The following is a 144179-nucleotide window of genomic DNA, read 5'->3' as shown; positions in this document are numbered from 1 at the left end:
TACCCTCCTTGGACAGTAAGGAGGGGTGATTTAGGAACTTGAAAGGTGGGAGAAGGATAAGCACCTTGGACTTCAAAGAGAGGCTTATTATGCTCATTCAGGTTTATCATGTTAACTAATTTAGAAGTTTTGTTCTTGTTTAAAGATTTCGATAAAGCCACAAAGTCATCAAGAGCATCATCCAACAAAGCATGATCATATCGATTAAAAGGTTTATCTTTTGATTCAAAAGGAGACATCTCTTCATAGAGGGGATCATTGAAAACAACCATGTTACTAGATTTAGTGGAAGAGTTGATAGGAATGTGCCCTTGAGAGGAATCATTCGACTTATCTTTCTCATCACAACGAAATGGCATAGTAACAATGTTTATGAGTTTTTGGTAAAATGAAGGTTTGGTATCTTTAGGGTTCAAAAACTCATCTAAAGCTTCATCTAATTTATCTTGGCTATACTCATAATCAACATAATTGCATACATCATCATGAATATGAACATCTTGCAAATAAAAATCTGACATTTTGAAATAAAAATTGCATAAAACTTAAACACACAATGCAAAGAAACAAAGAAACACACTCTTTCTTTTCCTTTTTTTTTTTCTTTTCTTTAATGAAATTGAAACTTAAATGAAACACACTAAATCTAGATCTAGATCTAACAAATGCAATGCAAGAGAAAGCAATAATAAGTTCACGTCCGGTTCACCAAAATGTGTAGGGGAAAAAGCGAGACTAGGCTAACATGCCCTAATCCTACCTTTTGACACACATTGTGGAATACGAAAGAGCCTAGAGGTATCACACAATTGGCTACTTCTTTTTGTGGAAGAGAGAGCCACGGGCTACCTATTAGGGTTTCTATTCCTTTGTTGTAATTGAAAGATAAAATGATGCAAGTTCAATTCCTAACCCTAAAGTGCAAGTATGAACTAATAACAAGATTGCAGAATTGAGATTAAACAATGGAAAGTTGTAAACACAAGGGCAAGACAAGAATGTAGATGCGTACCCAGAGTTAAAATCTGAGTGAAAATGTTCGGGATGGGGGCGCAGGCGCCACTGTCCTGATTCTGCCCCTGAAACTACTCCTGAAACTGCTGTTTTGCAACCTGAAAAGCTGTCAGAAATGCTGAAACTTGTTGTCTGACAGAGGGACCAGGGCGCCCAACGCCCCTGTCCTGGCAGGTCCAGGGCGCCCCACGCCCTTGTCCTAGTCTTTTGCCCTGAAATTTGGTGTGTAGCTCAGTTTCTGTCTGCTTCTGCCGGATCTGCAACTTGCGGCGTTGTCCGAATCCCGAAATCTGCACTTATATCTGAAAAGGTACGGTGGGCGGCTATATAGGGTTTTGCCTTAGTCAAACCCCCGCTTTGGTGATTTCCACCTCCATGAATAGCCAAGTTGTATTGTAAAAGTAGTGTGTGTGCAGACCTTGTGTGTGTGCAAGATCCTAAAATGCAAGTACGCAAACTAGAGCAACCTAGAAAGTAAACCCTAATTGCTTGTAAATGATAATGTAAATGCTCCAAATCAAGATGCAAAGTGATCTAAAGCATGAATACAAATGATATAATGAGGCTTATGCAAAGACATGAAAACAACATGAAATCATACCCAACCGCAAGGGAGGGGTACAAGCCAATCTTCAATCAGTGATCCCCTATTGCTCTTCAATGTCTTCAAAGCCCTAAATGGATGAATGAAATTGATGAATGCTTGATGGATGGATGTTGAATGTTGTTGAAGTCTTCAAAGATCTGCTCTTTCGCTGCATAGAAGGCCCCTGAAACCAAAATTCGGATCCTTTCAAATGAAGAAAGAGAGCTCTTATATATGAAACCCTAGGTCTTAATTTCAACTTTTGGCCGACCTAGAGATTGAATCTCCCGCCAATTTCTTGGGGTTAAGCTTTATTTTATGATTGGATTGCGCTCCTAAAATTTTGGGAAAAATGTCGGGGACCATGTGCACTCCGGGCGCCATGGTCCCGACAACTTTTCACCAAATTTTCAGGGCCGTCGGATATGATAATTTTAGAGAGAATCCCGAAGTTACAGGTGATTTCGAGATGTTTTGACCCCCGAAATCAAGCCCCCAAGTTCAAAATAGGACCTAATTAGGGTTTTTGATTAAATGATGTATTGGAGGAATAAAATGAAAGGGGCACACTTTAATGAAAGGGCCCAACTTTATGATGTGGAAGATGATGAAATAGGACCTTAGACCTAATTAATTTGATTAATTAAGTGCTAAAGGGAAAATGCGATGCAAAGTGCAAGATGCGCCAAGGCGGAAGCCAAACCAAGTGTGAAATTGTACCACTTTAGCAAGTGCGTACAATTTTCGATGCTACACACATATGAAGGATTTATGCAAAGGATTGAATGGGAAGGATGGAAAATAGGTGCTGGATAATAGATAGGATGTTGGAAGATTTGCACAAGGATAGATGGAATTTTTTTCAAGATGAATGTTGGCATACATCTTAAGAGGTGGACGAGTGATGGAGGACAAGAGGATCTTAGATTTTGAGATTTTGACATAGGAGTGGATGTGGAATTCGGGACATAAAGACCCAAAATGGATGAAGGAAGAATAGATTTGGAAAGTGGGAGATGTGTAGATGGATGATTGAAGGAATCTATTGGAATAGCAAGCCTAGATGCGACTTTTTTTTCTTTGGGATGCAATACTTTTATGGGAATCCACATTAATTTTGGTTTTTCTTTTCTTTCTGGTTCTTTAGAACACATTGCTTCTATGAGCAACTTAGGAAACCATATAGTTTTTTTCTTTTCTTTTCTTATAATGGGCCTTTGCAACCTTTTGGATATTGCCTTTTTCTTTTGGATTAGATTTTTCTTTGATTTGACATGACTTTTAGATTGGACATGTTGTTCTTTAGATGTATGCAGATTTTTGGACCTATGGATCTTCTGCTTGACATCCAAATTGCTTCCAAAGGGAATGAGATTCATGGATGAAAAGGAACTGATATGGAGGTCTTTTGGATGGGTTGATGTAGGTAGATAGTTGGAAGGTTTTCAAAATGTGCACCTTTGTTGATCTTGATTTATGATATGGTAATTGGATTGTGAGCTAGGGGTCATATGAATACTAGTGGATGGAGGGGTGTAAGGTCCTAATATGTATGGAAGGGAGGAAGACTTTGATTTTGGCATAAAAGGACCCAAAATGGATTTGGAGGATAGGGACTGTGTATGCTTGGATTTAGATGGAGGAATGTGGGATTTAGTAGGGACATCAATGTTTCGAGAGTGATTTGTGTAGCCAAGGTGATGTAGGAGCATCCCTAGTTCACAACGATCTTGCATCAACCAAAAACATTTTCCTTTCTATTTTGTTTTTTGTTTGCAATTTCAGTTTTTCTTTCTGTGTGTCCCGATTTTGGCTCACAGGATCCTGTGGAGTTAGATTCTACTTTAAGACTTGATCATCTTTCTTGCTTTTCAGACTGCATTGCATTTGGATCACTTTCCGACAAGATATCGCTACAGGTTTCCATGATAGTTTCTTGTTACCGGTTGCCTGATACCTATTTTGGTGATCTATTGGAACCCCTTCCAAAGATTTCAAAGCCTTGAACGTTGATATTTATGTTCCTTGGTGTGTGGTCGACCTTTTCCCACGATCTACGTTTCACCCTTTGGATTTTTCAGAGGAATCTCTTACTGGAGGCCGACCTTGTTATTTTCATGTTAGGTCTTGTTCTTTGGATTTTGATCCCTTTTGGGCCGACTGGATCCTCTAGACCGATATATATATATATATATATATATATATATATATATATATATATATATATATATATATTTGTAATTATGCTTTAGAATGCAATCAATCAGAGAATCAAATAACTAGACTTTGCATAGAAGATAGATCTTTCAATTCAAGGTCCCGGTTGTGACCTATTCTATCAGGCCTGTGAGCCAGTATGTTATAACCCAGTTGTTACCGGTTGGATGTAATACAATTTCATGCAATTAATCAATTTTTTTTGCATTGTCTTCATCATATCTTTGTGTTTACTCTTGTTGGTCGGTCTGGATTGATCTCTTTGAGGTCCCTCCTCATTGGTGACTACTTCACAAGGCCATGATAATTGAGATTTTCTTTGATTTGAAGGGGTTCTAATATACCTTGTTCATGTAGGTCTAACCCTTTGCCCTGGTAATGCATGTTTTCACAAATCTTTTTAGAAATAGGATAACTGTTTCTTTTAAAACAAGATGCGAGTCCATTTTGAGGAGTATATGGTATGAAAGAAATGATGGGATGGTGAAGTAGACTAGATGAAAATGGAAGAACCCATTTGATAGGTAAGTGGTTCATGAATAGCTTTGGGTAGATGCGACAGGATTTGGTGGAAGATGAGGACCATGAGGGGAATAAGAAGGGATGATGGAATCTTTAGGTGGATATGGAGGATTATGACATGGAAGTGAAGGGAAACTTTGATATTAACTTAGAAGAGGGTAATTGGTATTTGCACTTTTCTCTTGATTTTGCATTGGATTATTGGAGGGGATAGAAGGGATATCATGATCTTTCTTAGAAAGCAGGTATTGAATGGGACTTAAAAGGACACTTTGCTCTAGAGATAGAAGGTGATCGTCTTGGATGGAATACAAAAAGACTAGGGGGTCATCGTAAGACTCTTGACACATGGGATCTTGATAAAAAATTGGATTAGATGAAAGGGTTTGTTCTTGATCTTGATTTATTTCATGACTCATTTCTTCTAATTTTGGATTATCCTCTTGAAATGGGGTAGGAGCTTGGATATGCATGGGGGATTCTTGGAAGGATTCAACACTCTGCCATGATGAGAAAGAATTTGAATGACACTCTTTGAAGTTGGTTTTGACAAATTGTTTTGAATTTTGGGATTTTGGGATTTTGGATGATAATGCAACTAAAATGCACCTATGTTTTTGGATTTTAAGGGATTTAAGATGACTCTAAAAAGATGAACTAGATGGACCTATAGACTCTAAGAGCTTGATTGATCACAAGGTTTAAAATGATTTGGACATCAGTTGATAGATTTTGATTGACCATGGAGGCATTGGTTTTAAAAATTGGATCCAAGTTTGGACTAGGGCAAATACAAAATAGGGGACTGACAAAATCGAAGGACCGAATTGAGGACACTATGCAAGAGATATTGAGGATTGTTATTGACCCGGGTTGAAATGTTGACTGATGATACTCTATACTAGACTAATGAGTAAGGGCACTTAGTTTGATTGATGGTTGATATAAGGGCCTTATGAGTTCAAAAATTTCTAAGCAGATGTTTGGACTTGATCCTGGGATAATGCAAGTGCAAAATGAGGATTGTGCAAGGACTAATGAATACTATACATAGTGTAACTTTGACAAGCTTGGACTTGATGCTAAGTACAAAATGAGGATTGTGTAAGGACTTATGCAAAGACTACGCAATATGAGGACTATGTGAGGACTTATGTAAGGATTATGCAAGGACTATGGACTTTAGGCAAACCTATGATCACAAAAGATAATATGTTTTTGTTTTGAAAGTGAGAACCTTGTTTGCAAGTTTGTTGTTGAGCATTTCTTGTTGTTTTTGTAGTCTTTGTTTGGGGACAAATCTTTGTTTCAAGAGAGTCTGAAATCACATCATACAGATTGCAAAGACAATATGATAAATGGACTTGTTTTGACACACTCTAAAAATCAAAGTTACACAAGGAAGGGCCTAAATTAGCCTAGATTTGATAGATCTTTTACTACTAAAAAACATGAGCAATTAACAGAATATTGAAAACAACAAACCTAGGCTGGAAAGTGGAAACCATTCAATGGGGCCCCCACAACAAAATACCCAAGAAAGACAAACAGATAAAGAGTCTGGTAGCATTGTCTCCACTCCGCGACACACACTTCTCAGGCATGCCAGATTTTCTTGCCTTGAAGATCCGAAGATCTTATCACCGGGGAATTCATGTCTGATTCTTGAAGGGTACATGAGGGGTATCTATGGGGTACAATCTGCACACCCTAAATCATTAAATGTAAGGATTTTGGCAACTAGATTGGTTTGTAGTAATTTTTCAATGGGTTCAATCCAACAATAGATTCTGAAGCAAGCCACTTAAGACTTTAGTTGAGCTTATTGGTGTAGAGAAGACCTCCACATATGTCAAATTCATTCAACACTTCAGTAGTTTGACTGGGTTTTTTATATAACGGATTGAAAACACACCACTTGAGAGTACGTTGGGAGATACGATATCCCTAAAGCATCCCAATTTGAAATAACTTTGTGAGGTGATGAAATCCCCAGTCAAAGATATCCCTCAACTACTAAATGAAAATTTGAGCATCGTTAAGAATTTTCTCTTGCACCCAAGTCCACGAAAGCCAGGGGAGAGGATAATGTTGTTTAGCAATGGGTCCACTCTAAAGATTAAGCAAGTGCTCCAAACACAATGAACAATGATTCATTCCCTTTAAATTTTGCAATGTGTGAGCTAAGCTAACACAAGACAAATTCTTGTCCAATTTTAAGCCCAAAGTGAAGTGTGAATTGTATGCATGTCCATTTTAAGCACCAAACAAAATGTGAATTGCACGCATGTGAATTTTAAAGCACTAATGAAGTGTGAATTAAAAACTAAAAGATCCTACAATCACACAAGTTAGTAGTTTCAAATCATTGGTCTTGGTCCCACAAATGCCACATGCTGAAAATAAAAGATTAGTAACACAAAAATCCTATATAAAATATCCAGAATTAAAGAAAATAAAACTCAGGATTGTACCTTCAAAATTTACTAGATAGATTTGTTTCCAATTGTTGTGCTTGTGGTACCTAGTCAAAGAAGATTTGATTTTTATTTTTTATTTTCAACCCCAAACATAAAATTACAATTAAGATACCCTTAATGAATTTTTGAAAGCTTTCCAAAAATGTAAGAATTTTAGAAAAAAAACATTAATTTGCACCCTAAAGAGTAGATTTATGGAAAGACGTGAATTTTTAAAGATCTAACTTTACATTAATTATTTGACATCAAAATCAAAAGTGTAAAGAATATACCCTTGTTAAATTTCAAGAGCTTTCCAAAAATGTAAAAAAATTAGAGAAATTCTCTTATTTGCACCCAAAATTCAGAATTTATGAAAAAACATTAAAAATATGATATCTCGATCAAAAAAGATTTTATAGGACTGAAAAAAAAGAAGAAGATTTTATAGGTATAATTTTTTTACTATAGGCATGTCTTGTGATCCTTAACCTACTGTAAAAAAATCTCAGAGAAATTCATTTATTTGCTTTAAAAATAAAAGATTTATAAAAAATATTGAAACTACCACATCTCACTCTAAAATGATGATCTAAGGCTGATTCTTGGACTGTAGAGTTGTGAGATGATCATTAACCTACAATAAAAAAAAATATGGAGAAATTCTCGATCGTTTGGAAGATATGATAAAATCTTTGAACAACCTACAATCTTGCTTGGAACCTGATCTGCACAATGTTGGTTTTGAAATTTTTGAATAAAACACCAATTAAGATGAGAAAACCTCTTAAATATGAATTTAAAAGAGAGGTGTGAGTTCATGTTGGGTTCACCAGATGTGTTAGGGGAAAATTCATCATTTCTAACTAGAATAATAGGAAATCATGAATTTTATCTAATTAACGAATTCCAAAAGGTCAATGAATGTATGCAATCAATACAATAAGGCTACAAATGAAATCAATTAAAACTCCCTATTGCATAAATGCAAATAACTTCCATTGTCCTTCTCTTCCTTGAGTAATGTTGTCTCTCAATGTTGCTATGATTAATCTACAAAATGGCATAAAGATTTGAAGTTCGTGATTATTGAAAATGGAGAATTGATGCTAAATTTATAGATTTTTGGAGAAGATTGATTGAGAGGTGCAACTCAAGTGAGCTCACATGTTGATTGATAGTTGAACTAGATTGATTGAATTGTTAAGTGAATAGATTGAATAGATGACTAGATAGATTGATTAGTTAACGGAGTTAACTGGGGAGATGATTGATCTAATTGCATGTTAGAAAAAAGTTGATTGAGAGTTGAAAAAGGTGATTGAGGAGATAATTGAGTTAACTGGTGAGTTAACAAAATTGATTAATCAATTATAAATTTTGAATGTGTTGTAGGATTTTTAATTGAAATTTAATTTCCATTTGGCATGTAAGTTGAATTTTGATTTAGAAATTCAATTTGATTTTGCATCTATTTAAATTTTGATTTTTGAAATCATGAAATTGAAATGTGCATGTATCTGAAATTAGATGAAATTGAAATTCGGGGATTTGGAATTTGAATTTGAATTAGAAGAATAAATGAAATTAGAATTTGAGGGGAATGAATTTGAATTTGAATTAGAAGAATATTCGAAATTAGATGAAATTAGAATTTGGGGATTTGGATTTAAATTTTGAATTTGAAGAATTAATTAGCTAATTAAATAATTTTAAGAAACTATTTAATTATTTAGGAATTTAATTTAATTAAATAATTAAGATTATTTAGTTAAAGGTATTAAATTACAATTAATTAAATAATAAATATTTAATTAATAATAAGAAGGAGGTTAAATGATTAATGGATGAAGATAAGAAATTTAAGAATTAATAATGATGAAAAGTGATGATTAAGTTAGAAGAATAATCATTAGCTTAATTAAATAATTTAATTAATTAAATAATTTAAAGAAAGTATTTAAATATTTAGAAATTGAATTTAATTAAATAATAAATATTATTCAATTAAAAGTATTAAAACACAATTAATTAAATAATAAATATTTAATTAATATAAAGAGAAGGTTGAGAGTAGATTGAAAGGATAGCTCTGCATCTCGGCGATCAACACTCTCGTAAGGGCTGGGGTTTCAATTCTGCTGGAAGGCCTCCATCCGATAGGGATCCGTCTCCACAAAATCAACCATGGCAACTGGTGAAAGGCAGAAGAGCTGCTAGGGCAGAAAGAAGGGAGGCTAGGGCTCCTCTAGAGCGGTCAAATGTGTGGGTGATCTCCATTATCTTGTGAATCCCTGGTTGCGCCACCAATGCAAATTGTATACCACTGGGATTTCGATCGACCGCATCTGGTCCTAGCCGCCCCCTTCAAAAGCCGCAACGGATCTCTCGACCACATACCTATCATACGAAGGGTTATAGAGGACCTGCCAAGGATGGAGGAAAGGCAATGCCATACCATTGCCCTAATTTAATTAACTTGAAGCCTGCATCGAGGATGGGTAACTCGCTTCACCATGAAAGGAAGAATGCTCTCGAGGCAACAAGGAGTGAGGGTGCCCTAAAATTGATAACTACCGACCTGGATTGTATTAAGATCCTGACTCCCAGGGAAGCCATGGAATTGAGAAACTACTGCAGAGGTCACAGGCTCTTTGCAAAATGGAGAGGGAATGATCAACCTATCGCATGAATAGTTGAATGGTGGAAAAAAACATTCCACGGGTAGGTAAGTATCACTACCCTAGCTAATAATTTTTTGTACATTGAATGTTACAAGAAGTCTCTGAAATCCAAGCTATAGCATGAAGAATATATTTTTTACAAAGGTGCAAATTTTAATTTTATTGAATGGCAACCCAAATTCAATGCTAATAAATATGAATTCAAATCACCATCAAAATGGGTAGAAATTCATAATGTTCCTGTTGAATTAATGCATGCCAAAATTCATTGTCGTAGAAGAGAATTGGTCGGATAAATCTGATATAAAATTGTTAATAGAAGTAAATAAGGGCATGGAAAATCTAAAAAACATAACCCTAGATACAGTAGATGGTAATTACATCTTAAAACCGGTATGCTATAATGGCTCGGTCTCTAAAAATTTAGCATTCTGCAAAAGGTCGAACCCTAAATTACAAAAGTCTCAGGCTAAGATAATAGATAATTACAGAGTATCGAAGGACAAAGTAGATATTCAATTTATTAATGACAGGTGTGTTTTTATCATAAACATTGGTCAGCAAGAGACTAATAATATTCCAACCCCCCCTCCTTCCTCAGTCTTACATAACAATGAACCCCCAGTTTATGCTCATGCAGAACGAATTCAAATAGAATTGAACAATGTTGTCGAAAACTTAATGGGGAAATTAGTAGAAGAATTTATCAAGGAGGTGTTCATTGATACTCCAACAAATAGGGCAAACAATGACACCATCCCCAATCTAGAATATGATCGGACCCCCCTCAAGACCCGATCATTAAACAATAACCCGACTGAAGTTGCTCATGATGAAAACATCACAGTTTCTCCCAATTTGGAGGAATCCCTTGTTGTGGAAGGACTGAAGTTGCTCATGAGGAGAGAAAATTCATTATTAACGAACTGATGCAGGAAGGGGAAAATAACATAATATTAGACAATAACTCGATCAATCCACAAAACAGAGGTATCCTCTAGATGGGAGGTGAGAATCTAACTACAAACTGTGGAAAATCCACTATCAACAAAAGAGGTCGGAAGTCTTTTTTAGACAAAAGAAAAATGGACGAGGATTCGGAGGGGCAGGCCAAAATCACAACCCTGTTGGGCCAAGGAAAGTCCCCCCTTCCCCCCATAAAGGAATAAATATACTAACATGGAATGTTAGGCGTATGGGCCCCCCTAACAAACAACGCTTAATTAAGCGAAACATACTGAAATCTACAATGGACCTAGTTATGCTAAAAGAAACAAAACTGGGTAAGACTAATATGGTGAATTTTAGCAGAAAATTCACCCAATGGCAGATGGAAGTGGTGGAGTCTATAGGGGCATTGGGTGGACTGGGTATAATGTGGAAAAAGAACTCAGTTGCATTTACATGTCATACCAAGATGCAAAACTGGATGGTTGGTAAAGTAAGAGCCCTTAGCCTAAACCTTGAGTTTATCATCATAAATGTATATGGCCCAATTCCAACAGATAAAAAGAGATTAGTTTGGCAGGAAATTGAATACTTCTTAAACAATCAGGATGAGAAACACATCATCATAGGTGGTGACTTCAACACCATCTTGTACTCAACTGATAAAAGCAGTGGGGTAAAAACCATAAGACATCCACAAAGAGACTTCGCAAACTGGATAAATAACAATAACCTTCTGGAAATCAAGACTGAGATGGGTTTTCACACATGTAATAACGTAAGAAAAGGTTTCTCCAACGTTGCAAAAACACTTGACAAATTTTTTCTCAAAGGAGACCTTACTGATCTCAAAACATAATTAAAAACTACCGTATTGCCATGGTCAGGCTATGATCACTACCTAGTGCTATTAGAACTTATGGGGGAAGCTAAGAAAACTAGGTGCCCTTTCAAGTTCAAAATGATGTGGTTTAAACATGAAGACCTCCTCCCCAACATACAGAAATGGTGGAAGGATAGTGTCTTTGAAGCATCTAAAATGTATTGTCTTGTCTCTAAGCTGAAAGAGACTAAACACAAACTGTTAGAATGGAACAAAAAGAAATTCAAAAACATCTTCGAGGAGAAGTCAAGAATTGAAAAAGAGCTGGAAACAATGAATAACGTTGTGATGCAATACAGGATGACCCTTGAAACATACGAGGCCGAAAAAAAGCTTTTATGTGAATATGAAGGCATTCTGGCCAGAGAAGAGATATAATAGAAACAAAAATCTCGAGAGACATGGCTAGAAGATGGAGACAGAAACACTAAATTTTTCCACAACAGTGTCAAAATGAAAAGGACAATAAATAAAATTACTTAGATCACCAATAACATTGATCAGATCATTACGGATCAAAATCTGATCGCAGAAGATGCTACCAAGTACTTTGAAAATATTCTCAATAACTGGGAGCACTCGGACCTTCCTAACAATAGAACCTTATTGAATAACATACCCAAATTATTAACAAAGGATGATAATCAAATGTTGAACTCCAAAATCACCCATGAAGAAGTCAAAGTTGCTCTGGCACAATTTCAAGGCGATAAGGCCCCTAGACCGGATGGCTTCCCTACTGTTTTTTTTCAGAAGTGCTGGCACATCTTAGGGGACGAGGTTACTGATGCCTTGGAATCTGCCTGAAATGCAAGGAAGTTCCTGAAAGAAATCAATAATACCTTTCTGGTCTTACTCCCAAAAAAGGAGAACCCCTCAAAGTGGGAAGAGTTCAAGCCCATTTCTTTATGCAACATGACTTACAAACTACTAACAAAAGTCATGGCTAATAGACTAAAAAATTACTATCTGCCATAATATCAGAAGATCAAACTAGTTTTGTACCCAATAGATCAATTTTGGATGGGATTATCATAGTCCAGGAAGCTATCCATTCCAGTCAGTTCCAAGGGTAACCTAATATGCTGATAAAATTAGACATTAAAAAGGCTTATGACAAAGTGGATTGGTATTTCCTTTGTAGCTGCATGAAAGCCTTTGGCTTTAACAAACAATCGGTGAATTGGGTCTACTTTTCCATATCAAACCCTAGGTTCTCTATCTTACTAAATGGGAAACCAGAAGGCTTCTTTGGAGCTACTAGGGGACTCAGACAGGGAGACGCCCTATCCCCATTCTTATTTATCATTATGTTTGTAGCCTTAGGAAGAAGCCTGGAAGCATCACAAAGAGCTGGTAGGCTAGCAGGGATTCATATCACATGAGGTGTAGATTCGTGCACTCATCAATAGTTTGTTGATGACACAATGATTCTGGGGAAAGGTCAGTTGAATGAAGCCAAGGAAATCAAGAGAATATTACAATTTTATGGGTTGGCATCCGAAGAAATGGTCAATAAGGAAAAATCAGAGACATTCTTTTTCAATATGAAAGCACATGAGGAACTCATAATAGCTTCACTTCTAGGGTACAAAATAGGTCATCTAGCATTCTCGTATTTAGGAATGCCTCTAGACAAAGGTATCAGAACCAACAAACTCTTGGATCCCCTGATTGAGAGGGTTAGGAAAAAGTTGTCATCCTGGAAAGCCTTATGGCTGACAGGGGCAGGAAGACTAACCTTCATAAAAATAGTCTTAGCAACAATTCCTATCTATCTACTATCATGCATACCACTCCCGAAAGGGGCCTATAAGAAATTAACTCAAACAATCAGAAATTTCTATTGGAACAGTATAGAGGATAAGAACAAAATCAAACTAATATCATGGGACAAGATATGTCGAGAAAGGAATGATGGAGGCACAGGAATTAGGAAACTACTATGGCAAAATAAGGCATTAGGGGCAAAACTAGCATGTAGAATGTACACATCCTGAGAGGCCAAATGAGCCAGAATCCTTAAGAATAAATACATATCGAGTAATCAGAGAGAGGTAGTATTTAGGGATATAGACCCACCCAAGGGGTCTAGAATCTGAAATTTTATAAAAGAAAGTCGAATACTCATATCTAATCATCTATCCTGGGATATTCACGATGGTAAATTTGCCTTGTTCTGGGAAGATTCCTAGGGGGGATACCCCCTGATAGACAAACTAATGGATACGACCAGTATAAAGGACCAAATGAAATCTTTATGGGGTAATCATGTAAGGGATTATACAACAATGGAACCAGAATTGGCAATGAGATGGAAATGTAAAAAAATGTACCCATTCATGACGGACATCAAAGCCCATGAACTGTACCAAATTCTTGGATGTAAAATAATAATATTTAGACCTGGGCCAGATGAGCTTATATGGTCTAGATCAAAGGATGGACAATACAACTGTAAAGATGGTTTTAGAACCATATATGATGAGGCAAACACTGCCAAGGACTACATCCCAAATACACTATGCTGGGACAAATTTTGTCTCCCAAAAGCTAGTTTCTTTGTTTGGGCGGCAATTCAGGGGAAGGTCCTAACTACTAAACAATTTAAACTTAGGGGCTACGAAGGGCCCTCAATCTGTTTCTTATGCAAAGAAGACGAGGAGACAAATGACCATATCTTCACAACCTGTAACTACACACAAAAATGCTAGTATTGGCTGATGGCTCAACTAGGTTGGTCAGGGGCCCTTATCCCTTCCCTGATGGAATGGTTCAGAGGTTGGTCGATCATCAAAATGAATAGTATCTTCCACAACTTATGGATATGTAGTCCAACAATAGTAATCTGGGAAATTTGGAAGGAGAGGAATAAGAGAATTTTTCAGGAAGCAGAAATGAAGGTAGAGAATCTTATAGAAAAAATAAAAGCCTCTATCACAAAAATCTCCAACAACAAGAATACGACCATCCCTCAACATGATAAGACATTTATAGACTGGGATAACTTCATTAGAAGGCAGTGGAAGGGGATTAAAATTCTTCCATTCACTGGGAAGGATGGCATAGATAAAACCGAAGCAAGGAAAGCTTGCAAATGGGCGCCCTCGGAGGTTGCATGGTTTAAACTCAACTTCGATGGAGCTTCCAGAGGTAATCCAGGGAAGGCAAGTGCAGGCTGTATAATACATTCAGATGAGGGGAGCTGCATTGGATCTAAATCTATATATCTAGGTCAATGCACAAACAATAAGGCAGAACTATTGAGCCTAATAGAAGGTTTAAATATGTGCAAACATTTGAAAATATCCAAATTGGAAATAGAAGGAGACTCTGCCATTATAGTTAATGCAATGCGGACTAGAACAATGCCAAACTGGGAACTCAGAAGTTTGTTGGACAAAGCCCTATCTCTACTGGAAAGCTTCCCAGATTACACAATAAATCACATATATAGGGAGGCTAATACATTGGCAGACAATCTAGCCACTATAGGGACAAATGGAACGAATAAAACCACATCATGAATATCTAGGCATTCAGAATGTGTATCTCATGGGTAGGCAGGGGTTTCAAAGGTATAGTTTGCAGCTTCTATATGTACAATAACCCCGACCAACACATTCTCATATGTTCATCCACACACCCTCATCATCACATGTATTGGCAGACATATATATGTATATGCACAGATAGTGGTATATATGTACATATATATTCATACTTATATACTTGTATGTGCATATGTGCATACACACACACATATACATATACAACTATATATAGAGATATATATTTTCACATATACATATATATGTGTATATATTCATATATACACTCACTAATAATAATCACAGAGCTGAGATCATCATAATCCCTCCTTTGGCTCCCAATGGACTTCTCAATATAATATATACATATTCATATTTGTATACACAAATACATATATATATGCTTATATTTATATATACATACATATATACATATAAATATGCATATCTATATATGCATATAGTTATAGACATGTATATATTTAAACACACACACACACACACACACATGTTTATACATCATATGTTAGGCCTTATCATAAATGTATCGGTAGATTGCTTAAAGCAATCATGCATTGGAAACGCTAGAGTGAAAGGCTAACAAATAATCATGAAAAAATAATCAACATTTTTATATTCAAAACAACAAGGCAGTATGGGGATGGAGATCTGTCAGATTTATCCGATAATAATCATACTGCAAGCCATGAGGGGAATAGGCAACCATCACAGAACAACCTATTTCTCAACCGGGGTTGAAACTCAATTTACCGATAGTACCGGTTTCAAAACAACAAGGCAGTATCGGGATGGAGATCTGTCAGATTTATCCGATAATAATCATACCGCAAACCATGAGGGGAATAGGCAACCATCACAGAACAACCTATTTCTCAACCGGGGTTGAAACTCAATTTACCGATAGTACCGGTTAGCAAAACCATTATATCTAGTGGTAACACTCACAATTTAACTCTGTAAAAAAGATGGATTCCGGTATTTGCTTGAGTCTAGAAAAGCGGGAGATGTCTTTTGTGGGAGAGATATCTAAGAAACGTTGGTTGGTTATTCTGAGGTCGGAGGATGACTTGGTCATTCATGCGACCAAGAGGATTCTGGGAAATGAGATAAGGCAAACACAACCGCATTGTGTAGGTTAATATTCAATAAAGAATACCTGGTTAACCTAGAGCTGGCTATCAAATGTGTTGATGATAATCTCTGTATCCCTTATCCAGAAGATTATGCCAGAGCTTCAAAAGCCATAGACAAAGGAGAATCACTCGAAACAAATTTTAAGAGGCCTATTCTTAGCATCAAGGACCAGAAACTCTTCCGGTAACAACAACCAGATATAACAAGGAATATTACATTCCTTAAACAATGGCTTGGTGTGGTAAAAGAGCCAAAAGGAGATTGGCGGGTAAGCTATATGGTTGATGAGGGTTGGATCCCATTTCAAGCTGAAAACCTCATCGACATGGAGGCTGAGGAAACAAAGGCTTCTCGCATGGAAGCCACAGATGATAATGATGAGTAATGAATCTTCATAACATAGTTTTTTTTTTTCCGTATGCAAATATAATTACTCTAATACATAGGGAAGAATGATCTATAGATAGTATACTTTACATATAAAACTTTTTATGAATGCATTTTGACATAAGGATTGATTGGGACAGAACAAATACTTAGAAATGTATGGCTCTGTTATAATATAGATAAATAAGGGCAAGGCCACTGATTTGGTGTCATTTACAAGACATATATATACTGAAATAGTGTAGTTTAGAATCTGGGTTTATCTTTCAGTCAGTCATACACTCTAATGTTGGTTCTCTTATATTAGCTTCTTAGACATGACTAAAAAGGTATGACCTGAGGCTACTCTCATACATTCATCTTCAGAATGCAATGACATAAATTATTTTCGTAACACTTGCATATTTGGCTTAATCTAACATTTGCATTAAGACACCTCTGTGATTAGAATGTTAAGGTAATACCATGAATAACACGACAAAGGGGTTGCATTATTATTAGTCTCTTGATGACCAGTGTTTATTCCACAAATATTATTGTAGCCTAGGTAATCTTTCATATTATAGCCAACAATATGATTTTGGTGCTGACTTAATATAAAAGAAGCCTAGGATATAATAACAATAGTGGAAAGTATAACAGAAGCTTGTTGAGTTAATACTAGTTCTTTCTTCTTTTGCACTAATACTTCATGAAGTGGTTTACAGCAAGATTGTGTTGTGAATCTGTCTTGCAGGTGACAGAGTAAATCAGAAGACAAGGAAATATGCTAAAAGCAGCAAATGTTCACAAGGAAGAATGTTGAAAGCAAGTTAGCACAAGGAAAATGATAGATATTACTTGTGAAGGGCCCTTTTATGCCCATAATGAAGGGATTGTAAAGGAAAATATGTAATGCAATAAATTATGTAGAATTTTAATACTAGCTATTGACTAGACCTAAGGTCCTGGGCAAGGCCGAAGGTTTTCTCTTCTTGCTCTTTCCTATTGGCGCCCACACTGACCAGAGATTATAATTTTATTTATTAAATAAAATATGGCTTCGGCCTTTTACCGAGCAATATATATATATATATATATATATATATATATATATATATATATATATATATATATAATGATTAATTGATGAAGATAGAAATTGAATAATTAATAATGATGAAGAGTGATGAATTCAGAAGAATACTAATTAGCTTAATTACATAGTTAAAGAATTGTTTAATTAATTAAGGACGAACAATTAGCATGTTAATGATGGGACATTTTTAGGTGTCTACAGTCTCATCGATACCCACATTAACACTTTCAAAAATTCTCTGAAACCTTTTGTTATAGCATCTATATGCCTTGCTTGTTGTAGAATAACCAAGAAATATTGTTTGTCAAATCTTGAGTCAAACTTACCCAAATTGTATTCATCCCTTTTGATGTAACATCTATTTCCAAATATCATGGAATGCGTAACTAATGTCAGTCACACTTTTCCCAATTCATATGATGTCTTGGTATTTTTTGTTCTAACTCATGCTTTGTTCAAAATGTAGACTATAGCCTAAAAAAATTCTCTCCAATATAGGTCAAGTAGTTTAGCTTGGCTCAACATTATTCTTTCCATCTCTTGCACTATTATATTCTTTTTTTTCCACTACTCCATTTTGTTGAAGATTCTTAAGAGCAAAATATTGTCTTTGGATTCTATGTTCCTCATAGAATTCTTTGAACTTATCAGAAGTAAACTATCCACCTTTATTAGATCTAAAACATATGATAGTCCTACTGGTTTCATTTTCTACCATAGCCTTGAATATTTCAAACTTCGCAAAAGCTTTTGATTTCTCCTTAAAAAATGTGATCCATGTCATTCTAGAAAAATCATCAATAAGCATCATAAAATACATGTCACCTTGTAGACTCTATGTCTTCATAGATATGTGTAAATCTATATGAACTAGATCTAATGGTTTTGTAGTTGAATACTCCTTGGTTGGAAACTTGACCCTTGTCTACTTTCCTTCATGGCATGGTTTGCAACTTGTGCAAGAAGGCTTTGTGATCTTAGGCATGTCTCTTACTGCTCTTCTTGAATTAATCTTCACAAGATCATCAAAATTGATGTGACCCATTCTTTTGTGCTATAAATAATTTTCCTTTTTCTATATTTCAAAGAAATTATATCAATTAACTTCATTGATATTTTAAATATCATTGTCTATTATGCTTCTTTCCACAACCAAATCATCTATTCTTACTTTTCTAATCTCACACCCACTAACATTAAATAGTAGGTTACAACTTTTATCACACAATTGACTTACAATTAGAAGATTATGTTTCAAACCTTCGACATATAGAACATCATAAGTCTTAGCTATTTTTCCATCAAGACTCAAAGTACCCTTTCCAATGATCTTAGTAACTAAGTTTTTTTGGGGGGGTAAAAGTGGCAAGCCACAAGTATATTATATTTATATAAAAACTAATTCAAGAGCTCCAGGAGGAAAGAATCAGTAAAGAAAACCTCCCTTCTCAGCTCAAATACAAAATACAAGTTTAGGTAAAGGGCCTAATCAACTACTTATGAGTGCAATTACGAGCATCTTCCATATTGCACTTTGTACATTTGATATCAGATAAGATCTCTGAAAGGATGCCTATAAAACTAGAAATTACATATATTTCGATCCATAACCCATTATATTAATTTAGCATAAGAAGCTAAAATAACATATAACAATGTATAGCAACAAAAAACAATATTTTAAGTTTGCTATTTCTCGGAAAGACATACTTGTCGAGGAATAACTGTTGATGGTCAACAAAAACCATAGGGAATAGGTGCCCGACAAGAGGGAAATTCGAAATGGTAGCTCCACAAAATGTCCCACCTACTTTGTAGTGCCGAAGGAAACTAAGCAATGACCTCGAACGGACTTGTCAAAGGAGATAACAGAGGCTGAGGATTTGGAGAGACTCGAGCTCTTTCCCGTGCAGATCACAAAAAACCCCAAAATTCTGTTTGACATCCATGTTTACCTTCGATCATGTGAAAACTGTAAAAAACTCCCCCACAAAACTGTTTGGCCTTCATTCTTCCATTGGTCATGGGATAATTAAGATTTCCCCTTCCTCTGGCATGTTGGACAATACACCTCCAATTATATTGCGTTGGAGTTCTTGGTCACCATCTGAAGTACGCTCTCCTTCAAAGTCGTGGTACCAACTGGGGCTCATATTTTAGTTGTTGCCATGAGTAATTACTTTGCCAACAAACTTTTTAAAGTTCACGAACTTGGTTTTGTCTTTGGTCATGTGATTGGAACATTTGCTATTAATGATTCATAAACTCTTCTCCTTCTAAGCATGAAGTGTAGTCTATGTCATCATATAAATTTCTTCTCTTTGTTCTTTTTGCTTCATATTTTAAACTCTCTTAGTTTCAACCTTCTAACCCATTAATCTATTCTCTTTTGAATCCTACTTAGGACGATTCACAAAATTACTTCGACAATGTCTTGCAATATGCCCAAAATTGTTGCACTTATAACAAACAATGTGCAAACAATATTAAAATCAAAGAAAGGCACAAATATATTTCTACTCAAAAACATATTCCTTCTTATGGGAACCTCTCTACAATCAATCACCTTATGACCATAATGGTTGCAAATAAAATAATAACCAGAGAAAGAGTAGTTGAGCTTGGTATTGAATGCTTGTCTTCTTGGGATTTGCTTTCTAGATCTTCTTTTTTGTCTATCAACTTGAATGAAACCACCATCTTCCTTTTTTGCTATCTTTGATTACTCTAGCCTACTTAGATCTTGAACTTTTGGAGTCGTTCTTATCTAGATTTTTTGCAACTGTCTTCATGGACTACATTGTCACCTTACTAGTATGACTTTCATCAAAACCAATATCGGTCTTGATGTGCAGTAATCTTTCGATGCTTTTGTTCTCATCTAAGATCTTTGTACTCTTTCTAAACTTCAAATTTTGCTAATTGTTCACTTTCTTTAGATCCTTTCTCAAAGATACTACTTTTACCTCAAGCTTTTCACAATCCTTGTCTCCAATCTTTAATCTGCTAGCCACGACATCCTCTATCCTATTTGCTTCTTCTATTTGGACTTTCAAATCTATGATATTAGCCTTCATTTCCTCCACGATCTTCTTCTTCAATCTTATCATTTCCTTGTTGGTACAATATAGTTCTTCCACAAGATCCACTTCATCATCATCATTTTTTGAGTTCATATTTTCAACATTACCTCCTGTAGTCTCTAGCACCATGAATAGAGCTCTTTCCTTTCCACTGACACTTTTTGGAGGGACATTGATCATCATTGTCTAATGAGTCACAATCTTATAATACAAGCTCTTCCTTTTTTTCTAAAAATTCTTCTTCTTTTGCATGAACTTCTTATAGTTCTTCTAAGATTCCTTTTCTTCATCATTCTATACTCTATAAGGACACTTAACCATAAAATGGCCTACTTATCTACCATTAAAACATTTGAAGGGTAACTTACCTATATACTTCTTAGGACCTCTCTATAATTTTCTTACAAAGTCACCCTCTTATGAATCCGAGTAATCATTGATATTAGATTCCTTAACCTTCTTAGATGCCTTTAACTTACCTCATTCCTTAAGGATTCATAATTTACAATCCTAATCTCATATGCAGTTAGAATTCCATGTAATTCATCCATAGTCAAAGTATTCAAATCTTTAGCTTCTTCAACAACAAAAACTTTTGAATCAAACCCTGGGGGAAGGGACCTGACTACCTTCTTTACAATCATACCTTCTTTCATCTCTTCACCAAGTCCTTTAATGGTTTTAATAATTTGATCAACCCAAAGAAGGAATACAACGACATTTTCTTCTTCCTTCATTTTTAGACTCTCAAATTGGCCTTGGTAGGTTTGAATCTTCGTCTAGTTGACTTTATCGTTTCCTCCATAGATGTTGTTCAACTTATCCCAAACATCCTTTGATATACTATAATGCATTATCTTCATAAACTCAAACTTAGATAGACCACACAAAATAACATTTCTTGGTTTAGTGTTATTTTTACAAGCTTTCTTGCCAACCTGATCTCTTGGAGGATTATCTACAATCTCATATTTCCACCCACTATTTCATGCCAAACCTCAAACCCTAAAGCCATCAAATAGACTTCCATCTTTACATACCATACCAAAATGCATAATTTATTCCATCAAATAATGGTGTCTTGTTTGAAGAAAGATCTTCTTGAGCAACTATGTGCATCATCCTAGATCTACCTTAAGTTGTTATACTTATTTTAAATAACCTTTCTCTAATATCAATTATTAAACACACAAATATACCGAGAGGGGGGTTGAATCAATATATGCCAATTTCAATTTAATTCAACATTAATTGCCATTAATAACTTCCCCACGCATCATAAAAATTGTTAATAAAAATATAAACACACATTAACACAATAGAACACTTGATCTACATAGAAACTCGGATGGGAAAAACAACAGTGACAATAGTTGCTTGTGTCTACTATCCAAATGCAACCTCACAAACAAAATAATGAACTTACAATATTTTGAAGGCATCGACCCACATGGATTACAACCTATAATGGAGACACCAATCCCTAATCAAATTTATAGGCACCAACCTACAAGAGACACCAATCCCCTAATCCAAGAACCAATCACCAACTCAAATAGTGAGGCACCAACCTCAATTACGACAAAATATATGAAAGATATGTTATGCAAACCTTCAAGATTGAACCTTCAACATCTCCCATATTTGATCATCTTAATTTATTTATACAACTCAATTTTTATTTCTTGCCACGATAGGAAGACTGATGCATTCACCTAAATCCATTAAATGTCAAAGCATTGACCAATCAAATCAAGAATTAGAATAGGTTGACCAAATTCCTAATGTTTATATTTTTTAAAAATTTATTTCAAAATATACAAATTGCTTTATCTATTGTTCTATTGGATAATAGTACCCTACAGTCTTATTAGGATGATGCCAGCATTTTAAATGTCAAAGTATCAACCAATGAGAAACAAGAATTAATAGAGGTTGACCAAATTTCCTAATGTTTGCATTTTCATACAATAGTATTCTAGTGTGATTTCACTATTACATAATAGTAACTAGTTTTTGTGTTATTTCTTTTGACAATGTAATGGGTGATAAAGCCTCTTGATTTTTTATAATAATAATTTAAAAAATACATAAAATTATAAATATCAAATATATAAAAAGGTTAAACGTATAGCTTTAATTAACTCATCTATATAATTATAATATAATAATTTCTTGTATAATATATAATAAATAACATTATTAGATAATAATATAATAATGTAATATGATTTTTATATATTAATGAATTTTTTTTTGGTCGATAATATATATATTTTATTAATTATCAGAACATAATTACAATTGTCATTGTTTCATCCATCAACCCATCAAAAAAAGTAAAATTGCTCCATTAAGCGAGTCGCATTACCATGTATTCTGCAATCAATAACCCTACTTCTATTCACTATATACTACCCTTCGTAACCATTTACAAAACATATCATTCTAAAACATTTACCATACTATTACGAATCTACACAAAATACAAAATTTTAACAAAATTTACAAAATTTATATCATCAAATCATTTTTTCCTCACTGCTTTTATCGGTCTCTTCATCTAGTGATCCTTCAACTCGAATCCTTGGTCTGGTTCTTCCATCTTCTTCACCTTCCTTTTACCCTTTGCTCGTTCTCCCTTTGCATGTGGCTTGTCTTTGTTTGTCTCAATTACCCATCACATGAATGACATTAGTTGATGGACATTCTTCTCTTCTGCATCCTTCACAACCTCTGTGGTCGTAAACATTACTCTTGGAATTGCCTGTTCCAACACCATCTATAAACCATACAACCATTCTTTGTCGACGCATCCCCTCAAGACCCATTCTATCTCTTCTTTCCAGCCAACTTCTAAACCCCATGCCACTACCATGGACACAATGCCAATATTGGTTCCATATTTATGTTTCGTCAACAAAAAATCCTCTCCTAATAGAATTTCAATGATCTGCACGAAGATATCCTCATCGAACTTGAAGAGAGTTTTAATTCTCTTCTCTATAATTTTGCCCAGAAAGGCGGGTTGTTGCTTTGTTGTGAGAAAAGTAAAGGTGGCCTCCATGTTTCTTTGCTAGTAGCCACCGGTCTTCCTCAATGACATCCAAATGCTTCCTCCATAAGCTTTATTTACACTCCTTGATGACCCTTGTCAAATCATTCCATCCACCTCACTCTTTCATTATCACTTTTGAATATGGTGGCATACACATGATCAAGGATCAAGCTCAATATCTTGAAAATCCTCCACCATATCATCAACCCACCCATCATTAAATGTTACTGCCCACTTGGACAACGTGTCAGCTACTTCGTTCACTAAACTCATTGCATGTGAAATTTCAAATTCCTCAAATGTTTTAAGTAATTGAAGTACAATGGTTACATGCTTATTTTATTTCCATCCATGAATTTCACCTTTTTAATTGCATTTATTATTATCAAAGAATCACATTTGAGATGTATCTTCAATAGACTTAATTTTTTGGCCATTTTTAGAGCTCGAATTGTTGCTTGGGCCTCTGTTTCATTGATTGTACCCTTCGATAATTTTGAGGCCCTAATTGCTAATATATTATCCTCCCAATCTCTTGCCACATATCTGACACCCGATGGTCTAGGATTGCCCTTTGATGCCCCATTAGAGTTAACTTTATACCATCCTTCTCTCAATTTAGTCCACTCCACAATCTTCTCTTTACAAGTCTTTGGATCAGCCCAAATAGGCCCATTAACATGCCTATATTAATGAAATAATTATGATACATTAATTATATATAAATAAATATAATTGAATAATATATACTTATTATACATAGTCATTAATAATAAATAATAGAATAATTACTATGAATAATAATAATAAATGTTATTAATAATTAATATATTATAATAAGTTATGATTATATTATATCATATTATTATTATTATTACATATATAATTATACATGATACTAGTTATCATCATTATTATTATATTTAATTAATTAACAATAATAATTTAATAGCTATTATAATTGTATAGTTATTACTATAATATACATCAATTAATTTTAATTTAATGATTAAAATTACTGTACATGGAGCTTTAGTTTTAATTTGACATACTCTATTTTTTCAAAACCTATATTATACATATCTAGTTTTTGTTACATGCATAAATCATTATTGTTTTTGATATTAAAAGCAACAAAATTAGGGTGCTAGTCTTATACTAACAGCTTGAAGGCAACTTTAATAGCTTTAGCAACACACTAACAACTGTAGACACCTAAAAATGTCTCATTAATTCTACATTAATTATTCGTCTATTTAATTAAGTAATTCTTTAATTATTTGATTAAATTAAATATTTCTTCTAATTATCACATTTAACATTTCTAATTATCGGATTCCTATCATTTCATCATTTAATTAGTTAACCATATCTCAATTATTAATTAAATATGAATTATTTAATTAATTGCGACATTTTCCTTAGTTAAATAATCTTTATTATTTAATTAATACAATTTCGTATGGTTAAATAATTTCATTTAAATTAATTTAATTCTTCCAAATCTCCAAATTAAAATTCCAAATAATTCCGTCTAATTTCATGTCATTTTCCCCAAATTTGAATTCCACTTCATTTCAATTACTTTTAATTCTTCCAAATTAACATTTCACCAAATGTGAATTTCAATTAATTTCATGTGCATTTTAGCATTCAAAAGTCCAAATTCAAATCCAAATTGAAAATGAAAATCAAATTCAATTTCAAAATCCTATAACACATGCTAAAATCAGAACTGATTGATCAAATCAGTTATCTAATCAGTTAACTCAATTAACTCCTCAATCTCCCATTTTCATTCAAAATCAACTTTTTATGACTAATCAATCAATTCCGTCTTCTAATCCATCTAATCAATCATCTCCTCAGTCAAGTCAGTCTTCTAATCAATCAATTTAGTCAACTGACTAGTCTATTCAATTCACTAGTCAATCTATTGAGTTCACTCTCCAATCAGTTCAGTTGACTCCTCAATCTAATGAGTTAATAGATCAATCAATTTTAGTTGTCTACCAATTAACACTTGAGTTCAAATTCTCACCTCCTTTGTGTTGAAAATCTATAAATTCAACCTCATTTTCTCATTTTCAAGCTAGAGTCACAAAATCACAAAATCCAGAAGAGAGAATCATAGTCTTCAAAGTTATTGTCCATCTTATGCAGGAAATCAGTGCAATACCTGAGAGCCACCTACACAAACAATAATGGAGAAGAACAAGTGGAGAATAGGGATTTTTAATGTGGTTTAATCTTTCTATTTCTATCATTTATTTCATTGCATTGTGTTTAAAATCACCTTAATTAGTTAAGGATTTTAGCGTAGATTTGATGATTTCAAACATGAGAACAACAACATATCAAAACCAAAATAATACGAATCAACTTACCGATCGAAGAAAAAAAAATATCAATACCGAAACAAAACAGATTACGAGACTTAGCAATATAAGTACGATGATTAAGAGTCTTAGCAATATATAAGAGAAACCTAAAGATCTAAAATGAGACACCTGGTGGCTAAATGAGCGCATTGTGATCAATGAGGAACCATCGAGGAACTTAAAAAGATCCTTATAGTTCCCTTCTTTTTCAACATGCTTTCCCAACACTGTCTTTTGCATCAAGCACAAAGAGGTGGTTGAGTTGTGCACCACACGTAGGCTGAACTCAGATATGCTAATCATCTTGTTCTTCATCTCCAACACTTTCTTCTTTAGAGTCTCCAAATCTGCTATGGTAGTCTTGCAGTCAGCACAGGTACTTTCACTACCACTCTGATGCGTGTCTTCTTCCTCTAGCATAGCCTCTTGAGTTAGGTCCATTGGTTTAGATTTGACACAGTCAATGTGCGTAGAACTGTCACTGGTGGAGTTAGTCGAACTTTTCCTCCTTTTCCATGTCGCTCTCACCAACATCACCATCATCAACAACATCATCTTCCTTCGATTCTTCTTCACAATCCACTAGTTTCTTTCCTTCCTCTTTGTCAGCCATGTGCCCAACTAGCTTGTTAGAGCGCGTATGGTTGGCACTCCCACTTTTACTATCTTCTTCATCCACATCCACCTCTGCATCATTGACAACTTCCTAGATGGTTATGCGGGTCTTGTGTTTTTTAGCTAATGGTGTAGGTTTCTCGAGTTTCCTTTTTTTATCCACAGTGGAGGTGGTTGTAGGCTTCTTTAGGACACAAAAGCCTTTAGTAGCATTGTCATGAGTGGGGTACTAGGAGAACTAAGTCGGGAGGGAATTTTGGTAGCAATTGGGATACACAGATGCTTCTTCTTGCTATACTGTTATAGTTTTTACTGATTGTTACAATGTTGTTTAACTAAGTATATGTTATAGATTTTATTGATTGTTACAATGTTGTTTAACTAAGAAATATGTTATAGATTTTACTGTTAACAAGAACTAATGCAATGTGTCTTTTGTTTACTTACAAAGAAAAAACATTTTATGTTATTATTATTTAAATATAAATGTTTCAAGATTAAACTTTCGCCAATTCTATTTGTAAGAAGACTTACTATATTATTACTTCAATTATGATTTAGAGAATTTCAAATTAACATTTAATAATATTAAGATTTTAATATTATTACTACAATTTATAAAAATTCAAATTTTTTTTTCCAATCTTAATAAAAAAAGCATTAGCATTATGAGAGGCTAATGTATCTCTTGTTTGAATTTATTTATTTGGTTGGAAATAATCATCTAAAATATAACAATGAGATATAACCGTCCTCTTTTGAATGGATGCGAAAATGTAGAGAAATGGGCTATGCTGGTTCTCCACCAGCATTCTTTTGTGTGCCAATTGCTGGTTTAAGGGCATGCTCTACAAATTGCAGGTCTGTAGCCCTTATTAAAGGATTCATCCAAAATGCAAACGTTTTAGCTAATGCTAGGGCACAGGCACAACCGCCCGGGGAACTCGAACCTGCGACACAATTTGCATCACTTGCCAATGCGTTCGGTAGAAGACTGCTGGTGGGAGCCACAGCGGCCTCGGCTGTGGCACTGGGAGGAAATCTTGGTGGCATTACCAGCTTTTTGTTGGGATTCGAACCCGAGAACTCTAGGAAGCTAAAGCTGGATGTCGTGTACCCTGTCAATGGTTACAAGAGATGCTTCGACACCGTTAATGGCTTTGGTGGGTGGGTTCATTTTAAGGTTTAAAATTTGCTTTTATTCTTTGGTAGTTCGTGGAAGAGGTTATGGCATTAGGAAACATCTTCTCAGTTCTATTTACCAATTAAAAATATAGTATGTATCCATATTTAAAGATAGAAGAAACTACCCAGCCTCAAAATGCTCTAAATGCAAGGCCTGGATTTACATCCACATGTTGGGAAAATGGTTGCTGTCGTTGATGGAAGGGCAATGTGTCGGCCAATTAACTAGCTAGAAATTGCAAATGGATAAACACGATGTTTTTAGATTTTAACAGTAACACAGTTTATAGGGCACCTACAAAATCAACACGAACATTCACATTTGTCATAATCTTGCTATATAGCTGCTAAGTTATTGCACATTATAGCAGGGAAAGGATTTAAATTTCTGGGGTCTCCAATACCCTGAAGAAAAAGATAAACAATTAGCGTGGTTCACATTATCATTAATCAATTTTGACTCATCGGTTAATGCACCGTCAGTGCACTTCATATTTGTTGTCATAACCTCCACCGGTATGAGCCGTCTTTATGTTTGAGTCAAGCTTGATTTACATTATCCAAAATTGAATTTAAGTCATGGGTATATGCACTCCTGCATTCCATATTTGTTGCCACAGCCTCCTGTAGATGCAAAAATCTGAGATCTTATGGGAGAAGATTTAGATAGATTTTACATAAAACAATGAAGTACCTGCACTGAACACACATGCAAACCAAATATTTGAAACTGAAACACACATGCATGCTCGTAATCTACTCCATTGTCCACCTATTTCTCAAGATTTTATGTTCAAAATTATTGCTCTCAGACACACTTCTATGGAAAGCTATGAGAAAATGGATATTCAAGATGAAAGATAAACAAAATAAAGATGACAAAATCAAGATATGCAAGATGAAAACTATCAAGCTAATAGATGCTAAGAGTGCTCAAGAATGCATAAACAACGGATGCATGCTCAAAATGCCAAGACAACATATTGAATGCAAAGTCGCGGATTCCCAAAATCGGAGCGGGGTTCTGCTTTTATAAGCGTTCTTCTGGTGAATCCATGTTGTGGTGCAAATGTGGGATAAAGAATAGGGTTTGAAAGTTTTAATCCCACATGCGTATGGTGGATTCAAGTGGGTAGAGGAGAAATGATAAATGAATGATGCAAATGCCTATGCATGTATTTGTGAAAATGGATAGATAATATTATTATTAAATATATAGGTGATAGAATAATAATATTATTAAATGATAAATGGAATAATAATATTAATGATAATATAGATATTATTGATGATAAATAATAATGTTAATGGATAAATGATAAATAATTATAATATTTTTTTTTTTATAGGTAATAGGCTGAAGCCGATAAGGTGTACATACCCTACCCCCTTTGTGTGATTTGAACTTGTGACCTCTATTTCAATCAGATGTTAATCTAGTTACTTAAATTATAAACAGACTGAGAATAAGCAGAAATAATAATAAAAGCACACAACACACAAGTACCCTGGGAAAACCTCCCTCTTGGAGGAAAAATCCAGCCTCAAAGATTTAGATCAGTTCCTTTATTCATAAGCAGATTACATGAATCGGATTACTTATCTGATTGAATGCCAATCTAGGGCAGACTGAACCTAGTATATGCAGCTGTAGTATGTCTTCAGAAAGAGCAGAATATCGACACCACTTGAAGAAGGAGATCACTGAAGTATAGAGCACCACCTTGCCCAGCAAGTTGTCCAATGGATTCGCTCAAGGATTAGATAGACTTGCAGCAGCATGAAGATATGGATTGCTCTCTACCTCCAAGTTCACTGACTGAATTTGCATAAGGCTAACGACACTTGATAAAGATGTTTGTTGTGTAGAATGAATCTTGTTTATATACAAGATTCATTTTCAAGTTTTCCAAGTCAGCTTTAACCAAATTCCCTTTATTCTACATATTTTAATTTGCACTTTTGGCGCCTACATAACTTTCCAGCTTAACCACACGTTTCTTTTTGGGCCCAGCCCTATTAGACATGAATTGCTTAACCACACGTTACATTTGGGCCCAGCCCTGTTAGACATAAATCGCTTAACCTTATTACAATAAGATAATATTTTAATTGCCACAAGGCAACATTAAAATATGATCCGAACTAGCTAACCGTTTCAACACTCCTCTTAGCTAGAGAGGATTCTATGAATAATCAAGTCTCAAAGTGGCTACCACCATGGCTACTCCCATGGATGAAACAAATAATATGTTCACCATAGCTACTCCCAGAGGGTGAATGAACTCTTCATGGAATTTCTTCCATGATACCCACCATACCTACTCGCAGAGGGTGGGACCACCATGCCTACTCGCAGAGGATGGAATTTCTTCAATGATGCCCACCATACCTACTCGCAGAGGGTGGGACCACCATGCCTACTCGCAAAGGGTGGAATTTCTTAATGATGCCCACCATACCTACTTGCAGAGGGTGGGTCCACCATGCCTACTCGCAGAGGGTGGAACGAGGTCTTTCACCTCAAACTTCTCCCAGAGAAGAATGCATCACCACCATGCCTACTCGCAGAGGGTGGATCCACCATACCTATTCGCAGACGGTGGAACGAAAACTATCACACAAAAGATGAGGCTTCCTTTGAAGCTGAAAGAAATTGGCTCCCTCTGAGCTTGACAAGCTCACTCTGAAGCTGAAGATCTCAAGCTCCCTCTAACATTTCCTCCTTTTAGAAAAGGAAGTCTTCATTTGACCTTTGCTCCTCCTGAGATGTCCCTATGCCAACTTCTGCAGAGGAAGCAAGAGGAGTGGACCTGAATTTGCAATCCCGAGCAAAATGATCATACTTGTCACACTTAAAGCATTGGATGTGAGATAAGTCCTTCTTCCTTTTTGACTCAGGGCAGGATCTGAATCTTTGTCTCTATCCCACTTCCTTCCTTTGCCTTTAACCATATGCGAAGCAAGGACTTGATTGTCTACATCATAATGATCACGCTCAATTCCTCTTGCTATCAATCGTGACTCTTCTTGTATGCAATCTGCTCTCAAATGATAAAACTTGGGAAGATCTGGTCTTGCACTAATTCCTTGAATGTAAGACTCCCAAGATGCCGGAAGACCATTGAGAGCAAGCATGGTCAAGTCATTGTCATCAACAACCTTCCCAATGGATGAGAGCTGATCTCTCAAATCAGAAATCCTCATGAAGTATGCTATGACGGATTCACCTGTCATCATCTTGATGTGATGAAGCTGCTGCTTTAAAGCTAGGGCACGGCTAGTGTTGTTGATTTTGTACATCTCTTCCAATGTCTTGAACATTTCGCTGGCAGTCTTCAGCTTAGATATGATAGGTACAATATGATCCTTCATGGAGTCAACCAACATTCTCTGAGCTTGAAAATCTTTCTTCCTCCATGAAGTCTTTTCCTCTTCTGCCTTAGGTTCAATGGATGATCTCTCCACAAAGTCTGCAAGATCACTTCCATTTAATGCAAGCATGATTCAAAATCTCCATGACGTGAAGTTGGATGCACCATCCAATCTATCTTCCACCCTGAGACAGTTCAACATTTCAAATAAAGTGATAAGAGCAAATAGGAAGAAGAGGAACAACTACAATCAATCTGATTACCCCTTATTCGAACTTGGCTCTGATACCAAGTTGATTTTAGGCAATCAGATGTTAATCTAGTTACTTAAATTATAAACATACTGAGAATAAGCAGAAATAATAATAAAAGCACACAACACAAGACACAAGTACCCTGGGAAAACCTCCCTCTTGGAGGAAAAACCCAGCCTCAAAGATTCAGATCAGTTCCTTTATTCATAAGCAGATTACATGAATTAGATTACTTATTTGATTGAGTTCCAATCTAGGGCAGATTGAACCTAGTATATGCAGCTGTAGTATGTCTTCAGAGAGAGCAGAATATCGACACCACTTGAAGAAGGAGATCACTGAAGTATAGAGCACCACCTTGCCCAGCAAGTTGTCCAATGGATTCGCTCAAGGATCAGATAGACTTGCAGCAGCATGAAGATATGGATCGCTCTCTACCTCCAAGTTCGCTGATTGAATTTGCATAAGGCTAACGACACTTGATAAAGATGTTTGTTGTGTCGAATGAATCTTGTTTATATACAAGATTCATGTTCAAGTTTTCCAAGTCGGCTTTAACCAAATTCCCTTTATTTTACATATTTGAATTTGCACTTTTGGCGCCCAATTTGGGGCCTACATAACTTGCAAGTTGTTACACGTTTCCTTTTGGGCCCAACCCTATTAGACATGAATTGCTTAACCACACGTTACATTTGGGCCCAACCCTATTAGACATAAATCACTTAACCTTATTACAATAAGATAATATTTTAATTGCCACAAGGCAACATTAAAATATGATCCGAACTAGCTAACCATTTCAACACTTGTGACCTCTATTTCAAGAGCACAAGTTCTCTACCACTAGGCCAACTCAAGTTGTATAGATAAATAATAATAATATTAATGATAATATTAATAATGGATAAATGATGATAAGATATTATTGATGATATATAATAATATTAATGAATTGATAATATTAATGGATAATATTGATGATGACTAATAGATGGAATAATGCATGAAAAAAATGAAGTGGATTCACCCGGGATTAAGATGACAAATTTTATGTGTCTACACCTCCACCAGTTTTGGACTGTCCTTGTATCTTTTTGTGAGATTGTGGTGTAATATAATCACAAGTAACCGTAAGAGTACTTATAAAGTTCAATTACTGATTATTTCAATAAGGTAGCGTATAACATTAATTATATCTTAAGTAGAGTTTAACATAAAACATTGGGTCACCCCTAAAATCCTTCCTTGAAAGATTCTACGGTTTCTTTCATGTAGAAGCTTATTTAAGAAAAAAGAAGCGACTCTTATATTCTTTTCAAAATATGAAAGATGAATGACATAGACAAATGCATATCAACATACAATAAAGAACATTGGCTCTATTGAGTGTAGTGGCCAAATTGTATGAATTTTGATACAATTCTATTTTGAATTTCTGGATTCTTAGGAGCGTTTTCTGAAAAATCTAGCTTTCAGAGTTAAGGGGAATTACTTAGAGAAAAGTTATAAGCTTTTTGTTGCATACTGTGGATTTAGATTTCAAGTATCGGTAAGTAAACTGCAACACAATAAGGATGACTATCGTAAGGGGAGGATAATGTTGTAAGGCACTTTACATTAAACTACCACTCCTAGCATACAATTCTCAGCCAAAGAGAATTTACTTACAACCAACTTACAGAGTTCAGTTTTATATGACAACTTGCCATTTATTGATGAAGATAATTTTGTAACCAAATCATATAGGAAAAAAGACTACATGGACCAAAATAATGCCAAAACATTTTAAGTCTCAAAACTTCATATGCTAAACCTGTTTTGCATAGCAATAAAATTAAGGAAATTAAGGCTTAGTTTCTAATACAATACAAACTAAGGGTGATTTCTGTACGCAGTGCATCTATATGCTTTATACAATTGCTGCAGTCAATTTATTCTCATGTTAACTAGATAAGTCAAAGACTGAAATGCCTTCACAACAGACCTGGCACAAGCAATACTTTTCTTATTCTAGAAAAAGTAGATTCACAAAGACCCACATGAAAAGTGTCAAGCCATTGATGGGTGTAAGAGGAAAAAGCAACAGCTTACTAGATAGCGTACCTTCAACATGAAAAATAGTTCGATAGCATGAACATATAATAAGTTTTGAAACAAGAACAAGTCAAGAGGGTCCCACAATGAGCGAAAAGAGGCCTACAAGCAACATAGATATGAAAACAACAGAAAGCAACCTTTAATCAACTTGAGTTAGAGGTACTGATAGTAGATCCCACCATTAACATGATCTGGAATCAGGATCAATATTTGTAATGCCTGTCCTGGATTACCTTATATTTTTCTCTAAATTCACAAATCCAAATAAAATGGGGAGCATAATATAGTTAGAGGTATAATTCTCACCCAAGAATAAGATAAGATAAGTCTGTTTTGGAAACCTGCAATCAAGTTAGATAACATTGAAGGTATAATTCATGAGACAAATTCATAATTAGGGTTAAAGGAAACATATAAACATATAATAATTCTAAACTATTATGCGGGGTTCAACCATAACGGGAGTTGAGATAGGAGACATGATAAGGTGCCCTAAATATCCCCTACCCTAGGCCCAAGAGCAGAAACTCTGTTCCCCTTGGCCTCATGTGACCATTTACCATCTTCATGAGGTGGTGTACCTAGTGAGGCCTGTTCACCATTCCCCTCCATCATGCCATCCTTCTCACCCTCTCATGATTTAGGATCCATCTAGTTTCCCTTCACAATTGATCAACACGAGGTTTGTAGGGGAAACTACAATAGGGTGCCCTTAAAATGACCCTCTACCCTAGGCCCAAGAGTGGAAACTCTGTCCCTCTTGGCCCCATGTGGCTTTTCTGCCATCCAGATGGGGTGGTATACCTAGTGAGGGATTTACAGCTGTTCCCCCTCCTTGCATTCCCTTCCTTACCTCACCATGATCGATTGTGGCTTATTTGGAAATCATATTAAATGCAATATATAAAGCTTATAAGGATTTTGTGCATCTATTACTGTATACATCAGGCATATATATATATTAAACAATTATCCATGCATACCACAAAAATATGATGATGCAGCCTGTAACTTAATAATAGTTCTGATCTGATCTTATCACTGGTCTGATTTCTATTATGGAACTGCCGATCTGCTTAGATGCTCTGTTTTGATGGCTGATGTTTATGACTGATTTGCAGATGTAATTCTTCTTGATTTTTTGCAGATTATAAGTATTCAAATTTCTGATCTGGTTCTTTGTTCTGTTCTGCATCTGCTCCTCTTTCTGCTTTTAGTGTGCTCTAAATGGAAGAGATGTGTAATTGAAATCCCTCATAATTGACCTCCAAAGACCTTCCTATTATGCCCCACACATGCCAAAAGTTGTGACCTTTTGAAACAGGTCATCCAACTTGAAGAATTATTATTTTTAATTAATTAAAAACCCTTGCTCTTGGGTAGGCATACCTTTCTATGGGGGTCAGCCCTCTTGTTGAGGGTAAAAATAAATTATTATTATTTTTATTTCTTTTTACAAGGTTGGCTCTTAAAGGGGCATTCAATATTTGATTTTATATTTTAGTTATTATATTTACGATTTTGTTGAAATGAATGAAGGAAAGCAAAAACAGAAATCAGATATGAGCTAAATAAACTGTATTCAACTCAAGAGAATGCAAAGCATACAATGAATGAGAATACCCATATGAGAGTGATGGGTGAGTATATATAAGACTTACCACCCAAGAGACTAAAAACACTACCAGTGTGGGATAAAGTGAAAAAGTCCCTAAGTAAACTAAGTGGGAAGAGAGCTATTGTAGAGAACTAGCTAATAAAGAACTAGATAGCTAAAGAACCCTATTCACACTAACAACCCCCCTTAAGTGCAACTTAGGGTGAAATGTAGACAAAAAACTAAAAAGCAAAGATGGGTCTTGACAACTAGGCTGATGAGGTACCCATGTCCAAAAGATCCTCTCAAACAGAAAACAAAGGAGAAAACCCAGTGGGAAAAAACTCCCCTCAAGAGAGGATGACAATGCAAATAAATCTCAAAGAAGAATGTGAAGGACAAAACCCTAGGTGAGGAAAAAAGGCCCCCCATAAGAGAGAAGTTGAGATACCATGTAGGCCCCCTATTGTAGAAAGTGCACCAATGGTAGATGCTGAAAGGAAGATGTAGGAAGAAATCTCATGATGTATGGAGTCTCTGAAAGCTGCTCAAGAGTGTCCATGTCAATGTTGAAAGTTGGCCCTTCCAAATCAAGTGTATTAGGCCACATTGTTGAAAAAGATAATCCAGGATGTAGAACAAGATCCAAAGACACAAGTGTCTCCTCTAAAGATAAAGAGACCTCCTCCAAATGCCATACATAAGTATCCACAATCACATCAAACTCGAAAGAATGATCATGTAGAGAATGAAGAAGAGGGTTAGACTTTAGAGTGTTCCCTCACAACAACTGAAGAAGGATCATCTTCATCAAAGAGAAGATGTATGTCATCAATGGTGTCTCCCAAATCTGCAAGATAAGACTCCACAAACAAACCTGCAATGTTTGTCAAGTAGTCATCCCAAGGAACTATATCTCGAAGACAATGTATATCTTGCTGCATTGAATCACAAGAAGCCAAAATTGTAGCAACACAAACATCATCAAGAGCAACAATAGTTGGGATCTCAATAGGAGGAGATGAAATGCAAGGCTCAAGAACTGGATCACATGTGATAATACCCAAGTTCAAGTAACCAAAGTTTTCCTCAATATCTGAATCCACACTAGAAATGTGATCATCATCTGAAGAATCAAAGTCATCAATAGGAACAAAGTCTAAAAAGGAGTACAACTGAGATGTGTGATCCACCACCCCAGTAGCAATGATCACTTTACTCTCCAAGTCTTTGATGATGACTGAATCATGAGTGAACTCCACAGTCTTGCTTGTTGGACCATGAGTAATTTGATAGATGAAAAGGAGATTGTTTGTCAAGTGAGGTACACACAACACATCATTGAAGGTGCCATCCCCAATATCAATAGATCCCTTCCCAATTACATTCATATATGTATGATTGCCCATCAAAAAAGGTGGCATGTTGTAAGACTCAAATGATAAGAACATAGATTGCGAAGACGCCATATGATGAGAAGCTCTTGAATCTAGAAGCCAGCTCCTTGAATCATGACTTGTAGTAGCACAAAGAGCTTGTTGTTTGTTCTTACTTGTTCCAAAAGTGTAACTCTTTTCTTTATCAAATTTTGTTTGTTTGGAAGAAGAAACTGAAGTAGATGTTCTAGAAGGCAAATTGATTTCATTCTTCTCAAGAAGATGCTTCAATTCATCAATGTCCTTATAACAATAGTGTTCATGTCCTGTCTTCTTGCAATATGCACAAGTAGGCGTCTTCTTAGATGATTCTCTTTTAGGAGAGGATGTAGAATGTCTTGGAAGACACTCAGCCAATACTAAGAGGGGGGTGTGAATCAGTATTGGAAATTTGCCCAACTTAAAAATTAAAAACACTTTGTATGAATGCATGGCAATGAAGGCAAACATAAGAATTAGAACGCACAGATTTCTCGTGGAAAACCCTTTCAGGTGAAAAACCATGGTACAAAAAGCTCTTATTAAATCCAAACAAAAAGGGCACCAACCCAGAGTACAAAGGTGAGCTTCAACTCACAAAGGGCACCAACCCTTTCAACAAATCAACTTTTCAAGACCAAAGCACCAACTTCAGTCTCACTGAAACACAGATAATTAAAATTGATTAAATTTTCTCAAAAGAGCTCTTCTTTACCACCCAACTGCTACCTTTATATGCACAGTCCGATCACTTCAAATCACCCACAGTCACTTCCATCTAGTAGAATATCAAAGGCTCTGTCACACATCCAGAACTAGACTTCTACCAACACATATATCATGTCCAGCAAATATATAGCAGCACCCCTGTAATCTGTCTCTAATATCGAATTATTATATTCAACAACATAACTCTTTTCAGAGACAAAAGAAACTCATGCTCTTCAGAAACTCAATTGAAAAAAACATGGTATTACACACACCACTACTTATATAAAAATTTCAATTGCACCACATTTTTTTCGCTATATATATGAAACCTCATTCCTCCTTAATCCTACCCATACACGACAGACCATCAAGAAAATCATAGTTAATTTTTAACGCTCCTGCCCAAAATAGTGACCACAAACCTTCTTAAAAAAAAATCAATCAGACCACTACACACCCAAACATATAACCTGCACTGCATGAAGGCTATGCACACAATTATGGTCTGCAGAAGTAATATTAATGTCTGTTTCCCACGATACATTCTTCTAGAACCAGTAGCAAAATAAAAACGACTCAGCCAAAAATAGAATCACATGCTTCAGTTTTACCATAGCTACTTCCAGCTAAAAAGAACTCTGAAGAAAATCCTCGACTCAATTAAGTCATTGAGACCACGACCCCGCTAGAAAAATAATTAACGTTATCACTCGGGTCAAAATCGATAAAAATAATTAACGGTATCACTTGGGTCAAAATCGATTTGAGATAGCCACCTTCCAACATATTGTGCCAAAAAAAAAAAAAACACTGAAGAGACCCCGATTAATACGACTTCTCCAAGGAAAACAAAAACACCACACGAATTCACCACGAACGCCTCACTTCATTCATTCGCTTGCACACCATGACCCTACTAGGAAGATATTCACAAACCCACTACGCACTCCCATGGGCAGCTAAAGTAATAATACGCTAGCAGCATAGTGGCCCCATGACATCAAACATATATCGCCCAGCTCTATTATCGGCAGCCACTGATATATGGATTCTTAACGCACGTTAGAAAAGAATGGCAACTCCATGCACAACACATCAATAACGTAGCCTTGAAGATGCCACACACACATCATACTGATTTTTGGCAGAGGAAAGGTAATGCATAGAATATTAAATTTCATACCCAAAACACATCATAATGCAGCTCTAAAAAAATCGAACCAAAGGAGAGGTGGGGCCCAGTAATTTAAAAAATGAGGTGGCATATAAGTTGACTTGGCTGTAGCTGCTGACATGATGATATGACAAGGAGAGCTGAAGTGGCACAAGCTGCCGACAAGAACATACTTTTCCAACAAGTATGCACACACACAGGTCAAACAACTCAAGCTGGTTAAGGTGCTCAAACAACTCGATTACAAAAAAAACTGACATAAATGGCTAAGAAACTTTAACAATCTCCCTCTTTTTTTGTCATTGATGGCAACACCATCTTTACTGGAAACCAACTTCTCCATTTCTCCCCTTGAAATCCTGCTCCCCCTTTGAGATCAATTACTGAAACAAAGTTCCAAGCTGATAAAAACCAATGAGTAAACCTACACAAACTGAGCTGGGGCATAAGATATTACAATAGATACTCCCCCTGTATAATACATCCTTTCAATGATGGAGTGAAATCACTCCTAACTGCTGTCTTAACCTTTCAAAGGTGCCGTTGGGTAAAGGCTTTGTAAACACATCTGCAAGCTGATCCTAGTAGAAACATATTCAAGCTTCACTTGTTGATCATTTACTTGTTCACCCAAAAAGTGATACTTAATTGGAATGTGCTTAGTTCTAGAGTGTAGAACTGGATTTTTGGATATACTAATAGCACTCATTTTATCACATAGAATGAAAATTGGTTGATTAAAATCTATCTTGAAGTCTTGCAAAGTTTGCTTCATCCAAAGAACTTGTGTACAACGGGACACTGCTGCAATATATTCCGCTTCAGCAGTTGAAAGAGAAACCGAAGCTTGCTTTTTACTGTGCCAGGAAACCAAACACTTACCAAGGAAGAAGGCACCACCGCTTGTCCTCTTCCGGTCATCAACTGAGCCACCCCAGTCTGCATCTGTGTATGCTGTAAGTAAAAAATCATTTCCACCTGGATACCAAAGGCTGTACTCCATTGTACCTCTGAGATACTTGAATATTCTCTTGACTGCATGAACATGTGTCTCCTTAGGTGCTGCCTGAAACCTTGCAACATAACCTACAACCTGCATTATGTCAGGTCTAGTGGCTGTAACATATAACAAGCTACCGATCATAGACTTGTAAAGAGTCTGATTAGCATCTGGTGATTCATCATCCCTACTGAGTTTACAACCAGTCACCATAGGCGTGCAAACAGGAGTACAATCCTCCATTTTGAATCTCTTCAACATTTCTGTAATCTATTTTGTTTGAGAGGTAAATATACGTTCCTTAGATTGATGAATTTGCAGTCCAAGGAAAAATGACAGCTCTCCTAACATGGACATCTCAAACTCCTCCTCCATGTTATTTGCAAAAACTTCGCACATCTGCACACAATTGTTAATTTTAGCAATAAGATCAAACAATAAATAACAGAAATCAGAATGCAATGAAGAACAAACACAAAACACACAGATACCCTGGGAAAACCTCCCTCTTGGAGGTGAAAAACCCAACCACTAATCTCAGATCTTTATTAGGCAATACCAATTTAATTTACAATGAGCTTCACTCTTTAAACAGTAATATTTCTAACCTAGGGCACGCTGAAATGATGAACTTATTTGCTGAAGTTTGCTGCCCTTTAATGATGATTGTAGATCTCCAAAGGCATTCGCTGTGCTCTTAATCAAGTTCGCTCTGCTACTAATAAGGTTCGGTGAGCCTTCAACCAAGTTCACTGTGATCTAATGATGTTTGCTGACTTCCGATTAGGACTCGCTGTCTTCTAGATATGTTCTGCCGATTACTGGATATGTTCCCTGTCTTCTTGATGACAGATATAAGATATTTGCTCAATGAGATGAAGACAATTCGCTGAATGAGTTCACTGAATGAATTCTCTAGTCTTGCAGAGGTAATTTGCTGATGTGATGTGTTATATCTAATGCCATGCAATTTACTTGATTATATATTTGACTTGAGGTGTCAAGCTAGCAAGTCGGCTTGCTTATATGTTTTACATTTTACAATTAGACCGCTCAATAGGTCCTGCCTCATAATGAAGTTATTGCCTTTATTTAGTTATACATTTTACAATTAGACCGCTCAATAGGTCCTGCCTCATAATGAAGTTATTGCCTTTATTTGTTTTACATTGATTTGGGCCCAACCCCAATAATAAATCGTACAATTGGAAATTGCCTTTATCCGAGCTAGCTATTATTTAACAACAATCACTTCCAAAAATCAAATCATCAACATAAACAACAACAATCAGCATTTTTTTACCTTCCTCTTTGATGTATAAGTTGCTGTCCGCAACACCTCTTCTGAACCCTTGCTGAAGCAAATAGCTATTCAATCTGTCATACCAAGTAGGCCATAAAGTGCCTTTTTTAGCTTGTACACATAATTTTGATGCTCTGAAATAAAACCATCAGGCTGTTCTACATATACCTCTTCATTCAAATCACCATTCAAGAATGCATACTTAACATCCATTTGAAAGACTTTCAAACCTTTAAAAGAGGCAAATGCTAAAAACATTCTAACAGCCTCTAATCTAGTAATTGGTGCAAAAGTTTCATCGAAATTTATACCTTCAACCTGAGCATATCCTTTGCACAACAATCTTGCCTTGTTCCTTACCACTTGGCCATCTTCATTCAATTTGTTTCTAAAAACCCACTTTGTACCGATCATGTTTTTGTCTCTGGGTCTTGGAACAAGCTCCCAAGTTCCACTCTTGTTTATTTGGTTTAACTCCTGTTTTATAGCTGAAACGCAAGACTTATCTTCTGCCACTTCTTCAAAAGTCTTTGGTTCAATCATGAACAGCAGTGAGATATCATCATCCTCATAGTAATTAACTTGTGTTCTTTATGCTCTAGGTCTATCCTCTTGCATAATCTGATTGATAGGATGATTTTTTTCAACAAATCTTGAAGTAGAATTGAGAGAAGTTCTGATTGTAGTTGCATTTCTATCATGTGAGGTTGTAGGACTAGCTAATGCATCTGCTGTACTCAACTGATTTTCTGTTGTTCCATCCTCAAAATGTGAATCAACACATTCATTTTGATCATTAGTAGGAGTATTTGCAACATTGTTACTTGCTCTCCCAACTTGTGGATTAGTAGGAATTGGCTGGCCAACATTTACAGCTTCAACATCTTGCAAGCTATCATCACAACTTTGTAATCTTTTAGTAGAATCAACAATCTCATGAATTTTCACATTTGTAGTTTCAACTATCTTATGCAGTCTTTTATTGAAACACTTATAGGCCTTAACTTTTTGAAGAGTATCCTAGAAAAATACTTTCATCTGCTCTAGGATCAAATTTGCCTAAATTGTCTTCATCTCTTCTAATGTAACATGGGCTACCAAAAATTCTAAAATACTTAACAGTTGCTGCACTACCATTCCATAATTCATAAGGTGATTTGTCATGCTTTGCTCTTACAAAACTCCTATTCTGAATATAGACAGCTGTGTGAACAACTTATTTCCAAAAACAATCACTTACCTTAGACTCATTCATCATGCTTCTAGCCATCTCCTGGATAGATCGGTTCTTTCTCTCAACCACCCCATTTTGTTGAGGTGTCCTAGGAGCTGAAAATTGTCTCTTGATACCATACTTTGCACAAAAGCTTACAAACTCGTTGGAGGTAAATTCCCCTCCATTATCTAAATGAAGACATTTGATTTTCAGTCCTTTCTCATTCTTCACCAAGGCTTTAAAGCTTTGAACTTCTCCAAAGCTTCTGATTTTTCCTTCAAGAAAGCCACCCAAGTCATATGTGAGTAATCATCAATTAATAACATAAAATATCTCTCACCTTGGATGCTTGCAGTTCTTGTTGGTCCACACAAGTCGGTATGAATTAGTTCTAAAGGCATTGTGCTTGAATATTCTTTAGCCTTAAAGCTCCTTCGAGTTTGTTTACTCAACTGACAGTCTTTGCAAACAATATCAGATGGTTTAGTGAGCTTTGGCAAGTCTCTCACCACTTCCTTCTTGTTGATCTGAACAAGACTATCGAAACTTAAATGACCAAGTCTCTTGTGCCACAACCAAGATTCATCAAGTATACTTAAACAACATGATTTACTGCTAGCATCATCAAGAATGTATAGATTATTCAAAGCCCTATTTGCATCAGCAATATGAACACCATTTTTACTGATTTTACAACAATCAGAACTGAAAGTGAGATTGTGACCTTGATCACACAACTGATTGACACTGAGTAAGTTGTGTTTTAAACCTTCAACAAATAACACATTCTCAACCTTAGTCTTACCATCACTCAACATGATTGTACCTTTTCAAGCAACTTTAGCAGAAGAGTTTCCACCAAATCTAACCTTACCACCTACATATTTCTTGAGAGTCAAAAACTTACTTTCATCTCCAATCATGTGTCTGGAGCAGCTACTATCCACATACCATATATCCTTCTCATTATATGCAAGTAGAGCTGTTTGCACAATCAAAGACTTAGTTTCAGCCTCCTTCTCCTTCTTCCTCCAAACCTTGGTTTCTTTCACATTGTTCTTATCATCCTTCTTTTGAAAATTTGCCCTGTCATTCTTGCAAAACTTTGCACTATGCCCAATGTTATTACATTTATAGCGAACATAAGTATAATCTCTCAGAGGAGCAAAAGAGTTCTTGCTTGCAAAACTGAAATTATTTCTAAAAGACATCCTACAACTTGCTGCCTTGTGTCCATAATAGTTACATGCAAAACAATAACCATGAGAGAATGAGTGATTAAACTTGGTTAAGTGTGCTTGCCTAGCACTGAAGGGCTGTCTGAAAGCATTATTTCTGGTTTTTGATGATGAAAATCTTGAGTTTTCTCCATTTATAGTCTGCTGTCCGTACTTTCTCCTTCATTAAGACCAACACCCCTCTTGTTTGTGGACTGTTGTTGAGCAGCTAACAGGTTGTCTAATGAGAGTGAACCTTTTTGATTTATCTCTTCATGATTTAGCAGAGTAGTTGATTTTCTATCTTCCTTAGAGAGGCTATTTCATCTTCGAGTTTATCACAACTTTCAGCTTTAACTTTAATCTGATTTTTCAATTCCTCTTCAAGTTTCTTGGCCTTTTCAATCTGAAATTTCAGATCTTTAATTTGTTTTTCTGCATCTTCAAGAGCTTGTGATTTAGCAGGTTTTTCTTCACATTCTTCTTTGAGCTGCACTTCTAAGGTCAGATTTTTCTTCTTAAGAATTTTGATCTCATGAAGAGCACTTATTAATTCTTGCTCTAAATCAACTTCTCCATCTTCTTCTTCAAGATCACTTTCATCATCCTGCTTTTCTGTATGATTCTCTTCCATGGCCATGAACAAGATTTCGTCACTAAAAGACTCTTCATCACTTTCATTAGACGATTCACTTTCCTTCTTTGAATATAAGCTCTTCTTAGATTTCCAAGTCTTTTTGTCTTTTCCTCTATACTTCTTCTTATTGAACTTTGGCTTCCTTTCACTGCTGCTGTCTTCATTGTCTTCGTAAGGGCACTTTGCTGCAAAGTGTCGAGATTTGCCACAGTTAAAACACCTGAGAGAGGTCTTCTTCTTGTTTTTGCTAAATTCCTTTGATCTTCTAGTGAACATTGCTTCTTCTGAATCAACATCATCCTTTGAACTATCACTTGACATTTGCTCCTTTTGTTTGCCCTTCTTTGATGCTTTGAAGGCAATCTCTCTTTTTGATGATTTAGTGTTTGTCCTCATCTCATATGCTGTTAAAATACCATGAAGTTTGTCAATAGTCATTTGATCAAGATCAACATCTCCTCAATTGTAGAAATTTTTGCATCAAATCTTAATGGTAGAGACCTTAAGATTTTTTGTATGACAATTTTATCATCAACTATTTCCTCGAAGCCTTTGAGAGAATTGACCACTTCATCAACCTTTAGGAAATAAGCTGCAACATTCTCATCCTCTTTCATTTTCAGACTTTCGAATTGCATTCTATGAGTTTGAAGCTTGACCTTTTTCACTTTTTCATCTCCTTCGTAGGCACTTTTAAGCTTATCCCACATAGCCTGAGCATTGTCACAATGCATGACTTTCACAAACTCAGATTCAGATAATCCACAAAGTATGGCATTCATGGCTTTAGCATTACTTTCAAATGCTCTCTTTTCATCAGGAGTAGACAGTGGATTTTGAGGAGGCGTGTAGCCAGTTGTCACTGAATTCCAGACATCAAACCCAAGAGACATTAGATAAGCTCTCATCCTGACACACCAAAATGCATAGTTTGACCCATCGAATAGAGGAGCTCTATTAATTGCCAATCCTTCTAAAGCACTCATTTCGAAGTTCCAACATAATCTACCTTCAAGCTTTTAAGCTTAACTAGAAGGTACCTGCTTGTTGTGACGTATTCACACATTGCCCCATTGTAAATGGAGACCCCTACTTTCTGCTTTCTAGGGTTAGTTTTCTTGGTCTTTTAGGTTCTTGGCTATTAGCCTTTGCATTGGAGACTTGTCAGAGAGATCATTAGGATAGCAGGCTGTGCTTGAGTTGAGGTGGGTCAGTAGCTGGTCCAGGTCAGGCTTTGCTCTTGTTGATAGGTTATGTCTTGTTTGAGTTTGAGGAAGTCAATGAAGCTTTATGAGTGAATATCATCTTTGAGGGTTTGAGATTGGTCTAGTTGATGAATGATGAAGTTCTAGGCATTGATTGATGTGAAGCTGACCTATTTATCCTTGAAAAATGCCTAACAACCAAGTCTACACTTGAAAATTTGGAGAAAGGTCAAGAATTTGAGCATTTTTGCAAATTTCGCTCTGGACCCTTCCAAAGGGTCTAGAGCAAAATCTTCCTTAACTCCCTTCTGACTCCTATTCTAGACAAAAAATTCACTTTAAGGCATGGATTGGGGGAAAATAAGCTTGAGTTCACCTTTGGAGACGCCTTGGATAAGCTTGGACATGAAAATTTGATGAAAAGGTCAAGATTTAAGCCTAAAAGACAAATTTCGCTCTTGACCCTTCCAAAGGGTCCAGAGCGAAATTCCTGAATAGGTCCTATCCTTCCAAGGGTTCTTAGGCGAAAGGGTTAAAATGCACTTTTCATCCAACTTTTGAGCCAGGAACTCCTTTAAGGTGGTTTGTTAGCATGTCTTGAGGTCAGGACAATGTGAGTAAGGGTAAAGTTTGAATGCTTGAGTGATATTTAAGGCTAAAACACCAATTTCACTCCTGACCCTTCCAATGGGTCCAGAGCGAATTTCCTTGGATCACTCTTCTAGGTCCTAATTTGCCTTATAAACCTTGTCCTTATGGCGTAGTGAAGAGAGAATTGATGTGTGAAACAAAGTGAAGTGAGGAAAAGTGAGGAATTTGTGCAAAAAGCAAAATTTCACTCCTAACCCTTCCAAAGGGTCCAGATCGAAATTCCCCAAAAGACTTGTTTCTTCACTAAGGACATTGAATGGTGGTCATGCATGGCAGAGAAAAAGATCAAAGATCAAGTCTAAAGCAAAGATGAGTGAAAAAAGATGAGAATTGAGCCTAATTGAGCAATTTCGCTCCTGACCCTTCCAAAGGGTCCATAGCGAAATTCCTGGCAAGACTCTTTATTTTGCCTAGTGCACCCAAGAGGACCTTGTTTTAAGTTAAATAGATGGTGAATTGACTTGATTATGGTAAGAAGAGATTTGATAAGTCAAGTTCAAGGCAAAGAAAGGAGAAAAGAAGTGTGAAATGAGCCTAAGGAAGAATTTCGTTCCTGACCCTTCCAAAGGGTCTAGAGCGAAATTTCTTAAAACACTATTTTCCTCCTTATTCAAGCCAAGATCTTTGTTCCTAGGACATGGTGGAGAGAGGATGGATATATACTTGCCTTAGGAACTGAATGGAAGTAAAAGCAATGATGGATTTGAGGGTAAAAGACAAATTTTGCTCCTGACCCTTCCAAAGGGTCCAGAGCGAATTTTTATAGAATCCTCCCTTTGCTTCAAATTTGAACTAAATTTTGTGCCTTGAAGCCTTAGTTAGGATGTCATCATGCCTTGGAAGCAATTGAGGGGTGAAAAGGTGGAAGAATTAGGCCTAAAATGCAAATTTCGTTCCTGACCCTTCCAAAGGATCTAGAGCGAAATTTTTTCAAGCTCCTGACCCTTCCAAAGGGTCCAAAGCGAAATTCCAAAAAACTCCTTTTGCTCCGAATTTTGTATCAAGCCTAGTGTTGATTGAGGTGGATTGAACTTAAAGGCATCCCTAGGCATGCATTTGAGTAAGTGGTGGTCACAAAATGTGAAGAATTTGTCCTCAAATGCAAATTTCGCTCCTTACCCTTCCAAAGGGTCCAGAGTGAAATTTCCTATAACCTCTTTTTGCTCCTTGTTGAAACCAAGATCTTGATTTCTAAGGCATGGTTGGGAAAGAATTGATATGTACATGCCTTTGAAAGGTGATTTAAGGCAATGAAGTGATGGAATTGAAGCTAAATCATAAATTTCGCTCCTGACCCTTCCAAAGGGTCCAGAGTGAAATCCCCTATAGGTCCTATCCTTGGCCAAGGTCCAAAGCGAAATTTCTTAAAACATTATTTTGCTCCTTGTTTGAAACCTAGATTTTGTCCCTATGGCGTAAGATTGATGTATTCTTGCCTTGAAAGGAGATTTGAGGCAAAGAAATTGTGAAAATTGAGCTAAAATGCTAATTTCCTTCTTGACCCTTCCAAAGGGTCGAGAGCGAAATTCCTAAGAGGTCTAATGTTTTGACTAGGTGCTTGAGCAAAACCCATTCCTAAACAATTTTGGAGGTAAATGATTTGATCTTGGTAAGGTAAGGTTGAAATGAGGTCTAATTGAGCAACTTTGTCCAATTTTGCTCCTGACCCTTCCAAAGGGTCTAGAGCGAATTTTACTATAGGGCCTGTCCTTGGTAAGGATCTTGAGCCAATTTCATTCTAATGCCTTCTTGTTGATGATTTAAGGTAAGAAATGCTATGTTAGAATGAATATATTATGTATACTTAATCATCTTTTGTTTGTTTTGCAGATCAACAAAATCAAGTTCGAGGGAGATCAGGCCAGGACAAGGGCGACCTCTTCAAGTTTCATCATTATCGAGGACACTTTAAAGGCATGGAGGAGGACTCAAGGTGCTTCTAAAGCGTTGGAAGACTTCAAGTGTTCAAGGAGTTGCAAGCTATCTTCAAGACCTCTTTCTACCACATGGAGAAACCACAGGATGTTAAGAAGAAAGATCTTATAAACACTTCAAGGCAAGGTGAGCTACTAGAGCAAGAAAACTTGACAGTGAGGAGGCTTCATCAAACACATGGGAGTCAAGGAGGTACATCATTCATCGCATCAAAGACAGAGGAGGATCAACCAAGGCACAAACGCCAGACAAGGTGGCATCCCAGTCACTATTCCTCTAGTCAGATAGCTCCACCTCAACATGTCCAAATTCAATGTATCTGACTCACCAATGATGGCACAAACTTCAAGGCACCTACCCCGATTTCCTATTGGTTCTCAAATTTTGAATGTAATTATTTCATTGGCTAAAGGAGTTTGTTGTAACAAACCCTAATTAGGGTTTTCTATCTTGTAATCCTAGCCGTCCATTGTAAATCAATCAGAGCCATTGAAATGTAAGGAGCTCTCTATATAAGGCTTTGGCTCTTCATTTGTAAAGGTTAATAGTGAGAGATTAGTTAATAGTTAAGAGCTAAGAGTTAGTAGCTAGAATAGTGAATAGAATAGCAATTAGAGTAGATTAGGAAGAGAAGGCAAGGAATTGTTGGCTTGATTGTAAATGAACTCCATTTTTCATTGAAGTTATGGTGAAGTGTGTTGTTTCTATGCAATATGCATGGTCTCTTGTTGAATCTTCATTTTAGATGATGGTCAATTAGATTGAATGAAGGAAGTTATTGAATGCACTTGCGTGGAATCCACCTAGTCCAAACCACTAGCCTCTTGCTGATTGTAAGTGCGCCCCGCGTGGTGAACTGACATAGAATGAGCTTAATCTCGAGTCGTTACATGTCTATTGTTCATGCATTATCTTGAATGGTGATCAGTGTCTGATGGTGTACGATTTGAACATATTCGAAGCATCCCTTAGAAGATCGCACTGAGTTGGTGTTGAATTGTTCAGCCTGATGGTGAGACCCAGCTCAATAGGACTCCGACTAGTCATTCATCCATCTTCTCGCATTCTAGGTCTTAGAGTAGACTTTCTGAGCCCTGTATCTTTTGATGTTTCTTTATCTTCCAGCCAGTAGATAGGATTCAAGTTCTAGCAGATTAAACACTCAGGCCATCAAACATAAGTCCCCTTGTGATTCCAGCACAATCACAACAGACCAAATTGAGCTTATCCACACGTAGAGACCCTACATATAAGAACCTTGGAGTCTTCTCGAATGATCCTTAGGTGAAATCTTCAGCATTCGAGGAAACTTTGTTCAAGAGAGGATAAGATACCTTGGTATTTTATTTTGTGTTCGCTGTGCATAAAAAACACATCAACACTGCTCTGATACCAATTGAAAGACACTCAGCCAATACTGAGAGGGGGGTGCGGTGAATCAGTATTGGAAACTTGCCCAACTTAATAATTGAAAACATTTAGTATGAATGCATGGCAATGAAGGCAAACATAAGAATTAGAATGCACAAATTTCTCGTGGAAAACCCTTTCGGGTGAAAAACCACGGTACAAAAAGCTCTTATTAAAGGGCACCAACCCAGAGTACAAAAGTGAGCTTCAACTCACAAAGGGCACCAACCCTTTCAACAAATCAACTTTTCAAGACCAAAGCACCAACTGCAGTCTCACTGAAACACAGATGATTAAAATTGATTAAATTTGCTCAAAAGAGCTCTTCTTCACCACCCAGTTGCTACCTTTATATGCACAGTCCGATCACTTCAAATCACCCACAATCACTCCCATCTAGTAGAATATCAAAGACTTTGTCACACATCCAAAACTAGACTTCTACCAACACATATATCACGTCCAACAAATATATAGCAGCACCCTTGTAATTTGTCTCTAATATCGAATTATTATATTCAGCAACATAACTCTTTTCAAAGACAAAAGAAACTCATGCTCTTCAGAAACTCAATCGAAAAAAAAATGATATTACACACACTAATATAAAAATTTCAATTGCACCACATTTTTTTCGCTATATATATGAAACCTCATTCCTCCTTAATCCTACCCATACACGACAGACCATCAAGAAAATCACAGTTAATTTTTAACACTCCTGCCCAGAATAGTGACCACGACCCTTTAAAAAAAAAAAATCAATCAGACCACTACGCACCCAAACGTATAACCTAGACTTTATGAAGGCTATGCACATAATTATGGTCTGCAGAAGTAATATTAATGTCTGTTTCCCACGATACATTCTTCTAAACCAGTAGCAAAATAAAAACGGCTCAGCCAAAAATAGAATCACATGCTTCAGTTTTACCATAGCTACTTCCAACTAAAAAGAACTTTGAAGAAAATCCTCGACTCAATTAAGTCATTGAGACCACGACCCTGCCAGAAAAATAATTAACAGGATCACTTGGGCCAAATACAATATGAGATAGTCGCCTTTCAACATATTGTGCCAAAAAAAAAAAAACGCTAAAGAGACCCCGATTAATACGACTTCTCCACCGATTAATACGACTTCTCCAAGAAAAAAAAAACACCACACGTATTCACCACAAACGCCTCACTTCATTCATTCGCCTGCACACCACGACCCTGCCAGGAAGATATTCACAAACCCACTACGTGTTGTGACCTTTTCACACATCGCCCCATTGCAAACGGGGACCCCCTCTTTTCTTGCTTTCTGCATTGGTTTGTTTAGGGTTTTGGCAGCTTAGTGGGTAATTTTGAGTTTCCCAAGTCCGAGTCTCGGAATTTAGATCATGCCTATTGTTGTTTAGGGTTTTTTGAAGTTATAGGATCAAGCACGTAAAGTTAAGATTTTAAATGATCCTAATTTTGTCTAAGTGTAGACCTTTTGAGCGTTAATGTATTTTTGAACGTCCACGTCGGTGATTTTAAAGTGTTAAGGTGTTTTTAGACCTTTTGGAGTTTTCTCGCTCCTAGGAAGTTATTCAAGTTGATTTTGCACTTTATCTCGATAGGTTTCGTTTTGTTTCGCTCAAATTTTTGGCAAATTTGCCTAAGTCCAGATTAGTTTTATTGACTTTTGAAGTTTCCTAGTGATTTTGAGTGGAAAATCCATCATTTTCCGATTGAAAATCCATATTCGAAGGGTTAAAGGGTCAAAATTCCACACTAGAGGTGTTTTTCCCCTCATATTCCTGACTACCCATGATTTTCCTCCACTGAAAATCCAGACTGGACATGGATTTCTCTTGGAATCCAGACATGCCCCAGTTTTTTACCATTAAGAATCCATACTAGGGTCGATTTTCCCCAGGATGATTAATTTTGAGTAAGTGTTGGGATTTTTTCTTGACTGCCTTCGTTTTTCCACTAGGAGTATGGATAAGGTTGCGGATGACATTTGTGATGGTTCCTGACATGGATCGATTTTCCACCAGTCCCTTTTGTGACGAGATTTTGTGGATTTTTATGCGCATATTCATTCTAGACCCTAGGTGATTTTCCACTGAGAGTAATTTTGATAACTTTGTGTCCGGACGAATGTCCAAACTAGGGTTGATTTTCCCCTAGGGGCATTTTTTTTGCTAATTGATGAAGTTTTAATTGAAATTTTCATTCCAGACTCGAATCGATTTTCCCTTGGACCCATTTTTGTGCAAGTTGATGAAATTTTTGTTGATTTGTAGCTAGGTCGGATCCCTTCTAGGGCCAACCTAGTACATAAAATGCTGAGTGGCCTGTCGGCCTTAGCATTTTGACGTATCATTTTATTGTGTAAACCCTATTTGGGTCCGGCCCTATTTGGGCGATGGGTGTAACTTGTATAACTGATTGGTATATGTAACTTGTAATTAAGTGAGACTCATATTGAGTCCTACCCCAAATGAAATTTGTAATAAGCAACAATTGATGTAACTTGTGAATGGGCCTTGACCCCTACTTGAAATGTAACTTGGCTACAAATTATACAAGGCCGACCAAGGGTGATTAAGGACATAATCATCTATATAAGCAATGTAATTTGGGCGATCAAACACACAACTCAAGCATTCATTCATTCAGCGAAATACTTCTGATTAGCATCGAATTTCTCCTAAGTATGAGCGGTGAATTACTTCAGTTAGATCAGCGACCTATCACTTGGGCGAATCATCCAAGAACAACGATTTCTTGGTTCAAGGCTGAGCAAATCATTCTCCAAGGTTGCAGAACTTGTCAAAGGGTTGGCATATTATCCTAGAGGTGCCAGATAGACACTCACTGACATTGAACTGCACTTCAAGGATATTCTGATCAGATTGTCTCAGATAAGTTGTGCCCTAATTGATCTATGTCTTGAGAAGACAAAGTTGTAATTTGCGTCTATGTTTATTCTAATATGATCTGAGATTTCTTGCTGGGTTTTTCACCTCCAAAAGGGAGGTTTTCCCAGGGTATCTTGGTGTTCTTGTGTATGTGTATTTATTTATTTCCGAGTCATGTTAATTCTGATCATTAAAATCAACATGGTAATAGAGCTTGGTTCGTAATAGTTGTGATCAAATTCGTCAATTACAGTCATTTTTCAGTCTAACCTACTGCCCAAGTTCAAGTCAACATGGCTTCTTATCTTAGGGCTGAAGATAGGTTGGAAGGTTCCACCAATTACACTTCATGAAAGGTCAGAATAATGATGGCCTTAAATTACCTTGTTGAATACGTCGGCATGGATTCTGCTGAACCTCAAGACGAAAAGGAGAAAGAAGAATGGAAGAAGAAGGATTACCAAACACAAAGGATGGTTATTGATTCCGTCAAAGATTACATTGTGTCATCCATCTCCATGAAGAAGACTGTGAGAGAGATGTTCAACACATTGGAGAAGATGTACGAAGTCAACAACACTAGCTACATACTTGCCTTAAGGAATCAGCTCTCTCACATCAGAGTGGAGAAAGGAGAACCTGTAGTTGCTTACTTCATGAGGATCTCTGAGCTAAGGGATCAACTTTTTACTGTTGGGAAGAATGTTGAAGACAACGACTTAACTATGACGGCTCTAAATGTTCTTCCTTCTGCATGGGAGCCCTTTATTCAAGGAATTAGTGCAAGAGTGGAGCTTCCTCAATTTGATTGATTGAGAGGAGATTGCATTCAAGAGGAATCTCGCTTGGCTGCGAAAGGAAAAATTATAAGTCCTCATGACAGTGATCATCATGTCCTTACAGCTAAGAAGGAAGGTGGCCATTGGAAGAAGAATAACTTAAAGAGAAATAGAGATTTCAGACCCTCTGCTCCTGATTCAAGGAAGAAACCAAAGGAATTGTCTCACATTCGATGCTTCCGATGTAACAAGTTTGGTCACTTTGCAAAAGACTGTCAATCTCAGCTTGAGCAAGGAGAAGCGAACCTAAATGAAGTCTCGAAACAACAAAATAATGAAGACTTCCTCTTTGTCTCAGCCTTGTCAAGCAATGTTCAGTCAGACAGTTTCACTTGGCTGATTGACAGTGGTGCATCTAGACACATCCCAGGCTATCGGGAGCATCTCTTAGATTTGGTGGAGAAGGAGTCCAACCTTCATGTGACTATTGGTAACAATGCTCATTATGCAGTAAGAGGTTTTGGCTCTACTTCCTTAAATTTAGATTCTAGTATTTCCTTTCATCTCAATAACGTTTTGTTTGTACCTGGAATAAAAAGGAATCTAATCTCTATATCTGCTCTAGAAGATAAAGGTTATTAGGTTGTATTTTCTGAAGGAAGAGTTCTTGCATGGCCTAAGGAGTCCAACATCAAATCAGCTCGTGCCATTAGGATTAGATATGAAAGCCTATACAAGCTTTCAACTCACACTTTCAATTAATGATATAGTTGACAATTTCTTAAAACTATGATAGGAGTAAATCAACTAGTTTTTTTGAATCATGTGAACTTATTACTTAGATAAGGATTAAGAGGGAGTTACATATTCCCCATAATCCTCAGTGAATGCATTGTTGTTGATTAGATTTAGTAAAGCTTAAATATGTAGCTGTTTTCTAACCATTGATGTTGAAAACTGATTTACAAACAAATTGATATCTCTAGTGTTGGATTTGAGAAGTATGGCTAACCATTTGAATTCAAATCAGTTCTGAATTTATAATTGTTATATGATTTTTGCAAGGATGTTCTTGATTATGATAGAACTAACATGTGTTCCTTGTTTCTCTAAAATATACTTTGGCCAAGAGGGAGTTTTCAGCTCCTAGGATAACATTGTGTGTATCTTCCACCCTCTGCGGAGTGCAAGGTGGTAGTTTCTTTGAGGTGTAATACCTCTTCCACCCTCTGTAGAGTGCAAGGTGACAATTTATACTTCTTTGTAGAGAAGTTTTGAGGTGTAAGACCTCTTCCACCCTCTGCGGGCAATGCAAGGTGGATCCATCCTTTGCGGGTGTGCGTGATGGGTATCATGAAGGAGTCCATGATGTACTTAGGATCCACCCTCTACGAGTAGGCATGGTGGAGTTGCATTCTTCTCTGGGAGAAGTTTGAGGTTAAAGCCCTCGTTCCACCCTCTGCGAGTAGGCATGGTGGTAATGCACTCTTCTGTGGGAGAAGTGTGAGGTGAAAGCCCTCTTCCACTCTCTGCGAGTAGGCATGGTGGATCCACCCTTTGCGAGTAGTTATGGTGGATATCATGGAAGAAATTCCATGATGTGTTTGTTCACCCTCTGGGAATAGCTATGGTGAACATCATGTTGAGATGACGTTATGTTTATTTGGTTTCCATCCATGGGAGTAGCCATGGTGGTTGTGTTCATTTGCATTTTTCATGGGAGCAGCCATGATGGTTGTCACTATATGACTTGGTTATTTAGAAGGAATCCTCCCTAGCTAAGAGGGAGTGTTGATTTGTAGCTAGGTCGGATCCCTCCTTCTAGGGCCGACCTAGTACATAAAATGCTGAGTGGCCTATCGGTCTTAGCATTTTGACATATCACTGTATTGTGTAAATCCTATTTGGGTCCGGCCCTTTTGGGCGATGGGTGTAACTTGTATAACTGACTGGTATATGTAACTTGTAATTAAGTGAGACTCATATTGAGTCCTACCCCAAATGAAACTTGTAATAAGCAACAATTGATGTAACTTGTGAATGGGTCTTGACTCATATTTGAAATGTAACTTGGCTCCAAAATATACAAGGCCGACCAAGGGTGATTAAGGACATAATCACCTATATAAGCAATGTAATCTGGGCGATCAAACACACAACTCAAGCATTCATTCATTCAGCGATCTACTTCTGATTAGCAACGAATTTCTCCTAAGTATCAACGGTGGATTACTTCAGTTAGATCAACGACCTATCACTTGGGCGAATCATCCAAGAACAACGATTTCTTGGTTCAAGGCTGAGCGAATCATTCTCCAAGGTTGGAGAACTTGTCAAAGTGTTGGCATATTATCCTAGAGGTGCCGGATAGACACTCAGTGACAGCGAACTGTACTTCAAGGATATTCTGATCAAATTGTCTCAGATAAGTTGTGCCCTAATTGATCTGTCTTGAGAAGACAAAGTTGTAATTTGCTTATGTGTTTATTCTAATCTGATCTAAGATTGTTTGCTGGTTTTTTCACCTCCAAGAGGGAGGTTTTCCTAGGGTATCTTGGTGTTCTTGTGTATGTGTATTTATTTATTTCTGAGTCACGTTAATTCTGATCACTAAAATCAACAATTTTGATAGGGATTTTTATCCCTACTTGGATCAATTTTCCCTTAAGGGGGTATTTTAATGATTTTTGTTGGGATTTTTATCCCAAGTTAAATCGATTTTCCCCATTGGTCATTTTTGATTCAAATTTTGAAATATTTTAATAAAGTGACCCCATTTAATTGTTCTTTAATGAAAAGCAATGATTATTCAAAAAAACAAACAATTAATATATGATTTGCAATGAGCATTTAATGATTTTCATTTTACCTTCTAGAAGCAAATCGATTTTTGCCAGGCAAGTATAAGAATAAGTTTTTTAATCCCACATTGCTTGTGTGGTGAAAGTTGATGGTGAAAGCAAGTTTAAAAGGAGAGATCCTAGCATTATTTTATTATTATATTTGCCAAGTGTATGCTTGCAAGGGAGATTTTTTCCTCAAGTTGGCGATTTTTGGTGAAGTGTCAAGTTGACACCATTGAGCTGCAAGTTGATTTTATTATTTTTCTTCCTCCATTTCCAGCTGGGCGATTCGCTTTGGCTACCATTTGAGTGCCATTGAAGCTTCATTTTCAGATTTTTGATTTTTGGAGGAGGGCGATTTTTTTTTATTTTGGAGGATTTTTACCTCCATTTTTGGTGATTCCCTTCACCATTTGTGGCGCCATTTTTGGAGGCTGCTGATAATTGTTTTCAGATCTGACATTTCGCTATTGTTGAGCTTGTGTGACCTCCATTGTTGGCTGGTAATTAATTTTCAGACTTCAATTTTCATTGCCTAGCCAATTCCAACTTAAGCGATTTGCATTTGGAGGTGTTTTGTGGAGTTTTAGTGCATTTTTCAAACCATTTGAATGTTGTTATAGGTCTGAAAACTCCATTGTAGGGGGGCTGTCCTCAGAAAATCTTCATTTCCAGCCACCTACCCACTTAGGCGATTTTGCTTGGAGCTCATTCCTTTGTCATTTTTGATCATTTTCAAGGATTTTCACTACTTTGCAAAGTGCTGGTAAATTTGAAGTAATTAATTTCAGACTTGTCCTCAAAAAACTTTATTTTTACCAGACATACTTAAATTCTTGGATATGATTGCTTTTATCATTGAGGTTGATTTTCATCAAGTATGTGCACATTTGGGTAATTGCAACATGCTTTTAGAGGTTAATTAGTGAAGTTGCAGGTTGTCTTCAGATTTGCTGACAGCCATTGTTGACTTTGGAGGGTGTCTTCAGACATAGTTTTGTGTGAAAACACAACTTTTCACACCTTTCCTTAGTCATTGTTGATCCGGTATACTCCTTTGCACTCTAATTTGAACATAATTTCTAAGTATAAAGAGGTGTTTTCAGACTTTGGTCTGAAAATTATTGATTTTAGTGAATTTCATGAGGGTTTTATACCCTAACCTTGTCACATTTTTGCATTCAATTGTTGAAATCTATTGAGAATGTGGATTATTTTCTTGATTTCCATACCCAAAATTAGTTTAAATCATTAGGAAATCATAAATTTTGTCAAGAGTTATTTTTCCTAAGTTCTAACTTTTAGTTTCTTACAGGTACGATGTCGAAGTCCAATCTCAAGGAAAGGAGAGAACAACAGAAGATAGTTGAGACTGGATTCTATCCAGAATCTAAGATGTCGTCCAAATGGAAGGAGATTATAGACACGAACATGCATTTCCTGAACATGAACTAGATGTGACAGCGTATGTTCGGAATTGGGAGCCAAATTCCTTCCCCAGCCTATGTGAACATTATGAAGAGTGGCATTTATCAGGCCACTGGATTTCCGCAATCCATATAGTGCAGTGAGCTTATCCTGGAGTGTGCACGATGTTATGATCCTTGCTCCCGAATGATCAAGACTCCTAAGGGTGCCATCATTACCTACTTTGTTGAGGATGCGATTGCTGAGGTGTTTGGAATTCCATGAGGAGCGGACATGAAATATATAACTAAGGATGAATATGAAGATCGATATAAGAAGATGGATGCGTGCAAGACCATACTAAACAAGGAGTGGATGATCGAGCCTAGGACTCATCATTCCAAGGCTCCCAAGACACTCATATGCACAGACTTCAAAGAGGAATATAGTGATTTAGTATTCCTGCTTAATTGAGCGATGGGGACCCCGCAGGGTGCAATATATGATGGATGGATGTTCTATTTCATCCAGGATTGTCTAAAAGGATCATTGATAAATTGGTCTAGAATCATAAGTGACAATTTGGACTTTCAGCTGAGGAATGTGGAGCTGTCCAAGTCATTCACCATGACTTCCTATTTGGTGTACCTGCTTGTACGATTTGTTACATACAAGGGATTGATATGCAGAGGTGAAGTCGAGAATGGACAAGGACAATTCAGGAGTTATGAGTGCTATCCACAACTGAACATGTATCGATTTGAAGATTATAAGAGAGTGAATGATGTATTCACAATGTACATAACGCAAATGTTGCAAGGTGGAGTCCATAAAAGGTTGTCCAAGGAGGCAACAGAGCTGATAGAGAAATATGAATTGTAGTATATATAGTTTCCCACTTTCACATACCTTAGGATTCATGGGTTTCAATCTGAACCCTACAAGCTTCCTAGGTATCCTTCTGACAGAGCAATCTTGTTGGAAGTGGTGAGACAGCTTCTGGAGTTTGATTCTATCTAGAAGGAAAAGCATAGAACGAGCATGTCATTTCCTATTTCAGTTGGGAAGACATTGGAGGTTTGCTAGTCTGCCTTAGCAGCCAGCACAGCTAGTGAGGAACTTGCATTCTATCGATTTGCAACATACAAGAGAAGAGCAAGATTTGATCCAGTTAAGAAAGTTGGAAGGATCAGGGGAGAAAAGTTCATCCACAAGGTAGACAAAAGATTATTGGGCCAACCTGATGGACGAGTAGACAATAAAGAGAAGAATGTGGTCCAGAATGTCAGTGGATTTCATGAGGAAGTGTGGACTTTTCCTCATTCCTGACCAAGTGTTAGATGATAGGGATCATATGCATCCACAATATGAAAATGAAATGAAGAAGGCGATCCTATTGCCTAATTGGTCAGAACTAGAAGAAATAGATTTGAATGTATTGATGAGAGAGGTCTTGAGTTTCTCCTGAGCATGGGTGGATATTCAGATGAACAAGTTAGTTGATATGGGTGTCACCTTCACTTATGACAAGATGAAACAGGAGGAATCCGCTTCCGAAGATGATCAGAGAACTATCAGTGATATTAGAATTCATGCAGATGAGGAAAGTCAAGCTCCCAAGAGAAGGAAGAACACACCAAGAGAAGTCAAGGCTAGAGGGAAGAAGATTGAGGAGGTCAAGAAGAAGCAAAAGACTACCATTCCTTTGCCTATCATTCCTTCACCACCTCTCAGTGTCTCATCAATCAAGGAAGTTGAAATGCCAGAATGAAACAAGGGGACTGAGCAATGCTCCAACACAGTGATACTACTAGAGAATATTCAGGATTTACATGCCACAATGACATCTGCTCCACCTAATGAGGATGATGATCAACCGGGATCTCTACTGTCCTTTTGGAGGTTAGTTTGGGAAAGAATGTATGTGATTTGACCAGGAATAATCCTGATGATGATGATGATGATGTTATCTTGGCGTTGAGAGAGCTTGATCAAGAGATGTGTCTTGATGATGGTATGGAGATGGCCGCTATTCGTGATTGGCTGATGAAGAGTATGGAGAAAAGTAAGAAAATGATAGAGGCACGACCTATTGATGACATTGATGACTGCTTAGCTAGGAGCGATAAGGAGAAAGAGCCTAAGAGAGCTGAGATTTTGTCACACATAGCTAGAGATGAGACAGGAATGCGGATTGCGCAGGTGGCTGTTGCTATTGCAGGTGTGACGGTTCACATTGCTACTCCCATGGAATTCTAGATCACTTCAGTTGCCCTCGACTGTACTACAAGAGCGAGCTTTTTAGGAGGTTGGTGATAACCTTAGGGCAATCAGTGCGAGATTGGATAGAGAAATTGAAGAAAAAGAAAAGTACAAAGAAGAGAATATCTGACTTAAGATAGTACATTGCAGGGATAAGGTGTGAGAATCCCACCCTTGTTTCCCCTATTGCAATTGATCGTGGACTACATTCACATTATGATACAACGAGAGATATACTCTTGGAGGTGGAGAAGTGGATTGAAAATACAAAGAGACATGCGGATGGTTTCCTTACTCAGTTTGTCCAGGCATTTGACAGGACGACAAGGCTCATATTCAGAATACAGTATTTGGAGGGAATTTGGGAAGAATTCAGACCTGTTCAAGGAAGGACTATTCCACGCCTTAGAGCTTTGAAGAAGATTTCTATGTCCACATTAGTTAGGGAGAATGCTGTGCACAACGGAGATAGATACGATTTCCATGGCTGGTATTGTTCATTACTAGGTATCTTTCTATTGGGCCATATGTTGGTGGCACCATTTTTGATGTAAACCTAATTAGGGCAATTCTAGGGTTTTCTTGGCATGATCTTGGCCCTTGATTTAGTTTTAATCTTGGCCATCCATTTTGTATGACTCTATATATACCTCATTGCCTCTCATTTGTAAGAGAGTTTTTGTAGAATTGTTGGTATATGCTGCAGCTATTTGAATATAAATCATTGTTCGACTTGATGGTGATTTTGTCTTTCAAGTGTTGTATTCCATTCAAGGTTCTCAATTCCTCCAAGTTAGATTAGAATTTCAGATTAGAATTTGCTTTCATGTTTGTTAGATTGAATGAAAGATTTGTTGAGTATATTTGTGTGGAATCCTTAATCTATACCACTAGCCTCTTACAGATTGTAAGTGTGCCGTGTGTGGTCAACTGGAAATTTATGCAAGCTTAACTTCAATTATTATGCATCCATTGATATGCATCAACTTGGGTGGTGTCAATGCTTGATGGTGATAGTTTGAAAATCTTTAAGTATACCTTAGATGATTAGACTGAGCTCGTGTCAATATCTGTGCGACTTGATGGTGAGACCCTGCCTAGTTTGATTCCACTAAATTTGTTCATCATTTCCTACATTCCTAGGCTTAGAATAGATTTTCTGAACCCTATTCCCTTTTGCGATTTTTTAGTAAGTCCTGTAAGTCTTGAGTCCAGAACTACATTGCCATATCCTAAGTTATCAGCACACCCATTCTATATCCATGATAAAAAAAATTAATTTGAACATTTGTGTAAGTCCCCAAGTGAAAACAACAATTCACATTGACCATTGAGTTACCCACTGTAATGCCCCTTCCTAACTTGTCTTAGAAGTTTGCCAACGGACCTCTTACAATGATGGAGATAGTTCAAATTAATAATTGCTATTACTGATGTGAATGAATAATAGTCTGATTATTCAATTTAATAGTAATATTAGAGGTAATACATATGATGTTCTTAATAGGGTCTGTCATACTGAGATCTACAAATGTGCTCTGAATCCTTATATATACTGTCCCTTGTTGGCTCTGACCTGGGACTCACCTTTATTCTGTAGTGTATTAAATATGACTCAGATTTTAATTATTAGTCCTGATGGGGATATATAGTATGTGCAGAATTTTTAAATTTCAATGATTCCGATGACATGTTGCTGTAGTTCGATATTAAGGACATGTCTGGGTTATGTGTTGCTAGTGCCACTGTATTATGGCCTCCATGGTGTTTGCAACTGTGAGGAATACCGCGACTAGACCCTGTGTATAATGATACGATTTGTAGTCCCTCTGTTGTGGGCGATTTATTTTGAGTGTCAGACAGTCTACGTACTCCTAGGTCTCGGCTTGTCCTTTGGGTATTAGTGCACTTTTCTCTGGTGAAAATCCTTCTTAATCTCCCTTCTAATCCTCCTATTTTCTCCCCCTTCATAATGACACGATTGCCCATATATATGGAGTCAATCGATGGGGGTGTCTATTCGCTCAGAGAGTCACATTGATCATTGTCACATCTATCCAATAAACTAATCGATTATTATCATTAGTTAATGCAATCAGTGTGGTCAATCCTTAACCATGCTCGATATCATCCTTAGATGGAAATCAATAATAAATACTTATTGTTTCAATGGCAACATATTCTCCGTAATTGTCTGTCCCAGTCTGACATGAAGACTGTGTATTTAACCCACGAATGGTATCTGTATCTGTGGATTCGCCCATGGCATACTATTATCGATGATGATCGTGCTAGAGTAATCAGGTATATTACCGCTGTCACATGGTATGACTGTGTATTCGGCTGTCTCTTCTACAACTTCGTCTCTTTCAGAGACTTCATGAAGTTGTTCCTTTGCGTCAGAGACTACATAATTAACTCCTATGAATACTCCACCCACTTTTAGGTGTCCTTCACATTCGTTCCTTGGTTATTGTCCTCTTCCACCTTGTCGTATTCACACTGCTTCTAATACCTAAATCCGTTATTCATTTAATAATCTTGGACATTCTTGGGTATGATATTGTATTAAAATAATATTTAATATTGATATGATTAATATTATTTTTATATTAATGAATGATTAATATTACTATTAACATCAATAATTAATTACCTAATAAATGATAATTTATTATTATGATTAAGAATCACAAAATCTATTATTAATTACATCACCAGGATGTGGGGTTATGATAACCCTCTCACTTTAGAGGAAAATCGTGAAGTCTCATAAATGAGACGATTTTCCAATATTATTAAATGTTAATTAATAAATGTTTTAATTATCGTATTTATTTAATTACAATAATCCAACGTCCAAAGAGGGGTTAGACACCCACTCGTCAAGACCTGACCGTAGAAACTTTGGAATCATTTTAGTTGATCTTACCCTTAGCATCTGAGGTGATTTTGTTCAAGAGAGGGTAAAGTACTCTGGTATTTTATTCTGAATGTTATGTGCCTAAAACACACATCAACACTACGCACTCCCACGGGCATCAAAATTAATAATACGCTAGCAGCATATTGGCCCCATGACATCAAACATATATCACCCAGCTCTATTATTGGCAACCACTGATATATGGATTCTTAACGCACGTTAGAAAAGAATGGCAACTCCATGCACAACACATCAATAACGTAGCCTTGAAGATGCCACACACACATCATACTGATTTTTGGCAGAGAAAAGGTAACACATAGAATATTAAATTTCATACCCAAAACACATCATAATGCAACTCTAAAAGAAATCAAACCAAAGGAGAGGTGGGGCCCAATAATTTTAAAAATGAGCTGGCATATAAGATGGCTTGGCTGTAGCTGCTGACATGATGATATGACAAGGAGAGCTGAAGTGGCACAAGCTGCTAACAAGAACATACTTTTCCAACAAGTATGCACACACATAGGTCAAACAGCTCAAGCTGGTTAAGGTGCTCAAGCAACTCAATTACAAAAAGAAACTAACATCAATGACTAAAAAACTTTAACATGTCTTTTTCAAGAAGAGGAATAGGTGCCTTGTTGACATGCATTTTGTGATCACACGCAACATAGAATAAAGATTTCCAACGATCACTTTACTCTCTCTCGATCAAAGTTCAATTGTATGCTTAGATTGCAATACGTTCAAAAAATTGACTCCAAGGTTTTGATTATGCAATGGATGTGACTCAGTTGGCTTGATGTGATATGTTGGTAATCCAAGGGGACTTACATTTGGATCGTTCTTTCACTTCTTTGTTGTGGTTGGAACTTCATCATCGGATATAGCAATTCTACGATGCTTTTGCTTTGAATAAACTGAACTGGAATGGATTGAAATTAAAGGGGAAAGGGTTAGAAGGATCTAAATCTACTCCTATGGGTAGTGATACTAATAGATAATGCTCTAATGGACGAATTCCAAATATACCAAGTTTTTCTTCGCCAAGATTAACTACAACTCCACAAGAACTGGTGCAATCTTCCAAGGATGTTGAAGGATTTTCACATCGAGGAAGTGCATTTGAATACCCAAAATGGCACAATCCAAATGACTATCCACAATAGTGGCTCAGGCTAACTTTACACTGCAACTTATAATCAACAAGATGCAAAAAGTATGAACCATGGAAATTCATCAAACACCATTACATTCTCGTTTGAAATCGAAGCACTACTCTACTTCTACTCTAAGTGAGGAAGGTGAAACCATACAAGTTTTGAAAAAATAACATAAGTGAACACCATCAGAGAAAATGTTTCACTGTTATTATCTCAATAGTGTTCCACGGAAACACGTTTCCCCCTCCAGGCCCAAGTCTCCCATCCCCGAAACCCGTCCCCAAAACTTTTTCCCTTTTTCCCTTTGCCCCCTCGTCCCCAAAGCCCATCCCCGCGTCCCCCCATCTCCTCGTCCCCAACGGCCGTGGAACACTTTATCTCAATAACTCATCTCAACAATTTCATATAGATCTCCCTCCTTTACAAATGAAGGGATAACCCCCTTATATAGGCTCCAACGTTGATTACATGCAAACCCTAATCAGGGTTTGACCCAAAAGATTCCATACACATGATGCAACAAGGTGGGAATAAACATTAAATGCCATCATGCTTGCTTACAATTAATTACATTCTTGCCAAAAATGGCATCCATTGTGCATTAAATGTACCACTTCTTTCAAATTCGCCCAATATATCATAAATGCAATAAATATTCCTCCATGTAAAATCGCCCATGATGCCATAAATGCACCATCATCTCCCAGACGCGACGACTACATGCAAAAGATGCTCCACCACCTCGCCATGCATTGACTCGACCACCATTTGGTCAAATATTCTGACAATGAATGCGCCACCATGCTGCGATGCGTTCAATAGATTCTTGCCATGCAAATAGACCCACCATCATTTATAATTTTCTTGGTTGTGCTTCATTAATACGGAATATTCTCTTTGCATGATGCCAACTTATCCTTTACAAGAATCTTTCCATTCTAGGCTCACAAAAGACATTTTGGAAGATTTTCCTGGCTTGGAAGAATTTTAACAAATTTATCCGCTCCTACAGGAATTCTGCACATCTGGAATTCTTGGAGAGAGAAAATTCTTGAAGAGAGAAAATTCTTGAAGAGAGAATTTTGCCCTTAAGGAAAATTTGTTGTGCACACTTTGTCATCAAGGAAGATTTTCCTGACCATTGACCATTTTCCATGCTTAAGGAATTTTGTTGTTTTGAGCTCTGGAGAGAGAAAATCTTCTTACTTAGCCAATTTTCCATGTGCCTTGAAATTCTTCACCTTGGGCGCATTTCTTCCTTGAGGAAGGAATTTCTTCAATCTTTAGTCAAATTTCACATTTTCCAAGAATTCTGTCCCAAAGGAAGGAAATTCCAACACTTGGTCAATTTTTTACTTTCCTACTTTTTAGGAATTTTTGAAAATTTGAGTTCTGGGGTCCAAGAAAGGGAAAATTCTCTCCCTTGGCCAATTTTGTCATCATCTCGAAATTTGGGTGAATTTTCTTGCCTGAAAGAGGATTTTTTGAATTTTTTCCCGAGGGGATTTTCTTTTGCAATTTCATCCTTGATTCCTTGCCTTGGAATCTCTATCTTCAATCCATCCCTGGGCGTGGAATTTTGATGCTATGGAAGAATTCATCTTTGTAAGGAAAATTCCTTATCTTTGTCCATCTCTCTAATTCACACTTGGGCGCTAATTCACCCCCATGGAGGAATTTCATGTCTTGGAAAGAATTCCTCTACCCCCCTGTCTAGCGCTCTATCCTGATGACTGGCCGCAAACTCCATGCAATGGAGGAATGTTAACTTCATTGACTTTTCCTTGACACCTCTGTTTTGGTGTGCAACTTCCTGTCTGGGTAGAATTTCTATGCAAGGGAGGAATTTTGGGATTGGAGGAAAATTTCTCCATACCCTCATTCTGGCGCTCTTCCTTGACCTTGGGCGTCGATTTGGTGTGATGTAGGATTTTTGGGGGTGGAGGAAAATTCCTCCACGCTCATTTTGGCGCCCAACTTTCTACATGGGCGTGAATTTGGCAAGGTGAAGGAAAAGTGGTGTGGCCTCAATTTGGCACCCACCTCCTTGAAAGCCATTTTGCTTTGGCAAGGATTTATCGTTGATTGTTCATTAGACAGTCAATTTTTTGCTCATTTCCGGATCAGGATGTCATACTTGGAATTGAAGTGGATTTTCTCTGCCTTGGAAGATTTTCAATGCTTTCCACTTCTGGAATGAACCCAGACTTAGCCATTTCTTGCTCAAAAGCCTGCTTTTTCAAACTTTGCGGATTTGGACAAGTATTTAGGAATGCTTAGGCTTCAGTGTTGGGACCCTTGCCTGTGATCTTGCCAAAAATAGACTTACTAAGAATAGTAAGTATTTCAAAATGTCAAAATTAGGGCAAATCAGGACAGGGTGACACTTACTAAAAATAGAAATTGCTAAAAATAGTAAGTTTGATTTTCAGTGAAATAAAGACAATTCAGGAGGTAGTGAAATCCCTAAAAAATAGGAACTTTCTAAAAATTAGAAAGTTGCTCGAAATTCGTTCAAATTTTGCTGGCGAGTTCCTTGGAGGGCTCTGATTCCAATGCAATGTTCAAATTTTCAAAAACCCTAAAGGAAAGGCCTCAAATCCAAGTCTGAAGGGCGAAACCCTAAAATGGACCAAATGAGTTCCAAACTTGGCCAAATTTGTTCAAACTACTTGTAGACTTGATCAAATTGCACCAGAACACTTGTAGACCTGATCAAATTGTACCAAAACACTTGCAAACCGGGGAGACCGAAGAGACTGTTGTGAAAGGACCCAAAGAACCACAAACAAAAGACTTAGAGGACCTAAAAAGTAGGGGGTCCCCATTTGCAATGGGGCAATGTGTTAAAACATCACAACATGTTTGTTTTTTGAGCAGATTGTACATTTTCTTTATCTTTTTGTGGCTTCTTCTTGGACTCTATCCTATTTCTTGTCAAGTTTTTCTGACTCTTTTTGTCCCTTTAACTGACTAGCCAATAAAGCCTGAGACTGAGATGGCTTTAAGAGACCCATGGATAGAAGCTTGCCTTGTTCTTGCATCAACAATTCAGAAAAAGAAGCAAAAGAAGGCATTGTATAAGTAGAGCCCATAGTCAATCTATGAGTATGAAAACTAGAAATAAAAGCTGCATATTCAGGTCTAGGTTTGTTAAGAGTACTTAAGACAACTTGAATGTCCTTTTTCTCTATGCCATATACTTTACATTGTGTTCTCAATTCATTAAATTTTGTTACAAAGTCTTGAACGTTGTCAAAAGACTTAAGATCACGTGCCATTAGTTGATTATCAAGTTGATATCCCCTAACTTCATCAGTTGTCCCATACAAAGTTTTTAATTTGTCCCATGCATCATGTTAATTATTACAGCCATCAAGTTGAAACATTATATCAAGGGACACTAAACTCCTTAGACAAACTAGAGCTTTTGTTTGTTCAATCATCCATAGTATTTTATCCTTGGCATCTGTGGTCTCACTTATCTTTTTGTTCAACATATGGGGTATAACCTTGTTGCCTTGAGAAGTTCCATGCATTTTGTTGCGAAGTGTTGTAGTTATATGGTGCTATCAGTGGAAACTCAACATAACCTATTTGTGAAAGGAAGGGAGAACACGAGTAGAAACAAAAAACACGATCACACCAAGAGACCCCTGCTAAATTACTCAATCAAGAAGCCCCCCAAAGAAAAATTATTTGGCACTTTATAAGTAGTGCGGTTACAATGGCTACTAGCTATAGAAAGCTTGATGGACTTGATATCAATGCCTTTACAAATTCTCACAAAATGAGCATCTATCAATATTATAGATTTAGGCACTAAACCAGTTGAATTAAATGACACTATTGCAAAGTACTCGAAAAAATATGCACTTTCAAAACAAGAATCATCTCGATCTTGAGGTCGTATGCAAAAGATATGACAAAAACAAATTAACATTAGTGATCAAACACAACTTGTGGCACATAAATCGAGATGGTCGTATGGAAATTTCGCATGGAAATTGAGACAACCGTACTAAAATCCCACAAAAATCAAGGTCGTCGTACAAAAGTCTGGCACAAAAATCAAGGTGGTCGTACAAAAGTTTGGCTCAAAAATCGAGGAGGTTGTACAAAAGTTTGGCACAAAAATCAAGGTGGTCGTACAAAAGTTTGGCTCAAAAATCAAGGAGGTTGTACAAAAGTTTGGCACAAAAATCAAGGCAGCTGTGCAGAAGTTTGGCACAAAAATCAAGGCATGCAATAATAAAATAAATATTTTCTCTATTTTTATGGATATGATATTTGTTTTCCAATTACTCAAGTTTTTGTTAGCTTTTTTTTGTTTTAAATCTGGATAACCGAATTCCATTTACACTTTTGTCATGCTGTGCCAATGGCATGGTCCTATGAATAGAACTACTAAAATAACAGTCTTATCTTCATAACTTAAATTGTTGTATCTGCTTAATTAGATTTTGGTATGTGATTACCTTCAGTGTCAATAAACTCCTTTGCATGTTGTACAAGGGGATTGTTGGACACTTGTGAGCTCTTCATAAAGAGTAGCATTTGAAGGATATTCTAAACAATATTTTCTTAAGTATCAGCTACTTTGTTCATAAATTTGAAAGCATGATAAAATTGAATGTGTTGGAAATAAATAATTAATTTTACAATGTCATTGATAATTTTGTCACGTAGGATTTTGGTGGTGTGATTTGCTAAAAGACGATTAATTTTGTCCAAAACCCTTTTGTAATTTTACTCAATGAGAACCTGTTCTTATTTACCATTGGCTATATAATTAGCTTGATTGACAGCCCCCGAGTGTCTCTACGTTACATGTTAGTGAATCTTGTTCATTGGAAAAAGATGTCAGCTTCATCTGTTTTATAGTTCATAAATACCTCTACTATACTTGTCTGTCAAGGTTTACCCTTTGAAGCTCCATTCAACTAGTGGAAGGATTTATATGACTGATGTAATGTTCTTGGGCAGAAGTGGTCTTTTATTGAAATGGACCTCGTTGTGGACAAAAGTAGTAAAATATAGCTTGCTCTCTCAAGAGTATCAACACTCCTTTATACTTTTTGATCCATATCAGTAGTTAGACTGTTGAAAATATTATTTAAATAATCTGGTAAGGTCGTGAGTGGATTATTAATGTTCTTAATTAGTTGTGTTATGTTCTATTCATATGCTTCATAGTAATATTGCTTTCTCCATATGATTAAGATAATTTAATACCAGTGCTTATAAGTTATAAGTATCACACTACACCCTCTTTTGTTGTGCTTTTAGGCTTGCCTTTCTAGGGGAAAAGGATTTCAAGCTTGATCATGCTATTGCTTGCCTGTTAGGGGAATACATTCTGCCTCTCCTTTCATGTGTCAACTGTAGGGTCATGGGCTTCCATATTAGGGTGATGAGGATTTGAACGTTTAATATGCCATTGTTATGAGATCAAAACCTCATTTCAGTGGATGGTATGTGATTTGAAGCAAAAAGTGGTGGTCTGCATAGGTAGTTGCTTGTAGCATGTGCCAAACAACATCAGCCCAATGGTCGAATGCTTTCTTCATTTTGCACTGTACTTGATTTGCACTCTCTGAGGTGGTGCTTGACGTAGAGGACACCCACACATCACGTGACTCTACATGGTGGTTCCATGTGTCGATGGCTCCTGGAATGCACCAACAGATGAGAACATTCTCCCTTGGAAGTAAGAGATTCCTCAATATTAATGCTACCTTCATTTGGGCTACTTATTTGGTGAGAGCAGAAGATGAACTGCCCCCACAAGTTAAAGATGGGAAATCATATCTAGGAGAATATCATGCAACTACTCAACAATGATTGCCTTTTTTAGTCTTCAATATTTTAGCACATATTTAGTGAGACTAAAATTAGTCCACCTAACCGATTGGAAAAAACAAGAAAAGAGAGAAGGGTTAGGAAGAGAGAATGAGCCAGTCTAAACATGCTACTGAATTTATTGTCCCAATACTAAAGAACCATATATTATCTAACTAGACTAAGCATGGTATTCCTAACATAGGTGTGAGCTTGATGCAGGAGCATTGTGCTTCTATTTTTGTTCTCTTTATTTTCTTGGCAGTTCGGAAAATTAGGTTGAAAATTAGTTTTTGGTTTGGTGGTTTGCAGTTACAAGAGTTAGATGAATGGTTGGAAGGTGTACGGTTAAGATATTTTGGAAGGAGAAGTTGATGGTTATAAGAGAAGATGGGAATGGTGGAAAAAAAACAATACCAGTTAGGGAAGAGGAGCTCATGGTGGAGAGATTGAAGGGTTAGTATGTGTAGAAAGGTAGTTGGGCTGGTGTGTGACAAACTGTTTGTATGAGCCAAGCATAAAATTAATCATTTATGTAACCTCATTCTATGCAGAAACAAAATGTTTAAATTAGTATTCTGGTGTATTAATTTGTCTCATTTGTCTCAAGATCGATAATGAAGTAGTTTACTGTGTTGCTCTTTCGTTGTTATGGAGTTCTGTAGTTCTTGTATCTGTAAGGCATTGCTGTCTTAATAAAGTTTCTATCTCTGTTACAATTCCTGTTGCTGTTAGTGCAAGAAGTTTGTTATTGTTTTGTAGAAAGGAGATGTTTGGTGGATGACTGTCATTAGTTTGGTATTAGAGCCAAAGACCCTGAGAGTGTAGGCAGAGCGCCAGATGAGAGGCAGCCAATGCCAGGATCTATAGGTAGCAGAAAGAAGAAGTGTGAGTGAATATTGACGAGTAAGCGAAAAAGATTGCAACAATATGAAGGGTGAGGATTAGTGTAAGAAGACCTGTAATAATCCCATCTTGGGAAAAATATTGGGACGAAGTGGAGAAAAGAAAGCTTCATAAGAAATTGGAGATGATTGCAAGAAGAATGGATGCATTGGAAAAGAATTATTTTCCTAATCAAGTTGTGATTGCAGGCAATAGAAAAGAGGAAGTAGATAGTGCATATGCAGCATGGATATGGCTCTTAGAAGGCATGGAAGAAAAGAATGCAGATAAGTGCACCAAGGGCTGAAAGCAAAGGAGAAAAGAATGAGATTGCTGCAGTTCAGTGAGAAGCAAGTGTCGGGGCAGCAGTAGAGAATAAGGATGATGATGAAGACTGCAAACATTTTGTAGATGTTAAGGAAGAAGATTACGAAGTGACAGAAAATGACAAAAATATTAATTTTCAAAATTTCTGAAGCTCTGATTTTGATCTCCTAGAGGTTTTGATGAAAGATGGTGCTCAAAGTGATTCAAAGTCTGATGATGGAGAAAATCATGATCATGCTTTCATTTTAGAAGACGACAATTGTAATGAAGATGAGAAGAAATTCGTGTTTACAAAAGAGAATTTGTGATTAGAGGCGATATTCAGTTTGAAAGAGAATCTTGAAGGAGAAAGTACAGACCTGGTGAAGGAGGTTATAGCCGAGAAATAAAGTGCAGAAGATTCAACTGGGATTGCAGCGATAGAACATGGTAATGTTACCATGGATGGTGAAGGTGTGGATAATTTACTGTTAAAAGATAACATCGCAGAAGTGAAGATTCATCAGGTAACTTTCTTTACACATTGTGAGAATGAAGTTTTATTTCCATTCGGGATGATGCTAATTGACGACTATGAAGATGAGACAACACTGTGGCAATTTGCAGTTGACAAAGAAATCAGAAGGAGACAATATAAAAAGAAAGAAGAAAGTAAACAAATGCAGATTGAGAAACTCAGAAAGAGCAAATCCAAGCATAGAACAAATTTGGAGGAGAAAAGACAAGGGATGCCAAAGCAAAGTAGTTGGAAGAAGAGGAAAAAGAAAGTGTAACTGAAAACTATTGCTGACTTCATGCGTAGGAGCACATGATTTCTTTAGTCTCCTAGGGAGTTTGATGCATGAGCATCGTGCTTCTATTTTTGTTCTCTTTATTTTCTTGGCAGTTTGGAAATTAGGTTGAAAATTAGTTTTTGGTTCAGTGGTTGGCAGTTACAAGAGTTAGATGAATGCTTGGAAGGTGGACGGTTAAGATATTTTGGAAGGAGAAGTTGATGGTTATAAGAGGAGGTTGTAATGGTGGAAAAAAAATGCTAGTTAGGGAAGAGGAGCTCGTTGTGGAGAGATTGAGGGGTAAGTATTTGCAAGAAGGTAGTCGGGCTGGTGTATGACATCTTGTTTGTATGAGCCATGCATAAAATTGATCATTTATGTAACCGTCATTCTATGCAGATATAAAATGTTTAAATTAGTATTCCGGTTTATTAGTTTGTCTCATTTGTCTCAAGATTGATAATGAAGAAGTTTACTGTGTTGCTCTTTTGTTGTTATGGAGTTTTGTAGTTCCTGTATCTGTAAGCCGTCGCTGTCTTAATAAAGTTTCTCTGTCTGTTACAGTTCCTGTCGCTATTAGTACAGGAAGTTTGTTATTGTTTTGTAGAAAGGAGTTGCTTGGTGGATGACAGTCACCAGAGCTTCAAAGGTACAAAATTATAAAAGATAACTGCATTAATCTTTCATGAGTGTGCATGAAGTGAGTCACAACATCCCTTAGATTTCCACAATATGTATTCAATTTGATCATGAAAAGATTGATACAACATACGAATTCATACTAATATCTACTTGTCATAACATTGGATAACTTAACCCAGTTTGGAGATTATATGAAAAGAAGAAGAAAAAAAGAAAGAAAACCTCTACATTTACTATCTACAAAATGAAAATAATCTTCAACTCGGAAGCAGTATCAGCATCATAATACATAGAAAACAGATTATTGGTTTTACAAATGCACCAATTTCAAGTTTACAACAATTACCACTAAAATTCCCTTAACCTAGCAATAAAAACAGAGTACCCTAGGCCCTTGCGGATATTTTCACCTGGCAGACACTGTAATCTGAATTTATCACGTCCAAAATAAGTGCAGACATTGTTAGGGTTTCAGTCTTTATTTTCCTTAATGCTTTGTCAGTTGCCTTGATTTGATCATCTGCTTCAGTTAAGACTTGAGCGTTCTCCATGCGAGAATATGCCTCTACAGTAAATTTCAATATCTTTGGCTTCCTTTCTTCCCTAAAGAATGAATCTGCTTCTTGAAGTTGATGATGAAGTTCTTCAAGGCACCCTCAAATACCTCCATGGAAATGAAATGCTGTTGGGCGTCATGTACAGCCTAGAATTCAGCATCTGTGAATGTGCTACAAATTTTTTCCCACAAACATGAAATTCGATCTTTCTCAGTTTCCAACTACATCACTTTACCATAAATCCAGGTTCTACAACAATCCATCTCATGAACTCAACAAAACTTGGTTTCTTAGTTCACCTTGCTGCAGTACTTGGGCAATTAAGTTCAGCCTAGCTCCGGTTTCCTCAATGTCTTAAACATAAATCCTTTCCCTTGAAGATTTACTAGGGTGTACAACAATCCATCTCATGAACTCAACAAAACTTGGTTTCTTAGTTCACCTTGCTCCACCGCTTGGTCAATTAAGTTCACTCTAGCTCCGGTTTCCTTAACATCCTTAACCTTTTTAACCCTTGACTCTATTGTGGTGAGCTTACTTTGGGCAACATGCGTGTCTGACAATACTTTGAGTAAACCTCTAATATTTTTTCGCAACTGCCTGTAGTAAATCTTTGGGTACCAATTACTTACTCTTGAACCAGGTTATCATTTTCATTAGACAAGGTTTCAATTTTGTCCACAACAATGCCCCTCCCTATATCAACCATCAAGGTGATTGACTCTGTTTTCTCTATTAGATGCCTGGAATAAAACTTTTTTGAATTGCATAAATACCACCTAATCACCCTTCTTGCTTGGTCTGGTGTATATCCTCTTCAATCTCTTGGTTTGCTTGTTATAATTCATTTCATTATCTCCCTCTCCAAGGGACATCTCTAAACTTTCAACTTTGCCCTTATTTTCCTCATTAATTCTGTCTAGGAGAGAACTAGGACACTAGGTGTTTTTTAATTGATACCTTAGCTTTTTCAATGGGAGCAATGGTAATTGTGGCAATTGATGTTGATGAAGCTGAAAGTATTGGAGCTACAACAAGGGAATTGAAATTGATGGAAATGAAACCAAAGGAAATGAAGCTGAAGAAAATGAGATTGAAGAAATTGACAGCAATGGAGAACTTGAAACTGAAGCTAAATAAATTATCCAATGGAAATCTGTTGAACTTCACAACTCACTGAACTATGCATGACCTTGATCTTGGGAGTTGGTTTGCACGTTAGTGATACTGATGATTGTGTCTCACCAGGGTTCCTTTGTTGCCTAACCTGATACCGTGTCTAGAACCTGATACCTTTCCCTTTCACCACGAGCTCTTTTTGGTATTGAGTTAGCACATTGATTTAATCAGGGGAGTTTGTTGCATAATCAATCAAGCTTGGGCTCTATAATTGCTCTTGCCTCTTTGCCTTGGACTCTTCCCCTACATGTAAGGATTCAAATGCTTCCTTGAATTCCTTCATGCTTAAAGAGGTTATTTTTACTTTTTTTTCTAGATTCTTGATCTTTGCCTTCACTACGACACAAAGATTTGGTAGCAGATCCTATCTCCTTTCATCCTGGAGCCTTTAGATTACATCTTTGTCATGAAGAGTGTAGATGTTGAAGAAATTTTCTGCAGGCTCTGGATCATGGACATAATTGTATATAATCTTCTAGTTAGACAAAATGAACTCCCTTACCTTGGCCTTAGCATCATCCCAATGCCTATGAGGAGTTTGAAAAAGGCTAAGCTGTGTAACTAGGGTGGCTAAAGTAGGCAAATTGGGCATATTAAATGGATCCTCTCCAAGAACAATGGTGTTTAGGTGGATAGATTGTGGCATGTTTGATATTTAGGAATGAGGGAATCTTAATATTAATTTGGAACACCACCTTAGACACAATTAATCTTGGCAAAACATGGTTTGACAACATATGAGTGTAATGTCCCCACTTTGAAATACAATTTAATGATAAATGATAATAATAAATTTAAAATTAAAATATAAAAGAATATAATTAAATTTTAATTAAGTTAATGAATGGTCAAAGGCATGAAATGAAAAGTTGTGACTCCCTCAAACATGAGATATAAGAGGGAGAAGAGAACCTCATTTGAGGGGGATAATTTGGGGATCAGAAGTGCAGATCAGATTTAAATAAGAAGTGCAGATCTGATTGTGAAAGGTTGTGTCCCTTTCAAAGGGCAGAAATAATGAAGAGTTGCACTCTTTCAAAGGATGCTAATGGTGAAATGGTGTGTCTCTTGCCAAAGGGCATACATGATGAAGAGGTGTGACCCCTCCCTCACATTGAGAGATATAAAGGGAAGGAATCAAAGCATCCAGTGAGAACACCATTGATCAGATCAGATCATAACTGTTATTAAGTTACAGGCAGTAAAATCCTTGATCTTGGAGGTATGCATGGGGATTCAATTAATGAAGAGACCGCAAGTAGTACACCAGTATTACACGCAGGTTATTCTATAAGCATCTACAGCAAGTGGTATGAATATTTAACGAAGTTCTGTGCACATGTGAAATGAATATAACAGTTTTAATATGCAGACATCTCTATATATATTTTTACGATGAATATCAATACATAATAGAACAATGAGCAGAATTTACATATAACATAATAAACACAAATACAGGATGAACAGGTTTATGTTTCGATAAGTTTAGATATTCATAGTGATTGTGTAAAAGGCTCCATATCTATATCTATGAATTGGTAATGGACATCGTACAGTCCTTGAAGAAGAGAGCATAAAAGGAAAGATTGAATCTGCAATTATCATTAAGACAAGGTGATAGTCTGGTTTTTTCTATTAAAGAGATAAAGGTATTCCCTCTCTAACCCCCCGTTATTGGCTAAGAATTGTAATCTAGGGCAAACTAGGGTATTTTACAAAATGGGACATTACAAGTGGGTATCAGAGCATGTTCCTGCCAGCCTGAGGGAACAAAGAACAGATCTACTTAATTGTTGCAGCGAAGAAGATAAGCAGTGATTACTTCATTAAGTGTGGTTGACTTTCTTAGTATATACACACCAATTATCAAGCACAAAGAAAAGAACAGGCAGTGATCAGTTTATGAGAAGATAAATAATAAGGGTAGCGATTTTATTAAAGACTTTTAAGGCAATCAGCATAAAGCATCGATTGGGATTTATTAGAAGACAACACATTTGTTAGTGATAAACAATGAAACAGTGACAATTACCTTTTAAAAGATGGCGAGTTCTTTTATAATAAATAGAAAGGTAGCAGCTAGCAACGAGTACACGAGAAAATTAAATTGAATGAAGACATCAGGTCTATTAAGATAATGAGAGTAGCAATTAGTAAAGGGTATGTTCTGTTCTTAATAAAGAAAATTATGAATATTTTAAAAGACAACCTTTAGAAGGTTGTCTCTTCATCAAGTTGCCTCTTTTGATGAGTCTATAAAAAGGATTGTGAACTGTGGCGGAGGAAAGGGTGTGAAGAATAAAACAATATATTAAAACACCAGCAAGAAAAGAGAGAATTATAAAGAGTTATCTTATGCAGATTTGTATAAAGAGATTGATTAATTATCTTGTGGATAAAGTCAATTGGCCCAAGAGATGGTTCTGGTCCTGGTTGGACGCTCTTACCTCTTGTGGATAAAGTAAACTTGGCCCAAGAGATGGTTCTGGTCTTGGTTGGATGCTCCTGCCTCTTGTGGACAAAGAGAATTGGCCCAAGAGATAGTTCTGGTCCTAGTTGGACGCTCCTGCCTTTTGTGGATTGGTTACTCCGAGAGATGGTTTTGGTACTGGTTGGACGCTCCTGCCTTTCAAGGGTAAAATGATAGATTGATTGGCCTAAGGGATGGATCTGATCCTGGTTGGACGTTTCTACTTCTTGTGGACTATGTAAACTATATCTACATGTATATGCTTGTATCTATCCATATGTCTACTTCGTGTTTTCATGTGTATGCTCCATGTTTTATGTGTATACTCCGTGTTGGGCATATCTACTACATGAATATTTATGATTACTGATTTCTATCATTGTGAATTCTATTTTTTGTTGACCTAGAAAGATGAGTTTATCTAGGAAAGAATATTGCAATTAATGTCTTACATGTGTGTCATGCTTCTAATCTTCTTCTCAATTAATGAGGATTCTACCTTTGTTTGTCTCAAGGAAACAACCAAACACAGATTACAATTGATGAGAGAGAACTTGTCCTAATATTACAAATCTTCAAGGGTTTGTTAGGAATCTTTGCATAGCGAAAATTTAGTTAAATTGATCATTGCTCGAGGACAAACAATCTTGAGTGGGGCAGGCTGTAATGTCCCCACTTTGAAATACGATTTAATGATAAATGATAATAATAATTAAAATGAAAATATAAAAGAATATAATTAAATATAATTAAATTTTAGTTAAGTTAATGAATGGTCAAAGGTATGAAATGAAAAGTTGTTACTCTCTCAAACATGAGATATAAAAGGGAGAAGAGAACCTCATTTGAGGGGGATAATTTGGGAATCAGTAGTGCAGATCAGATTTAAATAAGAAGCGCAGATCTGATTGTGAAAGGTTGTGTCCCTTTCAAAGGGCAGAAATAATTAAGAGTTGCACTCTTTCAAAGGGTGCTAATGGTGAAATGGTGTGTCTCTTGCCGAAGGGCATACATGATGAAGAGGTGTGACCCCTCCCTCACATTGAGAGATATAAAGGGAAGGAATCAAAGCATCCAGTGAGAACACCATTGATCAGATCAGATCAGAACTGTTATTAAGTTACAGGCAGTAACATCCTTGTTCTTGGAGGTATGCATGGGGATTCGATTAATGAAGAAACTGGAAGGAGTACACCAGTGTTACAGGCAGGTTATTCAATAAGCATCTACAGCAAGTGGTATGAATATTTAATGATTTTCTGTGCACATGTGAAATGAATATAACAATTTTAATATGCAGACAACTATATATATTTTTACGATGAATATCAATACATAATAGAACAATATGCAGAATTTACATATCCATAATATTATAAACACAAATATAGGATGAACAGGTTTATGTTTCGATAAGTTTAGATATTCATAGTCATTGTGTAAAGGCTCTATATCTATATCTATGAATTGGTAATGGACATCGAACAGTCCTTGAAGAAGAGAGCATAAAAGGAAAGATTGAATCTGCAATTATCATTAAGACAAGGCGATACTCTGGGTTTTTCTATTAAAGAGATAAAGGTATTCCCTCTCTAACAACCCCTTATTGGCTGAGAATTGTAATCTAGGGCAAACTAGGGTATTTTACAAAAGGGGACATTACAATGAGGGGCCTGGAAACAAGCTTCAACTCTAATAATAGTGGAATTTGGATACAACCACTAGACGTATTTTCTATAGACCTGAACCATGACTAGGGAGATCCATAGACTGGAACCAAGTAATTATGTCTTTTGCAGCAATTGCCATTATACTTCCATACAAGTATCTTTTGCTTCTCATTTGGGTGGCCTATACAGTTTCCCCAAAGTTGCAAATATCTAAATCTTCCAATAACAACTGCAACCTACACTTCCAATGAGCAAAATTTGAAGCTCCCTTTAGGCAGTCACTCTGAGACAGTAATTTCCATTGTCTATAATGACTGCATATGCTGAAACTAAGCAAGTCAGCTGAAAAAATAAAATCAGATCAGCAACCTATTATTGGTTTAGATTGACACTCCAACCACTAGAGAAACTAGGGCATCCCATCTCATGTCCATTCACAGGTCCCACATAAATCATTTAAGGCACTGAAATCTTCCTGCAACTCCCTATTACAGTTAGTGGCAAATTCCATTCATGAAACTGGAAAATCTTAGCAACAATGCTTTGATACCATGTCAAAATTCTGCATATGATATTTAGATTTTATACTCTAGGGTGTGAACAAACTTTGATTATATTTGCCTTAAATCAAACTTGCAACTGGAGTGCCTTAACTTGTGCTCTCACAAAATTGGAAATACAAAATACTGAATCATAATAAGTCTACAATTTTGAATTTGTGTACAAATAGTGATTCCAATGATTAATAAGTAACTCATTAGCTAGGTACACACAAAAGGTGGCATATTTTTAAAAATTTTAAATCACAAAAAAAAATCAGCCCTAAAAAAAAATACTAGTCGTCTAGAATGAATGCCTAAAGTAAAAAATACCTTATTTAAATCATTCACCATAAATAAAATGTAATGTTCCTATTGGGGAAATTTGTGATTTCTACGCCTACAAACAATATTAATCACTAAAAATTGATACTAGAAATATTAAAGATCAAGAAGTTATGATAATATTGAAATCAATGCTTCATAGCATCATTAATATTTGTATCAGTACATCATAGCATATTCCTCATGGCCAATCACATCATGGATTTCTTGGAAACGCTTGCAAATGGCAATTATCAAGGCTGGTCGTCCTTGACTTGCTGAGAGCATGGAAGCGGGGCCGCCCTTCCATCTCTTAGTCCACCTTGGAGGCTTGCCATCCTTCTAGATCAAGCCCAAGAGTATGGAAGGCTGGCTATCCTTCCAACTCCTGTTCAACTTGATAAGAGCATGAAAGGGAGGCTGCCCGTCATCTCTCGTGAACTTGGAAGGGATTTCATCTTGTTACCCCAAGTTTTCAGGACGGGGACAGCAGGGGACAGGGGTACGCGTTTCCGGGATGGTGATTTTTTTTTGCCAATTTTGGGGACGGCTAGGGGACAGCAAAGGGGATGGCTATATAAAAATAGTAAAAATTAAAATATTTAGGGAAATTTAAAACATTCATATGAAAACATGGATAAACCATGCATATATACATTATAGAACCTTAACACATAAGAACTAGCAGAGTTCTTATGCCAAATTTGTGTTAAATTGAGAGTCAAAGTCAAATTGCTTATAAAATTTACTGTCAAAATTTACTGTCAATATGCAGAATTTATGGGGACGTCCCCTAGGAGTCCTTGTTCTCGGGACGTTGCTTGAAAAAAATACCGAGGATGTGTCCCCAAGTAACATAGGATTTCATCCTTCGATTTGCAAGACACTTTGGATTTCTCAAGGAATTTGCTAGATTATTGCTAACTAATATTTCTTGATTGATATTTGCTGATTGCTTTTTCTTGATGCATTGGTTAGTGAATACTTTCATGGTGCTTTTATAATTTGATTTCATGTAATGTTCTCTATATATATGTCTTCTTTATGCTAGAGTCACCACCCTTCATAAGAAATGAATCGTCACTCTTTATTGCTGCCCTTTTGAGAATAATGATGTATTTCCAATTGACGATTGATGATCTGATTTCTATTTATTACTTGATGAATTCATGAATTGATGTGTTCGATTGATAATCTGAATTGACTGTAAATTGATATGAATCCCTATCCCAAATTTATTGATACTCCCAATGATTTGTTCTCCCTCTTATACCCTTCGAATGAGAGGGAGCCACACCTCTTCCTTGGTAAGAGACACACTTTCTCATAACACTAAGCGCTGTCCTAACAACCTTTAATATTGCCTATGATGAAATTGTTCTGAACTTGATTGATTTTTTAAATTATTTCTTCCTTATTCCATCGCCTAGGCCTTATTGTTATTAATGCTGTGATTTGGTTTGAAAAAGCAGCGATCTCATGGCAGGGCATGGCATAAAAACACCTAATGATAAACAAAAGTAGCACCTAAAATTTGCTAATAAAAGTTGTGAATGCTGCCACTCAGAGCTTTGCTAATAATAAGGTAAAAGTTGCACTCACAAAAAACACTAAGCAATGCCCAGAATAAAACATTTATTTACCGACAAAAACCCTAAAATATGTGGCCAATAATTGTTTTATCGAGCAGCATCCAGAGATAAGGTTTCATTTGCAGTGCAATACTATTTGGGCAGCAAAAACAAAAAAGTGCAACCTTTCTTCACCTAATAAGTTATAACCCATTGCTCCTCAATGATGGAGTGTACATCAGCCACCTTTTGTCGAAATTTGGCCCCACAGATCATCAATGCAAGGGGCTTTGAACTCCTTACCAGCTACTACAATTGCATCAATGATTGCTAGTCAATAAGGGGACCTAAAACACCATGAACCCCCAATAAAACAATGGAAGTAATAATAAAATAATATAGAAAATGAGACAAAAAATTAAAATGTTACATCACTAAATTGAAGGGAATGTTGCATATTGCTTTCCTTGCTGCTATCTAGTTGTCTTTGTTTCAACTCGTGCTTTCCAACAATGGTTGGGAGCTAGAAGTATTATGTGGACAACAACCGAACACTCCAAATTGTGAACTCTAGGCCCAATGATGGTAGAACCTGATGCACCTTCCACTTTAAGGCATTGAAGTAGTGGAAGATGTACCTATTGTCGATTTTGTCTTAATTTCTGTTCCTTCTTTTCTAAGGTCTCCAATTGCACTCTCAACTCTTTCACAACCTCAGGCCGAACATTTGGACATAAGGAAACTTCACATTCAGCTATGTGGGCAATGTGATATTTGAGGTGATTAATGCCGACTCTTAGAAACTTCACTCAATATTTGTGGAATAACTTTCCCTTTTTCTGTGTCTGATGTACCATGCTTCCATAGGGTCTTTCCTTTGTGGGTTGAACATATTAAGAATTGAAAACCCTACATTGTGGAGATAAAAAAAGTTAAGGGCTAATTAAAAAATGCAAGCAATGAAGTTAAAAAAATCAAGAAAATGAATAAGAAGATGAGAAACAAGAATGCAAGTAAAAACACCACAAGGACATAATCTTCAGGTTTTGACTTATACTTTTTTCTTTTAATTTTTTGTGGTTTTAAATTGTACAATCTAAAAACTAAAATTCTGAAAAATTGAACTATAAAATGATAAGCAGAAAGAATGAGACAAAATTTAAGATTTTCAACTTTGAATCAATGCTTGAAGTTACAGCTCAAATCCAAGGCCTCAGATCAGTTTCTCCTTGGGACAAATGTACCGTCAATTCAATACTATCAACTCATTGCAAAAGAATGTTCAGCTCCTTTGAAGATAAAAAAGAAATCCAAGAAGAGTGAGAACAGTTTGAAAGCAAAAGGGCAAGTGACGTGTATAAATGTCTATAGGGACCTTCTAGATTTAGACTTGATATGCTTTCTTTTTTATTAGAAAGAGTTTATAAAAAATTGTTTTTAAGTCTGGGTACCAACCCTGCAGACTTGTTGAGTATTGTGTCAAGACTCGAGTTTCTACAGGCACATGAGAGACACAGATTTGCTGAGGTCACCTTGGATCCAAGTCTGAGCAAGGACATGTCAAGTCCCAATGCTATGGGTATGACATAGATATCATGTTATGTCTATCTTTCATGTCCTTGGCAGTTGTGTTTTGGATCTTTCTATTGCACATATATGCCTTATTTCTCCTTAGAAGCACTGATTCTATGTCTGGCTTCGGCATCTCCTCTCCACATTAACATCTCAACATTGCTATTCTTATCAGATCCTTCTCCTATCTTCTATCACCAGTTCTCAACACATCATTATTTTATAACATGATCATTGACTTTGCCATTACCTCTGTATTAAGGATTTCATATTTCTGAATTGTTGCTCATATTGTATTGGCTTTATTATTGATTAGATTTTCTTACAGCTTCCGTGCTTTCATAGCCACATTTGTATTTATGTTTTAACAATCCTTGCTTCCCTGTTCCCTAAAATTTGATTGGCTCTTTCCAAGTGTCATCAATACCTATGCTAAGTGATAGATATTCAATGACTTAAAATCTAATAGACAAGTTGCACAATTATACATATTGAATAAGTAATCACCAATCAAATTATCTCTATGATGCAGTATCATTTAGGATTTGTATTGAGACGCTGGAGTTCATTGCACAAGTAATAGGTTGTCATTTGCCACTAATGATTTTAAACAGATTGCTTATGATGGGAAACTGGCAATTAAATATTCTACCACTTGCCAATCACATAACTAGCATTGAAAACAATTTTCTTTGGCTTATTGTTAATATTATCACTGACAAGTATCTGTCAACAACCCTACCATGGACACAACTCATCCACAACTCTGCAATAAGGACCCTGCAAATAGGTCACTATGTTACATGATTGTGCAGTAATTATCTGTATACTTCCTTGGGTGCTGAGAAACATTGGTTCTCAGTCATCAAGAACTGAGGTATAACGATAAATTGCAGTAGGATAGTGTTCTTTGCTTATTATGCTCCGTAGTGAGGTTTTTCTCTTTACTTGCATTGAAAGTGAATTATAAAATAATTGCTCATTTCATTTGATTTTAATTTAGAGATATTTCCATTGTGGCAGCATTTTATCATCCATTCATTATTTTAGGATTTTTGCTATTTTCTTTGTTATAACTTTTGAAATTTGTTGTCTGCTAAAGTAGCTTTTCCTATTCTTTGCAGAGTTTGTTTATCCTTCTGCTTGGGTTGGTGATCAAAGGTTGTTGTATAGAGCAGTTGAAAAAGCAGAAAAGGAAAGATTACTTGGTTTTCCACAGCTACAGGATGGACTACGTCCACAGCAAATGAGTGAGCCCGTTGTTGCATTTGGCCCTCCTGGTTCAAATGGGGAGCTAAATGTTAGCGTTATAGTGGCTCCAGTTCCAACCAATTTTACGCAAGTTTCACATGCATTTACTATTCCTTTATTTTGTACAAATAATCTGATGGTTTATTTAGTGCATTTTATAATTAAGCTCTTGTACATTTTGAAATATCAAAGTTTAGTTTAATAAATGAAGAGTAGTATCTGATCGAGTTATGCAATTTTCCTTGATTTATACAGGATTGAAAAGTTTGGAGACCTCACACAAGTAGGACAGGTTATTCTCAGTAAATTCATTGTTTTAAGGAGCTCAAACATTACTGCAACGCTCATAGATGCAAAGAAAAAGGATGACTATTTTAATGATAAAAAAATTACATATTACAATCTGGAATATACTGTGCAAAGCCCAACTTTTTCTCGCCACAATGTAGCTGTGTACACTACATTTGCAGGGCAACTGTTCACTCTTAATGCTCAGTCTCCTGAAGCATTGTGGCCAACAATGAAGGGCAAGTTCTATGAGATAGCAGATTCTTTTAAGTTGATCCTCTGAAAAGCAATCATGTCATTTGATGGTATATTGCAAGCAAAATATATTTTGATGCCTCAGAAAGCATACTGGTGATGGTGTGTAATATAAACTAACGGGAAGATGGCTGAAAATCTAAAGACTTTTATAGATCTCTACCCATTTATGAAAAACGTAAGTATTAGAAATCCTGCTTCGATTCAATTCACTTTTTTTCTAATGCTAAATGTGAATTTATAAGATTTTAGTTTTGGATTTGAGTGCATTTATGGGTTTTTTTTTTCTATTTTGCCAGAATTGGACTTTGCCATCTAATGATTGGAGAAATCTTGTGAACATTGTATATGTCAAACTGCACATGGCATTTGTTCCCCGTTGCATGTATCTAAGATTACAAGGTATATAGAAAGCAACTCTACAAGTTGGGTGTAGTACTAGCAGTATAAAAGCAATATAGGCAGCAAAGGGAGGGAATAAATTCAGTAGTACTGGCAATATAGTAAGAGTGATAAATATTAAGGGTCATTGCAGGTCAAAAACTTGGGCAGCAAAGGAGGGTGAAAACCTCTAACGCAAATGAATAGTCTAGTGAGATGCATTGTTGTAAGAATTGATGCCATGTCTACCAGGAGTAGTTGTATGGTTGCTATAGAGGAATTTGTACGAGGATGCTCCATGTCTACCAGGAGTAGTTGTATGGTTGCTATAGAGGAATTTGTATGAGGATGCTCCAGTACTTCCATGTATAACAATCCTATTAGGGGTGAATCCATTGACCTACCTTAGGAACTTGTGCAAATCAAGCTCCAATAACAATCACAAACAAACACAAAACCCTATTAAGAGGACTACCATTAGGTATCGACCTTTGGGCCTACAACACAATGCATGTTGATCAAGCTAAAACACCACATGAACATCACCAGAATATTGACAAAGCAACCAAGCCCATTGGGCCTTTGGAATTGGACCTAATGCCTACCACAAGATATCAAAACCGAGGTAAAAGTAGACTAAAAACTTGTTGGAACACAATTATACCAAGAGGGGGGTTAATCAGTATATCATCAAATTTGAACTTTAATTACTTCATAAGCAATCATCATCATTTTGGTAGGAGCATTATCATGAACATCAATAGTGCAAGCAATGAATGTAGCAACACAAAAGAACACAGCACCAGCTTTTATGTGGGAATCCTATAAGGGAAAAACCACAGTGAGGAAGCTGCTTGGATCTACTGTCCAAATACAACCTAACAAATAAAAGTGGATATTACAATTTGATTTGAAGGCACCAACCCTCATCAATCCCCTTGACAAAATGAATTTTATTGGCACCAACCCAAAGGAGACTTCAATCTGCTGATCTATGCTCCAACTCAATATAAAAGAGGCACCAACCTCATACAAATCAAGAGGCACCGATCTCAGAACTGGTTACATAACAGATGATAGACATCCCTTGTCTGAAATAAGATCAAAATGATATCAAAATGGACATTTGTAACTTTGCTTTGACATTTTGACATCTTTTGGTCTACATCCATTCTGCATCACATTAACCAACTCTATATCAAAAGATAGATCATGATTCCCATAGACAGTCATAGGTCGATTTACTTTGTCATGAATAACCTTTGTTACACACACACAACTCAAGAACGAAAGATAGATCATGATTCCCATAGACAGTCACATATTGATTTACATGATTAGATGCACTTCAAGAAATGATCTTCTATATATATTGATCTACATGATTAGAAGCACTTCCAAATGTAAGCCAAGATGAAATAATGACATCACAAACAATCTCCCATATTGACCTGTAACAGATTAGGCCTATCGCTACATAGTTTGCAACTAAAAAAATTCAAATTCAAATCAAGAGCTAGTTGTTGAGCATGTTTGAATGCTAACTGTTGATATCTTTTTCATGGCAGAACAAGCGATCATGATGCAAGATCGGACTTAAAGCAAATAGACTTGCCGTGTGGTCCCACCATAAACATGTGTCATGATCATGCAAATGTGACTGACAGAAGCTTTGACTCATTCCGGAGTGTGCTTTTGCACTAGCCATAGATCCATTGACACTAGAGCAGATGTGTTAATATTTTGCAGTTCTACAACTTTAAGCCATGGGTCCCACAAACACCTTGCAAATGCATGGAAGTGGTTGAATCACCAAGATTAAATTGCAACCATCAATTTGATCTAAGACAAAAACAATCCTTTAACTTAGGGGTCTTTATTCTTTTGGTTGGGTCGGTAAATTCTAGGAAAAGGTGTTGGTGAATAACACAATTCGAAAGGCTTAATGACACCATAAGCAACTAGTAACAAACAATACCAAGTCAATGAACAAATATAAGAGAAGTGCATGTGCCCACAACACCAAATTAGTGTTTAAGAGTGTTTGAGAAATTGATTATGGGGCCAAAGTTGTTAAAATTGGTTGATCTAGCTATACCAGAATGTTTGTGATGACATGCTAAACTCAACCATGCCATTGAAGGTGTCGGTGAATAACATGATTTGAAGGGCTTAAGTGACAACATAAGCAATTGGTAACACACAATACCAAGTCAATGAACAAACATAAGAAAAGTGCATGTGCCCACAACACTAAATTAGAGTTTGAGAGTTATGGCAACATGGAAACTCTAATTAGACCAGAGTTTGAGAGAAATTGATTATGGGGCCAAAGCTGTTAAAGCTGGTTGATCTAGCTATACTAGAATGTTTGTAATGACATTGCTAAACTCAACCATGCTATTGAAGGTGCTGGTGAATAGCACGATTTGAAAGGCTTAAGTGACAACATAAGCAATTGGTAACACACAATACCAAGTCAATGAACAAATATAAGAAAAGTGCATGTGCTCACAACACCAAATTAGGGTTTCAGAGTTATGGCAACATGGAAGCTCTAAGTAGACCAATGTTTGAGAGATTGATTATGGGGCTAAAGGTGTTAGAACTGGTTGATCTAGCTATACCAAAATGTCTGTGATGACATGCTAAACTCAACCATGCCATTGTTTTGCAAATGTGATGCATGATAATTCCTTTGCAATGAATAGAATAAATCGTGACAACTTTTGCAACTTTGCATGACAACTTTTGTAACATTGAATGGCTCTATAGACAAGCCCCCTCTTTGATTGATGTAGAACAGGGCTTAGAATATCTCTACAAACTCAATCAAGCACTCAACAATTCTTTGGCATGGCTCAATGGTAGATTGTTCACAACTAAGCCTCTTTCATAGTATCCCTCCAAATAGGTCTGATAGGGCATAACTTTCAGCAAGGAACTCATAGGAAAAACAAAGTATTTTTGGATACCCATTTGGCCATTTTAAAACATATCTTGAAATAGATAGGGGTTACTTTAGAGTGAAGGGCGCAAAAATTGTCTGGTAATGCTGCAACTAGGCCTAATTACATGAACAAACTTATAGCAGCAAATGAGGTTTTTCGCTCAAAACTTCCAAACCAGAACTGATCTCCAAGAAATAAAACTTGATTCAAATACCCATTTGGGTTGTATACAACGTATGTGAGAAGGGTTGTGGTTCCTTTGTACGGACTAGGGCAAAAACAAGTGTTCTTGTGCAAAACCCTAGGACTGTTACATAACCGCTTTCACCAAAATAGCTATAACTTTCACAAATCGTAATGAAAATTGATGCCACAAAAAACAAAATGAAATAAACTCAATCAACTTTCATTTCCCATTGGTCGCATGCCATAAAATGACTGTAGAAGTCTGTACCACATTAAAGAACACCAATGAAAAACCCAGATTTGCAGGAACAAAGATGTTTTTATTGAATTTCACTTCAAAAATGTAACCACACCCTTCTCCAACCACCTCCAACCATGAAATTCAAGTTGGAGGCCATATTTAAGCCTTTTCCAACCAACAATCATTAGTTACAATTAACTTTTGAATGACTTGACCCTTCAACTTCCAAATATGACAAAATTGCAAAGTAACTAAAATTTTTACGAAACATGACAAAATGTACTCAAGTTGATCCCATGAGACTTATTACATTGCAAATGGTCTAAATAAACTTTATTACACCAAACAAAATTTTTAAACACTCAACATCTGACCATATTTACAAAAGTTGACTAGGTGCCCTTGCACCATTGATGAACACCATCCTTGTATCTACAATTTTAAATCTTGACGTCAATGACAACAATTGCCGACAATCATGCCCTTTGTCATTGATGACAACACAACTTGAACAAAATCATGACATATTTCTCTCTCTGAGCCTTATTTGTCCAACTTTCTCTGACGAATCTTGATTCAAATCTCTTCCCTTTCCAAGACTCTCCTTCTTTCTCTCTTCTACAACTCTTTACTACTCTCCCCTTTTGACATCAATGATACATGGTGGACTTAAGCTCTTACTTCTAGGGATGTAAAATAGGACTTTGATAGACTCTCCCTAGACCAATGCTTCATTTAAACAATCTAGAGATAGGAAGGGGGAGCTAACATTCTGTTACCGCGTCATTTATTCTTCATGCCGAGAATGGGTCATAATTTCCTTTTTTATGTTGGAGTCCCAGTTCATACCATATTACCTTGGTTCAAGTCTTTAAATGCGGCCTCAAGTCCTTTCTCGAGTCATTTTCGTTCAAGTTCGGACAATTCATTGTACTTCTTGAACGTGTCGAACCGTTCTGAACTGGGTTCAAGATGTTCATTTAGGTTCAATAGGTTCCGAAGTGTTCAGAAAAGGTTCTTCGTACTAACATTTTCTCTAAGTTTTTGTAGTAGCTCCTTAATAAAGTTATTCTTGTTCGGTAACATATCATTTGTGTTGAACTTGTTGAACTAAGTTCAAAGGGTTCATATATGTTCAACGTGTTCAACATGGCAAAGTGGTCAACAGTTTGACGCGGCGTACATCTTGAACTACTTGAACACTCAAGAAGTTGGTTCAAGATGTTCACACAGGTTCAATGCTGGTGGGTCCCGCAGTTTCTAATGTTTCAAGAAGTGCATTTATTGCTAAATATGGAGAGGCAGAACCATATTGTAAAGTGATGTCGTTCTTTGGTTTTTTTGAAGTAAGTGAACGTTGCGGGAACTGGCAGTTTCTTAAAGTACGCCGCCATGAATTCAATGCATGCGTGCGGGGGTCTAATCTATCAATTTGCCGCGTTCGGAATGAAATTGTGAAATCATTGCATTTAATGTGTCTACATTATTACCTTTCTTTATAAGGTATGAAAATCATTTGTGTTCTGCGTTTGCTCTTGCTACTGGATTTGTGTTTATATTGTCCCTGGATAGGAGTTTTTCTTGCCGCTAGTCGTCGTTCGATTATACAGCTGTGAAGGTGAGTCTTTCCTTATTTTCTCCAGTGTTTTCCCTCGTATTTTCTCTCATACAGAGGTTTGGTTTCATTGCAATCAAGTTTGGGTTTCTTGTTTTGAAATCATGAAGTCCACCCTACACTTGTTTGGAAACGTCTTTAGCATGGCGTCCACAGAAGCCATAGTTAGTGATACTGATCTGAAGGGTGAGAACCTTGAAGATTTGAAAGAAAGGGTGTTCAGGGGTGTTGATAAGTCTTTTTGTATAGAGATTTTGAGTAGTGGACTTTTAGAAGCTGCAGCCTTTCCTCCAGCAATTCCTTGTCCAGAGCTTGTTCGGGAGTGTATTGCCAGATATGACCCTGTATCTGAAACTATTAAAAGAGATAACGGCGAAACCCTTCTCGCCATTAACCGCGAAGTGATTGCTTCGGTGTTCAAAATACCAGATTATCAGTTTTCTAATTTCTCCCTTGCTCAGTCAATTAGTGAGTTCAATGCAGATAGAGTTGGACACAGGAATAATGTGGCGAAGTACTGGTTGAAAGTCCCTCAGAGAGGTGGTTCTAGACTGCCTAAAAATCCTAACAAGAACCACATGTTGCCACATATCCACGATGTAATGCTCTTGTTGCATCGAGCCAGAGGTTCTGCCGAAGCTTATAGCTTTGATGATTGGATATATTGTTATGTACAATTAGTTCTGGAAGGAAAACAATACTTGGATTGGGCGGAGTTAATTGCTGATTCGATGAAAGAGCAGTTGAGTCTAGCCAAGCAATTTCAACAAAACTTCTTCATGTCCTCGTATCTTTTGTATTGTTTGGCCCGTGTTAAGGAGTTAACTGGCATACCCAAGCAACCCACTGAGGAAGATGTTCCGGTGTATGAGTTTTATCTAATGCTACAAAAGGACAATGCCCTACAAGATTTCAGAAGGGTACATAATGCATTCCTGGGCGATATGTGTCATGAACTGAAAGGTACAAAAGCCAAACGGATTTTAGATGATGCGCAGGCTTTGATTAAGAAGTTCGGAAGCTTTTACATCCAGTTTCTACGCTTTTGCTATATACGAGTGGGAGGCTTTGAAGAGGAACCCTTCAAGCTTCCGCATTTCTGTTTTGATTGTTTTGTCCTAGCAGAAGTATGCAGACAACTGACTTCCGTGGTCAAGAAGGCACAGCCTAAGGACAAGTGGGAAGGTCATTTTCCAATACATTTGGGAGTGTTATCCTGTAATTCAATGTCTGATGCACTAAGTATAGGAGCAGACCTTAGAAATTTTAATTTCTCTCTGTATGCTGAAAGAAAAGGGTTTGACAACAAAGGATTTTCTCGGAGCCTTGGTTTAATGCCTTATCTTCCCACGCCATAGTTAGAAGATTTCTGGGAAGACTGTTCAGATGAACTTGAAGTCTTCAAAAGAGAAAATATGAGACTGGTGTTGGAATAGGTTATTTCTCTGCAAATAAAGATAGATATTAAAGGGCTTGAAGAAGATTATCTTGAACTGTTTGAACCAGGGTATTTAGCCCACGCAGAGACTGAAATGCCCCCAATTAATTGGGATGAAGAGGAAAATGATGACATTCAATCGAGAACCGAACGAGTTCTAGACAAAACAGTGGCATGGGTGGCCAAGAAGAAAGCAATGAAGCCATACGCCAAGCCTCTTTCTACGAGAAGTATGTCTTCACCAAAACGTCCTTCTAACAGTGCTCCTATTCGTGCAGGTAAGGAAATCAAGTTGGCTCAGCCTAGACGCAGACCTAGCCCAACTCTGGATTTCAGTACCCCTCGGCATACTCGATCACGTAGTGTCGCCCAAAAGAGGATGGACCGGGTCAAGGATATGGGAGCCAAAGATGTCGTGCTTGAAGCTCAGATCTTTGAAATTGAAGATTTGGATGGTGAAGTTGCTTGTGCTCTAGACTCCCAAACGGTGACTGTAGCAATGACGCCACCCCCAAAGATGATTGAAGGAACTTCTCATTCTGCTGCGACTCCTAAATGGTTAACAACCTCAGTTAACAAGAAAATGAGCTCTCTTCCTGTGACCATTCCAATTCAGGAGATGGTTGCCAAGTACTTTGAGAAGAATCCAAAGCCAAAGAGGTTCAAGACCACCGCGCACCTAAACAATGACGAGGAAACTGGTAAGTGGACGGCGGAAATTGCTTCTTACAAACCGAGGGATGAGAACAAAGAGGCCGGTTCTGATGATTTTGAAATAACAAAAATAGAATTGGGAAAGATGAGCAAGGATACATATAACCATTTTTTCCAAGTGTCAGCGAAGAAGATGCTTACCCGGTCAGAGAAGGATGGACGAGAGAAAAGAGAACTTAAAAGACATATAAGTGTTCTGGCTCAGTTCATCGAGAGCATCGGTTGCCTTGGAGCAATGCCGATATCCCATGCCACTGAGAATTTTGACCCAACTTCTCCGGAAAATAGGAAGTTGATGGATCAAGTTTAATGGGCTAAGAGCATCGCTGAAGCGGTTGAAATATGGATTGAACAAGTAATCAAAGATGGTGAAAAATACATTACCGACTCCCGGAAGTTGTGTGGTGAGGTATAGGGCCTGATTTCCGAAATCCAAAATCAGCTTGTACCATGGGAGAAAGGAGCACAAATGGCAAAATGCCCTGCCTCTGTCTACCAAAATCGAAGAGTACGGAACTACCAGATTTCTGACAGAACATTCAATTAAGCTGGTATCTGATGAATGCCAACTTTTCGTGCTTAAGAAAACTATCATGTGGCGGGTGCTCACCTTTCAGTCGGTAATTACGGATGCGAAAACCTTCGTCTATGAACTCCAAGATTTGCAGAGTAGTATTGTCAAAGATAATAAAGTGGTTAATCCCGATCATGACTGGGAACTAGGAATTTGCGGGGCAAGTACACAGGAAACAGTCAAGTCGTTCCGGTTGAACATGGAGAAGATCAGAGTTAGGAGTAGTTTCACGCCGAAGGATATAACCAAAGTGGCTAGGATCGAATCCAAGAATGTTTCCATTATTTATGAGATATGAGGAAAGTTATAGCCTTTCATTCAAGAATGATATAGGCGGCCTTATACGCTTTCTGGTTAAAAGCTTTCATTTGGTTAAAAGCTTTCATTTGGAAGAAGTATATTGAACTTTGTTTCAGTTACTGTACTTACATACTTTGAAAATTAAGAAGATAGTTTCCGTTATTTATGAGATACGAGGAAAGTTATAGCCTTTCATCCAAGAATGATATAGGCGGCCTTATACGCTTTCTGGTTAAAAGCTTTCATTTGGATATAAATATAAAAACAAAAACATACTTTATGAAAAATCTAGATAGGGAGTTGTACCTAAGCAAAAATTCAGAGGGAGGTGATTGAACAAACGCCGACCCAACTGTTCAGTGAACCATTTGTTCTTAAAAGAAGGTAACAGAGTCCTAAAATTAATCATTTAAATGCAAAGAGCAAAATCTGTTCACTAACACATTCCTAGCTTTTGCTTGTGTTAGCCCCGTTTTTAAAGTTAGCAAATTTTAAATGTCTGCATGCAAATCCATGTGTTAATTCCCCAGTCAAAGATATCGTTAATCTTACATTCATGTTGAGTCTCTCGGCGTTTTAGAGTTGATTTGTCTGTAATCTTAACCAAAACCTTCAACAATAGTGGTACAACTTGCAAAAATAAAGTCACAAAAATAATTAAATTTCAAAGTTGGCCCAAGATGGTATGAAACCCTTTTATAGGGATATCTCCAATAGCATTCCAATGAATGTGGCAAGTCTTTGTGTCCAAACACTGCCTGGTTTGAAAAATTTTAAAACTTCATTTTTCAATGAGGTGGTTTATGACAACTATTAAATCAAGCATTTTGTTAAATTTGACTAGAATCAACTTTATGGGTTAGACTCACAGGGTTATTTCCAACAATGTGGCAAAAGTTTCTGACAAAATATTGATCCAAGAAAAAGTTATGCATAAAACTTCATTTGTCAGGTTGGCAAATGTGTCAGATAAATTTGTGAGGTTTTTAACATTATGTGTGATTGGCATTTGAAAAACAAGAGTTGTGATGATATTATATCTTGGCAATAAACTGCAAGAAGGTTACAAGATATATATAAATATTGGTTGATGTTCGTTTAAGATCTCGCTAGTAGTTACGAGGTTATGAAGTAAATGAAAAGTGCCAACAAATGAAGGAAAGGAATGCATAATTGATCTTTTAAATTCAATAAGATATGCATTGTGCTTCCAGTATGAATAAACACATTTAATAGTTGATGGCTCTTTATCAATCACAAATTTTGAGCAGTTGTGAGCAATATCATGCCATTGATGTCAGTAGACAATGCCTTGGCGAAAGAGATGATTGTGAGAGTTGTTTGGAGTGTTGAGTGGAAAGAAAGTCAAACAAAGGGAAAAACTAATTGACCATGATATAGAAATTGGAAACCACACTTGTAAAGCCAACTCTAAACTTTATAACTTTCCACATCAGAAGAATGTGAATACATACTAACAAAGTCATGGAACCATGCGACATTATTGGTGTACAACTATAAGCTAAGAATCCCTTGTAGATTGTTGAAGTTGGGTTGACATACCAAGCTAATGAAGACTTTGTCGACATTTTTGGTAGCTTTATGAAGTTTCCAAATCACTCTCAAATATTGATAGCAACTTAGCAATTGCTCCCAAATTGGGATAGCTAAAGAAAGCGGTCATTGCAACTGGTTGAGTTATGCACATAATTGATTTGTTGACAAGTCTTCAGAAACTTTCAAAACAAAAAAACATTGGTACTGCGGAGCTAAACGTTGCAAGCTTTGTCAATATTTTTTTTTATGTGAGTCTATGGAATGGGAGCCTTATTACAGGTTATAAACTTTTGCCAAAGCACATTGAAAGGGAGATTTTTATGCTAGATATTAGAGTTGGAAATGTTCAAATCGACATGCACACATATGTGGAAGCGCATCCAAGAAATGTGAACTATTAGTGGAAGCATTTCAAAGCGATCTTATGAAGCACAATGATTGCAGAGCATGCACAAAGTGAATTTTGTTAAAAATGCTTTTCAGATTTGGATGTAGTTGGCAAACTCAACCTAAATTCTACAACATTTGCCACATTTCTCCCAAAGTCGTACCAATGCGGGAGCTTTTGAAAATAACATTAGCATCCAATAAGTTGCACAAAATGATGCAAATTTAGTAGACAAAGAATGCAGATACTTCATTCATATGGATAACCCTTGTCACATTAAATATACAGTTGATCATTAGTTGCGCATGGATGAGCTTCATCATCATTCCAACTATATTGAGGATGTTGTAAATCTTATTTTTAAGTTGCTAGCCCAAACTCGTGGAGGCATCGTGTACACAAACTTTATGAAAAAGTATATGGACATGATGAGACATGGTATATGTATCTAGATCCTGCAAAAGTTTTGCAAGTGCACTTTATTTTTGCAGAGAATCCTAGTAATTTTGGGAAAATACATGACGTGGTGACAAAAAGGTGACTTGATGGAAAGGAACTAGTTATAAAATAAATCGCAGGGTTGGCACCACAAGGCCGTAATGTAATGCTAAAAAAAGGCTACTAAAAGTTAGCAATGGATGGTAATTTTGATATGTATAGACTTACATTTGGAAATGGGAGATTTTGAAAATGTGAGTCTAATCAGAATGTTTGTATGGGATACAAAGTTATCTCTTTGATGGAACACATTGAATAAAAGGTTGTCATGTCATCTGTAGTGGCAAGTTCATATTCTATACGAACAAGTCACAAGAAAAAGTTAGTGTAGTGTCATAAATCATAATCTCTTGCAATTTTACACTCCTTTTTGTGTCTCTGCCTTAGTGTTTTCCCTCTTAGCTCTTATCCAAGCATATTTCTTGGCTTTGTATTGTAAAATTGTCATCATATGATTGCATGGTGATCTAGGTCTCTGTCCCGAGCCTAAGTGCACTAGAGTCATCTTTAATTCACCCCTTTTTGGGTGGACAAGGGTGCTAGATGCCCTTGTCCCAGTGGTCAAGGGCATTAGGTACTGTTGTCCCTCTAAAAGAGCCCATTTTTAAATATGTCCGTGCTCGATTCTTTTCAGTTGATCCCCGATCTTGATGCTTTAATATGACCATTGGAGTTTGGCCTAATTTACAAAATACCTTGAGAACCCTATATAAAAGCATTCTTACAATTCATTTTCACACCCACCAATCAAGACATCATGACAAGCATTTGTTTTCGTCCACAACTTTAATCATTACCTAGGCCATTTCATCCTACCATATCCTTCAAGATCTAAGCATTATGGAGCAACAAGTTGCAACAATCTTCATGTAATAATGTTTTCATGATTGATTCTTTTTATGACTTGTCACGTCAAGTTTTTGTTTCAACACTTGTGATCACATTCAAATAGCATTTGTATCATCACCACTATCAACTACAACAAAGTTGAGGTATAATTTTCATCTCAAACAAAAAAGGAGAGTGGAATTCAATCTTTGTTGAACCCTTTCATTCACAAATTTGAGGTTGAACTTATTGATCTCATTCTTCCCTTTTAATGTATCTTGGTTGGAGATAAGTTTGATTCCTTATTTACATAATTAGATAAGTGAACCCTCTTATTTCCACCACCATACATTTTGGTGAACTCAATGATCTATTTTTGATTGGGTGTTTTTATATCTAAATTTTATAATGAAATTTACAAAATCTGATTGGCTTGCTATTTGACATGTGATTAAATATTTATTAGCTATATTTACCAAAATTATGTGCTGGATAATAGATTCTATTACTTCACATTGCTTGCATTCATTCATACCACTCTAATGTATTGCATTATGAGGGTTTCAAAGATTTTTCCTACTTTCAATTCATGTCTCAAAGCTTTCATACACATTTTATGTTGCTATATGATGATAATTTAAAAGAAATTAATGGAGTATTTAAATTTCATAAAAGCTTTGGTAGATGTTTCTATTGATACCCATGCTAGCCTTAGAGATGATCTTGAAATAAACCATACTTGTACCTCTCCTATAGTATCTTTTTATGCATGATGAAAGAGTTAACACTCTTATCAATGATCTCTCCAATGAAGATGCAACATTGAAAAGTAATGATGAATCCTCTTCTCACAAAGATACTTTGGTGCAAGGAGAACAAGGAAATCATGTTAATCTTGGTACATCTATCACTTTAGATCCTCCTTATTCTTGAAGAGCCTATCTGAATCACCAACATATTTTGAGACAAGATGATGTTATGCATTTTATTAAAGATATATCCCCTATGCTAACATTGAGTAAAGGTGAAGCTTTAGATGATGAGAACTTCTTCCCAACCTTACAAAGTGGACATGGATAATGATGATAAAAATAAGAATCTCCCTACAAAGAACCCCCCCCGGTCCCCCATTAATCTATTCATTCGAGTGAATCTTCAAGGTGCACTTATACAACAAATTGTAATGAGGTCTATAAGGAAAGTCCTTCCCCTTCACAATTCAAAACACATTATGATGTTGGCTTTGATATGATATGTAAATAAGGCTATAATGGACATGGTCTTGGAAAGATGGAAGAAGGAATCAAAGTCCCAATAGATCCCCCTTTACAATCCATTGGAGAAGGCATAAGATACCCTTACATATAAGTTTATGTTGTCATTGATGTCAAACTTGTTGGTAGTTTGTGTTAGGAATCCCCCAAATACTGAGAGGAGGGGGGGGTGAATCAGTATTTAACCGGTGAGTAGAATTTCTTGAATTAAAACATACAGAACATATTATAATAGTGTACCGGTATGCAAGAAATAATGCAATAAACAGAATTAAGAACATCCACATGAAAAGCACACCATAACACAAGGTTTTAACGAGGAAATCCGGTGTGGGAAAAACCTCGGTGGGATTTGTGACTCACAATATTCACTCACTGGCCAATAAGAGAATATTACTTACAATAGGGGCCTGCACATGCAGGAAGGCCAACTGCCTAGAGCTCACTGCTCAATGAGAAGTCTCACTGACTTACAATAAGGATTATACAAATCCAATATCTTGTACTGCTTTACAATAGCATCTATAATGCCTGATCCAATACCGGTTGCTGCTCTGCTTCTTACATAAACCTTTGGCCTATATTTCGCATAATAGGTCTGCCTAATATTTTTCCTTAATGCTCCCTCCTTTTTTTTTTACCAAATGTCTACAATGATCTCTTTTATATATAAGAGTCATTTTACAATTTGCCAAGTTGGCTTACAAAGTTTTTACAATAATAAACAAAATATAATATAACAAAATCCGGTCGACTTCTGTGCCGGTATACTTCTTTTCTTTGTGCCGGTGTCGGTGTCCTGAGTGTCGGTGTAGAGTGTGATCTGCTAATGCCGGTATAATGCCTTTGCCGGTGCCATAGGATTGCAAGGTTGCCATCAATGACAAAACCTTCAATCACATACAATGTCTCATTGGAGTGTGCATATGCCAACAATGTCCCCCTTTGGCATTGATGGCAACACTCATGAGAAATTTCAAAAAAAATGTATCCAAAAATGTATCCAAAAATGTGAAGTCCAAAAATGTTACCAAAAATGTGTGTGCTCCCCTTGAGCATATGATTCCTGTGATATTGAATTTTCTCATCCCACTACTCCCCCTTTGGCATCAATGACAAAGGTTGTCAAGATGTCAGTAGAGTTTGTAGTTTCAACCTTGTAACTGGGTAGTTACAATTTGAAAAAGGTCTCCCAAAATCAAGTTTATACTATCCATAAACTTCTTGCTATCCTTTATTGCTGTCTCTGTTCTCTTCATTGTACTGGTGAGATGCTGCAAATGCTTTGCCGGTGTTTTTTGTCCCTGTATTAGTGCCTCAAATACTTCCTTTCGTAGTGATGCTAGATAGTCCAATCTTGGACTTAGTTTTAATCTCAGATGTTTTGCCTTATTCACTATTCTTTCTCTCTTTCTTTCCAATTTAAGTAAATCTTCTTCAAAATTTGTTATCTTCTCCTCAAAAACTAATAGTGTATCAGGTGAGTTATTAAAATTATCTTGAAGTTTATTGATCTCATCCTGTACCTTGCTCATCTTTTTGTCTATATCTACAGTCAAAAAGTTTGTCTTACAGGTGTCTTTGTACAGAGTTTTTTACTCTTTCAATAAATTACACAATTCCGGTAGAAGTGTGTCAAAATCTCTGTTACACTTCTTTATTTGCTCATCAAAGAATTTCTGTTTTTCAATTTCTACTTTATCTTTCAATGACTCTTCTTTTATTTTCTCAATGTTTTCTGTGATATATTTACACAGTGTATCAAGTTGTCCTAAAGAATCTTTATTGTCTATATTACAGTTAGGAGCAATTACCTTCAAAATTGGTATGGTATCATCAATTGCCTTGTAAGCTTGTGAGCTGTAGTCTGTTATCTTTTTGATTGAATCTAATAGTACCTCAGTCACATTAGTTGATTTGTAGCCTGATGATGAACCAACATTCTGAGTACCGTCAGTGGAAGTAACCAAGCTTGTATTGACCTCTGGTATTGTCTGTTTGTGTCTGCATTTCTTTAAGCAATGGTTTTTCTATTTCTCCAGTTCCCGGTGGCACTGTTTCCTTATGTTCCCGTTGCTGTTGCTGTTGTTCCTGTTCCGGAGCCTTTTGCTCTGTTTGTTTTTCTATTTGTTGTATTGTCTGAGTCTGAGTCTGAGTCTCTACCTTTTGGTCTTTGTTATCTGCCAGTTTCTCCTGTGTGTTTTCAGTTTGCTCAGCTACCAGAGGCTCACTAGCCATGTCAGTCTTATCAGCTGTATCTTTGTCAACCACTATGTTGATCTTTTGAGTATCAACATCCACAGTATATAGGACTTTAGGATTAGGATTACCATCCTTTACATCCATACTCTCAGCTGCCAGTTGATCTTCTGTAGCTGTTGTTTTTACCGGTGGAGTAATCAAAGGAGGTGGGGGTAAGTTGTCTCTAACCTTGATACTAGGTGGTCCACCAACTTTACCTTTACCCTTGTCTCTATCTTTCTGATAAACTTTTATGGGTTTGGGGTTCCTGTATTCTTCTTGTTTTTCTTTTTCAACTAGGAATATATCCCATCCATTTTCTGTTTCCTTAGTCTCCTCATTAACTCTTCCAACCATTAAAGCAATGTGTCGGTGCGCAGTGGAAAATACTGACCGGTTGGCTTGAGCAATTAGGTCATCATTTCTTTGGGTGAATTTACCGGATAAACAACAAGTAGCTTTTCAATCTTTATTTTCTCGTCCAGTTCTATTACTGCTTGTCTTCTTGCTTCCAGTCTCTTAAATAGTTCATCTGGAATTTCATTTACTACTTCCATCAAAAACTTCTTATACATATCCATATGCAATATAACACTATTTTCAACTTGTTCTTTTTCATCAGCTGTTAAAGTGTCATATATTTTCTCTATATTTTTCAATTTACCTTCCTCTGTAATTTCATTCAGCAGTGTATCAAGAGGGGCCAAGTCTTTGTTTGTCCTCTTCTTCTTTTTGGGTGTCAATTTCTTCTTCTTTGGTGTAGCCTTTCTTACCGAAGATCTCACTGCTTGTTGTTTTTGTCTTGTCCTCTTGGGTGAGGGTGTGGTTGCCGGTGAGGGATCTCTTTTCCTTACAACTCTTTTGAAAGTTGCAGGCATGTCACTCCCCGAAGAAGTAGCTACCGGTGATAGGTGAGTTTCAGGTTGTGGAGCTGCTAACTCATCTTCTGTTATACCGATTTTCTTCAACACATCTTCTTTGATGGCCTTTGCTTGTCTGAAATCTTTCCTTACAACTGCCTCAACCTTTTTCACTCTTTTCTTTGATTGTATTTGGCTTTCAATAGTTTCTGCACTACCAAATATTTCTTCCTTAGGTTTTCTGGGGGCTTCTAGAAGTGCTTTAGCATATGTTTCAATTATATGATCATCTGTTTCATAGCCCATCTTGGTTACCCAAACTGTCCTAGGGATGACTGCTTCCATCCAGATTTCATCCTTCTTGATTACAAAACATATTTCATCTTTGTATTTGTCGACAATCTTTTGTGATAACGTGATTCTTTTCTTCATTTTGGCCTGTAATGCTTGAAAGAAGTCATAAATATTGTTTTCCTTGTTTTCTCCCATGTTATTGAATAGTTCTGTTAACTGTTTACCTACCGATATATCATATCGAAGTTCTTTGTAGCCTACCTGTTTGGTTATATGTAGCATCAGACATACTAACAGATTTCCAAACCTGAAAGTTCCTTTCTTGTCCTTCTTAATCTTTCCAAGGTTGTCAATTAGTTCATCCTTTAACCACTCACATATGTCAATCTTTGCATTATCTGTGACCATATCATAAGCACTCTTAATGCATAAACTTGAAACTGAATTGAGTCTATTTGCACGATTAGCTTTATACCCTAATATCATGCTGATAAATCTCACATTAATGTCTGTTACATTATTAACTCTTAGGGACCTTTTGTCGAATGTTGCACTAGTTAGGTTTGTAACTAGGTCATTGGATACCTTCTTGGTTTTATTTGGCCTTTTACTGGTGGTCGGTAACCCTTTGACGACTTTCACAACTTCCTTATTGATTTTGTGGACTACATCTAACCAGAAAAACTCACCATGTACCCTGCTTAAGACTATCCTAATCACATCCTTGGGGAATTCAAGAATGCTAAGGATCTCTGTAAATCTTAGGGTTTCAATGATCTTGTGTTCATCTTTTACATTGCCGGTTTTATCGCATATCACAGTTTTAAACATGGTTTTAATCTCTTCATCTCCTAGTTCCTCAATGTTGCAGTGGATGTAAATTCTGGGGTTTTTAGCATAAACAACTCCCTTGGGAATTTGAGAAAAAACACCTAAGGTATCATCTTTCTTTGCTACCTCGGGAACTAACTGAAATATGAGCCTAGGTCTTTTTATCACTTCGACAATAGTAGGGTTTGCTATATATTCAATTGCAGAGGTGGATGCCATGATAAAATACCTTTTACTGCTTTTGGGATGGATGAATGCTTGGAGTGTTTTTGCCTCTTGCTCAAAATGCCTTAGCTCGGAATCTTCGCACTCTTCGTAGGTTTGAAATCTCGGTGAAATGGAATGGAGCCAAAACCTCAATTTTATAGTGTCTTTTTGCCATCTACCACATTAAATGCATGCCGGTTAAGTATTCTCTTAACATTGTCTGTCGATAAAAAGTAATTTCCAACTTCTTATCTCTAACTGAGGGAATAATAGCACGTGTCATTAGATTGCCAAACCCTCAAGGAAAATTTCTTCAATTAGATGAAGAACTTCCTACCGGTGGAGCACTGTTCTGTCCTGCCGATGAAGCATCACTCTGTCCTTCTGGTGAAGCATTGATTTGTTCTACCAGTGGAGGAGTATTCTCAATATTTAGATCAGCTTTTCTAATCCATTGTTTTGAGAATTCTTGCTTAACCTCTTCAACTTTTTCTTTACCTTTCAAGCTAGAACTTTTGTTGTCTACCGGTGTTCCTTTACTTCTACAGAATTTTGCAATATGCCCAATCTTGTTACATGCATAACAAGTTACATTATTCTTCTACATAGCTTTCCCATAACCTATGCCGGTTTGTGTTCTGCATTGATTAGATAAATGTCCAAATCTTCCACAAACATAACATCTCACATTCATTCTGCAGTTTTTAGAGTTGTGACCAACTTTGTTGCATTTAGAACATTGACCGGTGGGTGTGTTGATATTCTGATAATTTTTAGACCTACATTCATTTGCTCTATGACCATACTTATTACAGTTAAAGCATTTTCCATTGAATTTATAAGCATTAGGTTGTCTTACCGGTTTGCTGTGATCCTGAGTATTTGTAGTACCGGAGCTTTCACCAATTTCAAAGCCAATTCCAAAAGTGTCACCTTTAGGTTTTTGATTCTTCAGCAAGGTGCCAAGTTCCTCTGAGCTTTTCTTGAATTTTTCTTTATGTTGATTTGCAGTTTCTAGTTCTTTTTTTAAGACTTCTTTTTGTCTCATCAGTTCATTTGAGTCATTCTGAGTATGCATCAGATCTGTCTTCAACATATCATTTTCATAGCTAAGTCTTGTGTTCTCATTTGCTGCATCACTTAGTCTTCTGGTCAATTTTTCTTCATTCTTCTTCCTATCCTCAATCTCTTTGCAAAATCTCATAGTCATATCCCGCATCTCTTTCTTTGTTGTCATGTTCTCTTGTTTCAACTTGCTTATCATATCATTAAGTGATTCCTTTTCATCATTCTCATTTTGCAAATTTTCACAAAGTTCTCTTCTCTTATTTCTTGCAACAGTAAAATTTTATTGAAGTGTCTGAATGATATCCTGAGTTGCCCTTAAATCATCTTCTAGTTTGATATTTTTCAATTTCTCTGCATCAAAGTCTTAAAGAGCTCCTTTAAGTTGCTTCATCAAATTTTCCATCTTTACTGGTGTCAAGATCTTCCTCAAGCTGTTAGGCTTCTGAAAATAGAGGACCAAACTCTGATACCAATTGTTAGGAATCCCACAAATACTGATAACCGGTGAGTAGAATTTCTTGAATTAAAACATGCAGAACATATTATAATAGTGTACCGGTATGCAAAAAATAATGCAATAAACAAAATTAAGAACATCCACGTGAAAATCACACCATAACACAAGGTTTTAACGAGGAAACCCGGTGTGGGAAAAACCTCGGTGGGATTTGTGACCTACAATATTCACTCACTGGCCAATAAGAGAATATTACTTACAATAGGGGCCTGCACATGCAGGAAGGCCAACTGCCTAGAGCTCACTGCTGAATGGGAAGTCTCACTGACTTACAATGAGGATTATACAAATCCAATATCTTGTACTGCTTTACAATAGCATCTATAATGCCTGATCCAGTACCGGTTGCTGCTCCGCTTCTTACATAAACCCTTGGCCTATATTTCGCATAATAGGTCTGCCTAATATTTTTCCTTAATGCTCCCTCATTTTTTTTTTTAACAAATGTCTACAATGATCTCTTTTATATATAAGAGTCATTTTACAATTTGCCAAGTCGACTTACAAAGTTTTTACAATAATAAACAAAATATAATATAACAAAATCCTGTCGGCTTCTGTGCCGGTATACTTCTTTTCTTTGTGCCGGTGCCAGTGTCCTGAGTGCCGGTGTAGAGTGTGATCTGCTGATGCCAGTATAATGCCTTTGCCAGTGCCATAGGATTGCAAGGTTGCCATCAATGACAAAACCTTCAATCACATACAATGTCTCATTGGACTGTGCATATGCCAACAGTTTGGACGTTGGTCTGGAAGTGATATGATGCAAAGGTATATGGTCTGACAATGATATGGTTGAGTTTTGATATTGGTGTTAAACTTGTTGATGGTCTAGAAGTGATATGATAAAGTTGTATGAATATCTTGCAGATTATATGTAGTATGTTGGTAAATACCTATGATGATGAAATAAGATGCTATGCTATTTTTGTTTGGAATGAGGAAGGTGTACGTTAGATCTGTGTGTAGACAGATTGGCTTGCAAAGAAACAATGAGATGACACTATGTTGTAAGTATGTGCAAATATTATATGAATGTGTGGAAACTATTTGAAGGTGTTCTAGATGACAAATATTGACGGTATGTTGTGTTTCTGGAGGATTGATGTATTTCTACTTGGTTCGAAAACTTTATAAGTATTTTAGGTGACTACTTTGGTGAACTATATCTTTATCTGGTGGTTTGTGGTTATACCGGATTTGTATCAAATGGATGCGTGGATTGGAGAGGAATGGTTATGGAAGATCAATCTCTTCATATTACAGTTTTTATTTTTTATTGTTTTTTTATTTTTTTTGATGGACAAATGTTTTACTGTGAAAAGCTATCTATGTTTGTATTCGAGGATAATGCAGTTTAAAGATGTTGTCATTCCTCGACTTGCTAGTACTTCAAAGGTGTTGTGGATCATTGATTTTGTCCCCAGGCATGTTATGTTTCTTTGTGGTGGTTTGCATATCTTATTCTTTTGGTCCAGATTAAATGTTTGGGTAAAGTAGATTGGTATGAGTCATCCTATGTGTTTTGGTCCGAGTGATTGCATGTGGTGTAGTGAAGAACCTTTTTGGAGATAATTGGAAGGTGTGCCGACATGGCGTGAATCTTTACACATCTTCTATGCCTTTTGCATGTGCTTTTTAGAATAATTTTTGGGTCGATGGTGCATATACACACTATATTTCTATAGGCCGACCTAATGGAGGATATTGAATATTCGATTGATGTATAAAGGAAATATTAATTAAGTGATGATGTATAACGATATAATGATGTGTATGATGCAAGTTTACGGTGATTTGTGATATCCAAAGCTAATGTGAAGTAATACAAAGGTCCAAATGCGGTATAGTGCAAAAATGAAAGTTGGATCAAATGAATATTAAGCTATGAATTGTTATCTGCATAGTGGTAGATGCTATTCCCTTGAAGTTCAATCTCTTGACTTTATTGTATCTGGACAAATGTTTTGTATCTTGCTCCGAAGAAGTGATCTTCAGCTGCACAAGTCTTTTGTATTTTTCCCTAAGGTTGTGCACCTTATCTTGCAAGTCCGGAGCAGTGAGCACCATTGCTTATAGCCCAGATCTTTGTAAACAAATTACTTATATATTGTGAGTTTGATTTTCACAATGGTTTTTCGCAGTTTGGGATTAGCATTCTTGTGTGAATGTACTTGTTGTTTATGTTATTTACTTGCATGCATTAACATCTGATAGTGTTCAACAATTAGTATTAGATTAAGGTTCCTGAAGAGATAGTTTAACCATTGAGGTAGATATGAGATTTGAACATTATGTTTGAAGAAGAATTGAATGACATGGATCTAATGGGTTAGAGTGATTGGGATGATGTCGATGGTGTTGTTGACATGGAAGGAGAATTATGATCTGCTTTGGCAGACCTAGATGAAAGTAGAGAAATACACAAGAAGGCAGTAGAAAAGATTTTTTATTTGAAAAGCTTGCTTGATTAAGGAAAGAAGGTCATTGATGATTTTCAAACAAAGCTCGATGAGAAAACCAAAGAATTCTCCAAATTTTTAGAAGAAGTGATTAGGCTTAAGAAGGAACTAAGGGACGCAAAGGATCATATTGATAATTGTCTGAAACTCAAAGGTGGCAGTAAGGTGCTTGATGTAATACTTAGTTCTCAAAAACAAAATAAAGACAAAGGTGGACTTGGATTTGAAAATGGTGAATGTTCTAAATCATATAGTGAAAAGGACAAAGGAAAGGAAAAGGTTAAGAATGAATTGGAGGACCCTGATAAAGATTAGAAAGATTTCATTTCGGTTTGAACTTGAAATTTTTTAGAAGACGTCCTTTGGTTCTATTAAGGTATTCCTCATATTTTATTGCTAACTATTTTGCATGTAACGAACTTGGAGATAGAGCTAGTAAATGTACAAGTCAGATCATAAATCTAATTTTTAATGGCTAGTTTTTCTATTGCAATAAGTTTGGACACAAAATAAGTGAATGCAGAAGTAGGATGAATTGGCAGGGATGTTCAATCTTTTAATGGATATGGCTATGCTTGCAATATATATCAGCACAAAGCTGTTGGGTGCATGACAAATGGGAGATTCAAAAGAAGTGGCAATAACAGAATGAGTGTAAATGGACTGCAACGAAATCTGATATGTTATAATTGTAACAAAATGAGACATATTGCAAAATATTGCAAAAAAATGAATGAGAATATTATTGGTTTGGAAAGGAAAATTGATATCAATGTGGAGAAGGAGAAAATGAAGATGACATGTGTAAAGAAATCAGAAGATAAAGTTGCATAAAGATTGAAGATAGATCCACACCTATTGTGGGTGTTGATCCCTCTTTCGGAAACTAATTCAGATAGCATAATCTGAGTGGGAGAAAACATAGATCTCTTGCACCCCCTTATGATTCAAATGTTGAATTGTCTTTAGCATGACAAAAGTTAGGAAGTTTGTTTCGTTGGGTTTTAGATGGATTTGTTGGTCTAGACCATTTATTGTGCTTTATGGTAGTATAGGGTATCAAATTTTTGAGGAAGTTTTTGGAAACCCTAAAGTGATGAATATATATTGTTTTCTTGAGTACATATTGTGAAATTGCAATTGTGGAGCGATTGAATGCAAAAAGGAGTAGACAGGTTGTTGTATTCGATCAAAGGTATTTCTAAGTTTATCTTTCAATGACAAATTCTAAAATAATCAATATTTTTGATGAGCCTCGATTTGTTTTCGAGACTTGTCCATTTTTTATAGTGGTGAAAGACCCTGTTGGTGTTTTTTCTTTTGTTCCTGCCAAAGTTATTCATAAATCACTATTATATTCATGTTTCTTTGGATGAATATGATCATAGAAAAATCAATGATTTTAGGAGAACTCATCTAGTTGATGGTTTGCAGAGATTTAAATCTCAATATGCCAGTCTAGAGAACATGGGGTTGGATATATGGAGTAATTTTCATGTGTTGTCCGAAGAAGAAGTAATTAGGGTTGTATTGAGCAAAATGCAAGAAGATTTCCTATGGTTAGATCAACCATATTTGATTTCCAAGCTACTGATAGAGTTGTTCACTCCTCTTTTTGTTTTAAGTTTTTATGCCTTGTGTTCGACCCTATCCTCAAAATGTTCTAGGGACATAACTTATGTACATGTGCTCAAAGGTCGTTTTAACTTGGCTTATGCTTTATTATTTCTTGGAACTCATTGGAGTTTCCTTTTCTAACTCAGTTAGTGTACTCGCAGCTTGTTCAAGTCTTTTCTTTGCATTGGCAAGTGTTTGGGAAGGCTGATCTTCAAGAAAGAGGAGTTACTTGGAACTCGTTGGGAGGCTTTTTCTTGTCTCAACAAGTTTTCGAGAGGATAATTGGCGAGGAGTTGTTTTTACCTATGGAGTTGCAAAAGTGACTTATGGCAAATTGTGGGCCCCTTATATGATCTCAGCCATCCATTTCACATGTAGATGCAGATTAATGAGAATGTTTTAACCACTTGTTATGAAGATTTTTGGATGTATCTCAGTCATCCATTTTGCATGCAATAGCATGATCCAAGAGTTCACATTCAACGTTCATCTGAACATTTGGTTTCAAACAGGTGTCTACAGTAGTTGTTGACTTGACGATTGAAATTGTTTTTTGAAGTTGTTGACATGCTAGATCTAATCCGACTGCGTTCCAACCATTTCCAGTCGATGTAGGACGACGTCTCTTACTCCATTGCGACTTTGCAAATGCTTCTTGATGTTGTCCATGCCTATATATTTCTCACAATCGACATTCTGGTCTGACATCATATTTTGATGCCATCTAAGTGTAGAACCACTAGTATTTTAGGGGTTTCATTCCCTCTTTAAACTCAAACAATGATTTTCCCTTCTTAAGGATCTACTCCAGTACACAATAATCAGGTCTTCCATATAATCTATATCTTCTATTCCTATTGTAACCTAACCCTGGCTAGTTAGGGTTTTTGAGTCCAATGCTCAATCAAAGTTATGATTGAGCTATAAAGGACAATTTGTGATATATTTTTTGGGTTCTGCTCCCTTCGATTCTCATATAGAATTCATGTTTTCTATATATGTACTTTTGTCTTGTCTTGCATTAATAAAGCTACTTACTTTACCTTAAATATTTTTTAGATATCTTGTGTAAGATTGATCTATCTCTGTATCTGAATGCTTTTCCTTGTTTCGAGATTGTCTGATTGTGTTAATTTAGCTCATAAGTGTTACATTACGAATGCTCTTTCCTTTTAACACCTTATGAATTGTAACCTTCATATGAATCATTAGGAGAATGGTCAAGATAGAGATTTGTGTATGCTTTGGGTAGTTTCTGTTGATGCTTTATGCAATCATAGGCAAGGGAAGACCAATTCTGATCTTGGTGCACCACTTCTTTCATTTTTTAGCATTCTTTCTCCCTTTTCCTCTTTAGGTGGTTAGAATAGGTTTAGGAGTAAGTTTTATGGTTTTTGGGTTGGTCCAACACTGCACCTTGATTAGAAAGGAAGTCGTCCTTCTCTGGAGACTCAACCTCACTTGTCAAGTCCCACACTTGGAGGTTGTTTCCATGTTTTACAAGGTTGTTGGGCATTGGTGTTCAACAAGGGTGCAAAATTTTGTGACAACAGTTTTTGTCACACTCGGTGGGACTTGTTCTTTATCAAGATGAAGATTTGGTGTGTTCTTTAGTGTATTCAACCTTTAAGAGGCATTTTTCAAGCACTTGGTGACTCTACTACTTATATTGGTTCTCAGACCAGACAACATCTAAGTTTCATGTCTAGAATTGAAACAAAAGCATCTTCAAAAGGTATTTTTCAATATTCTGAACTCTCAAATTCAAGTTCTAGGAGAAGGAGAGGTAGGCTTTCATTATCACCAGTTAGGGGTATCGAGGTTGTTACATCTATACCCCTTATATCTCGTTCTACTCCTCCACCTATTAGACCATCACAACATAGGATATTGGCCACTCGTAGAAATAAATCGTTATTTCCTATGGCCGTCCTAAAAAATAAGGCTTTTGTTACCTTTAATGGAGGAAGTCCTCTAGTTAACCTAAAAGGATAATATACCATTAGTTGCTTTAAAAGCCATATGTTCATTTACTGGTGAAACCTTTATTACCCTGGTTGAACATTTCCAAGATGTTGGTAGTGGTTGCACTGTATTTGATGTAACTAAAGATAATGTAGCAATAAAGCTTCTTGCATCATCCTTTAAGGGTAAAGCCCTGCAATGGTATAGAGGGGTACCCTCCAACTCCATTCACGACTGGGATGAGTTAGGAGAAATTCTATTTAAACATTTTTGAAGACAAAAGTGATTATTTATCACTTGTAGAGTAGTTGAACACTATTAAGAAGGCACCTCATGAATTCATGGGAGATTTCAATTATAGATTTCAAAAGACTTGGGATAGAATCCCTACCTTGGTCAAGACATCTTTTAACCATGCCTTCTTGTATTTCCTAAGGGCTCTCAATAGTGATATTGCTACCATGATATAGTCAATGGGAGGAATGACCTTACCAGATGCATATGACATAGCCATAAGGGTAGAAAATTGTCTAATATAGGCAGGAAAGATAGCTCCTAGGCTCCCAATGCCCCTATTCCTAGAGGCTCATACACAAGCCCATTTTGGCACCTCTCCCAATGACATCTACGAGCTAGCAACTCAATCCTGGACCTACTTCATCATCAACAAAGATATAAGAACTCATAGTCATGGTCCAAGGTTTTAGCAACGGTTTTGTTAAAATAAGGAGACAATAGTCTCAGGAATAGCAAGCCCTACCAAGCGAAAAATCATAACTATTAGCAGAATAGGCCATCCTTTTAGGGGCAAAATTAGTGGAGTTATACAATGCGTTTGTATGTTCTATGCCCTACAGTTGTAGGCAATTCTAAAGCATTGGTTCGAATGTAGAACAACCTTTCTTAAGAGCAAGATTGGTGCACCCCATGCAATCAACCTCACAATCAGATTGCATGCCAAAGTGGAGAGCTTTCTCAAGCCCTAATAGCACAAAGTGATCCAATAACCTTAGGACAACAAGTATGATGTAGATCAATCTAGAGCTAGTTGTCCGACCTATGCAAAGGGAGATTATACCCTTATGAATTGGTAGGAGGGAAATTTCTATGGTGTTAACCAATTGGACAATGACTGTGTGGCAAATAATGCTAAGTCAAAGATAAGGGATATAGATAAGGATGCGCCTTTTATGACAACCCAAAATCCTCAATCTGCTACACACACCACAACTATAAAAACTTCGGACAAGGTGGTAGCTCGAAACATAGATTAGAATATGGTTTAGAGTGGTAGGAAGTAGGAGGAGCCTAAAGTTACTTCAGTTACAAAACTAGACCTTTTATTAATAAGGGTCGTCAAAGGATATGGTTCCTTTTAGCATTGTAAAGCAAATGAAGAAAGCTAATCGTAATGTCTCTATGTGGGATGCTCTCTCTATACCATCTCAAAGAGATTTCCTTCAAGAATCCCTAAAGGACATCAACAAAGCAGAGGGCCTTGTTGAGACATGGACCAACTGGGACTTGAACCTAGGACCTTCCATACGTTGCTAGAGTTCTCTACCACTGAGCTACTGGCCCCTCTTGGACCAGTCCATCGTTGGTCTGGGTGTGGCTTATTTCCAACACCAACACCCCCCCTTATGCCACACCTCTCGTGTTCTTGGGGCTCCTAGCCTGGACCTGGCTCTGATACCATGTTGAGACATGGACTAGCTAGGACACGAACCTAGGACCTTCCATCGCTGCTGGAGTACTCTACCATTGAGCTACTGGCCCCTCTTGGACCAGTCCATCGTCGGTTCGGGTGTGACTTATTTCCAACACCAACATGCCCAACAACAAGAAGTCGATCATCAGTTTCAACAAGTTTGGAACAACCCAAGGAGGAAGAAAATTCTAACAAGATCAGTAAGCCACCTCTTTTCTATCTCTCTTTGATTATAGGGCATAGTTTAGTTTAGAATTGCATTATAGATTCAGGAGCTAGTAGCTCAGTCATGCCCAAGAATGTAGTCGACCATATAGGCATTAAATATGAGCCTATGACTAAAGGAGTTGTACATCTAGATGGCACTTTGGTTAAGACAGTGGGGGTGATTAAGGACTTATGTTTGACCTTGCATGCATGCTTTGGTTGCAATGGCTTGCAAGACATTTCAGTGATTGACCTCACGTTTTTCACCATCTATTTATCAAGGGAGTTTACTACCAAGATAGGTGGGTACCCGTCCTCAGATTGGTCTCATATGCTATTTAGAACAAGATATGATACAAAGGTTACCATAAAGGCAAAACCCTTTGCAAAGGCTCCAGTTGAGCCTTACATTTCTATCCCTATAAATATGAATTGCAATATTTCATGATGAGAGGGAGGATTGTTTAGTTTGGGAGCCTGCTACTCTTTTAGAGGAGGTCCTTGATTGTCTTCTTGATGACTGGGCTAATGCTTTCCAACTTGACCCAATCGATGAAGTTGCAGAGATGGGTCTTCGTACTTATTGCATTCATGAGGAGAACACTCCTATTCCCAATCTCACCAAAGCATGTGATGACTTAAAGTGATTGTGGAGCATGTTTTTTGATGGCCCAAGAAACAAAAAGGGTGCAGGGGTTGGTGTATTGCTCATTTCTTCTAGTAAGGAGAAATACTTCTCATTCACGCTTCATTTTAGCTACACTAACATTGTAGCTTAGTATGAGGTGTTGATCTTAGGTCTCCAAATAGCAGAAATAAGAGGGATTCAAGCCTTATATGTGCATGGGGACAATGAGATGGTTCCTAATTAGATTAAAGCTTGAAGCATAACCAAGAACAACCTCCTTAAATCTTACAAGCAAAGAGTTTGGGACTTATTGGAGGGGTTTAAAGCCTTCAACATGTCTAGTGTCTCTAGAAATTAGAACAAACATGTTGATAGGCTAGCAACAATTGGTGCTCAACATGACATACCAAATCATGTTTCAAACAAGAAAGAGCAACAAATCAGGCTTGTGGTTAGGCCTGATATCCTTGACAATCAAGTGAATTGGCAAGTATTTGACTTTGACCAGTAGATTGCCAATTTTTCACAAGAGGAGGTAGAATTCTTTGCCATGAACCAATCCATGCTACATAACCAATATGGAGATCAGATTATGTATCTCAATTCAAACAAGTTGCCTAAAGGATTAGTCACCTTGGAGGGAATTTTCAATTCAGATGATCAAGTGAAGGGGAAGTCTATGAACCTAGCTGCAAGGAGGGGTGACTACAAGCCAATCATAGTGGCTAATGGAAAAGCTCTCAACTTGGGAAATATATGTTCCAAACTAGAGCAAGAGGTTTTCATTAATCTTTGTAAAGAATACAATCATATATTTTCTTTTACTTATAAAGACCAAAAAGGGTTTGATCATAGTTTGGCCCAAGATACCATAGAGCCAGATTTGAATGCAAAGCTTGTTAGACAAAAACAGAGATCCATAAATCCCAAGATTGAACCCTTGATGAGGAAAAAATTGTCCAAACTCATAGAATTTAATACAATTTTTCCAATCAAACACTCCTCTTGGGAAGCTAATCTTGTTCCAGTTAGGAAAAAGAATGGGGAAATAAGGTTATGTGTAGACTTTAGGGATATCAATAGTGTCTCCCTTAAAGACCATTACCCCCTTCCTTCCATGGAACATATATTATATAAAGTGAGTGGCTTAGAGAGATTTTCATTTTTAGATAAATATTCAAGATATAATCAAATCCTAGTCCAAGAATCAGACCAATTCAAGATTGCATTCACTACTAAATTGAGCACTTATTCTTATTGTAAGATGCCATTTAGATTAACTAATTGATGCAAGAGCATCCCCGGTTCTTGGCAATCTTACATCAACCAAAAATATTTCATTTTCAGTTTGTTCCTATTTTGCAGTTTCAACATTCCTTTTTGCATTTACTTGCATTTTCTCATCGGATCTTATGGAGCTGAATTTTGCTTGTGAACATGATTATCTTCCTTTTCCCAAAATTGCAGGATAGTTGGATCATTTGTCGGCAAGTTATCATGTAGTACCCCTGCCCTAATCAATTTCTAATCTCAGTTAATCTTGGTTAGTTTATCTTAATATAGTGTTATAGTCAGATGTTTGAGTTAATGCATAGCTGTTGATGTGGTTTTCACACTAGTTGTATGCAAGTTGTTTAGTGTTCCTATTTCGTGGTATTAATATCAGGCTAAGGCTTTCATTAAGTTTATATATGTATGCATGTATGACTCTTGGTTGCAGGAGATTTCAGATACAACGCCGCATGAGTGCGAGGTTCGTCTTTACCTGGATTTGCAGGTTTGAGTGTACCTCTTTAATCCTTAGAGTTGGATTAGGTGGTCGTAAGACCCTAGTTGACCATAGTCGTCGTCGGTGTTCCCTTCTTGTTTGGGTTTGCGAGTCGTCTGTCTGGTTGACTTTCTTGGTTTGTGTGCTTGGCGTGTATGGTTAAATTGATTAATCAGTCCTTAGTATTTAATTTGATTAAATATGTGTTTGTGCATTAAAGATTAATGGACTAAATTAATCAAGATTTCTTTATGTGATTTATCGTTAATTTGATTTGCTCGAGTCAGTTTAGGAGCAAGTTCAATTAAATGGTTGATTTTGAATATTAAATGCATTTTGTATATGCTGTTGAAAAAGAAAGATTTAAATTTAATTGCAATAGAATTAATTTAATCTTTTGGCATTTTTGAATTAGAAAGGTTAAATTTCAGTTGAGTGAGAAAATCAATTTTGAATTGAAAAGCAATTTAATTTATTGATATAGTTGGAAAAGAATTATTTTTAAATAAAAATTTTAATTCCAAAAAAAATGAAATTTTGGTCAACTCTTCCTTATAACCTAGACTTTTGGAAAATTTTGGGGATGGAGTTTTTTTTGGAGAAAAAATATAATTTTGGAGAAATATTTTTGGATGTAATTTGGGGGTTTTGGATGGGGAAGGATTCCTTGAGCTGCAGATTGGGGCTCTTCAGCAGATCTTGCCAGGAATACGAGATAAGGTAGGATTCAGATCCATCTCTTTGATTTCTGGTTGTATTGTTCTTGCTTTTTCAAAACCAAATATTGGATATCAATTGGAAATGGTTGTTCATGAGGAACTCTTGTTTAAATCTCCATTGGGTGTTCTCAAATTCAAATTCTATTTTAGAAATTAGATGTTGTTGGGAAGAATGGTTGAGTTATTGAGTTTAAATGCCCATTTTGCCCAAGTATGAGTTTTTGTTGAAGAAATTATTATGGTTTGATATTCTTCAAATTTTTTTGAGGATTTGAAACTTTATTCTTGCTGGGAAAATTCTCATTTTAAGGTTATTTGAAGCTGTATGTTTTAAAGAAAAAAATTGTTTGTTTTAAGTCTCTGGGAGACTGACTGTGTTTTTTATTCACAGCATATAAATTTCAAAAAAAAAAATTAATTATTATTCTTTAGTCTCTGGGAGACTGTTTTTTTTAAACTGTGTGTTGCACAGTGATCAATTTTTTTTTTTAAAAAAAGAATAAAAATTAAAAAATGGAAACCTCAACCACGTGGGAGAGTTCCCCACCACGTGGAGGGGTGTTGCATGTCCAATGGGCAGCAACGCTTCCCATGGGGGTTGCGTGCTCCCTTTGGGAACAACAGCGCTCCCATGGGGGCTGCGTGCTCCCATTGGGAGGCAGCGTGAGCTCCCAAGGGGGGGGCCCATGTGGGGGTCCACGTGGGTACCCTCCCCCATTTCAATGTTTTTTTTTTGTTGTTAGTTTAAAAAAAAAATGTTTTTTTTGTATGTTTTTTTTTTAATTAAAAAAAAAATATATATATATATAATATTTTAGTATTATTTAATGGTAAATTTTAATTAAGTTTTTAATTATGATTAATGTAGCATAAATTTTTAATTCATGATTAATTTGATATTAATTAATTGTATAATGGAATATATACGTTAATTAATATTCAAATTTCATTTTATGATTAACACATTTTTCTAATTAAATTCTAGAATTGCTAATTTCGCAATTAAATATTAATTGGTTATATTTTGATTAATCTTGGATTAATAAATATATACCTTAATTAATAGTTATTTGAGTAATTTTCTTTTATGCTCAAGGAAACCATCTATTAATCTGGAAATGGATTTTCTTATTTGGCTTCCCTAAATATGTATATTTCCTTAATATGTATAGTGTAATTTGGTTCTGGAAAAGACGTGTAGAATTTATTTTTGAACCAGTATGTCAATGATGTTTTAATTGGAGATTAAATATCTTATTTAATTGGTTAATGGTTGTTTGAGTTTTATTAATGTGAATTTGGGTTAAGAACTCATTATGGTTTAATATGTATGTTCGATGCAATGAACCTTAGAGAGTTAGAAAACCAAGAACAACCTGTATCTAAATGAAGTAGATAACTGCAATCTCTTATAGATCATGTAGAAAACTTGATCGACTTTTAATGTTTAGATCAATTCGGAAAAGATTGTATCTGCTAAATATTACCTATGCGAGTTTAATTTCTGTATTCGCTTTTGCTTATGTAATGGCAAGTCGTGCTTGTTTGATAGGACCCTATCGTATGGATTGATTTGGGGTCCCTGTTTCAGTCCTCGGTTCCGAGTTGACTGTTGTTTTGTGGTAGTGTCGTGATTGGTCATATCCTTTGTGTGGGTGTCGAATGATGATTCGTGGTTGACCTTAGTTGGTTAGGTCTCTAGTTAGAGTACCGTCTGTTAGTGCACCTCGTATGAAGTCATGTTTGACCAGATGGTGGATTTCTCCATTTTGAACTCCGTTCGTCTGACCATGTGTATTCCTTGGTTTTTGAGTTCGTCCGAGTTTAGTCTAGTGTCGTATGGGAAGGTGGCTTTCAATTGGGGGCCGCGCCCAAAGTGGCTGTTGGGTAACCCATTGAAAGTGAGTCTAATAAGTGATAACCTATCAGTAGATTAGAATGTAGTCGCTAAGTAAGATTAATGTGCCTCACACATGGGACGAGTGCTAACATAGACTCGACATGCTGTGAGAAGGCCTGAAATGGCAATCCATCATCCTTGTCTTCACGAGAGGATGTGTGGGTCCACATGAGGCTTGGATGGGCCAGAGGCTCGGATTAGGTTGCCAGGGTAACCCAGTGTATGGGGCCGGGACCTATGAAGACCTGCCATGGTAACCATACCAGGTTGTGTGATGACACTTGTCCCTACGTTCGCTAGTATGTTGTCGTTTTGTCCTGTTAGGAGTACTTTTGTGGGTCATCCTATTGTCTTTACCCTTGTAAGTACTTGGTTTCATGTTAGACCTTGGGTGGTGATGACTCAGTTTTGTGGATACTCCAATGGACCTTTGTTTTAGCTTTGATTATGTTCAGCTGGATCCTTTTCTTTTCAGGGATCGTTTATGTATTAATTGACCGATTCGGTCGCTTGTATATTGTTTATGTTTCGCCTTGATGGCCGGATGGTAATGGTGTAACCTCTTGTATTCCTAACTTTATTATTATCAGAGGGGTCTTGCAGTCGAGCAGACCCGAAGATGTAGCCCTTTAGGGGTGAACTCCGAGATCATTATGGTGTTATGTGATGTTATTCCCTTATGTTTCCCTTATTCAACTTTATCATGTATGCATAGCTTATGTTAGAATGTATAAGTGGATAAGATGGAATTAACTTTAAATGTTTATATGCAGTTCTTTCTTGAATGCCATTTTGATTGAATGCATAAGTGGTTTAGATGAGATTTATTGTAGATGCATGTATGCAATCATCTTTTAAATGCAATAAATTAGAATATGAAAGAATATAACTTAGAGTAATGGAATATATTCAGTTGTGGTTAGAAAATTAAGTATGCTTGAAAAGATCTCATAGGTTTATGATGAAATTCTAGTGTGTTAGAATATTAGATGTATGACTTGTATTTTAATGAAAAGCTTGAATGAAGATTATGAATAGATCTTAATGGATGAATCTTTGCTTGTGATTTATATTTCCATCTTCTGAAAGAAATTATCTTGATTAAGAATTATCTCGTTATTAAGATAATCAACTTATTGGATTAATTGTGTGAGTTAAGTGAATTGTGAAATTTAAGTAATCTCGTTGGGAAACTCTTTAGGTGTTAGTTGATGTCTTCTGCTATGTAATCTGAATCTTTAATATCTTGTTGTATCTTAATGTGTTGTAACTTAAAAAAAAATAAATTATTGCACTCTATTCTTGTGTTTTGGCTTATCCCTTCGGGGTTTCCTGGCGGGGCATTACATATCACTTCTGGATTCTGTGATAGTTTTCTGGCTTAGAACACCAGAGTCACTTGGACCTATTTTCTATTGGCGAATTTTGCGGATCATTTCCATAGATTGCGGAGCCTTTGTTTGTTGATTCCAATGTTCCTTCGCGTGTGACCAACCTTCCCTTTATTCTGCACTTCATCCTTTGGATTTTTCGGAGGATTCTCATTGGCGAAGGCCGACCTAGTGGTTTTACATGTTTCATCATGCTCATTGTTGTTTGATTCTTCTTGGGCCAATCAGATCCCTCTAGACCATATAAATCAATGTAATTAGCATCATAAATCATTAGAAAGAATATAGAAGACATATCTTAGTATTTAGACGTCCAAAATTGACTGATTCTGTAATTGAGCATGTACGTAGCAGGCCAGTGAGGCGAATCTTGTAGCTTAGATGTTACTGGTCATTTGTAATCATTTTTCATGATTGAATTCATTCAGTTTTGCATTGCCTCCATCATCTTGTCTTTCTTTCGTTGTGTTTACTCTTGTTGCCCAATCCAAATTGATCTCTTTGAGGTCCCTCCTAACCAGTGATCGCACCAAGTGGTATCAAAGCGAGATTTAATTCCTAAAGTTGTGTTGTCCTGGATATTTTGTTGTAGGGTGGTGGACTGTGGATCCAACCTGCAGTTGCAGAGGACTGGCGTGAAGATGACATGAAGAGGAAATAGGAATGGTGGAGCACGTGGGAATGCAGACCCTGCTGTGATGGAAATGTTGAGAGGAATTGCAGCCCGAGTAGAAGCCGTTGAGACATCCCAAAGAAGAGGTCGACATATTGAGGATGTGAGTGAAGATGAAGAATAAGCACTGACAAAACAAGTAGAAAATCCATTGTCGATTGATTCAGATGAAGAGAAGTTCTTGAAGGTTTTGAGTAAGGCAAATACTAAACCACATTTTACTCCATCGGAGTATGATGGAAAGTTGGATTCAGATGAATTAATGGATTGGATCTCGAAGATGGAGAAGTATTTTGATTTTGAGAACACTGCAGAAGAAAGGAAGGTGAAATATGCCTATACTCGGTTGAAAGGTCATGCATCTCTTTGGTGGGAACATTTGCAGGTTGATAGACAAAGAAGAGGTAAATAGAAGATCAAGTCATGGAGCAGAAGGTTGCTAAGTTAAAGTCGAAGTTTGTGCTAGCTGATTATCAAGTGAATCCATTTCAGAAGTTACAGATTTTGAAGTAGGAAGAATCTAGTGTGAAGGAGTATACCGAAACATTCTACAAGTTGAATATCAGATCCAGACATGTCAATGATGAGGTTGAACATGTTGCGAGATATTTGAATGGATTGTGGATGTCTATACATGACGAACTCAGTTTGATCAAGTTACAGAGCATTGAAGAAGCTTACTACTATGCCTTGAAAGCAGAAGAGAAGTTGAACAAAAGACATGAACAAAGACAAAGAGGTAGAGGTGGAAGGTTTTCTAGAGGAAGATTTCAAGGAGGAAGAGGATATTCCGAAGGAAGAGGAACCTGTACATATCTAAACAAGGGCAAGGAAGTAAGCAAGGATGGTAGTTCATATCGGAAGGATGACAAAAAAATCTACCAGAGAAGAGAACTTGATGGTTACCAAAATGAAGGCTTTGGAAAAGATGAAATAAGACAAGACAAAAGAGTATTTAGGGGAATTTTCTTTAAGTGTGGAGGAGAAGGATATCATGCTTTCAAATTTAAGAAGACAAAGAATACTGGGAGACCAACATTGGTGGAAGAAAGCCCCACCAAATCAATGATGAGGGAACAACCCGAGAAACAAAAAAACACAGTAAATTGCAATTAAAAAGACACGAGATATTATTATTATCTGAAAAACTATTTGCAATACATGCATACATGCAAATAAGAGGAAATAACCTCACAAGCTGCAATACAACAACTTACAGAGTTTTTTTGGAAAACCCTTACAATTCCAAAAACACAACTCCCAAACTCACTCTTCAAAAACTCACATCCAAAAAACTCACTCATGAGTTTCCTTAACGAGTCCTAAATAGCCTTATCTCATCTTGGAGCCAAAATTACAATTTAGTAAATTACTATTTGGCGAACAATTGCCAAAACATTAAATTGGAAATATGAAAATACAACTAGATTCAAAAATTGAAACTTTCCTAAAAATTGTCCAACTTCCGGCAGCCATAACTTTTGATCTGGGAATCGGATTTACGAACCGTGTGAGGCATCGGAAAGCTCTCTAAGTGTTGAATATGCTAAAAATCCGCTCCACCAATTCTCGCCATTTGAGGGCCCGTTCGACACCATTTAATACCACAAATCTGATCTAGAAGATTTTTTTTCGATTTTTCAGAAAATTGAAACTTTAATAACTTTCAAACCGTTAATTATTTTGACTTGATTCTTTGTAAATTTTGTGCTCCATCCGCAATCAAATAAAAACTTGCTATTTTGGGTAGTTGGCAAGAAAAAGAAGCTTAACAATTATGAGAGTTGGAATCTCTTATTCGTCCAAATGGGTATCCAGAATTGCAAAAACATTAAAGAAAACTAAAAAAAAGAAATATTTTTTGGTGATGCAGGATTGCCCATTCACCGCTGGATGCTCCTGTATCAGTAGGGGAACTTGCTTTAAGTGTGGAGGAGAAGAACACCATGCCTTCGAATGTAAGAAGACAGAGAATACTGGGAGAACAACATTGGTGGAAGAAAGCCCCACTGAATCAACAAACAAGCCAAAAGATGGAGAAGTGTTGATGATGAGAAGAGTTTTATGTCAATATCGGAGATGATGAAGAGCCCTTGCAGAGGAGAAATTTATTCAAGACCAGATGTAAGGTATCTGGTAAGTGTTGCAAAGTAGTTATTGATAGTGGTAGTTTAGATAATCTTGTTTTAGAAGAGATGGTGAATAAATTGAAGTTGGAAAGATTGGAACACCCTAAGCCTTATAAGATAGCATGGATTTAGAATGATCATAAGTTGTTAGTAAGTGAGCAATGTTTGGTGAAATTGAAAATTGGAAATTATCATGATGAAGTTTTGTGTGATATTATGCCTATGGATATTTGCCACCTTTTGTTTGGAAGACCTTGGTAGTTTGACAAACAGGCGGTACATGATGGAAGAAAGAATATATATATACTATTGTAGCAAATGGGATAAAACAAACCTTGTTATCCTTGGAGGAGCCCCTGAAAACTGAAGTCTGTACGAATGCTAGAATATGTTTGGTAGATGGAAGGAAATTCCTGGATGGGATGAGACGTGAGAATGTGTGTTTTGCCTTAGTTCCTAAGAAGACTGAGAACCGAAGCATGAAGAACAACCAAAAGAGATAAAATAGTTTCTGACAGAGTATGAGGACATCATTTTAGATAATGTGTCCGATGGATAACCACCTGTGAAGAGTATCAGTCATTGCATGAACCCGATTCCCAGAGCTAGTTTGCCTAACAAAGCTGCACACCAGATGACACCGATAGAGAATGAAGAGTTGAATAGACAAGTGCAGGAGTTGTTGAAGAAAGGTTTTCCCAGAGAATGTTTGAGTCCTTGTGCAGTATCAACAACATTAGCACCTAAGAAGAATGGAGAATGGAGGATGTGTATCGATTCTAAAGCAATAAACAATATCACTATGAAATACCATTTTCCTTTACCTATGATGGATGACATAATGGATTGCCTAAGTGGAGCCAAATATTACACAAAGATAGACCTGCAGAGTGGATATCATGATCAAAATCAGAGGAGATGAGTGAAAGACAACATTCAAGGCAAATGAAGGATTTTATGAATGGTTGGTTATGCCTTTTGGGTTGACTAATGCACCAATTACTTTCATGAGGTTGATGAATGAGGTATTGAAGAAATTCTTAGGTAAGTTTGTTATTGTATATTTGAATGACATTCTAATTTTCAGTAAGACAAAAGAGGAACATTTGTTGCATGTAAGACAAGTTTTGCAAAGGTTGAGAGAAGAGAAGTTGCTGATAAATATTAAGAAGTGTACTTTCATGAAGGAAGAGTTAGTCTATTTAGGGTTTGTGATATCTGCGGATGGATTGAAGATGGACCCTGAGAAGGTGAAGGCGATTGTTGAATGGTCTACACCGCAAAGCATTGGAGAGGTAAGATCATTTCATGGATTGCCTTGTTTCTACCATAATTTTATCAGAAATCTATGTTCTGTTTGTAACCCTATGATTGAAACAATGAGAGGAGATAAGAAGGAATTCAAATGGACAACTAGAGCAAATACGAGTTTTGAACTATTGAAGCAAAAGGTCACTGAGCAACCTGTGTTAGCTTTATTGAATTTTAACAAAGTATTTCAAGTAGATTGTGATGCAAGTGGGAATGCAATCAGAGTAATGTTAAGTCAAGAAGGGAGATCAATAGCTTATTTTAGTGAAAAGTTGAATGATGAAAGAAGGATATATGCGGTGTATGATCAGGAATTTTATGCCATAATTCAAGCCTTGAAGATATGGAGACATTACTTGTTGCTTGAGTTTGTGTTGTATACTGACCATCAAGCCTTACAATATTTGAATAGTCAGAGTAAGTTGAATTAGAGACATATGAGATGGGTAGAATTTTTGTAGAGTTACACCTTTGTGTTGAAGCATAGGAGTGGGAAGTCAAACAAAGTTGCTGATAAAATTGAGAAGGAGGAATTTGCTAACAAAATGAGAGTGACAATATTAAGCTTTGAGGAGTTAAACACCTTGTATGATGATGACTCAAATTTTACAAAAACTTGTAAAGCATGTAGAGAACCGGTTATGGTAGATCAAAGTCAGTGGCTGGATTATTTCATTCAAGATGGGATGCTATTCAGAGGAGTTTAGTTGTGCATACCAAAGAGTTCTATGAAGGAGAATTTGGTAAAGGAGAAACATAGTGCAGGATTAGCCGGACACTTTGGTGTTGACAAAACAATAGCATTGGTGAGTGAAAATTACTTTTCGCTTAAGATTCATAAGGATGTTAGGAAATTTGTGCAGAGTTGTAGAGTTTGTCAAGTTGCAAAAGACAGTAGTCAGAATGTGGGATTGTATACACCTTTGACAGTACCAGAGAGACCTTGGGAGGATATAAGCATGGATTTCATACTTGGATTATCTAAGATACGAAGAGGGAAAGACTCTATATTTGTAGTGGTGGATAGATTCTCGAAGATGGCTCATTTCATATGTTGTAAGAAAACATCAAATGTAGCGCATGTAGCTGACCTATTTTTCAAGGAGGTAGTGAGATTACATGGATTACCTAAGAGCATAGTTTCAGATAAAGACACTAAGTTTATTGTTTATTTTGGCGAACACTTTGGAAGAAGATGAAGACATTATAAATTCAGTTCTACTTTTCACCCATAGACTAATGGACAGACAGATGTAGCGAACATGAGCTTAGGAAATTTGTTGAGATGCTTAGTTGGAGAGAAGACTGGAAGTTGGGATTTGATCCTTGCACACGAAGAGTTTTCCTACAATAATTCTTTGAACATGAGTACCAGAAGAACACCTTTTGAGATCGTTACTTGAGAACACCCTAGAGGTATATCAAAATTGAGGGATAGCAGTAATGAAGAAAAGAGGAGTGCAGAGGCATGAGAGTTTGTGGATCATATAAGCCTTAAATATTCAAGTTAAGCAACATTTGGAGGATATGAATGCTAGAATTTGCATGAAGATTGCATTGATGAACTATTGTGTTGTCATTGATGTCAATTGTAACTGGTAGTTGAGCAAGTGAAGGAAACCGATATTACTAGTAAAACAATGATATCAATCGGTAACCCTACCTGTTGATATGCCAAATCCTAACTAATGGAGCTTGGTGAATTGGTTATGTTGATCTATGATCAAATGGTGATCATAGATGATTATGCCACGTATGCATGATGCATGTGATGAGTTTCAAAGTTGTTTTGGTACATAGAGATAAATATTTTATCTTGGGAATGAGCAAATACATAGCATGAAGTTGATACCGTTGATGAGTTACAGGATTCGATGAGCGGTGATCTAGGAGGAGTCGAGGTTGTCTTGTACAATGTGCAGATGATAGCTATGTAATCTAACGGTCATGTTTGAACCGATTTGTTTGTAATCTCTATGAGATCTTCTTAGGATTTGTGATGTGTCACTGATCTATTGTTTTGTTTATAAGGTCGATGAGTTGTTTTGTTGTAGTGTTGGCAATTTTGGTTAAGTGTCTGTGTGATTGATTGCCTAACTAGAAGGATTATCTGCAGAATGTTTGGAGGCAGATAGGAGCATGAAAATGATCTGATCAAGAAGAGTAGTGCTATTACCAGATCAACAAAATCTTGGTGTTCTCTAAAAATTTCAATAGTTAAATCCCTTAACCGGGTAAGCTTTAATAGGCTTAGTGTTTTCTAAATCCTCTAACCAGGTGATCCATTAGATTGGATTTTGAAATCCTCTATCGAGGTTATTCCTAACAGGGTATTGCTTTTAATAGGGCATTGTAGTCAATCCCTTAACTGGGTGGTCCTTAACCGGATTTGTTCTTAACATGACATTTTTGTAAAGCTTCTAACAAGGCTTGGCTCCTAACAGGGCGAACTTCAAAAGAGTTCATAATACTTGTTGTTTTTCATCCCCACCGTGGTTTTTCCTGTTTGGGTTTCCACGTCAAAAATCATTGTGTTAAGTGGTGAATGGTTTTTGTGGTTATGTTTTGATATGGTTAATTTGTTTAACTGGTAAAGCCACTTAGATGTGTTAAGATGATCGACATTAATCTGAAATGTGCTTTTACTAATGTTAGTAAAGTGTTTTGATGTTTTGGTTAAATGGTTTGAGATTTTTAGATCTGTTACACTTATTTTGTTATGCTAGTCAACCGGTAAACTGATAGAGCAGTTGCAGTTTGTAGTTTAGTGTTTGAACCAGTTTGTTCAAAGATTGATTTATGAGTTGGGTTTTGAGTTTGGTGAAAGTTTAGTTTGTTTTCTATCTATTGATTCACCCCCCCCCCCCCCTCTCAGTAGTTGTTTGGATCTTTATTGATTCATCATATCATCTATTGGTATCAAAGCATTCAAGGTCCTCTAGTGTCTAAGCCTAACAACTTGAGGTAAAGATCTAGAAAAACATGATGAAGAAAGAAGGTCTGAAGTTCAATAGGGAAAACTACAAAATATGGAGTGATAGGATGAAGATCTATATCAAAAGCTCAGGAAGTCAATATTTGGGACATGTTGTTACCAAATATACCTTGCCTAGTGGAATTCTGTCTGATGATCAAAAGGAGGAGCAACAAGAGAATAATCAAGTATTGGAGGCCATTATCAGTTCCTTGTTCGATTCAGAGTATGTTGATGTCCATGGTTTGGGGACTGCTTATGATGTGTGGAAGAAACTTGAGGATATCTATAACGGTGATGAGCATGTGAAGATTGCTAAAGAGGAGAGTCTGAGAGGTAAATTTGATGACATGCAGATGGTTGAAGGTGATATTCAACAGTATGGTCAGAGGATCAAGGAGATAGCTAGTGAGATCAAAAGTGTTGGTGGTAAAGTGGAGGATACCACAGTGGTTAGTAAGGTGTTGAGAACCCTTCTACCGGTCTATGCTATCCGAGTTGCAGCCATTTAGGAACTCAAGTCTATTGATAAATCAAAGGTAACTCTTGACTCCATCATTGGTAAATTAACTGCTTTTGAACTAAATGGTTATGATGGAAGTGTTCAGAAATCAAAGTCTGCATTTAGAGCTTCAATTTCTAATGCACCAGTAAGGAAAAGCAAACAAGCTAGTGACAGTTATGAGTCTATATCCAGCAGAGAAGTTGATGATGAACACATTCTGATCGAGTTTGAAGCATTTTTGGCCAAGCGGTTACCCAGAGGTACCGGTAAGTAGAAAGGTAAATTACCTTTGAAGTGTTTTGCATGTAACCAGATTGGACATATTGCAGCTAACTATCCAAATGGAGACAATGAGCATAAACGTGACAAGTATAAGAAGGACAAAGGAAAAGGTAAAAGAGATTGTCTCATTGCAGTTGATGAAGGAATCACAAATGAGGAATCTGAGGGAGATGCAAATGAGGACATTGTCTTTGTTGTCATTAAAGAGGATACATCTGATCAGAAGGCATTAGTTTCTCGCATGGATAGTTCTGATGATTGGATTATAGACAATGGTTGTTCACATCAGATGACCGGTGATCAGAGTAAGTTTCTTACTCTGAAGGAATTTGATGGAGGTGTTGTGAGGTTTGGAAATGACTCACCCTGCATGGTAAAAGGAGAGGGAACCATTTCTCTTAATGGGGAGAGCAGTGTAGATGATGTCTACTGGGTTGAAGGATTTAAACAATCTTTTGAGTGTAGCTCAACTCAATGACATAGGTTATCCACTGGAATTCAAGAATGAAATGTGCAAAATCTATGGAAGCAAAGGTGAACTGATTGAAACCGGCAAACAAACAAAAGGTAACTTATTTCACTTGAATCCTAAAGTCAACAACTATTTAATTGCTAAAGTAGATGATAGTTGGCTTTGGCATCAAATATTTTGTCATGTAAATTTTGATAACATTGTTGAAGTCAGTAAGTTCAAATCGGCAAGAGGTTTGCCTCAGTTGGGAAAACCAGTGAATGCTCTGTGTAAGGAATGTCAGTTAGTGAAGATGACATCCTCAACTTTTAAGAGAAAATCTTTCTCAGCAAAACATTTGCTAGATTTGGTTCATACATACCTTTATGGACCAATAAGGACTAGAAGTATTCAAGGTGATCAGTATTTAATGATCTTCACTAATGATTGTTCAAGAATGATGTGGGTCACATTCTTGAAGGATAAAACCAAAGCCTTTAGCAAGTTCAAGGCATTTAGGGCCTTAGCTGAAAAGGAAAGTGGAAAGAAGATAAAGTGCCTTAGAACTGATCAAGGTGGTGAATTTACTTCAGAGGAATTCACTAGATATTGTGAAGACAATGGAATTAAGAGGGAACTTTTTGGACTGAGGACACCACATTAGAATGGTATTATAGAGAGGAACAACCAGTCAGTTGTTGAAGATGCTAGAACTATGCTAATACAAGGAGGTGTAGCTAAGACTTTCTGGAGAGAAGGTGTCAGCACAGTTGTCTACACTATGAATCAGATATTGATTAAAAGAGGTAAGGATAAAACTCCTTATGAATACTGGAATGGAAGATCACCCAATGTCAATTACTTTAAGGTTTTTGGCAGTAAATGTTTTATCAAGAGAGGTGACTATGTTGGTAAGTTTGATGCTAAGAGTGATGAAGGCATAATTCTTGGTTACTCCACCAAGAGAAAAGCCTACAAATGTTACAACAACCAGACAAAGAAGATCATTGAAAGTGATGATGTACGAGTGGATGAGTGTCCTGAAGATTCAAGAGAAATTAGCGAGGAGAAGAAGGAAGATGAACCTTACATTTTGATTTTGGAGCCAGAACCGATGAAGCCAAAAGTTGGTGAAGTGAATGTTGCTGCAGTACTAGTTCAATCGGAAGAGGTAGATTCTGCAAAAGATGAAGATAGTGAGGAAGAAGAACCTGATAATAATGATAATGTTATTCCAAGGTATGTTACACTCAATCATAATCCTGACCAAATTATTGGAGATAAAGATGCTGGTGTGTTAACCAGAAGAAGAATTAGAGAGAATTCTTGTATGATCTCTAGTATTGAGCCTAGAACAAAAAAGGAAGCCTTTGGAGATGATCATTGGATCAAGGCTATGGAAGAAGAACTTGACCAGATTGAGAAGAACAAGACATGGACCCTAGTACCCAGACGAGTGAACAAAAATGTAATAGGTACTAAATGGGTATTCAGAAATAAACTAAATGAAGATGGAGTAGTAGTCAGAAACAAAGCCAGATTGGTATGCAAATGTTATGCACATGAAGAAGGAGAAGACTATGGAGAGACATTTGCACCAGTTGCTATATTGGAAGGTGTTAGGACTCTACTTTCATTTGCAACATATAGGGGATTCAAAGTCTATCAGATGGATGTGAAGTCAACATTTCTAAATGGAATACTAGAAAAGGAAGTCTACATTGAACAACCAGATGGTTATACTTTGACTGATGCAAAGGATATGGTGTGCAAACTACACAAGGCACTATACGGTTTGAAGCAAGCACCAAGAGCATGGTATGAAAGAGTACATTCACACTTGGTGAAGATAGGTTTTCAGAGAACCAGTGAAGACAGGTTTTTCAGAGAACCAGTGAAGCCAACAATATATATCTGAAGACTGAAGGAGATAAGATACTGGTTAGTGAGGTATTTGTGGATGATATCATTTTTGGAGGCAATGATGACATGAGTGATGACTTTGCAAATGAGATGAAAAGTGAATTTGAGATGTCTCTGGTAGGAGAGATAAAATTCTTCATAGGTTTGGAAATTCAACAGATGAAGAGTGGTATTTTTATCACACAATCCAAATATGTGAAAGAGGTATTGAAGACATTTGGAATGGGAGACTGTAAACTGTCTAAGGAGGATGATGCTGCATCCGTTGACGAAAAAGAGTACAAATCTATGATAGGGAAACTGCATTATATTGTTTACAACAGACCGGATATTGCTCATGCAGTTGGGTTAGTTGCCAGATTTCTGAAAAATCCAAAGGAGACACACATGGTAGCCACTAAAAGGATATTCAGATATTTGAAATGTACTATTGATTATGGATTATGGTATCCATATGTAGGTAATTTTGATTTGAAAGTTTATACAGATGCAAATTGGGCAAGAAGTGTTAGGATTCCCAAAGATACTGAGAGGGGGGGGGGTGAATCAGTATGTGACCGATATATTAATTTTCTTGACTTATAACATGAAAAGCATATTAAAACTATGTACCGGTAAACCAGAAATAGTGCAATAAATAAGAACAACAACCACAACATGAAAAACACACCATAACACAATAATTTAACGAGGAAACCTAGTGTGGGAAAAACCTCGGTGGGATTTGTGACCCACAACATTCGCTTACTGGCCAATAAGAGAATATTACTGCTTACAATAGGGGCCTGCACATGTAGGAAGGCCAAGTACCTAGAGCTCACTGCTCAATTACAAAAGAAGTCACATTGACTTACAAAAATGGATTATACAAATCCAATGTCTTATACTGCTTCAGATTAGCATCTACTATGCCAGATTCAGTACCGGTTTAAGCTGTGCTACATACATAAACCCTTAACCTAATAATTTGCACATTAGGTCTGCTATCATCTTTTTCATCATTCACCTATTAAATGATCTACAATGATGTCATACATATATGAGTCATATTACAATTCACCAAGTCAGCTTACAAAATATTTTACAATTAATTAAAATATATATACACAAAATTCCTGTCGGTCAGGGTGCCGATAATCTTCTTTTTTAGTGCCGGTGATCTGTATGCCGATGTAGAGTTTGCCGGTGTCGGTGCTTGTATCTCCCTGCCAGTATCACAAGATTGTAAGGTTGCTATCAATGACAATACCTTCAATCACCTACAATTTCTCATTGGAGTGTGCATTTGCCAACAATCTCCCCCTTTGACATTGATGGCAACACTCATGAGAAAAATAAAAAGTGTCCAAAATGATGTCCAAAAAGAATCTGGCAAAATTGTCTTTCCAAAACTGTGTGCCCAAAAATGTATGCTCCCCCTGAGCTGATGATGTTCTGTTCTGATCATTTTTCTCATCTCACTACTCCCCCTTTGACATCAATGACAAAGGTTGTCATTCGCTATCAGTGGAGTGTGGATCCTGCCTAGATTTTTGTAGCCGGTGGGTTACAATCTGGAAAATATTTGTCAAAACCAAGTTTAAACTGCCGCTGAATCTTTTGCTATCTAATAAAGCCTCTTGTGTTCTCTGAGCAGTACCGGTGAGTATTTGCATTTGCTCTTTTGGTGTCTTAAGTCCGGGAACCAGAGCCTCCTAAATTTCTTTTCTCAAAGAAATGAGGTAGTCTAAATTGGGACCAAGTTTGCATTTTAAGCTCTTTGCCCTATCCTTTATTCTCTCTTTGTCCTTCCCTAACTTCTCAATTTTCTCTTCTAGATCTGCAATTTTCTTTTCTATTTCCAAAAATGAATTTGATGTGCCTATCAGATTGTCAGCAATATTGTTAATCTCATCTTGTGCTTTGCTGATTTCTTTGTCTAGGTCTTCTATTAGAATATCTGTTTTACAAGTATCTCTATACAGTTCTTGAAATCTAAAAGTGTCTCTCCTAGTTTCGGTAATAATGTGTCCATTTTCTCCTTGTTCTTCTTCACAATTTGCTCAAAAAAGTTCTGTTTCTCCTTAATCATTTTCTCCATGAATGTATCCTCATTTATTTGATCAACTGTCAAAATGTTGCCGGTGATGAATTTAGACAATGTGTCTAGTTGACATAAAGAATCCTTATTATTCACAATGCAGTTTGGTGCTACCAATTTAAGAATAGGAATGGTGTCATCAATAGCCTTATAGGCTTGTGCATTACACTTTGTGATTTTCTTTATTGAATCCAATAAGACCTTTGTTACATTTGTAGGCTGAAATTCTGCTATAGAAGTACCAAATGTCTGCCCAACTGTTCTCACAATATCCATGCTGCTTGTTGTAGTGATAGCCTTGCTTGTTTCGACCTCTGGTAGGTCAGTCTATGTTTTCTTTTCTATTAGCAAAGGTTTAGGCTTTTCAGTTTTTGCCGATGGCACTGTCTCAGTTTGAACCTGTCTCAACCTATTTCTTTTTCGGTTTCTGAACCTGTGTCTCATAAGGTTTCTCAATAGTCGGTTTCTCAAATGTAGTCTTTGTATGCACTTCCGGTTTCTTAGTTTGTACCTCTGCACTGTCCTTTGTCAGTTCTCCTAATTGTTATTCAGTTTCATTTACCGGTTCTTCTAGTGTTTTACCAGTGGTGTCCTTTGCCGGTTTCTCTGTCTGAGTAGGTTTTTATGTGCTTATGTTTACAGTGTTATTAACTTCAACCTCAACATCCGCAGCCGGTGACTCAGTAGTCACTTCTTTGCTTTTATTCTCAGTGGTTTCTCTGTCAACCACAACATTTACCTCTTGTGTGTTAATATTCATAGTATACAAAACTTCAGACTCAGGATTTGTATCCTCTAGAGGAGTCTCCATACTCTCAGTGGCCAGTTGATTATCTCTAGTTACTACCGGTGGAGTGTCCGAAGGAGGTGGGGTTAAGTTATTAGTTATTTTTAGGCTTGGAGGTCCACCTACCTTACCTTTCCCCTTATCCTTGTCCTTTTGGTATACCCTGATAGTCTTAGGTCTTAGTAACTCTTCTTGTTACTCTTTTTCAACAAAGAATATGTCCCATGCATCTGCTATTTCTTCAGAGACTTCATTCACTCTACCTGCCATTAGTGCTACATGCCGATGAGCGGTTGAAAACACTGTCCGGTTAGCCTCACTGATTAATTGGTCTATTTCATCAGGTGAGTTAACTAGATGCATTGCAAGTAATTTTTCAATTTTTATCTTCTTGTCTAGCTCAACAATAGCTACCCTTCTAGCTTCTAGTCTTCTATACAAGTCAGCTTATATTTCATCAACAATTTCCATCAAAAATTTCTTGTAAATCTAAGTGTAAAATTACACTATTTGAAATGCTTTCTTCGTCATCAGCAGAAAGTGTGTTATATAGTTTGCTAATGTTTTTCAACTTTCCATCCTCTGTTATTTCGTTAAGGAGTTTATCCACTAGAGCAATATCTTGTTTTACCTTCTTCTTCTTCGGAGTTAACTTCTTCACTAGAGGCCTCACTGCCTGTTGCTTTTGCCTTGTTTTCTTGGGTGTGGGTGAGGGTACCAGTGAGGGTTTTCTTTTCCTTTCTACCCTTTTGAATACCACCGATATATCACTCTTAGAGGAAGTTCCAACCGATGAAAGATGAGTTTCCGGTTGAAGTCCTTCCAACTCACTTTCCTTGATACCAGTTTGCTTCAAAACATCTTCCTTAAGTGATCTTGCTTGTCGGGTTCGTTTCCTTACTGTTTCTTCAACTTTCTTAACCCTTTTCCTAGACTGAATTCCACTTTCTATTGTTTCAGCACTGCTAAAGAATTTCTTAGAGGGTTCGTTTGGTGCTTAAGGAGGGCTTTTGCATAAGTTTCTATGATGTTATTATTTGTTTCATAGCCCATTTCAATTACCCAGATAGTCCTAGGGACAACTGCCTCCATCCAGATTTCATCTTTTTTAATTACAAAGCAAATTTCCTTTTGATATTTATCTACAATTGCTTGTGATAGTCTTATTCTGGTCTTCATTCGAGCTTTCAGTGCTTGAAAATGTTCATTTAAGTTTTTCTCCCTGTTATCTCCCATGTTGTTTAATAGATCCAATAGTTGATTTCCTACCGATATATCAAAGCCAAAATCTTTCTTACCAATACCGAGTACTTGCTTAGTAATATACAACATTAAACATACAAGTAAGTTTCCAAATCTAAAGGTTCCTTTCTTATCTCCCTCTATCTTCTTCAGATTATGTATCAATTCATCTTTGAGCCATTCACACACATCTATTTTAGCATTGTTGTTAACCATATCATATGCACTTTTAATACATAGGCTAGATACTGAGTTCAACCTATTTGCATGTGTAGCTTTGTAGCCTAAAATCATACTAACAAATCTGACATTGATGTCCTTCACATCATTTACCCTTTAGAGACCTTTTGTCAAATGTTGCGCCGGTTAAATCTATCACTGTGTCATTTGAGACCCTTTTAGTTCTGTCAGGTCTGTTATCGGTGGAAGGTAACCTTGTTACCGCTTTTACTGCTTATTTGGTGATCTTATGGATTGAATCCAACCAAAAGAATTCACCATGGACTCTACTTAGCACAATTCTTATAATATCCTCAGGAAAATCAGGAATGATAAGAATATCCACAAAACCTAGGGTTTCTACTACCTTGTGTTGCTTGACATTTCCAGATTCATCACAAGTCAAAGTCCTATACATGTTTTTGATCTCGTCATCACCTAATTCCTCTATATGACAGTGTATGTATATTCTAGGATCTTCAGCATAGACTACTCCCTTAGGAATTTGAGAAAATGCACCTAGGGTATCATCTTTCTTTTCTATTTCGTGAACCAGTTTGGATATAGGTCTAGGGCGCTTAATAACGTCGATTACAATAGGGTTTGCATAAATTCAGGAGTGGATGAGGAAGCCATAGTTATAAATACCTTAATCTGCCTTAGGGATGAGTGTTTGGATGAACTGCTTCACTTCTTCGCTAAGGAAGCCTTCGCTCGGAAATTTTCGCACTCTGGAAGATTTGAATGCTCGGTGAATGAAAAAGGAGCCTAAACACTTGCTTTATAATGTTATTTTCTCCAACTACCACAGTTAATGCTTATCGGTTAAGTCACAACTTAACTCATCTGCCGATATAGAAGTAATTTTAACTTCTCACCATCAGCCGAGGGTATATCAACATGTTTTTCAATTAGTTGCCAAACCCCCAAAGGATTTTCCTTCAGTTAGATGAAGAGTCTCCTCTCGGTGGAGTGTTACTTTGTTCTGCCGGTGGAGGAGTATTCCCATCAACATTCTGATCTGACTTTTTGATCCATTGTTTTGAGAATTCTTGCTTTACCTCTTCAACCTTTTCTTTACCTTTCAAGCTAGGACCTTTGTTATTTGTTGGTGATGCCTTACTTCTACAAAATTTAGCAATATGTCCAATCTTGTTACAAGCATAACAAGTCACATTATTTTTCTGAATAACTTTTCCATATCTTATGCCAATATGTATTCTGCATTAATTAGATAGGTGTCCAAATCTTCCACAAACATAATATCTTACGTTCATTCTGCAATTTTTTGAAATATGACCAACTTTGTTGCATTTTGAACATTGACCAGTGGGTGTATTAGTGTTCTGATAATTTCTAGATCTACACTGATTTTCTCTATGACCATACTTGTTACAGTTAAAGCATTTCCCATTAAATTTGTAAGCAGTAGGTTGTCTTATCGGTTTGCTATGATCATGTTTGTTTGCCGTACCAGAGCTTTCACCAACTTCAAAGCCAAGGCCATTTGTATCACCATTAGGTTTTTGATTCTTCAGCATGTCATCAAGTTCCTCTGAACTTTTCTTGAATTTCTCCTCGTGTTGATTTGCAGTAGCCAATTCATTTTCCAAGAAGTCCTTCTGTCTCATAAGTTCAGTTTTATCATGTTCTGAGTAAATTAGATTTGTCTTTAACATATCATTCTCATGATTGAGTCTTAGATTTTCATTTGTAGCATCATTGATTCTTCTAGTCAAGTCATATTCAATCTTCTTTCTATCTTCAATTTCTTTACAAAACCTCATAATCATATCATGCATGTCATTCTTTGTTGTACTGATTTCTTGTCTCAGCTTGTTTACCAAATCATTGAGAGTTTCCTTTTCATCATTGTCATTCTGCATCTTTTCACAAAGTTCTCTTCTCTTGTTCCTTGCGATAGTGAAATTCTCTTGAAGTCCTTGAATGATATCCTGAGCAACCTTCAGATCATCTTCAAGTTTGATATTCTTCACCTTTTCTGCATCATAGTCTGAAAGAGTTGTTTCCAATTGCTTTCTCAAGTTTTCCATCTCTATCGGTGATAAGATCTTCCTTAAGCTATTAGGCTTTTGAAAATAGAGGACCAAGCTCTGATACCAATTGTTAGGATTCCCAAAGATACTGAGAGGGGGGGGGTGAATCAGTATCTGACCGGTATAAACTATGTACCGGTAAACCAGAAATAATGCAGCAAATAAGAACAACAACCACAAGATGAAAAACACACCATAACACAATATTTTAACGATGAAACTCAGTGTGGAAAAAAATTTTGGTGGGATTTGTGACCCACAATATTCGTTTACTGGCCAATAAGAGAATATTACTACTTACAATAGGGGCCTACACATGCAGGAAGACCAAGTGCTTAAAGCTCACTACTCAATTACAAAAGAAGTCACACTGACTTACAAAAATGGATTATACAAATCCAATGTCTTGTACTACTTCAGATTAGCATCTACTATGCAAGATTCAGTACCGGTTTAAGCTCTGCTACATACATAAACCCTTAACCTAATAATTCACACATTAGGTCTGCTATCATCTTTTTCATCATTCACCTATTAAATGATCTACAATAATCTCATACATATACGAGTCATATTACAATCCGCCAAGTCGGCTTACAAAGATTTTACAATTAATTAAAATATATATACACAAAATTCCTGTCGGCCAGGGTGCCGGTAATCTTCTTTTTCAGTGCCAGTGATTTGTATGCCGGTGTAGAGTCTATTGGTGCCGGTGCCCGTGTCTGCCTGCCGGTATCACAAGATTGTAAGGTTGCCATCAATGACAATACCTTCAATCACCTACAATTTCTCATTGGAGTGTGCATTTGCCAACAGGAAGAGCACAACTAGAGGTGCATTATTTCTTGGAAGAAGGCTTGTATCTTGGAGTAGCAAGAAGCAGAGTTTTATATCACAGTCCACTGTTGAAGCTGAATATGTTGCAACTTATATGAATTGTACCCATGCAATCTGGATGAAACACATTCTGGAAGGATTCGAGTTGAAGATCATAGAGCCGGTAAGGATTTTATGTGATAACACCAATGCAATAAATATTTCAAAGAACCTAGTGTTGCATGCTAGAACCAAGCATATTGAGCTGAAATATCATTTTTTGAGAGAGAAAGTGCAAAGTAAAGACGTGTTATTGGAACATGTATCTAAGGAACAACTAGTGGATATCTTTACTAAACCTCTGCCTAAGACTACTTTTGAGTATATTAGAGGTCAGCTAGGGGTTGTGCCCTTACATGAGGTCAATTGAGCAGATGTGGAAGATAACAGTCCCAGAGCTAATTGAGGAATCTTGAAGCAGGATTGGTGTAGAGTGAAGCTATTCCACAGGGGGAGCAACAAGCTGCAGATCATTGTTGCAGAACAGTGAAGTATGACACTGAATGTTTTACTTTCACTTTGGCATTGTTGTCAAAGGGGGATAAGAATTGTATGATTCATAGGGAGAAGAACTATTAACCAGTTATCGACGGAAGACATGGAGACTCAGTTGAAGGAGAGTACATGGAAAATTGTAAACCATGATTCCTATTCCTGTGTATGTGCATTACTCTCAATCATTACAATCAAAGGGTATTGATATTTGTATTGCCATCAATGCCAAAGAGAGAGATTGTTGGCATTTGTATGAAGATTGCATTGATGAACTGTTGTGTTGTCATTGATGTCAATTGTAAATGGTAATGGAGCTGTATTGCAACCGGTAGTTGAGAAAGTGAAGGAAACCGATATTACTAGTAAAATAGTGAGATCAACCAGTAACCGTACCTATTGATATGACAAACCCTAATCGATGGAGCTTAGTGAATCGGTTATGTTGATCTATGATCAAATGGTGATCAAAGATGATTATGCCATGTATGCATGATGCACGTGATGAGTTTCAAAATTGTTTTGGCGCGTAGAGATAAATGTTTTATCTTGGGAATGAGCAAATGCATAGCATGAAGTTGAAACCACATGATGAGTTACAGGATTCAATGAGCGATGATCTAGGAGTGGTCGAGGTTGTCTTGTACAATGTGAAAATGATTGCTATGTAATCTAATGGTCATGTTTGAACCGATTTGTTTGTAACCTCTATGAGATCTTAGGATTTGTGATGTGTTACCAACCTATTGTTTTGTTTATAAGGTCGATGAGTTGTTTTGTTGTAGTGTTGGCAATTTTGGTTAAGTGTCAATGTGATTTATTGCCGAACCAGAAGGAGTATCTGAAGAATGTTTGGAGGAAGATAGGAGCATGAAAAGGATCTGATCAAGAAGAGTAGTGCTATTACCAGATCAACAAAACCCTTTTGTTCTCTAACAATTACAACAGTTAAATCCTTTAACCGGGTAAGCTTTAACAAGCTTAGTGTTTTCTAAATCCTCTAACCAGGTGATCCATTAACTTGGATTTTGAAATCCTGTATCAAGGTTATTCCTAATAGGGTATTGCTTTTAACAGGGGATTTTAGTCAATCCCTTAATTGGGTGGTCCTTAACCGCATCTGTTCTTAATAGGATATTTTTGTAAAGCTTCTAACAAGGCTTGACTCCTAACAGGGCGAACTTTAGAAGAGTTTAGAAGACTTGTGGGTATTCATCCTCACCATGGTTTTTCCAATTTGAGTTTCCACGTCAAAAATCATTGTGTCAAGTGGTGAATGGTTTTTGTGGTTATGTTTTGATATGGTTAATTTGTTTAAATGGTAAAGCCACTTAGATGTGTTAAGATGACCAAAAGTAATCTGAAATGTGTTTTTACTAATGCTAGTAAAGTGTTTTGATGTTTTGGTTAAATGGTTTAAGATTTTCAGATCTGTTACACTGTTATTTTGTTATGCCAGTCAACCAGTAAACTGATAGAGCACTTGCAGTTTGTAGTTCAGTGTTTGAACCAGTTTGTTTAGAAAATGATTTATGAGTTGAGTTTTGAGTTTGGTGAAAGTTTAGTTTATTTTCTATCTACTAATTCACCCACCCCTCTCAGTAGTTGAGTGGATCTTTATTGATCCATCATATCATCAATGAACAACAAGTATAATGAGAAGAGAAGACATAATGAATTTGAAGTTGGCGATGAAGTGATGGTGTATATGAGAAAAGAACGATTTCGAGTTGGAGCCTATAACAGGTTGCAGATAAGGAAGTTTGGACCTTGCAAGATCTTGAAGAAATTCAGTTCCGGAAATGCATATGAAGTGGAGTTTCCAGATAGTTTGAGTATTTCACCTATATTCAACATTTTAGATCTACATTAGTATGATGAATCAAAATTCAGTGAAGACAATATTGTAGACTTGGAGAAACAGTTGCCCCGGAAGGAACCATATCAGATCGAAGATATTTCGGACATTAGGATTGGGCGTAGTACCTGTTAGTGTAGGTTTTTTATTTTCCTTATGTTGGGGGATATTTATTTTTCCTACACATATTATTTAAGCTTGCTTAGGTTAACAGGAGTGGTTTATATGAGGACACGTGGCGAAATACTTCAGCTACATGTGTAACTCTCCACCTCACATGGGTAGTTGAGTTTCACATCCTCTTTTGGCTTGTTGTGCCACCTCTCATAGCCACTATTTTGTCATTTCCTAAGTGAGTTATGGGGTAGTTGGGTTTCACACCCTCTTTTGGCCTTATGTGCCAACTTTCTCAACTCCTTTTTTGTCTTCATGTAAGGAGGTTATGCCACATGTTTTGGCATTTACCAAGAAGGTAAAACCTCCCACTTTTTATGGGGAATAGGAGTTAATGCACCCCTTGGATGTATATGTTTATATTTTTCTATATAATAAACACTATACTCTCACCTTCACTAGTCAAGTTAGTGGAGTGATAGCTTGGTGAGAGTCTTCTCCAAATTCTTCTCTTTGTCTCTATTTCTTTCTCATATTGAAATTATCTTCATTCAGCTATTTTGATCTTCGATCATCCGTTGTGTGAGGAGTTGCATGTGATCTACGACCGACATCAGATCTTGGCTCGATTCTTGCTTTCCGCAGAATCTCACATGGTATCAGAGCTTATTGTCTGGTATAGCTTATTGCTTTTATTTATTTATTTGAGGGATTTGAGACTTTTAGATAGCTAATATTTTCCTTAAAAATGAAGTATGCTCTTCTCCTACATTCTCGTGTGATATGGAGAATCATAACAGTTTAAAGGAAAATAGCTTCTAGTTAAATCTAGTTTACATGTATGTGTTTTTGTAAGATCTGGGTGATTGTAGCTTTGTGGTAATATTGGAAGCTTAATAAGAATTTCCAGAGTGTCCATAAGGCTTGACAAAGTCAAAAGTGACTTTTACTTCACCAAAATTAGAGTTTGGAGGGGACAGTAAAAAATCAGAGTAAATTTTTTTTACTGGAGCTATTTTCATTTCGGCTTTAGTATTCCAACTTCTGTTCATTTTCATAAAAAATGATTTCTGGGTTTTTTTCCCAGCATCGAAAAACTTCTGGGTTTTGGATGGTATTTCCAAAAAATTAATAAATTTTGCAACAATTGAGCTTGAATAGGGCCTAAGCCATTTTTCTATCAGGGAAACTCAACAACATTTCTTAAAAGTTGCACAACTTTTGCTTCGGGTGTCAGATTTTTGCAAACAAATATTTGACAGAAAGCTGGAAATGAGCACTCTCTATTATTATAGGTCTAATTGAAATTTTTTGCCTTTTTCTATCAGATATTAAAGGTTGTATCAGCTACTTCTTTTTTCTCTTCAACTAGTCATATCTTTCTCCTCACAACTCTGTTTTTCAAAAACTAATAGTTGTTGGAAAGGTATTGAGATAAATTAAGCAGTTATAAGGCTAATTTGTTTCAAATCTTGTCTCAAATTATTTGTATTTAAAATCTCTATTGGTTTCTTAAAACAATTGTAATCTGATAAAAATCCTTGTAAATGCACTAATTATAAAGTGCCAACCTTGTAATATTTGGGGTGGGGGGCGTGATTTCTGAGACTAGTAAAAAGGGGGTGTCTCTTGTGCCTTCTTTCTTGCACTTTTCCTGATTTTTTGCAATCCTCTTTTCTACTATCATGGATGCATCTATAGTTCCACTTTTAACACTATATAATAATTTTGAATGAAAGTCTAAGATGATAATATATCTGAAAAGACATGGATATCATCGTGTTACTACGGGACTTGAAATTGAACCTCAAGATGCTGCAAAAAAGATTAAATGGTTTAATAAATGTGATGAAGCTTTTGGTACTCTATGTATGTCAGTCTCTCCAGACCTTCTTTTTCACATTGAATCTGCCACTACACCAAATGCAGTGTGGACCACTTTGGAAAACCTCTTTGGTAAGCAGGATGAGCTAAGAGGGCATTAGTTAGAGAATGAAGTCATAGGGTTGAATCCAACCAATTTTGATACTATACAAGACTTCTTCACTAAACTTAAGTCTGTAAGATTGCAGTTGGAACGGTGTGGAACTAAGAAAGATGATAAGCAATTGATCTTGAGTATTCTTTCTAAGCTTGGTCCTAACTATTCAGTGTTTGTTTCTACATTCTATGCTACAAAATGTGCCCTAGGTACGACATTCAAAATGCCTTCTCTGGATGAATTTGTTGCAGAACTCACTAGGGAGCAAGACAAATTGGTTCAAATGGGTATAATAAAACCCTCTAAGTCACATGCCTTAGTTGTAAATCAAGGCACAAAAGAACAAAAAGGGTCTAGTAAGCAAGATAAGAAACAAAAGAACCAAGGAGAGAAGAAAAAAGATCAGAAATCTGCTACTTCAAAAGCAGATAATCAGACCTCTTCATCAAGAGGTGAACAACCTAAGAAGAAGAAGGTCAAGTGTTCTTATTGTAAGAGGCCTGGTCATGATGAACATAAGTGTTTAAAGAAACAAATTATTCACCTTTCAAATCTTCTTGAAAATAATAATATCAAAGTGCCTGATTCAATCAAACAGAGTTCATCAGAAGGATCTTCTAAGGATACAGATAAGAGTAAAGGGAAAGGAAAGGGTAATGCCCTAGTTGCTGTTGCTTCACAACCCAATTCTTGGATAATTGATTCGGGTGCTTTGCACCACATGGCTTCTTCAAAAGATGATTTCACCTCTTTAGAGCCATGTTCTATGCCTTCCATAGTAATGGGTGATGACACTCCTGTTGAAGTGCATCGGAGAGGGTCTGTTGATGTGGGCGAAGGAACATTTAAGGATGTCCTTTGTGTTCCATCTTTATCAACTAATCTCCTATTTGTTTATCAGATCACTCACACTGGTTCTAGCAAGCGAGTTGAGTTCACACCAGATATAGTGGTAATCAATGAAATGCATAATGGGTCTACTATTGCTGTGGGAAAAGCAGATCATCAATCCAGATTATATCAGTTTTCTCACTTTGTTCCTGAGTCTCCTTCGACAGTTTTACTCACTCATGCAGATGAGATTAGTTGTTTGTGGCATCAACGATTTGGCCACTTGAACTATCGTTACTTGCAACAACTCAGTAAACAGGACATGGTTTCAGGGTTGCCTTCTATTCGATTTTCTTCTGGAGTTTGCCAGGGATGTATTCTTGGTAAGCATCCTGAGGAGAAGTATGATAAAGGCAAAGCATGGAGAGCTCCACAGCTATTGGAGTTGGTACATAGTGACTTGGCATGACCATTTCCACAACCATCTTTCAGCAGGGCTAGATATGTCTTAACATTTATTGATGACTTTTCCAAATTTACATGGGTTTACTTTCTCAAACAAAAGTCCGAGGTATTTGAGAATTTTCTAGATTTCAAAGCTTTTGCAGAGAAACAATCTGGGAAGGTCATCAAGATTCTGCGTACAGATAATGGGGGTGAATATGTTAATAATCAGTTTGAACAATTTTGTGCTTCAGAAGGTATCAACATATAGCACATAGTTCCATATAGTCCTCAATAGAATGGTGTCGCAGAACGGAAGAATAGGTCCTTGAAGGATATGGCAAATTGTATGATTCACTCCAAGTTTTTGACACCTTAGTATTGGGCAGAGGCCATCAATTGTGCATGTTACATCTAGAACCGAGTTCCTCATAAAGCTGTGAAGGGGGTAACTCCTTTTCAAGCTTGGACCGGTCGGAAGCCTACAGTTAAGCATTTCAGAGTGTTTGGTTCTCTTGCATGGGCCCACATTCCAGCAGAGAAATGCAAGGCTATGGATCCGCAGAGCAAGCCTTGCATATTTGTTGGGTATCCAGATGATGTCAAAGGGTATAGATTTCTCCATCCCTCTACACATGAGTTGTTCATTGAGAGGAGTGTTCGTTTTGAGGAGAGTTCTTCTATTTCTTCTCATACCACTTCTCCATCCACTATCACATTGGAGACATTGCATGATGATGACAGTTCTTCTAAGGATCTTAATCCTCCTAATCCTGTTGAGGAGTCTTCTTCCTCCACTTCAGATGGTGACAGTGATGGTGAGGATTCACATTCTTCTCATAGTCATCCTTCAGAGGTTGATGATTCTCCCCCAGACTCTCCAGCTTCAGTGCCTCTTTGGGCTCGACAAACTTTTGAGACAGTAGGAGACTGGCTTGGTGATCCATCAGATTCTAGAAGAACTAGGTCACAATTTCAGCAAGCTCCACATCTCTTCATTGCTTTAGCTTCTGATCCACAGTCTTTTCAAGAAGCTACAGGTGTTCCTGAATGGGATGCTGCAATGCAAGAAGAGTTTAATTCCTTGGAAAGGAATCACACATGGGATTTAGTTCCTCTTCCTAAGGGAAGGAAACTTGTTCGATGCAAGTGGATCTATCGAACAAAATTTGCAGCAGATGGGTTGGTTGATAAGTATGAGGCTCGCTTGGTAGCAAAAGACTTTTCCCAAGTTCCAGGGGTTGATTACTCTGAGACTTTTGCTCCAGTTGCTAAGATGAATTCCATCTAGCTTGTCCTTGCTATTGCTGCAACCCATCATTGGGAAGTTTATCAGATGGATGTCAAGAGTGCATTTCTGCATGGTGACCTTCAGGAGGAAATCTATATGGAGCAACCACAAGGGTTTGTTCAAGATGCTTCACTTGTGTGTCAACTTCGAAAGTCTCTCTATGGCCTCAAACAAGCTCCTCAAGCTTGGTATGCCAAGATGGACTCCTTCCTTCTAACAGTTGGTTTTACTCGATGCCATTCTGATCCGAACATCTACATTCTGCACCAGGATGATACTCTCACATTTCTAGTTCTCTATGTTGATGACTTGTTGATCACAGGGAGTCACTCATCCACCATCAAGGTAGTGAAAACTGCTCTACATGATAGATTTCTGATGTTAGACTTGGGTCTTTTACATTACTTCTTGGGAATTGAGATTACTCAATCTTCTTCAGGCATTTTCCTTGGACAACCCAAGTATGCACTCGATATGCTCTCTATATTTCGCATGGCTGATTGTAAGCCTGCACCTACTCCTTTTTTATCTGGGGTCAAACTTGAGGCTAAGTGCTCTTCACCCTTGGTTGATAGCACTTTATATCGACAAATTTTTGGGAGCCTCATCTACTTGACTCATACGAGACCTGACATTTCATATGCGGTGGGCATGGTCTCTAGCTTCATGCAGGAGCCACATGAGTTGCATTGGAAAGCAGCTAAGCGGATTCTCCACTACATTCAGGGTACTCACAATTATGGAATTCAGTATACAGCAGGCATGAATATTGACTTGGTGGGATATATGGATTCAGATTGGGCGGGTGATACTCAAGATCGCAAATCCATTTCAGGGTATTGCTTCTCACTTGGTTCTGGTCCAGTTTGTTGGTCGAGTAAGAAGCAGTCTGCAATTGCTCTTTCATCAACAGAGGCTAAGTATCGAGGGGTAGTTAATGCCACCACCGAGGCTATTTGGCTTCAGAATATTCTCACTGAGTATGGTATTCTAGTTAGGAAGCCTACTATCATCTTTTGTGATAATCAAAGTGCTATACAGATCTCAAGAAATCCAGTTCATCACTAGAGGACGAAACACATTGAGATACATATGCACTATATTCGGGAGCTCATTCAGGAAGGCATCATTGATCTTAAGTATTGTTCTACAATGAAGCAAACTGCGAACATCTTCACCAAACCCTTCACCGAAAGCAAGTTCCTTCATTTGCGATCTCTGCTTAGGATACGATAGGTGTCTACTGCAGGAGGGACTTCTTAGTCCTCCTTTCTTTCTCTCCTTATTTAGGGGGGGGCTATTCCTCTTATGGGGGGCTTCTTCTTTTGGGGGGGCTATCTATGTACATGGGTACCTAACATGGTTGCATTTGCCGGGACCCATATTTTCACCCACCTAAGATACGCTTAAGGGGGGGTGTTAGTGTAGGTTTTTTATTTTTCTTATGTGAGGGGATATTTATTTTTCCTACACATATATTATTTAAGTTTGCTTAGGTTAATCGGAGTGGTTTATATGAGGACACGTGGTGAAATACTTTAGTTACATGTGTAACTCTCCACCTCACATGGGTAGTTGAGTTTCACACCCTCTTTTGGCTTGTTGTTCCACCTCTCATAACCACTATTTTGTCATTTCCTAAGTGAGTTATGGGGTAGTTGGGTTTCACACCCTCTTTTGGCCTTATGTGCCAACTTTCTCAACTCCTTTTTTGTCTTCATGTAAGGAGGTTATGCCACATGTTTTGGCATTTACCAAGAAGGTAAAACCTCCCACTTTTTATGGGGAATAGGAGTTATTGCACCCCTTGGATGTATATGTTTATATTTTTCTATATAATAAGCACTATACTCTCACCTTCACTAGTCAAATTAGTGGAGTGATAGCTTGGTGAGAGTCTTCTCCAAATTCTCCTCTTTGTCTCTATTTCTCTCTCATATTGAAATTATCTTCATTCAACTATTTTGATCTTCGATTATCCATTGTGTGAGGAGTTGCATGTGATCTATGACCGACATCAGATCTTGGCTCGATTCTCGCTTCTTGCAGAATCTCACAGTACCCAGATAGTCTGTACAATGAGTATCTTGTGAAATGGAAGGATAGACCAGTTGAAGATTCATCTTGAATTTCTCAGGAAGAGGTGGATCACCTTAGTTTTTCTTTGACCCCAACAAAGTGAGGGACTCACTTTTTTCATCAACCCCAGATGTCCGATGTAGGAGCATCCCTCGGTTCTTGGCAATCTTGCATCAACCAAAAACATTTCCTTTTTAGTTTGTTCTTGTTTTGTAGTTTCAACATTCCTTTTTGAATTTTCTTGTATTTGCCCACCAGATCTTGTGGAGCTGGATTTTGCTTGTGTACATGATAATCTTCCTTTTCCCAAAACTGCAGGACATTTGGATTATTTTTCGACAAGTTATCTCTTCTAGATTTTGAGACAATTTTCTGGCTTAGAACACGAGAGCCACTTGGACCTATTTTCTATTGGCGAATCTTACAGATCCTTTTCATAGCATACGGAGCCCCTGCTTGTTGATTCCAATGTTCCTTGGTATGTGGCCGACCTTCCCTTTGTTCTGCACTTCATCCTTTGGATTTTTTGGAGGATTCTCTTTGGTGGAGGCCGACTTGGTGGTTTTACACATTTCATCATGTTCATCATTGTTTGATTCTTCTTGGGTGGACCAGATCCCTCTAGACCATATAAATCAATGTAATTTAGCATCATAAGTCATCAGAAAGAATATAGAAGACATATCTTAGGATTTAGAGGTACAAAATTGTCCAATTCTGTAATTGAGCATGTACGTACAAGGCCAGTGAGCCGAATCTTATATCCCAAATGTTATCGATCATTTGTAATTAGTTTTCATGATTTAAT

General features: G+C 36.7%; 1 protein-coding gene across 1 annotated transcript; it reads left to right on the top strand.

Moving 5' to 3' along the window:
• Positions 1 to 27361: 27361 nt before the first annotated feature.
• LOC131073970 (psbP domain-containing protein 7, chloroplastic) lies at positions 27362 to 83707 on the top strand. The gene is made up of 3 exons (XM_058010504.2): positions 27362 to 27784; positions 82769 to 82982; positions 83151 to 83707. The coding sequence occupies exons 1-3, from the start codon at positions 27388 to 27390 to the stop codon at positions 83464 to 83466; spliced, it is 927 nt and encodes a 308-aa protein (XP_057866487.2). The 5' UTR covers positions 27362 to 27387; the 3' UTR covers positions 83467 to 83707.
• Positions 83708 to 144179: the final 60472 nt, after the last annotated feature.

This window comes from Cryptomeria japonica, chromosome 9 (assembly GCF_030272615.1).
Source record: "Cryptomeria japonica chromosome 9, Sugi_1.0, whole genome shotgun sequence".
NCBI lineage: Eukaryota > Viridiplantae > Streptophyta > Pinopsida > Cupressales > Cupressaceae > Cryptomeria > Cryptomeria japonica.
The sequence above is the reverse complement of the archived record's forward strand: the minus strand, read 5'-3'. Positions and strand labels throughout refer to the sequence as shown.

Coding starts and splice junctions, on each gene's coding strand:
- LOC131073970 (XM_058010504.2), top strand. CDS start 27,388: ATGCGAAAATGTAGAGAAATGGGCTATGCTGGTTCTCCACCAGCATTC. Junction 27,785..82,768: donor CGACACCGTTAATGGCTTTG/GTGGGTGGGTTC, acceptor TATTCTTTGCAG/AGTTTGTTTATCCTTCTGCT. Junction 82,983..83,150: donor CCAGTTCCAACCAATTTTAC/GCAAGTTTCACA, acceptor TGATTTATACAG/GATTGAAAAGTTTGGAGACC.